Genomic DNA, 144,179 nt, shown 5'->3' on the forward strand with positions numbered 1-144,179 from the left:
TTGTACTTGTGCTCCACATTAAAACAATAATCAACAGACTATTTGAACTGCATATTAACATATGGAGAAGCCCATTCACCAGGGGACCATGTATGAGATGATGGTGCATAGGTTATGAGGGCCGTGTTCACGTGACGTCGGACCCGAGCTGAAGAAAGGAGCTCGTGGCGGCGAGGCGGGCGGACGCCTTGGTGTCCAAACAGATCCAGCAGATCCATCAGGGCTGGATCTGTCCACTGTGACAGTTGACAAGAGATTTACTAATTTCCCTGATCCTATTTGCTAGCCTGACCTACAAATGCAGTTACAAACATGGGCCACACGTGCACGTGCACGCGCACGCATCCACCCACCCACACCCAGTCAGGTCTTTGATGGCCTCTTGTTAGAATAGCGTTGATTTGCACTGAATGGTTTCCGATAGAAATGACTTGAATTGATCCAATTGGTTTGTCTTGTCTTGTATGTTTTTGCACCAAAGCCATTAAAACGTTTGTTGCTGGCTATATCGCTGTCACTTGTGTTATTTGCGTGATATGGGTAGGTGCTTTAACTGCATATTACATGGCGACAGGCCGAAGGCAACATTATCTCAAATGGCATCATCATCCACTGAGGCTAGAGAACATATCAGGTGCTTGAGTTCGTAATCACATCGATTATTCAGGCAACAAATTCAATCATTTGTACGTATTTGATTTCTAAAATGTTATGTTATTTTATTTCTTAGGGGGGGGTGTAACTGGCTCACTGTCAGTTCATGAAGGATGAGTCTTCTCTTTAAAAGAAAAAACAAGCAAGAGAAATCATCCAAAGGGTATCTGTTGGTACAGACATGAAGGCAGGTGAGGCTTGGAGACGGTAGCAGAGTCCATTATAGAGCCAGGATGGATGATTCAAACAGTGCTGCCCCTTACCAGTGAGTCAGAATCAGTGAAAGGTTACAGGCACCCAAATCCCCCTGCGAGTGCTCCAGAGCGTTTACATAAACACAACATTTGTAGGGTAACAATTTTGTCCATGGAAATGCCACCAGCTTGCTGTATTGATTAAAGAAACCCCAGAGGCCGTAAATAGTAAATTCTGAATCGGTCTGTTCGTGGCCATCGTTCAATATTATAGTGATCGACCAATCAATCAATCTATAACCAATAATAAAAGTGTTTTTTTGCTATATATAAAAGATAAATAAATGAGACTGTTTGACTGTTTTTCCAAGGTGTGTCTTAAAACCCACATTTTGCCTATGCCTTTCCATCCCTGCACCCCAGCATACTCACAAATAATATTTACATATATTATCTTATTATCTTCTGCTGTAGCCAACATAACCTCTTCTAGAGCAGAAAGCAGTACGAAATGCAGGGGTCAAATATTGCAGTATAAATGGGTAAAATGTAGGCATGCCTTAAGGGAGCTTACTAAGTCAATCACATTTCTCTATTTTGTGATCCATTAGGAATTTCCTCTTTGCTATGGGCAACAAGGTGTTTAAGAAGATTTTGACAATTGGTTGAGATCAGACCTACTGCTATTTTAATGCATAATAAGAGGAATGGGTTAATGCAGATTTCCTATTATAGCATTTATTTGCTTTGAAGGAAATCTGGCATTCTGAAAATTTGGGGAACATCAGCTTTTGTAGGTGTTGTTTGTTTATAATGAAAACAGTCTACTGCTTTCACTCTGTGTATCTAATAAGATAATGCCTCGGTAGTAGCACTTTTTCAAACTTATTCAACCTTGCCGTTTCAAAGTGCTGAAGGTGTGAAAAGGGTGAAACAGTACAGCCATTTTAATAAGTCTGGTTTTAATGTCCATGGAATCTGTGTGGATTCCAGGGTTGATGATGAACCCTGTGCGGAAACTAACGCATGTTTAAGAGCTCTATTGCTACTAGAATGATCATGATGCTGTGAAGAACCAGGCTGGTGAGCCTCAGGATGTATTGCCTCCAGGAGCTGTTGCTATGGGGTGTAGAAACTTCCATGATGCAATACTAAGTCAGCAATTGAAAACTGTTCAAAGTACAACCAAAAAAAATTCCAACTCTTTTTCTGACGTCAGGCCAGAAAGATAACTGACAGATAAATTAAATAATAATCAGGGCAATCATTTTCTTTTCCCCATGTTCTTTCCAGGCAAAGAAAAAAATATTTAAATGCAAACTTGAGTTACCTGCACATCTTTGCGATGTGCCCTGAGAAAGGTAATTATGGTCAACAGAAGAAGAGGCAGTGGATGTAAACCCAAACCAATAGTGGCCCAGGAATTCAGAAGCCATATTGTCTTAACAACACTGAACCAGAACTGCATGGCAGGGGGTTATTTTAGCCTGTCCTCCCACACTGTCATGCAATGTTGTAATTAAATATTATGTTAATTGCAATTAGAGCTTTTAAGGAGCTTCAGAACTTCATTAGCGGGCTCCGATAAGTGGTAATTTTCGCCTTGGAAATGAAACATTGCCGTTGTTCCAATGTTGCTCTCCACAAAGCTGTGATGGGCCCATTGTTCTCCTAGTCTCCATTGGGAAACCAACAAAGAACAGAATGCACCATTCTCTGAGTTCAGACGATGGAAATGACATAGAAGGCCATGTTGGTGTGAGCATATCTGTCCATGTGGGTTGTGATGGTGGTGGTGATAGTGGGGGGGTTATTTGTATTTTGAGTTTTGTTTTGTTTGTGCTGTGGTGCTACAGGTTTTTCCCTTGGTTTGGTCAGAATTAGCATACATAAATGATGCTACTGTAATCCGCATTTGTGCATGTCCATATCTGCTACAGAGATGCAACAGTACAGCCCCATTCAACCAACTTTAACACTATAGAGCTCAACAGTGTCTGCCCAATTCTTTGAGCAGCTTCAGTGTATTTCCCATCCATTAACGTCACTGACATTTCAGAAAATCCTTATATAAAGAGTCCTGAGCCAGGAAGTAAGCAAAGCAACTGGGAGTTGAATCCTGACCACAAAAAATAAGCATTGTTTGTTAGCATGGCTTACTGCCCTAACTCTCTGTGTTGTTTTGTTTGTGCGACAAATCAACAACCGAATGTGATTCAAAAACTACAAAGGAGTCCTCCGTTGATTGATCGTGTATCAATCTCGTCAAACCAAGTTGAAGTTATCGAACGATATTGGACATTCAGGCTCTGTAGAAAGTGATCAAGGAGAGACACACACAAAAGCTCAAATGATGGATCAAACCAATACAATAGAATACGGAACAAAAGCCGATCAATATTTATAAGCAGTGACATCAATTTATTTTATTAACTTACGTTTTTGCTTGCTTGCCTCTCTTTTCTGAATTACAGATCCGTTAAACAAGAAATTCAATTTGGATGGCCTTTTGAGTGAACAACTCTTTGTAATTACGCTCACTAATGCATGACTATTCCCTAGCAGAGGTTTCACTCAACACTACCGTAACAGAGAACTTGCTTCGGGCTTGCACGTTTAAAGGAAGCTTCCTGTGTCTAGTGATGTGTTATTGTAAAGATAATGCATAATTTCCTTACTGTAATTATATGCCCAGTGACGCACAAGGGTGTTTTTTCTAAACAAGTGGAACCTGCAGTGTGAACCCAATCATAAAAAAGTGTTTTGCACAATTGTTGTGCGATGGGCAAAAGTTAGCAGGGGCTGAAGTGTTTTATATACGACATTAAGATATGCAGTTAACACACAGAAACAAACCTATCTGAACCGCCCTACCCTGTATAAGAGCTGCAACCCCTAGGGTCCACCACAGCACACCGGCCATGGAGAAAGCAGAGATGAACTGAATGACGATGAGGATCTGAAGGACATGTTCACATCGTGTGGGAAAAGCGAGGGTCTGCTGTTGAAACACCTTACGTAATGCTCATCCAGCACGCCACTCCACAGATGGCCCGGGAAAGGTAGGCAGTTTCCCGCTGCAAATCTATTTCCATAGAACAGCGGTAAGTGCTCTTATACACCCCCCCCCCCCCCCCCCCCCCCCCCCCCCCCCCCACACCCCCCCCCCCCCCCCCCCCCCCCCCCCCCCCCCCCCTCCCCTCCATACCCCCACCCGCCCCCCATATGCGCACGCCCACACTCTGACAGGACTCTGAAGCACCTGATGAGCAGCAGCGCCCGGGCCAGATACCGCGATTAAAATGGATGCCGTTACGGCGAAGCAGAGAGGCATGTCAGCGGGGTTCTGCAGTTAACACACAAACCAATCAAAAGGACAACAGAATAATAATGATGATGATGATGAGCATACTAATCACATGCAGTCACATTGACGTTGTCGTAGGGAATATCGGGCTTCTCTGGGTCATCGATTATGGTGAGTGAGACAGAGTGAGCCCAGTCCCCCTCACAGAGGAGACGTAGGTGATAGATGATGGTTTTACTGTGTTTCAGCCTCTGCTTGTCAAGCAGTCAGCTCAATGGGCGTCAGTTTGGTTTGAAATGTGCCGGGGACAGAGACGCATTGGGAAGTGCATTTTCAGAAGTGCTGGGTACAATGTAGATGCACTCTTTTTTCTCTCTTTAGTGCCTGTAATGCAAGGTTCTGAAAGACGGCATACCCATGTAGCTAATTACTAAGACATAAAATGTATACAAAATCTGTCAGGCACGTATTATGTGCCAGACAGTATAATACATTTTGTCTTACAAGTAGGTTGTCTCATATCTGGCTGTAGGTGAGTTTGGTAACTAAGATTCCTAGTGTTTAGAATTACGATTGCTTGTTCTAACTTTCCATCTGTTACTGCAGTGTGATTTAGACCTGTGCTGTTGTTATCAGTTAAGAGGTAGTACTTTTTGCTAGTTTCTGCCACTTAAGGGGGGAACAAAAGGCTTGATAGCTGGGCGGAGCCAAGTCTGCCTGAGCTACCATGCCTATTTAAGGGCTGGCTATTAGTAGCGTCAGCTGTAGCGGCAGGACCCAGCAAACGAAGACCCGGGAAACGAAGACTAAGGGAGTCTCTCTGTGGGAGTCAAGACCCGGGAAACAAAGACTAAGGGACTCTCTCTGTGGGAGTCAAGACCCCGGAAACAAAGACTAAGGGAGTCTCTCTGCGGGAGTCCCTCGAGGAAGCCCGGAGAGGCCACCTGCCCTATTGTTGCTATGTGTCGTACTTCAATCATTGTCAGGATTTCTACCCGTAGACGGCGTTACCATGGCTACTCTGCTCGGCGCAGTAACCTGTCTAATCTGTGCCATCCACCTACCCGTGCTTACACAGACCTAGAGGTGATGGGAAGACTCTGGAACTGCCAGTAGGCGGTCAAGAAGGCGGACTCGATTTCAGCCTACGCGTCCCTCATGACCCTTCACTTCCTGGCCCTGACAGAGACCTGGATCACTCCAGAGAACTCTGCTACTCCTGCTGCCCTCTCTATCATCTACTCATTCTTGCACACCCCTAGACCATCCGGGCGAGGAGAAGGGGCCGGACTCCTCATCTCGCCCATGTGGTCCTACCAGGTCCTTCAACTAGAACACTTGGCCAGATCTGCGTTTGAACTCCACGCTGTCACTGTCAACATTCCTATCAAGCTCTCCATTGTGCTGATCTACCGTCCTCCAGGTCCTCCCCGTGACTTCTACGATGAGATGGATGCCCTCCTCAGCTGCTTTCCTGAGGATGGCACACCACTCGTTATCCTCGGCGACTTCAACATCCTGCCAGAGAAGTTGCACTCACCTGAACTAACCAACTTTTTTGCCACCTTTGACTTAACACTATCCCCTTCTCCTCCCACACACAGGGCCGGGAACCAGTTTGACCCTCATATTCAATAGGTCCTGCGGCACCTCTGCTCTCTCCGTTACCCCTTCCCCGTGTCTGACCATCACTTTTTCTCTCCCCTTGAAATCCTCTCCCCCCTCCTCTCTAGTCCCCACATTGTCACCACTCGCCGTAACCTCAAATCCCTCTCTCCCTCTACGTTTGCCTCTACTGTTCTGTCTTCACTACCCTCTGTCGAACGATTCTCTCAACTATCTACAGATGAATCTTCAGACACTCTGCTATGCTCCCTCTCCTCCTCCTTGGATTCCCTCTGTCCCTTCCACTCCAGACCAGCGCGATCCTCACCCCCCCCTCCTTGGCTGTCCGATCCTCTGTGGACTTGTAGAACAAAGTTGGAGGCAGCTGAGAGGAAATGGAAGAGATCAGACTGTCCTAATGATCTATCTCACTATCTTTTCCTTCTTTCTGATTTCACCTCTAGCGTGTCAACAACCAAATCTGCCTTCTACCGGACCAAAATCAACTCCTCTGCCTCAAACCCCAGGAAACTGTTTTCCCTGTTCTCGTCCCCCCTCCTCAACCCACCCTCACCACCACCTCCTTCCTGCCTCACTGCTGATGACTTTGTTACCTACTTTACCCAGAAACTGAAGGACATTAGCTCCTCTTTTATCCCTGCCTCCATCCTCCCTCCACCCATCCCCTCCTCTGTCTTTACCCAATTTAGCCCTCTCATCTCTGACGAGGTCAACAGAATAATAACATCTAACCATGCCAACACCTGCCCCCTTGACGCTATCCCCTCCTCTCTCCTCCAGGATGTCTCAAGCAGCATCCTGCCATTTCTCACCTCACTTATCAACTCCTTCCTCACTTCAGGCATTGTTCCAGCGTCTTTCAAGATTGCCAGAATAAAGCCTCTCCTCAAAAAAACAACTCTAAATACCACCGACATCCAGAACTACAGACCGGTATCTCTTCTTTCATTCCTCTCTAAAACACTGGAACGTGCCGTCACTAACCAACTGTCCACTGAGACGGCTCTCCTCGCGGTGACTGAGTCCCTCCGTGCTGCCAGTGCCTCGTCCCTCTCATCGGTTCTCATTCTCCTCGACCTGTCCGCAGCATTTGACATGGTGAACCACCAGATCCTCCTTGCCACTCTTGCCGAACTTGGCATCGCTGAATCTGCTCTTTCCTGGTTCACATCGTACCTGATGAACCGCACCTATCAAGTGACATGGAATGGCTCCTTGTCCAAACCTTGCACGCTTGAAACTGGTGTCCCTCAAGGCTCTGTACTGGGGCCTCTTCTGTTCTCCCTCTATACCAGATCTCTGGGCTCTGTAATTGCATCACACCGCTTTCCCTATCACTGCTATGCTGACGACACTCAGCAATTTCTCTCTTTCCCCTCATCTGATAAAGCCCTGATTGCTACACGCATATCAGAATGTCTGGCGGACGTCAGCACCTGGACAACTGCCCATCACCTGAGGCTTAACCTCAACAAAACCGAGCTCCTCCTAATCCCAGGGAAAGATTGCCCACACATGGATTTACTGGTCACCGTTGAGAACATCACTGTATCTCCTTCTCCAACTGCCAGAAACCTCGGTGTGGTATTGGACAATCAGTTATCCTGCACTGCAAACATCACTGCGGTGGCCCGATCCTGCAGATTTGCACTTTACAACATCCGCAGAATCCGGCCCTTCCTCACAAGGGAAGCAGCTCAGCTTCTAGTCCAATCACTGGTCATCTCCCGCCTCGACTACTGCAACTCACTCCTGGCTGGACTTCCTGCCTCTGCGATTAAACCTTTGCAGCGCATCCAGAATGCGGCAGCGCGCCTCGTGTTCAACCTACCGAAGTTCTCCCATGTGACCCCCCTCTTCCGGGACCTCCACTGGCTCCCTGTAGTAGCTCGCATCAAATTAAAGACGATGGTACTGGCATACAAGGCAGTCGATGGAACTGCCCCTGCCTACCTCCAAGCATTGCTAAAGCCACACACCCCAGCTCGATCCCTCCGCTCAACTACCTCAGCTGGACGTCTGGTACCGCCATCGCTAAGAGCTAGCAAAGGCCGTTCAGCAAAGTCATAACTTTTCTCGGTTTTTGGACCTCAGTGGTGGAACGAGCTCCCTGCCATTCTCAGGATCGCAGAGTCGCTCACTATCTTCTGAAAAAGACTCAAGACTCACCTGTTCAGAGTCCACCTCGCTGAACGCTATCACTTCATGAGCTGACTGTTCTTAATTCACAACACGCATTCCATCAAAACTAGCCTACATCAGGCATTCTGACCAAAACTCATGCACTCCCCCCCCCCCCACACACACACAATTATTCCAGAATTCAAGCAAAGCAAGAATGACCAAAAGTCACTTTGTGTCAACAAGAGACTGACTCCACCGACTATCAATTGCAAGTTAAAACAGCCGACCACTTGAGTGCAAAAAACACAAAACTTCACCACAGCACCAGCTAATCTTAAGCAATAAATATTGCGTCTTACCTTTATTTATGTGGCAGTTGTATGCAGATGCATCCCGTGGTGTAGCGTTGATCAGCAGAGAAATAGTTCGCCAAAGTCGTTGACGTCGCTTAGCAACCGAATACGCTAGGGTTGATAAGTTATCAGACTGCGGAGTGATACAGTTGACGTGAATCAGAGGCAAAAAGAAACCCTTTCCTTGACAGCGGTCAAATATGCTGGACGTGAGCATTCCACTGCATTGAGAAGAGCCGTGTAATAAACAAAAATAATTGACAGCTGAACGTTAGGAAGGCCCATGCAAGTGGAGGGGATGGAGCAGTCTACAGCATTGAGAAGAGCCGTGTAATATATATATATATATTTTTTGACCTTTATTTAACCAGGAAAGTCCCATTGAGATTAAAAACCTCTTTTCCGAGGGAGTCCTGGCCAAGAGGCAGCAACAAATAACATATATACACTCACAATATTACACTCACAACATATAGACAGAAATTAAAATGATAAAAAAAGTTACAAGTAAATTAAAATTCATAAAAAACACCTACAAGTAAAAGAAGTGGTCTGAAATGCTCTCATCTTAGATTTAAAAGCATTCAAAGAAATCATTTCGGTTAATTTAAAATCTTTTTGCAGCCAGTTCCATGTGGTGGGAGCAGAATGGACGAATGCCCTTTTTCCTAATTCAGTGCGGGCAAATGGAACTGACAGAAGCATCTGATTGTTTGAACGCAGACTGTAAGAAGCAACACTTTTCTGTGTGATTAAATTACAAATATATGATGGCAGTAGCCCAAGCATGTCCTTATAAATAAAAGTGCACCAATGTCCCAGCCTCCTGGTGGACAAAGAGGGCCAACCCACTCGAGAATACAATTCACAGTGATGGGTCAGGGCTCTACAGTTAGTAATAAACCTCAGAGAAGGATGGTAAACAGCATCAATCTTACATAGACATTTAGCTGAGGCATTCATATAAATCCAATCTCCATAATCTAAACTGGATAAAAATGTTGCAGTGACAAGCCGCTTTTTCACCTCAAAAGAGAAACAAAATTTGTGCCTGAAGAAGAAGCCCAAATTAAGTTTCAATTTCTTCACAAGATTGTCAATGTGGGGTTTGAAGGAAAGGGAATCATCAATCAAGACACCAAGATATTTATAGATATGAACCACCTCTATGACATTTCCCTCAAGAGTGGACACTGTGGGGACAGTTTGAGGTATTTTCTTAGAGTTTGAAAACAACATTTGTTTAGTTTTTTCAGTGTGTGTGCTGGACTACATCAAAAGCTTTCTGCAGAGATTCAACTGCTCTAGCAGGAGTTGATCCAAAACAGTAAATAATTGTGTCATCTGCATAAAAATGCATGTTAGCATCTGACACGTTTTTTCCCAAATCATTAATGTACATAATGAACAAGAGGGGTCCTAATATTGAACCCTGTGGCACGCCCTTGTGGACACTCACAAATTCAGAACACAGACCATCATATTTAATACACTGAGTCCTGTCACTCAAATAATCTGTGAACCAGGAAACTACAAGATTTGACAAACCCAAGCAAAAAAGCCTATGCTTTAAAACAGCATGGTCCACAGTGTCAAAAGCCTTTGACAGATCAATAAAAAGTGAAGCACAGTGCTGCTATTTATCAAGAGCAACTAACATATCATTGATCACTTTTGTAGCTGCAGTGATGGTACTGTGTTTTTTCCTGAAGCCTGATTGCAGTTTTGAGAGAAGATCATTGAATGTTAGAAACTCTTTTAACTGATCACACACAAGAGATTCAAGAATTTTTGACAAGGCACACAGATTTGATATTGGCCTGTAATTGGTTAAAGCTGCTGGATCACCTCCTTTTAATAAGGGGGTAACAAAAGCTGACTTCCAAACAGATGGAATTTCTTTGTTTTCAATTGAGAGATTAAAATAGGATTGTAAGAGGCTGTGCTACAAAATCAGCTGCTATTTTTAAAAAGTAGGGCTCTATTGCATCAGGTCCAGGGGATTTTCTGCTATCCAACGTTTTGAGGGCTTGATGCACTTGCTGCACAGTAAAAGGTAAGAAATTAAAGGTTTCTCCTGAAAACCTTGGAGCTTCTGTGCAGGGAGACACAGTGGCAGCTCCCATAGATTCAAATAAAGAACCAGATGATACAAAATTACTGTTAAAACAATTTAGAACCTCAGTTCTATCATAGACTGGGACCGAGTCTTTCAGAACAAATGTCGGAAGAACCTGAGGACATTTACTTACAGATATAGATTTAATTACTTTCCAAAATTGCTGTGGATTATTAAGGTTCTCAGTTGTGACAGATAAGTAATATTCAGATTTAGCCTTTTTAATAAGAGTAGTGCATTTGTTCCTTAGTTGCCTGAAAATAGACCAGTCAGAGCCAAAATCACTTTTTCTGGTTTTGGCCCATGCCACATTACGTTGATGGATGGTATCTGACAACTCTGGGGAAAACCAGGGATTATCTCGTCCCTTAACCCTGAATTTCCCGATGGGGGCATGTTTATTTACAATTTTCACAAAGTGCTCCTTAAAGAATGTCCAAGCTAACTCCACATCCGGCAAAAGACCTATGTGCCCCCAATTTACCAAAGATGGAAATTATGAAAAGCCTGTTTATTAAATATTTTTAAATTCCTCTTGAAAATAATGCGTGGTTTACGTTTGGGGATTTTTGTGTCCCTGCAAGTAGCAACAACACAATGATCAATCAAATCATTGCAGAAAACTCCAAAGGATAAGAATTTATGAGGACCATTTTTTAGAATTAGATCAATCAAAGTGGACTTTTCAGAATTTTTAAGATTTGACCTTGTAGGTAGGTTGACCAGCTGGATAAGATTGATAGAGTCACAGAAAGATTTAAATTCATCCGCAACTGCATTTAGCTAATCCCAATTCAGATCTCCAGCCATTAAAAGCTCATTATAATTTAATTTGGACAAAAGATGCTGCAATGACGATAATGCCTCCTTTGTGGCAGAGGGAGGCCTATAGCACCCGACAACAGTCATAGAGAGGGACTTTGCTATTTCCACCTTCAATGCCAAAAATTAAAATTGCTTAGAGATAGACTCAGACAGAACAATTGAAGCATCAAATCTTGATTTAACGAAAATGGCTACACCACCGCCTTTCTTGGGCCTATCACTACGATAAACATTGTATCCGAGTATGCTAATGTCTTCATTTGTAATAGATTTTGTCAGCCAAGCTTCTGAGATGACCACAATGTCTGCATCTGTTGATTTAACCCAAATTCTGACCATGTCCATCTTTGGTACTAAGCTGCGCACATTAAGATGAATACATTTGAGACCAGACATTAAATTTAAATCAGCGGGAGTCTGGATACATTGCAATTCAGGACCAGGGTTTGATTGCACATCTCCAGACAGAAGTAAAAGTAGCGCAATCATCACTCCTCGTCTCACATTACATTTTGAAGCAGTTTTTTCATGTGTTAAAGCCAGGCAATGCCTTTCCTTAAGGGAAAGAGTAAGATTATATAAAGTAAAAAAACGTAGAAGTGTAGGTAAGTCCCTAGGTGGGTCCGACCACAGGTAAGTAAGGCATAATGTATAGAACGCCGGTCATTATCGGTAAAATAAGCCCCGACAGGGCGAACAGGACACCGACGCGCAGCAAAGATGTCTTGCTTCGCCCTGAAGGGGCTTATTTTTGACTTCACATGGTGTGTCTTTTTACAATTTATTTGTTACCAGCATTTGTAGTGTTGATCAGCTGAGAAATAGACCGCCAAAGATGTTGACGTCACTTAGACGAAAACGCTGGGGTTGAAAAATTACCGGACTACTTGAGGAGTGATACCGAAGATGTCAATAGAGGCAAAATGTCCTTTGTTTTCCTTGACAGCGGTCAATTATACTTAGCAACGGTGAATTATCAAATATAATTCACAGCCGGAGGTTGTGAAGAGCCCATGCAAGTGAACGGAGCGTTCCACGGCATTGAGAGGACCCCGTGTAATAATCAATAATTATTCAACTCGATTATTTATTTATTTTTTGTGTGTACAAAATGAATCTTGACGAAATCTGGTGGGGACGTGTCCCCAGCGTCCCCGGCGTAATCAACGCCTAATACAGAGTAGCGATAAGGCTAAATGAGTCATTGTTGAGATCTAATCTACAAAATACGTATGGAGAAATAATGGGCCTGTATACATTAATGTATAGGGCTGTATAAGGTCGGTGTATGGTATATTCCTACCATTGGATATTCCCCTCAGGGAGGAGTATATGCTATGTCTTCCTTTGTGCAGGGGGCATATAATCCTGCTGCTAGAGAAGGGAAGGGTTATACACATCATTTCTTGCTCATCTTTTGATTAAAGTGAAAGAGCCACAACGGCTGTAATGCTAAATGCATTTGGATTCCGGATCTTTGAGTTCCCACTGGGGTTACACAGTGATTTGGGGCTTGTGTTCTGCAAATCCTGGTAAAGCCTCAAAAGCTTTTCCGACTCGAAGAATCAGTGACAATAGCAATGCTTCCAGAGTCTAATATGTTAAAAAAGGCACGCTTTGGCTGCGATAAACAGCCATGATAATATGGATGTTAGCAGATTGTGCTTCTCCATTAATCAAGCAATCTCTCTGACCAGAGAGGGCAAAAGAGTGAAAATCCTGCCTCAGCAAATGCCACAGTCAATGAAGGCTTTGAATACTCTTTTATGGCAATTATAAAGCACAGCTAAATACCAGAGGTTTCTGCTGCCATTATGTCCTAGGCTAGGGTTCTCCTATTCAAACCTGAGGCAGAACTTACCGAAAAGGACTGAAGATGACTTATCATATAATTTGCCGCAGCATAATAGGAAAATACAATAACAAGCTGAACAGGAAAATGGCCCAAGCTGCGCTGTGGCGAGTGCTCTCCTTGTCCTATTAGTTCCCTGGAATGCGTTCTCAGTGAACCCATTCGGACACTGTTGGCCAAACAAAAGAGCATGTTAGACCTTTAGGCCAGGCAGAAGCCAATGAGATGTTGAATGGCTACGTAAATGCAAGAGTGGATCAATTATTCAGCAATAGGATTGAATAGCATCACATTCTGTGAACGTGTTCATGACACAGATGCTGCAGGCAGCTATTGGCTTATTAATGAAATACGGATGTCAGGAAACACATAAAGATATTGCGGAGCATGTGTGTGTGTGTGTATAGCACATTGTTGTTTAGGATACGAATCAGGCACCAGGGAATATAGCTTTTTTTTATTCTTCTTCAGCCAAACCACATGCGCGTCCAAAAATGCAAACTTTGAACATGCATAGCTCGTGACCCCTTTGATTTACACTCAGTCATGAAACTTTGCCCACACTTGCATATCATCATGGTGAACAAATCTGCCTCAAGAACCTATGTCTTTCTTTGGATAGATTTACGCCCATCTTTAACTTTATTAAAAATACTAAATTCCCTAAGGATCCTAGGTCTTTTGGTCTTTTGACTTAGACAAAAATCCTTTAGCACATATCATCTATAGACCAATGTCTGCAATCTGAGATAAACCGAAGTCTGTGCAATAAAGATAAAAGCACCCAGGAGCCATTGACTTCTTAAAAGGGTGTGGTTTAAGACGTGTAAAGACTTAAATGCTTACAGCAACATTAAAATGGACACCTATGATCTTGATCCAACACAAAAGTTGTTGAGAATCAAATTGTGAACAAGATCAAGTCCACGTATTTTCCACTAGGGCGTGGCATCTAAATTTCCATGGCCTGTGACTAAAATCACCACAGTTCATAGACAGAATATTTGATTTGATAGGGACCAACTTAGTGGCTGTTGGGGACCAAAGTTTCAGCGGCTCAAGTAAAAGAAGTAGATTGAAAGAAACAACATGGCCTCCAGAGGCTCAAAATCGTCAAAATGTAACTTAATGCCAAAAGGCATGGTTAACTTAAACCAATCACCATCAAACTTAATTTAGTCAAAGGCACATTGGTCAACATGAACCTCTCTGAACATGCTTACTTTGGACGGCCATATTTTCTGACCCTTTCCCTTACTGTCATGAAATCCTGTAGAAATTTGTCTCTCATAATGTTGAGGACATGTTCCTAGGAAACCAAGAACCTGTAACAAAATGCCGGATGGACGTCCATATTAGCCCAATCAAGGTTAGGTTACTAAAGATTGGGTTAACTTGAGTCAATCATCACCAAACTTGGTGTTCTAAAAGAAGCATTGGTCATGGTTAACCAGGCTAAAGTACATCAAAGTAGATAGGGGGCGCTAAAGCGATCAAAAGACCATTAACTCCTCAGCCTTTTGACATACGGTCATGAAAGTTTGTTCACCCATCACCAGATCCAAGCTGAGGCTATTCCAGCGTTGTCAACCGTATACAAACAAAAAAGGTCTTAATGGTCTTCATCAGGGTCTTTATGGTCTGCGTCACGGTCTTAATGGTCTATCAGGATTCTTCAAGGTCTGCGTCAGGGTCTTAATGGTCTGTCAGGGTCGTATTGCTCTGCTTTAGTCTTGGCATCCTTAAAATGCTGCTTGCAGCTTTAATTTATATTTGAAACCTGTTAAGTCATAGGATATTTTGTTTGATTGTGAAAGGATGGAAATAAGATAGTCTTCACCTGCTAGCATCCGAGACAGGGTTAAGACACTTATAGGGCCCTATTTTAACGGTCAGAAACGCAAGTGGGAAGCGCCAAATGCAAGCAGCTTTGTGAGCGGTTCTATGGCGATGTTGCTATTATAGCGGCGGATAAATGAATCTTGCGCCCGATGCAAATCTAAAAAGGGTTGCCCTGAAGTAGCCTAATTACCCGTATGTGTGGTTTGGGCGTAACGTGCAATAAACCAATGAGAGTGCCATCTCCCATCCACTTTAAGAGCCATGAGCGCATTTGAACCTGACGAGTTGATATTTTGACAGCGCATTTGCAGTCTCCGATCAGGCAGATGCATGACCACATGAACTTCAAATGGCTCCGTTTATGGCCTAAGGGTCTAATTCCCACATGGAATAGCGTTTTCATTCATGACGACTCAGAAATACTGAGTTGTCATGTAAATTTCAGCAAAGAAAACTTAACACACATATTGTGGTGACTCCTGCGGGGGATGCGCCGGGGATTCTGGGGATCCGAGATGCTGGTTGGGGAAAAGTGGTTTTATTGCCTTTTGTCAACTTGTTTTTTGTTGTTAGGGTGGGGTTAACGGGTTTGGGGTCTTTATCGTTTGTGTGTTAACTGTGATGTGTAGTGTGATCGGGACCATTAGTGAGAGTTTTGTGTGTGTTGGTCAGGTGTGCCGTGTTTCTGTTCTGTTCGTAGTGTTAAATAAAGGCAGCTCTCTGAGGCGTGCGGTGTATGGGGCGCGGAATTACCTTTCCTTAAGACCTGACTGTGTTCTTCTTGGCCGACGCTAGGCAGCAACTTTGGGCCTATTTAATGATATGCAGCAATAAATTAACAAACATCGTTTCGTACCAGTATTGTACACATTATCGTTATAGACTTGTCTTCCTAATATGCATGTGTCCCCCCGTTAATATATATTGCCATGGACTGTATTATGCGTTATGTGTTTAGTTTGCATGTGTTTGCAGATGTCTGTGTCAAGAAAATATGTGTTTGCCGTACGGTGTTTGCAGATGCATTGATTTAAAAGTATGCAAATCATATGCATGTTTGTGCTGTGTATAGCCTACTGGGGTGTAAGCTTATGTTGCAGTTCCGACCTGCCATAGTCCTACGTCAAAATAGCAACACCAACAGCTTTATCTATCTGTAAGATAGCACCATGTATCATTTGCGCCGGAACACGCCTCTGCTTTTTGCCGACACGCGGGGAAAAATGGGGGGAAATCAGCTTTGCACCGGATGCAACCTAGCAACGATACATGCATCGGTGTAGAAATTAAATTGCCCTGGGTGCAAGATAGGGCCCATAGCATGATGCCACTGTGAATGGCACATTTCATATACATAATTGATCATTATAACATTCCTACACAAGAACTTTACTATAAAAGTATCACAAATGGGTTGTAGGCATGGGAATAGCATGCCCCTCTCCTTCCTGCAGTTCTTTTTCAAAGAAATTTAAAGCAATCTCTTAAATGCCGTTTGTCATTAGGGGTAACTGTAACATAGGGGGCAACATTGCGGCCTTGGTTGAAAAGGACCCTCTCCCTATGTACATAATGGGCATAAAAGGCAAATTCTAAGGCAACGAGAACAAAACTATATAAAACATGCCTTTAATATATGATACCGCTGTTATTCAGGAGTATGAGACTGTTAGGACTTGTTATGCCTTGCTCAAGAAAAAAAGCAAGAGAAACTTTGCTAAATTCAGATGTCAAAAGAGACGCTACATCATAAACTCTGTGTTTCAAACATATGTGCAAAGTATTGTTCTCCAGCAGGGATGGATCCATATACTACCAAAGTGTGTGTGAGAGAGAGAGAGAGAGAGAGAGAGAGAGAGAGAGGAGAGAGAGAGAGAGAGGAGAGGAGAGAGAGAGAGAGAGAGAGAGAGAGAGAGAGAGAGGAGAAGAGAGAGAGAGAGAGAGAAAGCAACATGGCTGTTACATAATAAGGCAGTATAGTTCTTAATAGGTCAATAAATGACAACACAAGTTTGGAAACTTGACGATGCAGCAGCTCAGAGTAACCTGCCTCACAGACAACACAGGACCCACCCCACCTTAATGAATCCAGCAGCAGTAGCATCCTGGAGAGGTACCATTGAAAGTCAGTCACAGGCATATACTACATTGTGTAACAAACACTTCTCTCCCACATCCAACTGCAGTCAATAAACTAAAGGTCTCCTGATGATTTATCATTTTAATGGTTTTAGTATCTAACCTCGCTTGACAATGCATGGCGATTAAGTTCTGATCAGTAACACCTGAGAGTAAAATAGAGCAGTGTAGTGGCCAGCGTGTTGGATGACTCAGCTAAAGGGACCAGGTTCGATCCCCAATGTCCGCAGCCTACCTGTAGCACCCCTCGAGTGCGGTGTGTAAGCCTATCACTGCGCCTTGATGAGCTGCAGCTGAATCATGCATTTATTGTAGGGTACTATGGATGAAAGTGTAAATGACTAAATAGTTAAATACTTGATGATCTTATCCCTCTTGGCCTTCCGGTCAGTGCATAAAGCGATGGTGTCAGAAGCCCCGCTAGTGTGGGGCTCTCCACAGGGCCGCTCCATCATGGCAAACAAGTCCCCGGAAGTGCCCCTCAGGGCCCTGTCAGAGGGAGCTCACACACCTCACTGATTTAAACGGCAGCTCTCAGCCCTCCCACACAGAGGGAGATGTGAGTGGACCTGAAGGGCTCCATCAAGACTGCATCCTGTTTATAATGTACTGCTACCCAGGGACGTCGCATGGCCAGCCCTGGCACCTGATGTACAAAGTTGAATGACGCCAGGCAATCATTAGTCCGCTCTTCCGTCTTCAACCAGAACATGGCCATGAAAACCGACGGCCAGCGAGCCAAGAAGATCAGCCGAATAGCTTCGGCCCCGCATTCTCCAACTACACCAAAATCTCCAGTTACAAGAAAAATTTAGCATCTAAATCCATACTTCACATCTACACCCAAATGTCGTATCTGCATCAGATTTTTTTTCCAATTTAAATCTAAACTTTTACACCAAAAATGTCCAATCTACACACAAATCTCCTACCTGGGATTGAAATAAAGCCCCAAGAAATCCAGAATATTTCCACAATTTTTCCTCAGACCAGAACTGGCCAATCGACACCAATTTTCATCAGGGTTGGAGTGTAAAAGCTGGAAATTGGAGAGGGTCAAATATTATGTTAAACAATTCAAGAAAGAAGTAGTTGCAAGTCCCCAAAGCGTTTTGAGTTAATTTATGTAAATGAAGGGAAGAGGAAGTATTTGCTTGCTTAGTTTACCTCAGATAGGGCATTACTCCTTGACCTTAAAAAAGTATAAATACATTTTTCAACATAATGTTTCAAGTCCATCACCAAAGTAGCAGACCACATACCAGTGTGTCAGAGCAAATCTCCCTCACTATAGGGAAAAAAGGTATTTATCTTTTATTTTTATACTATTCAATTATTTGGTCCCTGACGATGAATTGAATGCCTTTGTTGAATTATTAATGGCTTGAATCAAAGAGGCGGACCAGAACTCTCTAAGGTGACCATTTTTCGGTTGTTATTTTTCGAGGCAATAGAGAAATCTGACTGCGAGCGAACAAAGTATTTCTCTCTGGCTGGGGAGGGAGAGTTCCATTCAGTGGTTTATCAGTTAATTACAAGCACTAATAAATACCTACATACATGTATGCAGTAGCATTAGCTTGACATACAGGTTGCAAATGTTGAGTTGAGCATGTCTATATGGAGTGGATAGAGTTCCTAGAGTTACTACTCCTAATCACATTTTTTTTCTCTTTGTTATATTAATATATGCTCCATGCAACTAGGTAATATATGCACATGCATCTTTTATTGCATCTTTCCTCATATTTATTTATGTTCTGTTCTCAGCTTCTTAGTTTTCTAGTTATAACCTACAACAAACTCTACATAGCCTCCCGAAGCAGAGGCACATTATGTCCCAAGATGTCAAGTATGCTATCAGACTGAGAGCCAACAGCTATGAGATAATAGATCCTCTTCCTCCTTGCCTCCATCTACAATCCACTAAGCTGGCCTGCTTATCATACGGAGAAGGTAATAAATTGTTTGTTTGTACATCTGGAGAACGCTTTGCTTTGGGCTTCTTTGTCATGAGAAAAGGATAAGCATACCAACTCTTTCACACCTAGAATCCCACCTTCTCAAAGTTGCCAGGCAACAGTAGGTGCCATTGTCTTGCCTCGATCGGCAAAATTAACATAAAATAATCCGGCAGCACCTGCAATTTTGACACCTCGCAACGTTTCCTATAAGGACAAAGGTAGCGTACACAAACCAAATCCTTTCCAGAAACATCTTGAGGCAATTATTTTGAAGAAGCCAGGATGGATTTGGACTATATGGATATCTCTTCCTCCCTCGCATTTTTACACCTGAAGAAGAGTCTGGAGAGTTTTGACTTTGTCTGGAGATTTGCTATAAAACCATTTAAAGAGTGACATTTTAACATTCGATTCAATTAAAATGTGTCTGGAAGTCTCTCTGTTACAAACCAACAGTTTGCAATTAATCGAATATTTTTCTGTGGCTATTAACTACGATATAGTTCAGATGTCCAAAAATGCAAATGCATTACATCCCATCTTCCTAGAATTACTGTAAGACAAAAACAAATCACAAGCACAGCAGGAAAAGGCACACATCTGAGATTGCATCGCTATTCCCAAGAGACCAAAGGTGGCCGCAGTATCTCAAGCATCTGCTGATCCACCAATTCAATGCAAAATAACACAATCCAGTGTAATTTTGCTAATAATGATGAGCAGATGAACATCCCATGGCCCAAAGAAAGCCCGACCCCTTATGGAACCCATCAAGAGGATGTGGGCTGAGGAAGGGTGGACACAGCTGGCAGCCGTCTTCACAGGTGCTGCCCTGTTACAACCGGGGCTGCACCACAGCACCAGAGGAAGCAGGGGAGTGCATGAGATAAGGAGAGAGAGAGAGAGAGAGAGAGAGAGAGAGAGAGAGAGAAGAGAGAGAGAGAGAGAGAGGAGAGAGAGAGAGGGAGAGAGAGAGAGAGGGAGGGAGGGAGAGAGAGAGAGAGACATGGCGAGAGAGGGGTATGCACCCTGAGGAATGTACCCTGCGCTCACATCACATAGAGATGCTACACTCTCACACACTAGAACTACAGTGTAGACACATGCACACAATATAACTACACACACATACAATATATAACTACGGTACACACGCACACCCACACTTGCACATACACACACATACACACTCTCTTTCTCAGCGCATATCAAAGGCCTCGCCACCAGGGGATGAGCTTTTGTTGTTTGACGATGAAAAACCAAAGCAAAAACTTTCTACTTGTTTCCCTTCCTCCCTGTTATTTTGGTTTTGTTGAGGGGGAATGTGCTTGTTTTGTGGTATTCTACAGCTCACCAACTTCTTCTGGAGGATTTCTAATATATTTAAGAGTGGAGTAGAGGGATTTTGGTGGGCTGCGATTCCAGGTTATTTATTAACATCAATTAAAATGATATTACACTGTGAGGCCACAAACAATATGTTTGAATAGGACCAAAGTATCAAAGGCCTGGGACCTCATTAAAATGTTGTAAAACTAATCTAACTAAGCACATCTAAAGTAGGCCTAACTAAGAAAAGATAGGAAAGGCTTATGAATTAATTTTAGGGTTGTATTTAAAAACTCATATTCGACTTCAAAGACATCTTGCCACCCTTGTCTTACAACATCATCGTGGGTAAAGACACGTCTCACAGCCTCTCGTGTGGTCGCGCTCTAATGTCAGGAAGACGTTTCTGAAGTGTCCATCGTGATCGGTGTAGCGACAATGTGAATAAATACTGACCTCTATTGGACGGTTTGGAAACTGGAGTTAACCTTTCCCTCTGGCAGTTGCACATTATGTTTTAATTGCTTCGAAAATGTGTTGCACACAAATAATGTACATTTTATTTATACAGTTTTTCTAAACTTTACAGCCACAAAGGTATGACCTTTATAAGACACAAATGAACACAGACGCCATTGTCAATGAAGCAAGTCAACCCCCTGCAGATATAGATAGCATGCTTTCTTAAGACTGAGGCAGAATTAAACCATGAACTGAATGAGCAACCTTCTGTTCATCAGAGGACCTGTTATTCCTGAGGTAATGTGAGAGTTTTAGTAAATCATTTATTGTCCTTGGGTGTCACACCACAAACTTGATTATATAAACAAATAAATATGTTCATTTATTACACTCTATGGTAAAGACATTGTACCGAATACAAGCAGCATTGGGGATATCCAATGGTGAGATACAAATGGTAGGTGCGACTGTAACAGGTCACTATGTTGTGATGTTAATTGCAGCAAATCTCTACTTAGTTTTCAGTGATCCACTGTATTAGGAATATGTCTTCGACTGACCAGCTGTCTCCTATACACAATCACACTGATGTACACACTTAGGCACACGCATGCACATACACACACACACACAGACGCACACATACATGCTCAGACAGACACACAAATGCTTACACGTTTACACACACATTTGCGCATACACACAAACACACTTGCACACAGACACACATACACACAAATTCTGACATGCACACACATTTGTATGAGCTATCAAGAATATGTACACACACACACACACACGCACAGAAGCACTTATACAAACACACATATGCATGGAGTACCCGGCATTTACCCATACTTGCACACACATGGAAACAGACAAGCACAAACACAGTTGCACGCACACACACACCACACACACACACACACACACACACACACACACACACACACACACACACACACACACACACACACACACACACACACACACACACACACACACACACACACACAGTATTATCCCCAGCTAGTTGATCTCTTTAGCACCGCCAGAGCATAAAGACCTGTAACTCCAAGGTGCTTGAACAACCCCACTAGTTTGGTTACCAGCAGGTAAGGAGGAGGAGGAGGAGGAGGAGGAGGAGGATACTAGGAGGAAACAGAGCCTTTGTCTCCATCGTCCGAGGAGCTGCACTCGTCTGCAGACTCGGTGAGGGCGGGGTAAGGCCGCGGCTGGTCCAGGTTGACGTAGGTGACCTTCAGGCTGATGTAGTGCTCTCCCTCCAGAACAGACAGGATGCTGAGCACCGAGAAGACAAGCGTGGCGAAGCTGGGCCGCAGCTCAGAGTCCGGGTCCCAGCACTGCAGCATGATTGAGTATCTGGTGGAGAGAGAGAGGCCGAGCGACAAAGAAAAAGACAGAGAGAGAGGGAGAGAGTAGGGGAGAGAGAGAGAGGACAATGGGAAACTAACTTGGGCAGCAAGATACTGAATATGAATTAAAATCTTCCATTTGAAATTGTTCTCAGGGGTCAGTTGAAAAAATTAATAGAAGGTCATTCCTAAAACAATAAAGTTTTGACTAATGATATATTGATTATAATGGCACTGAAGTTATTTTCTAGAAATACGAGGTAGAAAAGCATGTGTGCATGTAATGTTGGCGGTAATGATAGCACTGATCATTAACCACGCACAGACGCAACGCGTTACAGTTTAAACCTTGCAGGTCGATGGTCCCGACCCTGAAAGAGCCGCTCTCTCCCTCCTTATGTTAATAGAACACTAGACCGCCAGTGGCTGCAGTGGAAGCTGTGCTCCACAGTGTTGTGGTTTGTTGATGAACACTCACAGTGAGTCCGGACAGTACTGGGGCTGGGGCAGCCGCCTGCCCTTCAGCAGGTAGTGTGTGATGTCATAGGGTCCACCTCCGGGTAAGGGCTAGCTCCTCTCGTCAGCATCTCCCACATCAGCACACCAAACGACCACTGCGTGAGGCAACCATATGTACCATTAAGTTATTACATCTGCTATGACTTACACTGAGTTCTATGTCCTGAAGGAGAGGTTCATTCGCCTGGATGCCTACGAGGTAGACTGCAGACACTGGGAGATGAAGCCAACCCTAGCCAGTACTATATCCTGCAATGTAATACTATGTATTGAATGACCAGTCTATGACATAAAACCTCATGTATGGATCTAATATAACCTGGATATAGCAACAATAGCATGTGTAAAAACAATTACGAGTGTGTTTTATACAATTCCTAGTGTGTGGTTGAATGGACAACTCAAATCTATCTGTTGCGACAGAATGGATAGGGTGGTGTCGACCGGCTCACCACGTCTGATTTGGAGGTGAATTTCTGGGTCTGCAGACTCTCGATGGCCATCCACTTTACCGGCAGCTTGGCCTTCCTGTGGTCCTGAACGCTGTAGTACTCCTTGTCAAACACATCCCGCGCCATGCCGAAGTCCGCCACCTTCACCGTGTACGACTCGTCCAACCTGACCATGAAGTATCATTCATAGGGGATCCAATGAATCATTTCCACATTTCTAAAGGTCTGACAAATCAAAACAATCATTGCTATTTAGTATTCAGCCATTTAGAAGTGGCTTCTATTCAAATATAGACTAATAGAAAATATAGAAATATATACTACTGTGGATTAAGATACAATAGAGGTAGAGGTAAGGCATCCAAACTCAGGATCCTTACATGTTAGGCTGCAGACTCTTTGTGGGATAAATCCCAGAACCTCGTGTCAAACACCACTAGCCACTACTGTCCTGCCCACACCCTTCCCATATTTTCACTTTCATTTTCGGATATCTGTTCCCTGACTTACATGCAGTTGCGTGCGGCCAGGTCTCTGTGTACAAACTTCTTCTGAGCCAAATACTCCATCCCCGTGGCAACCTGGAGGCCGAAGCCTATCAGGTCCTTCACTGTTGGATTCTGGGAAAAAACAATAAATCGTATAAATAAGTAATGAATTAGATGTCTTCTATTTTCCTTATTTCTCATGCATAAATGTATCTTGTGTTGTCTCGATAACAAGACTTCAACAAACAAGAATTGTTGGTTCAAAAGAGGACAGGTTTTGTAGTAGTTCAGAGTTTAACAAAAATGCTTTAAAACAAAAGGCCTACCCTCTTTTCGCAGCGTATGAAGTGCCGCAGGTCCCCGTGCTTCATGTAGGGCAGCACCACCAGGGGGAGCCCTTCCTCCGGCAGCAGGATGCCCAGCAGAGACAACACGTTGGTGTGGTGGAAGCCCTTCATGATGATGCCCTCCTTTAGGAACTGCTCCACCTCCTCCACGTCTGTGATCCCTGATACCGCAGCACACACACAGGCACACACACAGGCACACACAGGCACACACACACACACACACACACACACACACACACACACAGATAAACATGTGTGTGTGGGTGTGTGTGCACAAAGGTACACAAACACACACACACACAAACACACACACAAAGCCCAACACAAACAGACACATGCACACAGGCACCCAAACACACATACGCCCATATGCAGGCACATATGCGCATATGCACATACACACACACACGAGTCGACACACACAAAACACAATCACACGCATGCAGGCAGACAAATAAAGCGAGGGTAATTTTAGTACTGTCACACTAAAGGAGAGACACAGATCACAACAGAGAGAGACAGCGAGACAAAAGGAGGAACGAGTGTGACAGGAAAAGACCGGGGTCAAAGAGAAAGGGGAAGTGAGAGAAAGCAGAGAAAGTGAGAGAGATGTTTTCATGCACATTCCCTTGTTATGTTTTCTGTGTCACACATTCAACAATTTCCAAAAGATGATAGAAGTGTATGGGGTCTGCGTGTGGTGCCTTTATTTACTCAGATGGTACCATGGTGATCTCTACACTTGCCACTAAACAAACACTTGCCCAGTGCTTCCTGTGCCTCTTTTGCATCATTAGACAATAGCCAGGCAGGCGATACTTACTGTTCAAAGACTTAACAGCGCAGTGGATCTCTCTGTTGTTGTAGTCTGTGAAGTAGCCGTGGTACACAGTGCCAAAGTGGCCTGGAGGAGTGACGGAGCAAATAGACGCTTAAGGAACATACTGGTTGTATATACTGCTGTCGTATTTGGAATATCCTGTTTTCAGTTGACAGCCCCCAGCTGTACCCCCAGGTCCCCGGCAGCGTTCCACGGGAATGCCCCAGAGATTTTCTTAACTTTACTTAATTTGTTTCTTAATTTGTATAGTTTATTCGAAGTCAGAGTGTTTCATGGTAATTTTTAAAGTAGTCTGTAAGATTGCATTTTCATGCTAAGACAAAAGGTAATAAATTAATTGATTTTTATTATATTTTTTGGAATAAAACCGAAATGCACAGGTCAATGTAGTTGATAAGTGATTGAAGTAAAAGCAGTGGATATCCAGAGAATTGCCAGTGTCCAGTGTTCATAGTTGTGTATGTGCGTTGGTAGCTAGGAGCATGCCAGCTCTCCTCACCCTTCCCTATGATGCGGTGGCGCTGGACCACCAGCATCTGGGCCGGGATGAGCACGTCCTTCACCTCCTCCAGGAGCTCCGGTCTGAAGCTGGAGATGGAGATCTTCTCTGCAGGCATAAGGGGGGCCAGGGTGGGGTCCACCCCGCCTGCGGCGTAGGCCATGCCGGAGAAGACCACGGTGCCAGACATGGAGGAGGAAGGAGCGATCGAGGCCACTGGTAGGAGCCATAAGATAGAGGGAGCCTTGTTTCTGATGAAGCTTGAAGATGTTGGATTCTGATATTATTAGTGTCAAGTTTAATTATTTTGTGATGATGTTTCACAAGTCCACATTCAGGCGGTAAAAGTAACTTCTTTGTTGTGGTGATAATAAGCAAACTCACGTTAGCGATGGAGTGTCATGCCCTTACATTTTTACAACAGCAGGGTGGGAGGTGGTGACCTGATACCCTGGAATAGTCCATTCTCACCAATGAAAATATGTTTAAAAGAACAAGAGCAGGGTGGTAGTGAGGTTGCTATGTTCCTAGACTCTCAGCAAAAAGGTTCTGGGTTCAATCCCCAATGTCCGCTGCCTACGTTTTTGCATCCTCAACCAAGTTGCCCTAACTCCCATACTCCTTCGTAAAAAAACGGTCATTTTGAGGCCTTCAAAAACATCTGCTAAATGATTAAAATGACTGCTGACAATGTGTGTTGGGTGTCTAACCTCTGCGGTAGTCTCCCACGGGGGACATGTCCCCATTGTTGGTGCCAGAGTGGTTAGGGTTAAGGCCCAGACGAGTCTCCACCATGGAGGCTGAAACAATATTGCAGTGCATCAGCAATCATTAACCAAAGTACAAGTCTCTGCCGCCTACCCACGCTCCTGGCAGTGTCGGAGAGGATGTTCCAGTCAAGAAGGTCCTCGTCTAATCACAGGCGACGGCCAAAGCTGCTCTGGTCAAAGTCAATTCAATTCAAATACTTTATTTGTCCCTCAAGGGTCAATTTAAAGAGAAGAACAACATGGACAACGTCGGTTTTAAAGGCCCTTGATCTTATGTCTAAATGAAATATGCTATGATAATTATGTTCAAATCGACCCTATAGTGAGAGAGGTCCAACCAAATAGATCAGAACAGATCAGCACTTCCACTTGGCACAGTCCATTGGCTAGGCTGGCAGGCTCATCTATCCATCATACATCTAGGTCGACATTGCCATGTGTGACGACACTAAGGGGCACATTGTGGAAGGGCTTGTAATGACTCATCAACATCATCATCTGTATCATGAAACGGGGGCTCACTGACTGCATCACACTGACCTTTCTTCTTCCTCAGGTGCTTCATGACGGCAAAAGCGAGCGCGGCGCCGGCCACCAGCGCGGCCAGGATGCCCAGCACGATGCCCACCATGTAGTGGTTGCTCACCCTCACCACCGTGCCCACGTTGTGGATCTGTCCGTTGATGGAGATCTGGAGCAGCCAGAGGGTGGGAGAACAGTGAGTGTGGTGCTGGTTATGATAGGCGTTCTTCAGAAGAACTTCAGTCTGAATGTGGGATTCATTTTGGTCAACCAGTACTCCATAGGAACTCACTAGGTGGTCGGTTCTAATCAGGGAACAAGGATCTAGTGCGCTATTACCGCGTTCAAAACAACTCAAAACAAGGACGTTTCAATTTTTTTTAGACATCATTGAGTTCACGCTGCAAGGTAACTCGAGAGGAGAAAAATATGCATGCCCAACGCAAGATAGGCATATTGTGGCTCACTGCTGAACACCAAAAATAAAGAGATACAGAGATTCATGAAGACTGGCTTGTAAATAAAATGAAGTTGCCCTATTCCACATATTGCCGTAATCAGAGGAAAATATAAAACGCTACAAAGCATATTGCATAATGTGCTTTGCAATATGTGCAAAGCACGTCAACATCACTTTTACGATAATTTCATTCCTATTAACGATAACAACCACTATGTTTGATGTCGGAAAAACCGGAGCTCTGAAGTGTTACCTGAATGGATTATTTTCAGTATTGAAGGCAATATAACCATGTAGGTTATACACCTTTTAGCAACCCTGGTCCCATTCTACCTGTAGTCCAATGCTACGTGTAAATTCTTCCCTTCTCAAACCTGCTTTACTGTCTTTCTTCACTGTCCTGTCAATGAAGGCACAAGCCCATTTTAAATATTAAAAAACAAAACTTATTTTGTTGACACCAATCAACTGGGTCACAATTATTGATACGTCTTTTATATTTTACATATCTGTCTGTCATCCATGTAATTTTACGCCGGCTCAAGCTGAAAAATCGTGCATATGAAGCATAACTGTGTGTCATTTGTGTAACTTTGACACTGGGCTAAGAGGATGGGTGTAGCTGCCTGTCCTCTCAGTCACAGGGCCCCTCTCCGACGGGGTCACCTTCACTGGCAGCCCTTCGCTGGGGATGGTCATATTCTTGGGGATCCTGCAGGTGATCTCGTTGTCCAGGACCTTGGCGTCACAGTTGACCCCGGCCACGGTCATGATGATGGTCATGCAGGAGCTCACCAGGTTCAGCTTCTGGTGCTGGGTACAGGAGATGGTGGTAGACGGATTTCATAGCAATCCGACATGTCAAACTCTGGTATTTTTAATTGTGGGTGTAGAGTGGCGGTGTGGGTAGCCGAGGTTGGCTTTCTTAAACACTGAGGCTTTCAGTGTGTTCTGTTCCAATTGTAAGGATAACATTACGTCAGGAACGTAACTGACTAATGACTTGAGGCACACAGAGATTTTCTATTCCGCACAAGTACATAACATCACATACGAATGCAGAGAAACTTAAAGATTAAGCATTCATTAGTATGGAATTATTCATGTACTAAAGATATCTAAATTAAGGACAAATATTAATGAGACGTCAGTAAAGGGCAATCTAATGATCATTTCAAGGTTTGCACACGTGTGTGTGTGCGTGTGCGTGTGTGCGTGTGTGTGTGTGTGGTGTGTGTGTGTGTGTGTGTTCCTGTGTGAGTGCCTGGGCCTTACATGCAGGGACACTTCGTCGAACCCGGGGTAGAGGTTCAGCACGTGGCCCTCGGTCTCGAAGGGGATGGGCTCGCCGTACGGGTGGTAGGAGAAACTCTCCGTTCCACAGCCTCCACTGCTCCGTCCATGTCGAAGGAGAGCTGCCCTTCTTCTCCGTCTCGTCCTGGGGGAACTCAGGAGCCAGGCACTCCATCTTGGTTGGCAGGGACTTCCCTTTGCACTCCTGGACAGAGAGTAAAGAACAGCTTATGTGACACAGATGAATGGGGAAAATGATGAAAAACGATATTATGGATATGAAAAAATGTGCCATCCTCCATTCATTATTCACATATGAGATGATTTCCAAAAAGATATATCAATTTGATTTGGTGGAAGCCTTCATCCAAGGCGCGTTTACAATAACGTGAGGGTACTCTGATCATGGGCAGCCCAAGTGGGAATGGAACAGGGGCCGGCAGTGACAGGGCCACGTTGAGCTAGAGGTCCTACCCTGAACACAGGCCTCAGGTGACTCTCGTCAGGCTTGAAGCGGACAGCAGTCCGGTAAACTGAATCCAGGTTCTTCCCTTCGATCACGATCTTGGACCCCTGCAAGTTTACAGAGACAAAAAAGAGAGAGAAAACTATATTTACTATTTTGGAGAAAGTATTGGGCTAGCAAAACCATACATTTCGTTTTTCATCGAAGTAGTTTTTCATTCGGAATTGTATAAAGACACAAAAATAAAGTCTGCAGGAATGAAGAACTAACATCAAGCGATTGGACAGCATAATACACAGGTGATGCCATTGTGTCTGATTTGCTAAACTAATTACTAGCTGATCTTACTTGCCTTCAGGTCGAGTGACATCACTCACTTTGTCAATTCGATTTTCTCAAATATGTAGTAGCTGATCTCAACCGATCTCAACCGTCACCATAGTAATAACTGTTATTTTTTTGGGCATTGCAAGAGACACAAATGAAGTCCCCAGACATCAAGTAGCAACTGGAGAGGGAGAGTCAAACTTGGGCTGGGCAGCAGCGAGAGGACGCAGCAAACCTCCAGGGCCTCACCTGTCCAAAGCTGCAGTCGGGCAGGACGGCGGTGATCTCGGGGTTCTCCTTGTAGTAGAAGACCTTGGTGGTGGGCACGGGGGACCTGTCGATGAACACGCTCAGGGGCACGTCCCGCACCTCCGAGATTGGCTGGGACAGGCAGATGATGGAGGACGCGCCGTCTATAGCGGGTGTGACGCTGAGGGAGGAGGAAACACGGTCAGTCCACACATCCACTGAGGCGACGGAGCACATTTATAGAGCGCTATTATAACCCTCAGGAGCAAGGTCTCAAGTCTCACCAAATCAGACTTTGGATCTGGATCCGATTAATCCGAGTCTGATAGCAGACAAGCTCAAATGTCGCAGCCTTTCACTTTCTTTCAATTCATATTTGTTTCAAACAATCATGGAGCTGGGTGCAGGGAACGGTAAGTGAGCAGAAACTCAGCCAGCAGTAGTAACATTTCTAGCATGCAGGTGGGAAAAACAAGTTTAATCTTGCATGATTCTTGCAATTTTCTGGTGAGAATCATGTCCGAATAGGTACACCAACATTTTTAGACAAAGTGTCTGTTTTTATTCAACACTGTGTAGACTGGCAAACACTATTAAAATCCTCTTCTGAAAGGCGAAAGCTCTATCTTGCCACTCGCGATTGAGTTTCTCTTCATTGAAATATCTCTGTAGCTGAATGGAAAACCGGGCGCACTCCGGCACTTTCAGTTCTTGGTAGTCGGCCCAGGCGGTCGATCCCCATATCCACAGTCTGCCAGCAATGAGCTGGGATGCCTCTCCCCAACCTGCTTCTTCTATGTAAGTTAAGTGGAAGGACGCTTTGGGAAGAAACCCAAAACCGTTTGGACAAAATAGTAAAATAAAATTGAATTCATCACCTGTTCACACATCAACAGTGGTGACAACCTTGCAAGGTGACAACCTCTGCATCGCCAGAGGTGACCGCGCCCCACCCATGATGGTTTTAAAAGAATGCTGTCGTTAGGCAGCGTCATGCCAAATAGAGCAGAGAGATACGAGATGGAACTCAGTTGCAGTGAAGCACCTTTTAATAGGACAGTGCTGATCGTTGAGCGTGACACGCCTGGTCTTGCCCGCATCCAGGTGGGGCCCGGTGATGGTGATGAGCGTGCCCCCGACACGGGGTCCGTAGTTTGGCTGGATATGGGTGTACGTTCGGAATCTGCAAGGAAGTCATAGGAATGAGGGAATCACATCAAGCAATTTGGACAGCACAAAACACAGTTGATGCACCGCTGTTTCTGATTGGCTAAATTAAGCCCAGCCGTCTCACACACCGTCATCTGTCAGCGTTGAGAGATCATCCCTCGTCAATTTGTTCTCGTTTCTGATTGGCTGATCTCAATCGGCATCGAGTGACATCACTCAACATGGGCCATTCAGAAAGAGCAATCACGTCGACCTTTGCTTCCAGAGATTGTGGCCGCTAGACGCTCCAATCAAGCTTAGAAAACAAGAGGCCGTGTTCGAAGAGATCGACATTGAGCCTCATCCCACCGTTGTCGATTAGTGATTAGTTGATTCAGCGTTACACAAACATGAAGCCAGGCATCTCTGCTTTTCCTTGGATGGAGTATCGCCAGTCCACCTTCCCCTCATGCACCTCCACATTGACCGTGAGGGCTTTAGGACAGCTCCATAGCCCCAGAGAGAATCTTGCACACCAAGCTAAAGGGAAGCCACAGCAAAGCAGAGCAATCAACCACATTTAGTAATTAGCATCCTCACATGCAAAAAAAACTACTTGTTGTAATGCAGCGCAAGCCCGGGCAAGAGAGTCAACGCGAAGAAATAGAAGGTAAATACCTTCACAACTTCAAGGCTAACAGTGAGGGACTTTTTTCCACCAGTGGGGTAGGGCAATGGGTTGGGCCTTTTTTGCACTCTGAATACTTGACTGATAGATTGATAGAAGGCTAGATTATTCATATTTATGTGATGTATATAAGGTTGTACATTAAATATATCTCCTATATTTTCTCAATCCTTTTCAGTACGGTCTGTGTAGTCCCTGCACTCCAGTGCGTGTACGGTCGGGTCATGTCACGAATAAAGACATTGAATCGTTAATCTTTGATCCTATCGTAGGACAGAAGGCACTAGGGAACCATGCTCCAGGGTTGAACAGTCGCTACCTAAAGTAAAGGGAGGAGGTTGCTTCTGATGCTCACTGTGTGTTGTTACTCCTGGAGGGCTGCACAGCGCAGGCCGTGGGCCCGATCCTGACTTGGTGGGTCCTGGAGGTGATGTCCGGTTTGGACGGACACTGGAACTCCCAGCCGCACACCGTGAGCTCCGTCTGACCATCAGGGGGCGCCGTCTTCGGGAAGAACTGTGCCGGTAAACAAAAGATACAGCATTTATTTTTAAATCAAACAACAAATACTGGGGATGTGACCCATATCTTGAAAAAAATTAATATGTGATGTAAAAATGCCTGGGAGCCAAAACTGCATTCCGGGCAGCGTAAGGCATTATAAATATTGACAGCGTTTCCCTGTGCAGCAGAGCAGGTCTAACCGGGCTCACCCCGGTTATCACTGGAGGGCACGACTCGTTCCTCCAGCGCACGCTGCACTCGTCCTCCCAGCTGCACCCCCCGGAGCACCAGCCGCAGCCCATGAACTTGGGGGCCATGAGGCACACAGCGCAGGTCAGGTAGTGCTGGCACCCGGGGCCCCGCTGGGGCACCTGGAACATCTAGGGACCACCAGAGAAGAGAGGTTGTTGAAGGACATCTAACATGTTGTTGTTGTTGTTGCTGTAACGAAGCGCTTCTCAAACACAGCGCTTCTCAAACGCAGTGGAGCAGTGGCTACTAAGCTGTACTACTAAAGAAACGCCATTTACGATTATTGACTGTTGAAACTAACGCTTGATATTTGTTGATATGTCCGCCAGATACTCCTTGACCAATCAGAACCATCAAATTTGTTGTAAACAACTCACAGCACTCTTAATGTTTAACAATTTAATTTAATTAATAATTTTAACAAATTAAGCTAAGTATATATTTTCAAATTAACAACAATAAGTTGATTGGTGATAATGTGACCGATTTCCTAAAGTGTTACTTTAACATTGGATTCCTCTTCCCCTTTGATATCAATGGTAATTCTCTACTTCAGTATTATTTGTTGCTAATAAGAAACAAACAAAATATACTTTTCCCATTAACAGTACCTTAAAATATGAAGGATATCAGTTAAGAATGGGAGGCGGTGTGTCAGAAACCTCATTGTGTTCTTATCAGACACATAAGCGCCCTGATGTTCCTCACTGTTGTCTCCGACCACAAAGAGCAGATACTCTGAGGAGTACACCGCGAGCGATGGAAGACACCCTCTGGTTCTCCACCAACGAGTAGTTGGCAAAGATAACTGGGCTGGATCTGGTGAGCACAAGCTTTCACAACCCAGGACACACACACAAACGCGGTCACACGTGCACACACAGAAGATGAATCATTGTTACAAGTGCTTGACGGCCAACCACTCAGCCGACACGAAACACATGTCCGAGGGGGCAGGACGTCCAACCGCTCCTGCTGCCTACTGACATGTATCTGTATCCACTATCTAACTCCTTACTGCTCCTCAAAGCCATGTCTTTGTATTCACCGTCTAACATTTACCTGCTCATTGACGTGCATCTGTATTCACTATCTAACCCCCCATTGCTCCTTAATAAAATGCATCTGTATCCACTATCTAACCCCTCCCTGCCTCCTTAATGAAAGGTATCTGTACTCACTATCTAACCCCTAACTGCTCCTCACTAACATGCATCTGTATTCACTATCTAACCCCTAAATACTCGTTAATGACATGTCTATGTATTCACTATCCACCCCTACCTGCTCCTTAATTACAAGTATCTGTATTCAATATCTAACCCCAACCTGCTCTTCATTGACATGATTCTGTATTCACTATTTAACCCCTGCTCTGTAATGCCATGTGTCTAAATATTGACTGTCGGTCCCCGTTGGATAAGGTGTGTGCTAGATGATGAGTGGCCGTACCTGCAGCAGGCGTCCCGTGGAGGTGCCGATGTGCGCCACTGTCTTGTTCTCTATGATGGTGACCAGCAGCGAGGTGAGCAGGACGTCCTGCATCTGCCTGTTGAAACAGGTCCACCCTGTAGTAGGGCTTGGACACCATGGTGGGCTGGTCCCAGCACGTGGCGTTGTGCTCCATGCTCTGCTGCTCACACACAGAGACATACACGCACACGCACACACACACACACACATATATATAGACAGGCAGACATACAGACACATTAAAAAAGACAGACCAATAAACAGAGAGACACACAACAATACAAAAAATACAGAGACAAACATCCATGCATACAAGGGCATACATACAGACACATACACGCAACAACAGATGCACACACATACAACAGAAAAACTAATTCAGAAGATATTTTCCCATAAATACAAAAAGCACTAATCTTTACCCTTGAATGGGAAGATTCTCAGTCCAGTTAAGAGAGTGAGCTATAACCCTCTTGTCCATGGGTAAACAATTGAATTTGGAGCTAATTAAATTGTTGCTACAAATAATCTTGCTGTTACAAATCATTTAGTGGACTAATGGCTTTAAGTGTGTATATCGATATCAACCAATTGGCTTAATTTACATTGAAGCGGAGGAGGGGAAAACATGGGGCAAACTCACTGGCCGGTATCAATAGTGTAGAACCTTCTTTGTGAAAGAAGGTTTGTGAGAAACACAAAAGGTTTTGTTTGTGAAAACCCAATATTGACTTAGGTAGCCATTGCAATTTACATTTATCTCATTTCGTCATCCACCAAGACAGTCCCAAGAGGAACTGAACGATTGGCTCAGCTCAAACCAAGCTCACACAGAAGTCTCAGCTTAAGAAATAAGATTAAAGGTATATATTTTTAATGCTGTCACCTTTTATCAAAGTAGAAAAAAAGAGTTAAAAAATAAAGCACTTCCCTTCAACAAACGTATCGCCAAGGGAACAAGACAACAGATTATGATTACTATTGTACTGGAGGGGGAAATTATGAATAAGAATAAAGACTAACTATTTTCAGGGACTACATTTGTATGCATCCCTATTCCTTATAGCCTTAAATCATGATTACCACATGGACATGGAAGCCAATCCTCAACACCATGAAAGAGGATACAACCTTCTGTTGAGCTTGAATCAATGGCCGGGACTACGTGACGTGTTTTTGCATTTTTTCCATGCTTTGGAAAATTTCAGTGTCATTGTAATGGCGTGGTCGTTGTGATTATTGGCACTGGGTTTTTCTGGAAGCGGTTTTCTTTGACACAGTTTCAGACGTGGAATAACCAGGATTTCAGATTCTTGGGAATTCCACTTGGATGGTTAGTCTAAACTTGGAAGCAGCCCAAAAAAAAAATAATGTAATGTGTTTGCAATTAAAGTAAAACGCCACTAGTGTGGCTATATGTATTAATGAAAAACAGAATTTCATTGAACATGTTTTTTTTTTTACTTTAATTGAATGGTAATGAATTGTCATATTTTCTATATTGTAGGTAGAAGTTTAACTAAATCCTAGTCATTATTGTAGCTGAACAAAGAGTTGTTCATATACTAAATGGATTTATTCAATGCTTACACTTTAGTCTCTGAAAACTTAAATAGTTTAAGATAAGTATATTTTTATCTCATGCAATATTTGCAGTGTGTTAAGATATACGTTGTATCGAGAGAAAGGAAGAAATAAACAAAAGGAACCATAACAACCTTTCCTGAAAACCCTTATCTTTGCATAATCCTTCATCCCCTGGGGTTTTCCTCATTTGACCCCTCATCATCATGGTCCTGGATGGTCAATATCCACAGCACTGACACTTCTTAATGATCAATGCTAATTGAATGAGACATGTGGGCCCTGGTTGAGTCTTTAATTCAGTGTCTAATGTATTTCTGTATGTAGCAAAATAACAATTTAACAAGGCAATCTTGATACTTCGTAAAATACAAAGTAAAACAGAATAATATTTTTTTAACTCTTCAGCCTGAAGAAGTCTATTGAACATTGAAGGGAGTGTTCATTTCAGTGTATGTTTTATTGTTTGCAGGGAAGGGTCGTAGTTGTTATAGTGTGTGACAGGCAGCCAAAAGATTCTGGGTTTTGAAACCAGCAACATTTATTTTCACTCTTATTCCCCTCTACATGAAATTAAATCCATTTCTAAACAGGATGCTTTTCGAATCATTTTCCTATTTCACCGATGCTCTGAGAGCCTGCTGTTTAGTTTATGATCGCTTTGGTCAAGTCATTCAACAGCTTGTTGATTTTTTTACATATTTATCTTTCATTTCCCAATAACACAAATCCACAAGCCACTGCAAATGTATTCTCCATTGCATCTTCAGACTGTCTGGTCAGACATGAACAGATGAAGATGGTTCACAGCATGTGGAAATGGAGGACAACGTCATACCTTTATTAATACCCTCACACTGTCACTGACTGGCCAGCAACACAGTATTTGTACAGCGAGTCAGCAGCCAATGGTATTGGCTCAAACTATGTATTTTTAAAGGCAATGCTTCTGCTGAAATGAACGGTTCACAAGGAGGTTCCAGAGGAATGTATGACTAAAATAATAGAAAACATCCGCTGTGAATGACATGAGGTGACTCCTAAAACACAGAAAAAACACTTCCTTCCGTCCCTCCGGTTACACATTCACTGGTTGTGCTCACTTGTATTTCACCTTTGATTTCTAGGAACTCTGATAGAAATCACACACATAGACACACAATCACACATACAAGCACACACGTGCACACACACACACACACACACACACACACACACACACCACACCCCTGGTGGTCTGGCAAACGGGGGGACAGGGACAGGTCAGGGCCTACCTCGTGGGGACAGCTCTCGCAGGGCTGGAAGTGGCACAGCCCCCGGGACAGCTGCTCCGGGCCAGACTTTGCAGCAGTCGTCCACGCCGTCGTCGATGGCCGTGTTCACGTTGTCCACGGGAAGGCGCACAGCGCCGAGTCGTCCTCCGTCGCCCCGTCGTCGCCGGTGACGGCGAACAACCCCGTACAGGATGTCGTCCTCCTCCTCGGCGCCCAGCTGCGCCGCCAGCTCCCGGCCCGCCCGGCCGAAGTGGGCGGCCTGCACCACGTGTAGACCACGTCCCTGTAGGGCTCGCTGGCCACGTTCCTCCGCCGGCGCTTGGGCTCGAAGCGGCACTCCAGGACGACCTCGCGGTAGCGCTTCATCTCCCACTCGTTGCGCGGCAGCCGGCCCAGGCGCGTCTGGAACGGGGACGACTCCTGGTCGGGGCTCTCCCGCTGCACGGACAGGAAGTAGACGAACTCCTGGGTGAAGAAGCTGTACACGTAGCGGGATGCCGTACGTCCTCCGCAGGCCCGGGAGAACCGTCAGGCCGCGCACGTCCCTGTAGAAGCCGTCCTCAGTGGCCAGTGGCCGCCGCACCGACAGTGACTTCCTGCCGTAGCGTTGCGTCACGCTGTCGTTGACCGTCACCGCCACAAAGAAGTACACCGTTCTGCCCCTCCTCCACCAGGGTCACCTTGGTGCCCAGGCCGCTGGCTAGGCAGTCGGGGCAGTAGGCGGCAGAGTTCGACTCCTTCCGGAACAGACACTTGGAGGGAGAGGGCGGCGCACCGTGCGTGTTCAGCTGGTGGAAGTAGCACACGCCGTACTGAGAGCTTCCACAGGAGTACAAATACATGAACAGCGTGTCCAGCAGCAGCACCTGATTGTCTGTGTCCTCCAGGTAGTTAGGGTCCTTGTCAACGTCACACATGTCGCATATCTCACACTCGGGGCTGCCCACGGGCCCAGTGGGGAGCTCCCACACCTTCTCCAAGCTCTGGGTCACAGTCCTCGATGACGTTCTGGGATGCAATGTACACCTCCTGGTATAGGGAGTTATTGACGATGTTCTGGATGGGGCTGCGGGCCTGGAAGAAGGACATGGTGTAAACCACAGAGAAGTTGGTGGGGCTAGGAACCAGCGAGGGACAGTTAGCCGTGGCAGTAGCCAGGAGCGTCTGGACCCACAGATATGTCCCCCAACGCGTGGTCCAATGGACCATCTCCTCTGGCTGGTGCAGGCGGCCAATAGGACAACAGGTTAGCGTTTGCTGGGGTGCTGGCCCGATTGCATCCTCAAAACCAACTAAAGCCTAGAAAGAAAAAACAAAGTTCTGAATATTGTACCAATATTTTTCACTTAGATATGGCTTTGACTTCGTTGGATATGTTCTCATCAAGTATATATTCATTTTGACTTTCACATCTATTTTGTTTAGGTTTATTAGGTTTGTTTGTTTTATGAAATACAGAAATATAAATAACGAGGAGACAAAGCTGGTCATGATGCTGTTTACCAGAGGCTTTGGCTAAAACCACCAACATTTCACTGATATTTTTTTCCAGCAACAAAAAACACCATTCCCTTCCCCAGTGGAATGACAGAGCTGATGTGGTCATAATGTGGGTAATGTAAAAGCTTTTACTGACTCATCACAACTCAAAAGGTTGACCTGATGAAAGAGGATGATCGCTGTTGCAATAAGGCATCCTAAACTTTAATGTGGATGAAATATTACGCCACGTGAGATTCTACAGACTAGACATATAGAAAGGTATCATAGTTTATCGCTTTAGTTTTCCTCCAAGTCTTTATATTAAGGTTAAATGAAGATGTGATAGTGATTGATAAGCGATTGGAAATGCAATGATGTTTGTAACGGTTCACTATTGTGGATATAGGATGAAACAACATTTGGGTTGTCGTTGTCATGGTTTGTTCAACCTGTTACATGATCCAAAACAGTCAAACTTGTCTCCTCTGATCCTTGTCCTCCCACCCGACAGAAGCACCGGAGTTGATCATTTACTCAACACATTTAACGGCCCTATTCTCCCTACTTGGTATTCCTGTCACAACCTTTACGTGCCTTCCTGGGGGAAAGATGTTTACAGGTTGAAGGTCACGCAACATGCATCTCATATAGCCACCGGTGTAGAGAGGGCACATTCGGAAACATTGTTGAAGAATTTCTAAGTAGTCGTTCAATTCAGGTAGGTTTGAAGTAGCAGACAGCAGCACTTTTCAAAATGTGTTAATGTGAAAGGAACCGTCATCCTAAACTGTTACCTTAAATGTTCTAGATCAAACAGCTTACTATGAAAGGAACCTGTCTGTGTGTTTGCGTGCGTTTCTATCTCCACTGCATCAATAATTCATGGAATCCCACAAATGGAGTGTTACAGTTTAACATTTTCTACTCCGTGTAAAAACTTGCAGTTAGAGTTTTAGGGCAACAAGACATGGGTACACATATTAATGGCACTGATTTACTTTTTCAATGGTCATGGATAATGAAGCAAAGGCTTGTAATAGACTTTTGATTCCTTTCCCTTCCTTCTTTCATGGCACTCAAGCATTTCCATTTCTTATGCTGTTTTCCCTATAGTGCTATTACACTGTAGCTGTACATTGAATGGCTACAAAGAGCACCAGGTCACATTGTGCTAGAAAAGTATCAGCAGCAGTAGAACATAAGATGGTTAGGAGGCATGTAAGTGTACCTAATTAGGGTTAGGGGTTAGTGTTACTTGATTTTAAAGGGGTAAAGTCTAAATCGGATTTTGAACCATATGCAAAGGCCAGTAACAATGTACAAGATAAAGTAAATATTTAGTTATCAATATCTGCTATATTTAACTAGATATAACATACATGGTTTTAAAAACGGAAAAGGATAAGGTATGAGGATACACAATGTTTCAATATACAAGCAAACACACATAATCAAAAGAGATATAAACAGATATATAATGTTAACATATTTAGTGAATTAGTGAAGTCAGAGATTAAGTTAATAGGCTATGTCACAGTATAATTTTGATTATTATTATCCAACAATAACCAACATCATTAATATATCATGGATAGAATTGTTAGGGATATATTGCTGAATACAATGTAAACAGATTTTCATTTTCCCCATGCATTGTCCAATCAAGTTTCTGTTTTTCTCATGAGCACATCGATGAAAATCTACTCTCCTTCTAGGGATTATTTGTAGCCAACAAAAATACTCAAATTCTACAAAAGTGTTGTACAATTGCTTAGGACTGTTAAGTAGCCAACTAATATTATACAATTTAGTATTGCTATAGGGGAGAGTGGGGTAAGATAAGCCAGTGGGTACGTTGACCCGACCCCTTTATTCAGGCAACTGTACACATTTGTTGTAATTTGACCATAAATTCAGGAATCACCCGACATTTATATCTATTTATTTAGTACTTATATATACATGAATAAATACTAGGTCAAAGCAAATTAACCCACGCGTAAAAATATATGTCAGTACATGCTGGTAATTTGCCAAGTATAAAACCATGGGAGTAATTTAGCTAAAGATTAGCCTGAATAGATAACTAGGCCGTTTTTTTTCCAAAATCGTGGCTGTGGAGCAAAGTGAGCAACATTCTGTGGGGTAAGTAGAGCCAGTCTTTCAACTTACACCTCCATGATGCACTGAAGTTTAAGTTTAGTCTCCAAGGTATAAAGTGGTATTTCAATGTAGTATTGTGATTTGGTTTTACATATTTAAACATAGTAGAAAAATCGATCATGCCAAGAAAGAGAGAGAACGGAGATGGAGAGCACAGCCACTGATAAAATGCAGAAATACAGAAATATTGACAGGTATTATATAGTTTAAAAGTTACCTTAAGCAAAAATATATGACTATTCGGGAAAGGAAAATGTTTTCCACTTGAAATGTAAATTGGTCAATTTTTGAGAAGTCATATTTTGAGAAGTCATATTTTTATCGAACTATGTCATAGATGCATTATTATCATTTTGATTGACAAGATGTAGCAGGGGACATCCTGAAATAAAGGTAGATGTTTTCATTTTACTTCTGTCTTAAATTTCCTTGCCTAGAGGACATCATGAGTAAACATTGGCTCATCTTACCCCACTCTCCCTACATTGTTCTAAATTAACTTCACAGCACTCAAGGGATTGATACTAATGCATCTCGGTTATATTCATAATCACAATGTGTATCAATGTGGAATAGGACACTGATAGTGCTTTGATGTATGTATTTCATCAGAGAACGATGTTGCAGTCGGAAATAAATCAATTCACTGCCATTCCTTGACCGTTTCAATAAAGTAAAGAGGAGACGATTAACAACAAAACGAACATTCGTAATATTTGATATAGGCCTACGCTGTTGGAAATCTTCGATACAATACATTCAAATCGGTTAAAGATGGGGCTTACCTGTACAGGTCAAGGGGATAGGCATATTTTGAAGACAGCTGTTCCACGCAAACACTGGTCAGGCTCTTTTCTAAAACAATGAAAAGCACCGTATTTTCCCGAAGAGCTTTGACATCTACGTGGGAATAATCGAGCATGTTTTTCCTTGTTACAGAAAAAATAATACTCGAGTGAAGTGCAACCAAGTGTGCCCCAGCATAGCTTCGACAACAGCTTGGTGTACATCATGAAGCGTCTCGTCTCCACACTCCACTGCGTGCGTAAATGCCCCGCCCCTCTCCACATCATCATCACGTCTCTGGCCAAGAAGTGAAAGTCAACGCAACCCTGAAGTTTCATCATGGCGCTGCAAATTCCTGCATGCTGCTTCATGTTCGCGATTGTACAGAAACAATTTAACGATTGTACGTTATGTTTTTGGGCGTGGGCTTAATATTACAGATATTAAAATGATTGAAATCATGGCAGAATGGTTTCAACTATTCCATTGCAGGGACACCAACTAATAAGAAATAAAATAAAAATCACCAAAATGCAAGTTCTGGATTGACATTAGCATTTTATTATTAATGGCCATCATTCATAACTGGCAATACAGCATCATGGACACAACAACCTCTGGTCCCGGGAAGCTTACGTTCAGCTCCAGGGGAGTCCTATGTTAATAAGGCACTAATAGTAGCCTCAGGCGGGCTTGGGAACGCTAATTTACCCATGGTCATGGCACATGTGTTCAGGCTCAGTAGGTGAGAGGGCTGAGGATGAAGAGACGGTCCTCCTCCTTCCTTATCCACTTGAGCAGCTTGTTGACCGCAGACACGGCCTGCATCTTGGTCACCAGCGGGGTCAGGCACAGGTAGAGCTCAAAGCCGCTGGTCAACTGGAGGAGGAGGGAGGTGGAAGGGACAGCCTTTAGTTCAGAAAATCAGATTTTAGATTCATATCTGAAGTCCGATGGAGGACGGGCTTAGATCTGGGGGACTGGATGCTGCTTATTTGTTTCGACCAATCGTCTTTCCGGAGGTGGAGGTCTGGTAGTGCGTCATTGGTGAACACTCACTAGGCCGGCAGAAGTAAATTGAAAAGAAGTGTTTATAAAGATTTCAAATCCAAACTGTGTAGACCGCTGGTTGCTTAAATTGTTTAGACTCATAACGTATTGCGTGCTCCGCCCAATATGCAAGGTTTTCCAGTAGAAAAAAAGGAAAGGAGGAAATCTACTGGTTCTCTATTGACAACAATGACAAAATAGTTGCCCACAACAGATAAAAATCTTTCGGGTGTGATCGGGGTCTGAAAATACATTTTGTTAACACTAGTTGGTGGCATTATAAAATGATTCACACGGAACATCCAAGGAAACATTATGAAATTTGTGTCCAGCAAGATTATAACAGGAAAGTATGCACTTCAACACCTTTGTTAACTTTTGCCTCTTTTGCTTCATTTATTATTGCGACTAGTTGTGTTTACTTTATACTACATAGATGACCTAGCCTGGCTCCGCCCGCCTAAGTACTTCCTCTCAATTTTCATTTCCCTTCAGTACTACGTCTGGGTATGCGGTATATTCGCAGGATTTCTCCATCCAAATTTTGTGCGTCTAATCAGCGAACAGAGGGAGTGGCTGAGAACAATGACGTTAAAGTTAGCTCTCGTTGACGGACATCTTCAGGTTCACAACATCTTCACTCAGTGTTTGGTTTGTTTACAGCCTGCGCGTAACGTGATATCAGAGCTGGTCCCGTTGCATGACATACGTCACGACCAATCGTTAGCGATTGGTTGTGGCAGATCCAGAGTGGCACTGGGTAGATCCAATAGTTTTTAACTTCAAAAGACCCCCGCCTTCAAGTGAGTTAACATTAGTCATTGAGTAGGTCCAGACTCTCTGTGCAAATTAAATGAGCTACCAGATGGTCCTACCAGACGAGAGTCTGGTAGGACCAGGCTATAGATGACCCTTTCCTTGTCCAAATAATTCCATTGTACAGAACAAAAGAAAAATATATTTACATCTTACTTACATTATCATTGTATATAGTTTTACAAAAATGATTGAGAGTTTCTCAACACTATTCCAAAAACACACCGACACACACCTCAAGGATGGCATTGTAGGAGGCAGCGGCAGGCTTACCCAGGCCATGAAGTTCTCCGTCTCCCCACAGCGGTAGATGGAGAGCAGGGGTCTGGTGGAGTGGTGCAGGCGGCTGTGGAGCTCCTGGTACAGTCCCATCAGCCTCTCCTGCCCCTCTTCAGACTGGTACACGCCCGGTAACTCAGGACTCGTGAATGAAAACACCCGTTTACTTAGTAGACCTCAGGGCACCTTGGTTTGTTTTTCTACAAGTTATCTGTGTTGCAGTTCAATCGGGAACTCAAAAATTATATTCAAAGAATGTACTTTGTACGAACATTGACAGCAATGCAAAAAATGACAAGAACATGCAAAATATATATATTGAGAAAATAAAGAAGACATCATTTCAGAGGCCGTCATTTCGGACTGATTGCATTCTCGATTTGCAAAAAACATTTAGGGGTAAACCTCTTTTTTGGTACTTCTTTAAAAGCGTGAGCTACCTGGTGAACAGCCCTGAGCTCTTGGACTTGTACAGGAAGTGCCGGAGCTCCGGAATGCCCACCAGGTCCACCGAGTAGCTGGGGGTCTTCACTGCCTCCTTCAGGGCCTGGTAGGCATTGCGCTTGCGCAGCCTCTCGAGGAAGCGCTGCTTGCAGTCAGACAAGCTGAAGAACTCCTCGCGGTCGGTGGACACCAGGATGAGGCAGAGCTCTGACGCCGGCTCCAGGTAGGAGATGTGCGCGTGGAAGAAGCCGGCGCTGTTGAACTTTGGCAGACAGATGGGCGTCCAGCCCTCGCCCTCCCTGAAGGAGGAGGAGGAGGAGCACACAAGGTTGAAGACCAGGTGCAGGTCCATGTGGTGCAGGTACTGGTCCTTCTTCCTCACCCAGCGTGACCAGGCGCTCCCCCCGCCATCAGGATGGAGAACACCAGGCTCGGGGCCTTGGCGGCCTGCAGGCTGGCCGACACCGCGTCCCTGCTGGAGCTGGCAAGGGGCAGGCAGGTGACGGCGCTGAGCAGCAGGCCCGGGTCGCGGTCCAGCCGCCGCAGGAGGTTGTCGATGAGGTGCTCGGAGCCGGCCAGCAGCCGCCGCAGGTCGTAGTTCTTCTTGGCCTGGAAGATGTGGTTGAGCTGGGTGAGGGTGAGCAGGCTCACTATCTGGTAGTAGATGTACTGCAGCTCGCGGATCATCTCCTTGTCGGACTGGCGGGTCTGGGACACGGCCACCAGCACCAGAGGGCTCTTGCTGAGAAACACCACGTTGTATCCGTCTGGGGGGGATGGACATGGTGTTAAAGCCTTCTAATCATGATGTTGTATAACATTGAATACATGACGATGGCAAACTCACACCGACTGAGCTAAGTTTATACTTTTAACACTTAGAATGCAGTTGTTACAGGCGCAACAGAACAGTGCAAAACAAATGAGGGTATAGATATTATACCATTTATATCTCCCCCCCCCCCCCCCCCCCCCCATCATATACAAAATAATGGAATAAATCAAGGTCGAAGAGGATATTTTTTGCGTGTTTGTCTACCAGCGTGGATGGAGCGGATGATGTTCTTGTCAGCCTCCACGAAGGAAACGAGGGCCATCATGACGCCCATGGTGCTCGACAGTGCCTCCTCTGTCCCATAGCGGGAATAGATGGGCTTGCCGGCTTCGCTCAGCACAAACACATGCTTCCTGTGGCTGCGCCACCCGTCGCTGCAGATGTCCTCCTCCTTGGTCCGGCTCTCTGCCCAGGAGCTCTCCTTGGGAGCCTGCGCCACCTCAATGATGTTCTCCTCCACCTGCAGCCCGTTCTCTGAGGTACCGAAGGTCTCTGACGACCCGGGGTCACCGTCGGCAACGGGCTGAGGCTCAACCCGAGACTCCGCATCCTCGTCCGCCTCGGCCGGCAAGTCCTCCACAGACCGAGAGTGGACAAACATGGCCGCCTGTTGACCTGCGCCTGAATGGGTCAAGGACACGGTGTCAAGGAACAAGTGGCATTGCTATGCCGAGGATTAAATCTCACACACACACACACACACACACACACACACACACACACACACACACACACACACACACACACACACACACACACACACACACACACACACACACACACACACACACACTTGTTGGCCTGAAACTACAGGTACAGGCTTTTTCTGGTGTTGATCAGAAAGAAATGATTGAGTGGCAATGTTAATTTTCTTGACTTATTATCTTTACATTGACGTTCATCGTACCATTTGGCGTGCTTACTAAATCGTAAGAAAACTTGAAAGAGCCTGAAATGTTCACAATTGTTCCTTGTGGGCAGCCAACTTAAGTCCACGAACCCAAATGTGATTATGTCAGAAAGCTTCCAACAGAGTGCTTGTGCCTCTGTTCACATGATAACATGCCAGAGTAGTGACACAACCGTTATTTAAAGAGAACTCCTTTTACCAATTTCATAAAAGCAGCTTTGGAAAAACCCTTCATACAACTACATGATTCTTGCATACGTATTAAGCAAACATGGTTCTACAGTCTGTCTTTTATACGGGATATGTTGTTAGTTCATCTATATATGAAGGTTATGTTGCCAGATTAAATGATAGCCGTTTATTTCTTTATTTATTTATTCAAAGTCTCTGTCTGGGACAATCTCTCCCTTGAGCGTTGGGTCCATTGTGCAAAACAAGGAAATGAATGGTTAGATTCAGCCATCTTGTATTATGCTTTCAAGTCAGATAGAAAAGGGGATACTCTCATTTTATCTAGCCATGATAACACTTTCACTTCCTAACATGTCATACGACATGTGTCAGGTTTGATACATGCTCAGTCACTTACAATAGACATTTACATCATGAACAACATTATGATCAGCATTAATGATCAGTTAATCAAAATGGGCCACAAACGACATTGGTTTTACCATTTTGTTACTTTTGTGTAATTGTATTGTTTCTTAAATACATTTCTTAAAACCTAGGATTACAAACCACCCTTCTATATTCACTGTTCCCAATCACACATCCCTTATAATAACATTTTACATCAGAACAATATATAGATATGGCAAAAGCAATTTACTATATCATGAGTGGGGGTATGTGCCAGCCTCACCTGGCTCTGTACCCTCCACCAGGTCCGGAGTGGGGCTGTCAGACCTCTCAATGCGAAGGCACTCTACAGGCGGCAAAGACCCCATGTCCCATGAGGCTCTCGCCTTGTTGCGTACGTCTCCTTCCATCACCGAGCATCAGAGCAGGCTCTCACACCTAACAGAGAGACAAAAAATACCCCCTTTTTATTGGAATTCCTATTTAGGTATTTTCAAAGTTAGTGAAATAAGAAATGAGCTATGTTCTTATTGCATGGCAGGAGACAATAAAGATTGTTTAAAAACTAAAAAATACTAAATTGTATTATAAATAGCGTATACGTTTAATGCTACAAAATATTGCTATATTGCAATGCGTTGTCACTGATCAGAGTTTCTCAAACACTGGCTGTCATTGCTAACTTAGCACATACCTAAAGTAACGTGACATGCCGCATTCATTGTTGTATTGTATACTTCAGCATTAAAAACCCACCTTGCCAGTGTATATTTTGTTCGATGGGTCAATACCATGCACATCAAGAAATGAAGGCATTTGCTGTTGTTGCCGGTTATTCGCTTCCTTCTGTTGACGACTGAAAAAAACTTGAAGTAAATACTTTGTTCTTTCAGGCTCTGGGAGTCCTGCTCTACAATTTACGGAAGTAGGATTTGTGGGAAATGATGTTCTTTTTGACCACGTTCACTGCAAATCCCAAACCAAAATCTTAACCAAACGACTGAAACGAGGCCAATATGATGTTTAAACACTATGTGGATTCAATCCGTTTTAACAGTGTTTAAATGCTTCGGTTCCTAAAAATTTGTTCATTATTGGGATACAAACGTCTTTAGTTCAAGGCCTCAATCTCAGTTTATGTACGTTTGTACGAGAGCGTATTGTTTCAAATTCTTTGATAACACTTATATATGTCCCAACTACTACTAATAATAATAATAATTGATTTAATTTAGAGGCGCCTTTCAAGACACCCAAGGTCACCTTACAGAGCATATAGTCATCATACATTATTTAAAAAAACAAGACATTGTGTAAAAATAAATAAACATAAGCAATAAGAAATAAATAAAACAAAAACAAGACAAAACAAAACAAAAAAACAATCAAAACAGTGATCAGTTAGACGTTGTGTGCGAGTTTGAACTACTGAACATTGAAAACTATCAATTATAAACTAAATATGGTGGGCGAGTTTATTTGGTTAGTGCGATCGGGTAATTCGACTTAGTAGTTGACGAGTTTACTGACATCCCTTGAATGCCACATAAGGGGCATGGCCTCGTTTCGAACGCGTAGCGCGGAAACTAGGACGCATTCAGGCAGCCACAGCAGATCGTTGAAAGAATATACTACTGTGGAAGTAAACACGACCATATGCTGTCACTGTTTCCACATTCGGTTTATCTCAAGATGATACCATGATAAAATCGCATGTTACTATGCATTTTCCTTAATGTTTGGTAAGTATTTGTTCATCTTTTGGGGGTTTATTGTATGGGACATAACGTTACCGCTCACGGGAGATATTTTAGCTAGCATTGGACCTCCACACACTCGGCCCGGCGGCACTCTCGATATCTATCTACTGGTGTTATGTTCCTGCTGAGGGGAAACCTGCATTAAAATAAGCTAATAAAACCACGTCGTGCTCTGTGCTGTTTTTGGTTCTCTCCAGGATTGTCTATTTACATTCGAGGTCCTATTTAAGATGCCTATCCGAGCCTACTGCACCATTTGCTCCGATTTCTTTGACCACCACAGAGACGTCGCTGCTATCCACTGCGGGCATACCTTCCACTATGACTGGTAAGAGTATACAGAGGTTTATGTATCCGAAACAATCATACCACTCGTATTTATTCATGTATCATTAACTGTTTCACATTTGTTTCCACTCAGTCTCCTTCAGTGGTTCCAAGCAGCCCCTAACAAAACATGCCCACAATGCAGAAAACAGGTAACATTACTTTCAACTCTACATGGATGAATGCACTTTTTTTCTCTTAAATAAAAGCTCTCTCACCTGAACAATGTACTATGATTGATCTCTGTCTTTGTTTGTGTATATAGGTTAGCACCAAACATATCATTACCAAGCTGTTCTTTGACATTGGTGGAGAAGAGGAGGGTGCGCCAGTGGATCCAGAGAGCTTACAGGTAATAATAACATCCAACCAACAGCCAAATAATCAACTTAGTTTAATTTGATACACAAATTGTATTTCAGCGTTTTCATTCACATTATTTTCAATTTTGCAGAATGAAGTTTGCCGTATGAAAGCCGCTCTAAGTACAAGAGGTGGGAGAGATGTAATGAAAACTGACCTTTTCTCTTGAGGCGATATAATGATAATGTTGTTTCAAAAATGATAAATAAGATTCTTTAAAATTAGATAAAACATGACTGGCCCCTTTGGTGATGCCTATCTGTGTTGGCTCTCCAGATAAGGACTACAAGGAGAAACTGAAGGCCTTGGAAGGCTTGAAGAGCACCGTGGAGAAGCAGCGGAGAGACCATGACAAAGTGCGAAAGGAGATGGTTGATAAGGACATGCTCTGTACTGCTCTAAGGGTAAGGTCTCTGCTTTGTCGGTTGCAATCCAATGGACAATATCAGCTCTTGTAACGCTGAGCAAACATCTATACCAACAATAATGTGTGATGTGTGATCGGGCTGCCTGATTATGGAAAATATCATCAAGATCATTTTGGTTACCGTAATATTGAAATCCCGATTATTCAAATGATACATTTTTGTTTGAAAACATGATGCATTTATTCAGCATTTCACTCTAGAAAAACTATTTTGTAACTCAGAACATTTACATTTTCCCTAAAAAAAATTACAGAAATAGAAAATGGTCAAACGAAAAAAAAAATACAAATGTGTCCAGCTGTCGAGCAATTTTTCTGTCGAGCAATATCAGCTCTTGTAACGCTGAGCAAACATCTATACCAACAATAATGTGTGGTGTGTGATAGGGCTGCCTGATTATGGAAAATATCATCATGATTTTTTTGGTTACCGTAATATTGAAATCCCGATTATTCAAATTATACATTTTTGTTTGAAAACATGATGCATTTATTCAGCATTTCACTCTAGAAAAACTCTTTTGTAACTGAGAACATATAAATTTTCCCTAAAAAAAATTACAGAAATAGAAAATGGTAAAACAAAAAAAAAAAAATTTGTGTCCAGCTATCGAGCAATTTTTATAAAACATTTAATGATAAAAAGGTTTACGGTAAAAAATCTTGACAGCTTCTAAGTTGGAGATAGTTTGATGCAAAAATCGAAATCGTGATTTAAAAAAATGGATTAATCGTACAACCCTAATGTGATATGTATTGTTGGATACAGAAACAGATGACGTACCTGGAGACCCAACAGAACGATGCTCAGTTGGCGAAGGAGGAGGCGCGCAGGTTAAAGACCAAGATGAAGACCTATGAAAGGTACCCGATGATACTTTACATGTATGATGTGTTTGTGTACTGTGGATAGATATGAAGTGAAATCATTTGAAATGTCCTGGATGATTTCCTTGCAAAGGTCTAGTGTGTTTTACTGTGCATTTGATAAATGTGACTCTTATACTCTTCAAACCACAGTTACTAGTAAGCATTCACAATGGCAGTTGCTTTCCTTTTGTACTCTTTTCAGGATGCTTGAGTGCATTGATGTTGTTGTGCATGTCCAGTCTGGACCGTCTGTTACAGGGCCAGAGAGAGGAGGTGGAGTCCATGATCTCAGACATGGGGGTCAGTCAGGGAGCTGTGGAGCAGCTCTCCATTTACTGCATCTCCCTTAAGAAGTAAGGCAAGCCCATATATGGTTCATCACCACCAAATCACCCAGCACTTCATTGATTCACAACCCATAGTGCTTGATTATTTTATTAACAGTTGTACGTATTATAATAATGTCTGTTTCTAGAGAATATGATAACTTAAAGGGAGGCCTCAGGTCTTCAAAGGACATGTGTGAGAAGTTGAAGAAAGAGATGTTTGCCTCAAACAACAAGGTAACACAACATTTGACAATTGTCTTATTCATTGAGCGAAAATAAGTATTTAAACTGATACATATTGTGTGTCGTCTGAGCCACGTGATGTTAGTTCTTATCTCCTCTACCCCCTTATGTTCCTGCAGTTGCAGAAAGCCTCCATGGAGATGTCCCAGACCAAAGAGGACATGAAGGCCTTGCAGAAGGATCTAGCCAACGCCGACAAGGAGATCTCCGTAAGGCAACGGATCCTCCGAAGACCAGAAACGGACACTGATTATTTTGTTTGTCTATCGGTCTTGTTTATTTTTGTATATTTTCTTTTAGAGTCTCAAGAAAAAGGTGGAGATCCTCCAGAGAACTCTGAGCACGCCGACACGGACCAACGAAGCCATCAGCCGACTGGTTTTTGAGAGGTATGTTGAGCACATCCACGAGCTCATCCACGTAAACTATTGCAACACTCACAGTTTTGCATCCTATTCTGTGTGAAGAAGAGAAGCTCCTCCCAATACAGTTGATTAAACTCTAGCATGTTGTTACCTTACCTACAAACCTCCTTGTTTGGTTGGCACTTTTCCTTTGAATTTTTGAAGAACTACAAAAAAACTATTTCATTTGGGCTTGTTGACTCTGTACTGTACTGGAATTTATAAATTTGTAATTATTTCAAAATATCACAATTTATTCCTTCTTTAATCAAATGCGTTGATTGATGGACTGGCTGACTAATGAGCAATCTTGTCCTCCTGTCAAAGCCCCGCCCCTCTGGAGCTGAAACCCAGACTGCAAGAGCCATCAGACTGCCAGGACATAGACCTCAACATGACCTTTGACATCACCACACCGGATGATGCCAACAAGAGACACGCTCACACTCATTCAAAGAAGATGCGCTTGGACCCTATTGGGTGAGTGGAGAAAATCTGATCTGTTGGCTGATCAAGGGATATCTGCTTATACCTTCTCGTTCCTCTGGTGTTATTCTCTGCTATGGCATGACATGTAAATACTCTAAGAACTGATTATAACAAAGCCATGTTTTTTCTTTCAGCCCGTCAGTTGCCAGACCCAAAGAAAACAGCTCTACCGGAACCAAGGTAAAAGTTGTGACACATCAACACATGGTGTGTTCCAGATGCCTTGTACGCCACCCTCACGAGTTGCTCTTGTGACGTAATTTCCTGGCTTGTAGTTTCTGTTTGTCTTTGTGTCATTGGCTAGTCATTGTTATGTTAGCTACATTAGCCTCGTTAGCAAACCAGCTCGATAACAAACACAACTTTACATTGTACGCACAGCAATCGTGCAATGTATAAATTGGTGACCGGAATTAAGTAGCAATGTAATCAAGTGTGTAAGAACATTTGAAATCAACATTAATTTGACCAATGTGGTACAAATACAAAAAAACAATAATTAACTTTATGGGCGCAGCCATTTTTGTTGCTGAGTCGTTCAGTCGTTCAACGGTCAGCCTCTCTGAACTCGGTATACTCTCAGAATTCCGAGTGGGACCGAGAAACACCACCCAAAATGCCCCATGAAATGCCGCAAGAAGGCTAGAAGATTTCCCCACTTGCGCCTCGTGCGGTCGTGTACGAGGCATCTGGAACACACCATTACTAGCCTGCAAAACCCTGGTTTATTTGTGTTGTTATTTCGGTCACTCAACTCTTTGTGCGTCTCCAGGGTCCAGACGCCGACGGCTCCACGGAGCCCTTCTTCCGGTCCTCTCTGCTGTTCAGGAAGAAGACATTTGGCAGCATGCTGGAGCCCCAGAGGGCCAAGGCAGGAACCGTAAGTCTTCAGCCCGTCCCCTAGCCTCAAGTCACCCTCCACTGTCTCTGCTATCTACTATCTTTGTTTGCTCTCGTGGTGTTGTTTTGTCAGCTTTAGGGGCAACATAATTTAACACAATTCACTATTTTCTCTTTACTGGTTAGTTGGTCCTTTTTAATTGCAGCAATATTAATATCTAAATGTCATTGCTGAATTTGAAGGGCTCCACTCAGAACAGTCAACCAGTTGTACCTCGTTTTGTTTTCTTATGATTTTTAAGACGCTGTTTTCGTTTCAGGTACTATCTGGGTACGATGGATTAGGAGGGCGGACTAAATTCATTCAACCTGTATCCTTCACTTATTAAGAAACCAATGTCGAATTTACATCGTTGTTATTTTATTTATCATGCATATTCCCCGAATACAAAGTTCACACTACGCTTGGGTTTGTCCTGAAGAGCAAAGACTACATTGAAAAAATGGAAGGCCAGGAACTCTTAAGTCATATATATTAAGGGAAAATTGTAAAAAAAATAAACAAGATTTATGGAATATTGTTTTAAATCTGTTAAATTTGATTTATCGTGACGCCGATAATGCAAATATCAACACCTCTAAATACACGTAATGTCAAAGATTATCGTCTGCTGCATTCAGCAGTAGGACACCTCTACTTTTTTAAGTATGAGTCCTTGACCAAGTCTTCCACCCCAGTCTCCCATTTCCAGCCTTCGTCCACTGATGAAAGCCAAGAGGAAGAATGTGACCAGACCGGCAATCAGAAAGATCTCCTCTTGTCTCACTTTGGACAATTTCCTTGAGTGAAGAAAGTCTACTTAATTAGTCAGGTCTAGGCAGCAAAGGGTGTTCTCTGCCCACAGTGGAATATTAATGAAAGGGAGCATCTTTTTATTTATTAATAACGACAAAACGAATTTATTTCACCTTATTTTGCAATGCAGTTATTGCCAATTATCCTAAAGTCTCATCAATTGGATCTACTGGTCTACGTCAATTTTTGTGTTAAATGTGTAAGGCAGAAAGAGAATAAGTGTGTCAGTTTAATAATTACCATGACTGCATTTCAAAATACTGGCATGACTCATTCTCTGTTCTGTGTATGTATGTATATATTTATTGTAGAATAATGATACTATTGCAAGGTGCAAGTTAATCGCTTGACTAGTTAAATACCACAGATTTAATGCTGGGGTTGTATTTTTTTTGTATCTGAAATAAACAATTTCCTTTTTTTAATCACTTTTTATGTAATGCTTTGTGCAATGTTTGCGTCAATTGACTTGTGTGCTGTCCAGCAGATGGCAGTATAGACAACGGTTTCTTATCCATGCAGGCATATTTTGTTCTGAAATAATGTGTTGGTCGTCCATGGTTACAAGATGAAAGATAAAACAAATACCAATTTTTGTATAACCCGAGTCTAACATTATGTTGAAGTAAAAAAGTTCACTGCAAATAATTGGCAATTATATGTTTAATAGACGGATGCCCTCTATTGTACAAATACATGTGAGTCCATATTTCCTGAAGAAACTGTGAATTCTTTAAACAAGCTAAGTGGTGAAAACTAAATTTATCGGGAGTATATAGAAAAACTGATGCCACAAGAGTAGGTATCCTACCTTCTAAACGTTTTTTATAGGCCTATATAAACATAACATCAGAAAAACAGTTTTCTACACCCCCACCAAAGCATGATAAACCTGTAAAATTGCTTGATTTAGGCCTATTGCTTGCACTAGTACCATCGGGTTATTAAATATTTGTCATATATAACGTTAAAATCAATTAGAAATACCAGTGATTAATCAGTGACAGAGTGAGTGTAAATGATAGTTCTTCAGCGAGTATTACAATCTTTCCAATGGACCTTAATTATTAATAATGAATACAGGGCAAGAGGGAGGTGCATTCCTGGTCCCTACCGCTGGAGTAGAAAAGGTCAACACATAACCTACAACACACTAGCACACAATCCATGCAGTGTTGGGACTTGTAAACACATTTGCCTAAAGGGGGGAGGGGGGAAGGGTTATCAACATCATTGATGGAAAAAAGAAACGCCCTTTGTGGATCAAGGTGCTCACTGTCCTTATAGTCTGTTGGGTTCCTTGTAATCCATTCGCTAGGGAAGTGTTTGTTCCGGGCAATTTGTCATTATTCGATAGGCCCACTTCCATTCCAAGATAAATTCCAGTTAACGCAGTAAGCCTCAGCACTAGGCCTACGTTGTGCCCCAGCGTTTCATCGTACCCTTGATGCACGGTTCTATAGATATTCAAGGTGAGTTTCTCTTAAGCAGGAAAGAGAAACAACCCCGAGGGCCATTAGGCCCCAAAACTCGTTTTAAGTGTGCTCCTCTATTCCATCTTCTGTAACCTTCAAAAGTTTTGTGTTTGGAATGAAAATGGGGAGAGGTGCGGGTTTAGGGCTAGGGGGGGGGGGAGAGGGGGTGAGCACGATAAGAACGGTTGAGTGACAGGCAGCCGCCGCCCAGCATGTCTCACTGCGACCGGTCGGGCACCATCTTGGCGCCGTTGGTTTTCTCCTTCTCCTTGATGCTGGACACGGTGACCGCCTGCACCACGGCCTTCAGGCTGCGTTTGCGCTTCTGCACGTTCTGCTCCGGGTGGAAGATGATGACGTAGACCTTGGGGATGTAGAGCATGCCCAGGGACACGGTGGCGCTGAGGCTCATGGATACCGTCAGCGTGGTGGTCTGGATGAACATCTGCAACAAACCCCCCATCCCACAAAGAAAAGTGGTTACTTATTATGCCGGAAAAAAAGTCTATCAAAATATGCGCCTTCTTTGACTCTGAATATTGATCTGTGGGATGATCTAACACAGTTAGCCGCCGTCCCCAGAATATCATGATAAGTCTGTCCCCATAAAGTTAGTCATGTCGGTGGTCCGTCACAGATCCCTCTATTTGCATTCAAAGAGAGAACAGACTGCAATCTCACAGGGGTTTTGACTGAAGCCTATGTAATCATTTGGAAGCACGAAAGGCAACATCTTTCCCCCTTTTTCTGTATGAATGATTCATGGAGACGGGTGTATGTACTCAGAGGTGGAGCTCTATTTATGGTTCTGGAACTCTGCTGCCCTCTCAGGTCCCTCTCCATTGTAAGACCAATACTCAGACAGCCGTGATAACAGAAGAAACCGTTTTTTTTTCCTACAATGGCTTTATATCATGAATTATAGACTCATTAGCAAAAGCAAACTGTAGGCCTACGTGGCATCAATAAGTCAACATGTATGTGTCATTAATAACTCAAAAACATGTCTATGTTCCATAAATAAACCATAATTACACAAGAAAATCCCCATTCACAACCAAACCTATAGGCAACGTTGAGCATGGTCCAGTAAGCACACTGGAATAGATTTTGTCCGTTTTGTGGGGGCTTTTGTTGCTCCAACTCAATGGCCCATATGTCAATGAAAAGGAACAGAGATGCTTGGCTGACCATGGAGCAAGCGCCTTTAATGTAACATCTGTATTACGCCTGGCCCCATAGATGAGTAGGCTAGGGGAGAGCCAGCCTATAGCCTATACAATTAAGGTTTTAATTGTTGGTTTAAAATGCCAACATCTTAGATGTGTCCCTGAACTATGTGGAAAATATGATGATTGGGGGGTTTTGTCCTGTCAGTTGTTGTTTATCTTTATTTACTTTTTGTTGTTTGTTTTTTATGTCGTTGTTGTTAACGGTCATGTGTATCTGTCTTTTCACTGAGAACAATTTCCCCAAGGGGACAATACATTTCTAACTAACTAACTATACCATGATAGGGGGCTCTCCTAGGAAGCAGATCAACAAATCTCTGTGTGTAAATAGCAAAGCTGAATGTGAACCAGTGAACACTTACACAAAGGGCATTGGTATCTTAGCAAAGTAATATATGTATTGATGGAGTAATAGCTTCAGCAATAGCTTTCTCTTGCGCGTTCACTTGGGGTTTTCAAATGGTTATTTTAATAATGTCTGCTCAGACCAACGGCTTCTAAGCCTGTGGTCCGAGTTGTGGGATTTAGATGCAGAATATGCATAACATTCACGCGTAAGCAAGGAATATATCAGGGTGATGGAGTACATCACCCAGCCCCAATCCAGTCATTTGAATGAGGAATGACTGTAAGTTGTGTTATTTCATAACAAGGTAAAAGCACATCATTGTCTGTTTCTGCCTGACCGTCTAAAGTTCTTAATGGAGCGCAGTGCTATGCAGTACGATGGTCGGTGAGCTCTGTGCCATATCAAATATGCAGGGACACTTTTGGGCAAAAAAAAATCTTTTAAGCCAAGCAACCGATCAAGGAGAGGTGCCTAGCCGCCTGCTGCTCCGGAAATGTTTTTATTCACTATACGTCACTTTGGAGGAAAGCTTCTCGTAAATCAAACAGTAGCAGGAGTAGTAAAATCGTATTCACACTTGCGTTCGTTTAATTTTTACCTGGTGGGTTTGTGTAAAGTTGCTAGGCTTCAATGGTGCAGCGACTTCCAGTTGATCACTCCCATTCAACTTCAACAAACCACATCAAAAACGTTGTCTATCGCTACCAGCAACCGACCACATCGCCGACCCCACCTCCGCCCCCCATACCTTTTCAGTCGACTGCGCTGTTCCGAAGAAGATGGGCACGAAGGCCAGCCAGACGATGCAGGTGGTGTACATGGTGAAGCCGATGGGCTTGGCCTCGTTGAAAGTCTCTGGCACGCCGCGGCTCTTGATGGCGTACACCGTGCACGTGATCATCAGCACGATACTCCAGCTGAGGCACAGGATGAGGGACAGGTCCGACATGTCACACTTGAGCACCCCACGGGCGAACTCTGGGTTGGGGGGCTTCTGCTCCTCGTAGTCGATGATGGTGTGGGGGGGGTCCACGCCAAACCAGATGAACACGGCCAGGACCTGCACAGAGAGAGAGAGGGATCGGGGTTTGGGGGGGGGGGGTGGGGTTTGGTTTGTTAGAACGTTCCGTGGTGCAACAGTCAAACCCGTTTTTTGAAACAGACACCAACGGTTATTCATGTAGCAAAACGCACACAAAGACATACACAGACACACACACATGCGCACGCACACACACACAAACACACACACACGGACACGCCCAACCCTTACCTGCACGGAGATGAGGATGAAGGTGATGACGAGCTGGGACCCGGGGCTGATGAACTTGGGCGGGGAGACGGCGACCTTGCCCTGCTCGAAGATCCGGTAGATGCGGTTGGTCTTGGTGAGCATGGCCGAGTAGCTGATGCACATGCCGAGGCCCAGCAGCATCCTGCGAGAGGCGCACACCCCAGAGCTGGGCTCGGCGATCATCAGGAAGGTGATGAGGTAGATGAGGAAGATGCCGGTGAGCAGGACGTAGCTGAGCTCGCGGCCGGACGCGCGCACGATGGGCGTGTCGTTGAAGCGGATGAAGGTGCAGATGCACCCGGACGTGGCCAGGATGCCCAGGATGGCGAGGAAGACGGGGATGATGGCCCACGGCGAGCTCCACTCCAGCTTGATGATGGGCGTGGGCCGGCAGCCCGTGCGGTTGACCAGGGGCCTCATGTCCATGGGGCAGGTGTCGCAGTTGAATTCGTCCAGCTGGTACTGGTAGCCGTCGCACAGCTCGCAGTGCCAACAGCACGGCACGCCCTTCACCATCTTCTTCCTCTCGCCGGGCTCGCACGGGAAGCTGCACACCGAGTCGGGGATCCGCACGTCTCCGCCGTTCCACTGCATCTCGTCCTCCTGGTGGTTAGCGGGGTGCGGAGCAGAATGGGGTTTGTTCCTGGGGGGGTTTATTTGTGTTTCTGCACACTGGGACTTATAGTTGGTGGAAGTTTCTATATAAATAAATTTTGCTTACTCACTTTCTTACTCATTTACTAAATGACTTACTTACTTACAATGAATTGTACACACATGTAGAGGCGCACACACACACACACACACACACACACACACACACACACATACAGGCAGACACGCATACAGAGAGGCCCATGCAAGCACTGACACACACACAAAAAAAAAAACATCTTGCATAAACAACCACTTGCATTCAATTATGAATGGACATAAATAACGATAAGAAGCTGAATTGATCTGGAGAGGATTGTAGTCCATCCTCACATGAGACGATGTTGATCAGATTAGACTGTATTTATCCTCACTTTGGAAACCCAATCACACAGGAGGAAGCGGGGAGGTATAGTGACTGGGAGGTAACATAAGGCAGCCGTAGGCAGAACAGGGTAGGCGGGACAAAGGAAAGGCGCAGTACTTGCATTGAGTCGTAGGTGGTTGGTCCATTGGCCGATGACCCGGTAGCCCGGGTTGGTCACGTTGGAGATCTGGTACTGGAAGATGTCGTAGCGTCCCGGGGCGTCTCCGTTCTCATTGAACATCACCCCGGTGCCAGCACTGCCTATTGACCGGACACACACGCTTTGAACTCTTGTTTGGTATTTTGTGATTGAGCAGGCACTTTCAGATGAACTGACTATGGGACTTGATACATGTCATTCATGAATCTTGTTAACCCACTACTTTCCTGCCAACTTGAGGTGACCCTTCTGGCGATTATTCCCATGATGCATTGCTTTCCCTTGATGTACTGCAGACTTTCACTCTGCCCAACAAGAACTCTTGACTACACTTCAAAAGCAATCAAAAGCCTACCTTGGCAACATGTTATCCTAAAACTAAACATTACCATCTCTAATTCAACACCAAGTCTGCAGGCCCTGCCCCCTGCCACCTTGGCCCAGCACTGTGCCCCGGTCCAAAAAAGTTTTTAACTGATGGACATGCTGCACCCCCTCCTCACTGCAGAACACCCACACACGGTCCGAGACAGCTTGTGTTTTTCTCCCATGTCAGAGCTGAGTGCAAGGTGCTCTTTAGCGGGCGCATACATTCTTCCACTACTCTCTCTGGTCTGTTGCCCTAACGTGATTGAATGTTTCTCCCACGTCCCCGCAGGCATTCAATCTGAAAAGCCACCCATATAAGCCACGGTCAGCCGGCTGGAGGAGGAAGGTAAATGGGAGGGCTTTCATGGAAAGCCTCTTTCATTCCCGACCGTAGCTTGTTTTATTTTCGTATGAAAGACGATGAAAAGAGGAGTGTTCTGTTTGAGTGAGAGAGAGAGAGTGCGGGGGGGGGGGGGGGGGGGGGGGGGGTGGCCCCCGGGGACCCGGGTGCATTTAAAGGATGCGGTATGTAGTGTGGCGAGGTACATTAGCCCAGAGATTCTGAAGCCTGGCGCAGAGTGCCGTGTTCCAACTGACCTGCCTTTCGCTCTCGAAAGGCAAAAACACATGAATAGCAACGTTTTGTTGCGGTTTCTCCAGCGCCAAGTATATTCCATTAGCTACACGTTGAGGTCCACAACAGTGATGTGATAATTTTTTTGCATCACAAATTCAAGGAGCATCCGGAACCGTTCATTTTCTTAGGTAATAAAAATCCCTCAATGGGAAGCATCGCTGCTCCCATCCCAGGCGGCCGCGTGTCCTCTCACCGTTGAAATTGACCGAGCGGATGTACTGGAGGAGCATGCGTCCCTCCACGGGGTCCATCTTGTCGCAGATACCCATGTAGCCAGGACACAGATCGATGTGCATGCTGTGTATGGCGTGGGCCATGGCGTACACAGCGTCGATCACAAACTGCACCTTGCCTTCCTGCTCGTAAGAGGACTCCCTGCTGATCCTCTCCTCACCTGGAGAAACAACCGGAGGGAATTATGTCTGTCTACTGTGGAGGTCCTCTGAGTCTGAAACAAAGAACTAGATCTATCTACTCACTGGGCACACTGCTGTGTGTAATGTGGATGGGTAAATATTGTCGGAAATGAAAAGTGGATCCTGTGTTTGATATTGTTTCCAATATGAGTTGGTTTCTCTTCCCTTGTGCATTTTGATCTGGGATTGACTAGTGGAGTCTGGGGGAATTAAGCTAGAGGCTTAAGAGTGGGATGGATTGTTATGTGCTGTGTGCTGAAAAGTAATGTTTTCAGAAAGAACTTGTGACTTTTATTCAAAGATCCCAACCCTAGAAGATAGCTCTACAAATAAAATACAGTTTTGCACGACTGGGTTGAACCAGCCGCCGTGGTACCCACCTGTACATTTCCTCCGACTAGAGTCGTACTTGACTCCAGGCCGGGTCAGTTTGCATTTGAAGTCATCCTCCCAGAACTCTGCAAACCAGATGTTTCTTCTGTTGTTCTCCAGAGATCTTGAGATGAAGTACTGGTCGAAGCCTGAAACAATGAAGGTAATTGAGAGGGAATTATGTAGATCAGGGCCAGAAAGTAGGGCTATCCTGCACAGTTGTATTTGTACATTGTTGTTTTCTCATGACATGAAAGCAGTGAAGGATTAAACATTATGATTCATAGATTCATCAAATAATTTTCCTCAGAATAATTATCATTATACGCTTTTATATCAAAGATCCTCTCTCCACCAGATCCCACATTGTTCTTATTCCCTTGTAGTCGCAATCTACACCGGGTTCAGTGATCAGGGTCTGCTGCTCTGGACCCCTCCTCCTACCATCGATGGAGGCTCTCTTGGGCAGGATGGTGACCGCCCCCTCCGCCACGTCCTCCAGGTCCTGGATCGGGGAGCTCTTGGCCCCCCAGCTGTCCGAGCCCACGAACACAAAGTGACCCGTGAGGTTTGCCTTTTTGGACGCCTCCAACACCCGCCTGGATCAAGAGATAAGAGCAACTAAACTTCAGGCATGAATATATCTTTACTCCTAATTGCCAATTTATGTTCACATTCATTCATATTCATTAAGTAATGAATGCTTCTCGCTTTCCCACTCACTTGATGTCGTCCTCGTTAGCGAAGATAATCACTCCACGTGCGTTTGACGTCTCCATGAGCCTATTGATAAGTTTATCAAATTCCCCAAGTTTGGGCTCTCTGGGGATTTTTATCGACTGGGCAATGCATAGCCCCCCTGTTTGACACAGACACAAACAAGCAGATAAACAAACAATGCACACACAATCACACACAAATTATTGATTGTATGGAAATTAGACCTTTTACTTTTTGAAAAACGTCTCTGAGTATACAGACAAAAGGCCAGGCCGGGTACTTGACAAACAGACAAATCAAACAAAACCCATCTCGAATCATCATGAATACACATTTGAATGCCAGTGACGAAGACAATGGAGATGATGCTGACGCTGATCATGATGGCGACGACGGTCGATGACGACGACAGGTCGATGAAGACGACGGTCGATGACGACGCCAGACACACCCACCCGTTTCTCTGGATATCTGGACAAAGGCCTCGACGCCGCTCTCTCCGTAGTTGCCCTCGGAGGCCAGGGTGGAAACGTAGTTCCAGCCCATGGCCTTGACGATGTCCACCATGGCCTGGGCCTGGTAGGAGTCCGGGGGGACTACCCTTGAGAAGAACTCGTAGCGGCTGTTGTCGCTGAGCTCCGGGGCGGTGGACGCGTAGCTGATCTGGGGGATCTGTGGGGAGAGAGAAGTTCACGGCTCAGCATGGGCGCAGCAAGGTGCAGACAACGCTCATAGATAGGGATTTGGTGGAGGATGAGCTCATGTGAAGTAAGAGCCAAGTCAATTCATTGAGTCCACTCCCATCATGGTGTCACTCTCTGCAACCCAGGGAAGATGTTACGGTTAGATGCAGACGGCTGCTGACTCTAGAGCCAGGACCAGTGCTCATCCACAGGTCATCGCCAGGACAAGACACGGAGGAAGCCGCTGGATGAGAGGGTGGATGGTACTTCAACAGATGACTCCATGAAGTGCTATTGAGGTTTGCACACCGGGTTTCAAAAATAGACCACTTAGTCAGGCCATTGTCTAGACAACAACGTAACAATGCCGGAAAGTGCTAATACCATGAGATGACAAGTTGCCAAAAATTAATTCACTCAAAATGTTCCTATTAGGGAGAACCTTGCTCCCTGATGAAGCGAGCCGTTAATCCTCACAACTTGGTAGAGTAGATGATCCATCCAGCGGTGCACACTGCTGGTATGGATACCGATAGACAACATCACTGGGACGCACATGTAAAGATGGTACCACCAGGCGACAGTCAAAAACAAAAGACATGAGGCATGAGAATAATAATTTAGTGGTGTGTGCTACTTCCTAAATGACTGTTTACACTGACTGCAGTGGACCCCTCCCCGGCAGGTAAGGTTGACCTGAGCTGATGTTCAAACATTCGTTCTTCTGAACGGAAAAAACACAAGGGGTTGCGAAGAGAGAAGGAGAGAGAACCATTTCACAGATTATCTGGAAGGATTAAAGAGGTTTTAGTCAAATTACGTTAAGCACAGAGGGAGAGAGAGACAGAGATCAGGAGAGTAGAAAAGGCTAGTATTCCTCAGCTGTAAGCCATACAATATATTTAATTCTGGTGGCCCACGTGTAGGGGCTTAAGTTAGTTGCTCAGCCTATCAGGCTCAATATATGGCCCAGCCCACACATTACAGCACATAGGATCTTCTGGGCAAACGCTGGATGAAAAGGTCACGGCTTGTGTTTTTCATACTGCACCACAATGGACCAATCTCCAGGTTACTGGTGATTTCAGTGTCCCCAGATGTCCTGGCTTTTGGTGTCACCGTTATGGTGAAGTGTTTGAGTACCTACGTGTTGTAACGGACGAGTAGTGACGCCCTCTGTGGGTCAGCATACGTCATTCAAAGGCTCTGTTACGGTTGATATTTGAGATATTGGTGAATCATCAAATATTTAGTATCTAGGATTATAGGATTCAGACAATTCAAATATAACAGTGGTGAGGATGTGTTCCTACATTAGTTTCGTTATCCACCTAACATTTCTTTCCCTCATATTGTAGAATCCCCTGACTTGGGTCTCATTCAAGTGAAACTGCATAAATTCTGCAATAAAGAATATATCGAAATCTTTGCTGTTTAAAGGTCTTGGAGAAGTTTAGAAATAAAAGTCTTGACTGGAATTCCAACAACGGTGAGACTCTTCAATGAATGGAGGAAGAATATGAATTCACTTCGACTCAAAGATCTCTGGAGAGGGCCCCTTTTGAAACAATTCATCGGTTTGAATCCCCTGCATCACTCACTTAGAGAGGGAGCAGTCCTATAAGAGACACTCTTTCCCTCATACGTACGTCCACACATACGCCACTTCAGCCGGCATCTGGATAAATCCACCCGCATCGTCCCAGTTCACAAGTTCCACATATCCTGGGACCGATGCTCTATTTTCAGCCCCGGTGTGCTGAGCTGCTGAGAGGGGCTTAATGGACGGTGGGATCAGTAATTCTGTAGTTAACATCTGCCCGCTACGCAGGATGACTCCTTAGCTCTCAACCCATATCTCTAACAAGGGAGGGGGGTGGGGGAGAACATCACCAGCAAGTCCCGTCCGTACAGGAGTGTGTACAGGAGGAAATATCTATCTAGGGTTTGTTTTTGGGCCAGAAGAGGCACTGGGTCTAGGGGGGGGGATCGGGTGTGGCCGCAGGTGAGTTGGTCCATACATATCAATGGCCAGGGGGAAACGTGACATGATGCCGGACTTACACATACTCAGCTTCCCATCTCCGTCATGAGTGATCAATCGCTCCGGGTCAATCGCACAATAAAGAAACCAGAGGGGAAGAGTTTTAGCTGAATATTTAAACACAACTTTGATATAGATTCTGTTTCGGTGGGGGGCCGTAGCCGCGGAATTCGGTGTCCAAATCGAGTGCAGTGTCCAGTATATAACTTAAAGTAGACTGAAGAGCAATTCATGGAGACAGTTTCACTATCAGTGTAAATTGCGGGTTGACCTATGGCCTACATGCGTGTGGAAAGCAAGCATCTTAGGTCTCTCTCTCTCCAGTTACAATATCAGTCCTTTCAGCCCTCAAATAGCACCTGACCATCTTTTACAGGATTACTGTAAGAACCTATTTGGATGTGTGTTTAATTGCACCGTTATTGCTGATCATATCATACTTTTATGATACTTTTACTAACCCTTGATCGGTTCTCCTCATTCTGCTATCTTGCACTCATATCGGGTTGTTCTGGGCAACATGATCGTGCCGTACATTTGGTGCTGCTCCAACATTGATTATGGACAGTATTGATTACATTTTCAGCCTTTTACCCGAAAGCGACTTCCAGTCACTTTGGAGAATAGCATTTGAAATGACATAATGTAAATGTAAATGATTGTTTTCCACCCCGACGAGTGTGAGTTCTCGTTGTGTAATGAACAGCGAAACCGATTGTGAAACGATCTGATTGAATTAACTCCTACACCATGGATCGGTAACAAGGTATTGCATCCTGTTGGTTAAAATTACAATGTTGGGTTTTCAGGAGACGTCTGGCTCCAGAGCCAAACATAGTGAATATGGATGTGGGTGGTAGGTAGGGGGACCATTTGTCCATCAGAGGTACATGCATGTTAGCTGACCCCTATCAGCTAGGGGTCAGCTAACACCCTAGAGACCATACTGTCCTGCTCTTAGGTTGGAGAGCAATGTAATGCAAGTAGCAATACTACTTGCATTACAACATATCCCCTTACAGTATAACACATAGTATTATACTGTAAGGGGATATGTTGTAATGCAAGTACATGCACGCTTGTATGGTGGTGTGTTATGATGTTAATCATCCTGCAAAGTGGTATGTTATAATACATTTCATGTTGAGGTGGTACGAAACAAAGTAGGTAAATCCCAAAAGTGATATGTTACTTTGTCTTTCATGTTGTAAGGTGGCATGCTATGAAGTATTTCATACTGTACGTAAAAATGTATTTCATGTGTTAAGGTGGTATGTGATAAAGTATTTTATGCTGCATGTTATCATAAACCTCATGCTGTAAGGCGGTACGTTATATTGTATATCAGGACGTACGTTAATACCTATTTCATGCTGTAAGGTGGCATGGTATATTGTATATCATGCTGTATGTTAATATGTATTTCGTGCTTTAAGGAGGTATGTTATTTTGTATACCATGCTGTATTCTAATGTGTATTTCATGCTGTAAGGTGGCATGCTCTAACGTGTTTCATGTGTTAAGGTGGAACGTGATAATTAACAAGGGACGTTCTGCTGCGCACTGTCCACCGGGGTGCTATGTCATATCATCAACACAAAAGGGCTCCACAAGGACTTCTCACCGCGAAGAGCCGCAGGACGTTGGCCACCATAATAGACACGGAGCTGCCAGATGCTCCGATCACACCGACCACCCGCTCCGGCTCGGGGATGATGGGCGGCTCGCCGTTGGAGCAGCGCACGTCCGAGTTGTCCTTCTGGATGAGCGCCTGCACGAAGGTGAGAGACTGCTCCAGGGCGTAGGTGTCGCGGGCGCAGGTGTCGAGGATGCGCGCCCCCAGCGTGATGTTGGGCAGCAGGTCGGGGTCGCTGTTGATCTGGTCCAGGGCGTACAGCATGGCCTCCATGCGGTGGATGCCCTTCTCCTTCTTGATCTCCCCACAGGCCACCCCCGCGGGGCCCCGGGAGTGGACGGGGAACAGCCCCCCCAGGGTGATGTCCCCCTCGATCTTGATGGAGTGGGGCTGGGTGCCCTTCTGGGCCCGTGGGACCCCGGCCAGGCCCGCCAGCAGCAGCAGCCAGAAGAGGAGCGGAGGGGCCGCTCCGGTGGGGGAGCCCAGCGCCGGCGCGGCGGCGAGACGCCGGCACCGCGCCGGGGACGAGTAGAGTTCCTGTGGCGTCATGGCGATGACCGCCGAAGGAACCAATCACAGCAGGCTTCTGCCTCTACCTGCCAGCCCTGAGGACCAATGAGAGAGAGAGAGCTGAGTGAGTCCTGGGAACATGCCATGACATCAGGCATGTTAATGCTGATGAGGATGAGAGGATGACGTGATCTTAAGATTGACTTCATCCAACATACATAGAAAACCACCACTAAATGCAATGTGGTTGCTATTATTAAGTAGTATAGCTTACCATGAACTGTGGCATTGTCTTAGAAGATTTACATTTCAGAAAAAAATCATATTCAAAAATGTGTCTGTGTGTGTGTGTGTGTGTCGGGGTGTGTGTGGGTACAAACACCTGCACAGTGAGAGTGTTAGTTTGTAAGCATATGAATGAGACAGTTAAAGAGACAGTCAGAGAGAGGTAGAACTAGACATAGAAAAGAAAGAGAATGAGACAGAGAGAGCTAGATCGAGACAGAGAGAGGAGAGAAAGAGGTATCCTGTACGTGCTAGGTTTTCCATGGAATAACAATACAAGGTGCCGCAAGATTTTTGGGACCCTACCCTACCCTGCTCTGTACATTGTAATACTGCCAGATGTTTGGGAACTATAGACATGAAAAAACCTTTCAGTATGACATCATATAAGCATACCGTAATAATGGCTCATGGTCTATGCATCTTACTAGAGATCCCATAACACTGAATGATTGAAATCACCAAAAACCCATTGCCCTTATTCCACAGTATTAAGTAGATGCAACTATCAGACGTTAATACTGGTCCACACAACAAATGCAAATTATGCAATGTGGCTGATGTTCAAACCTCGAAGTAGTGTTAAATCTGAAAATAAAGTTAGTGATTTTTCCCTGCATCTTCCTCAAGTCACAGGAAACTTTGAAAGCATAGGGTGCAGAGGTTAGCTTCCAGCTCACCTGTCCATTCCTCATTGACCGGTCTTGATTGTATCCATCACAGCCAAGTCATAGAAGGGCTACTAACCACCGTGGTCCGATGATGTCTGACGATATTTAGAGGCAACACTGTCCTCTCCTCTGAAAAAGTAAATCCTCTATCATGTCAGAAGTGCAGCGTTGTTGTCACTCAAAACAAATTAGAGCATTCCAAAATAATGATGATGATGCTGCGAGAAAAAAAGGTGTTTGATTGATAAAAAAAAGATGAAGATAAAACAAGGCAGACCTTCGAGGCTTTAGGGCATCATGACAGAATCGGAGAGGAGAAGGAGAAAAAAGCATTACGACAGTGACATTCTACACAGCCAAATCCCTTAAAAGCCCTCTCTCTCCCCCTCACTCTATCTCCTCTCTCTATGTGGGCTTGCATCTCTGTCCTAGGCTATCTCTCTCTCTCTCTCTCACACTCTCTCTCTCTCTCTATCTCTCTCTCTCTCTCTCTCTCTCTCTCTCTCTCTCTCTCTCTCTCTCTCTCTCTCTCTCTCTCTCTCACTCTCTCTCTCTCTCTCCCTCCCTCTCTCTCTCTCTCGACCCCCTCACTGCCTCATTCCCTCTCACTCTCTCTCTATCTTTTCTCGCTATGTTCTCTCGCTGCACTAATGGTCACAGATTGGGATTATCATGCTTGCGTCTGAGAAGAAAGCCTTAGGTGGACTAGCTCATATTTTGTATACAGCCCTCCCACCACCACCACAACCACCATCATCATCACCACCATCATCACCCGACCCAACCGTCACACGCCCACCACAACCTCCCGCCCTCCCCTGCCCCTGACGGAGCTCCGTCTCTCTGAGGGATTAGATTCATGCAGTGATTTGATTCATAATGACACAAGCTACACATGGCATAGACGCACATACACACCAATATTTTAACACGTGTTTGCGACAGACAGATACGCGCACACACACACACACACACACACACACACACACACACACACACACACACACACACACACACACACACACACACACACACACACACACAGTGTACACCTGTTCAAAATTACCCAATTCTTGATTTTTAAAAAGAAAAAGCTTAATGTAGTGAACAATTAACCAAGGGGATTCATTCATATTTTGGGAGTAACACACAGATCAAAAACATAAACACATAAATGTGTTTTATTACTCGATTTAATAAGTAAAATACTGTTTATATACATCATATGTACATACTGACTTCGTTATACTATATTTGAAGTATATATTTTTTGTATGAATGTATTATTACACGTCACTAGGAATTATCACAACCAATATTGCCGTATACAATATGATTTTATTATGTTTTTTCATATACAAGATTATAAAAAATGCATTCATGTTCAGAGTATGAATTTTAAAAGGTTCACTACTGCCCCCTAGTGTATCACGGCAAACTATTTCAACAAAAGATGCCATCCATTTTGGATGTGAAACAGCATCAAACATCATACCTTAACCCCCTGCTACACTGGGCATGCAAGCGGACCATCGCGTAGCCCCATCTCGCCCTCTAATCAATGAGAGCTTCTTCACTGTGTGACACCCAACAGACACGCAGCAAAGAGGCTAAGATAGAAATTAAGTCTTTCTTTACAAGTGTTGCACATCTCTCTATGAATATGTGTTTTTTTAAGAAAGTATGTATGATTGTATGCCAATTCAAATTGTTTAAATGTATGGATTATTTCTATGAAGTTGTAGTTGCACATGGAAACTACTGCTCTTTATCAAATTTGTTAACAAATATCTTGACTTGTAATTGCATTCCTGCATACAATCCCTGCATCCACCTGCACCCTACGGTGGGAACATGAAGCACCCCCATATCACGTACAACAAAACTACACCCATATAACTACAACCATGTGTCTGTCCTCAGACTATGAACCACTTGTTTACCTCGCTAGTTTCAACATGTGATCATAGACATGGAAATACAGCGAGTTGTACGACCACAGACATTTTTTTATACAAGGACAATTTAAGGTCAGACAACATTTGAAGGACAATTGGTGCGGTCATTGGAGCTTCAGGTGAGTTTGGTTAAGAGACTGCCAATGAAAACATTATTCTGTTAAATGACTTAACATGTACTGTATGCACAATCACCTTGTTCACAACAATGAAAAAACATATAAAGCAGAGCAGGCATAGTTGTTTATCTATCGGTCCTATAGAATCCTCTTCATCTTGCGCTGCGACGTGTCCAGTGGAGCAAGTTGTAAGCAAACATGATGCAACGCTTCCGTGGTCATTGTAGCTCCCGGGTTATACCAAGGAACAGGGTTGACGAACATCAGCCTCGTGAGACAATCAAGATATATCATAATGTGAGCTCCTAAATTCAGTATAGTCTCAGGAAGCCAGAGGAACAAATCATTCTCTAAAACAGCCTGTTGATAAAAAGGTTCACACATTGTTTGGCCTGAATCTTATATATTCTTGAGTCCCAACTATGAGAATGTTCATAGGGTCTTAGATCAGTATTTATATTAGTTTGTTAATTATTTTGTGTGTGTGTGTGTGTGTGTGTGTGTGTGTGTGTGTGTGTGTGTGTGTGTGTGTGTGTGTGTGTGTGTGTGTGTGTGTGTGTGTGTGTGTGTGTGTGTGTGTGTGTGTGTGTGTGTGTTTGTGTGACTGAGTGAGAGAAGAGGGGCAGGAAGCTCAGCTACCCCAGGAAGACAGACTTCTCTATGCCGTCCTCTACTCTGGTGTACTCCAGATGGGAGCGGAAGTACTTGCTCTCGTACCGCGGGCTGCCACGCACGTACTCCAGGTAATCAGGCGCCCCGGGACAGATGACGTTGTCGGCCACCAGGATGCTGCCCGTCCTGAGCAGGCCGCACTCCTGAGGTGGTGATGTTGGGGGAGATCAATAACAATGATAATGTTATACTGTATGCTGGAGCTGTATCATTTAATGGTAATCCCTAAAAAGTGCAGTAGGTTCGGTTTTAGAGTTGCAAAGAGAGAGCAGAAAATAATACGATTTTGAAACTAAACAACCCAAGAACCCCCCCCCCCTTGGCACCCCCTCCCTAAGTTTCTCCACCATTGAGAAGTGTTGCATTTCACGCATATGTGATGGACAGGCAAGACTGATTCCCTAAACCAATCACAGAAGACATGCCCTGATTTGCCAGAAAATAGCAGTCCTAATTGTCTCATACAGTGGCAGGCGTGGTCAACTTGAAACGAATATTCTCCATGCATTTCACTCATTAATACCTGATGCCATTTCTAACAAATTACCCTCAAATAGTAGTCATTAAAAATTGTATTCTATCGTTTATTATACTGAGTTTATTCGATTTGCACTGTACTTATGCTGCGGTAACAACAGGATTAATAAATTGCCATCTTATTGTTAACCTTGCCTCCATTAGTTTGGTGTCGGGTAGGTAGCAATCCTTCCAGTGGTCCAAGAACACCAAGTCAAACGAAGTCAACCCGAACTCCTTCTTCATTTTAGGGATCCAGTCCCCGGATGGGCCCTCGATGAGCACCACCTGGGGAGAGAAATATGACAACGACCATGACGACAAAAAATATTCACCATCAGAAATGGAAGGAGGTTTTTTTACTGCAAAGTTTATTATCTTAATTATTGTTAAACCCTACATATCATTATTGCTAACCCAACATGTATATTTTACCTAGATCGTTTTTACGTAGATTAGCATTTTTTTATATTTGTATTATGTGTGTAGTTGACCCTTGCCTTCCTTTTCCTGAATGACCCTGTGTTATATTCTGCATTTACAGTATTAATATACTTTAAACATATGGAAACGGAGGACAGTGTTGGTCTGTTTTATTTCATGCACACATCTCACCTTATCCTCCACTCCTGCCCAGGCGATGACCTGGCGTGCGATGGCGGCGAACACAGGGTTGAACTCCATGGTGATCAGCCTTGAGTTTGGGGGCAGCAGGCTGGCGATGCGCACCGCCGAGTAACCGCAGTAGGTCCCCAGCTCTAGCATCGCCCTGGGCTTCACCTCACACACGATGGAGTCCAGGATGGTGCCTGGAGGGAGGGGAGACAGACAAAGAGGCCCCCACTGAGAACTTAAATCAGTCTAGTCAGGCTTCACAGGCCCACACCGTAGGACGCTCACTAAAAGGGCAAGAGGTAAAAAACCCAAGCAAGTTAATCATCCGTTGTCATACGATGCTCTATAAATTCCAACCGCTATCTTCAATGACAGCGCCATCACCAGCGCTGTCACATGGAGTCGCCCGACCAAGCCGTGCTACAACTTCCAGCACTGCTCCAAACCTTGGCACTGGGTGGCGTGTCTGGAATGTGACCTCATTTATTCTCAAAGGGCTTAAAAGATCCACATTCTGTGGTCACCTAATTCTACGCCCTCCGACTGGCCAGGGGGAAAACTCCACAAAACCTCAGAGGGAAGGAACCTTGAGAAGGAACACAAGGAAGAGGGAGCCCTGAATCCATATTCAAGACACCAATGCCTTACCTTTCTCGTCCCCCACATTCATGGCCCATTCTTGATGCCTGCAGTACTGGTCGATGGTGTCCACCACACTCCTGGCGTCACCCCTGGTGGCCTTCCTCTTTACTTCGGCCAGAATACGCTAGAAGTGCAATTGGGGGAGACTTAAGGGTTTGGCACATCTCAACAGGTCAATGTTCGATTGCATTTATGTTGAAATGTTTGGCTCATTAGTTTAGTGTAAAAACTTTTATGTTTTACAACAAAAGGTTTTTGAGTTAAATCTTAACTTGAGTTAATTAATAGCTAGCGAGCGAGCGAGCGAGCGAGTGAGTGAGTGACTGAGTGAGTGAGTGAGAGCAACAGCCCTACCTCTGGGCGGGTGGAGCCATAGACGGTGTCCCTCACCCAGGGGACCAGGTCGTCGTGCCAGAATAATAACGCTCCAGTGTGGTACTGCAACAGGTTGGGGATGATCCAGCGGTAGAGGGCATACAGCAGCGCTCCTCCCCCTACACAGCTATAGACAACGGCCAGCAGCATTCTAGCGCACAACAGAGAGAGTGGAGAGAGGCAAAGATAAAAGAAAGTAGAAAATCAATTTCTGCAATTTAGCAACGCAAACTCCCAGAGTCTCAAGGTTGGCCAACAAACTATTAAAATATGTAATATATATCTATTACTTTTTTTCCATTGTCATGGAAACCTCTGATCGATAATTGTTTTTGAAAATCGTTGATAATGTTGATTTCTAGAGCATTGATCCAGAAGTGGTAAAAGGCAGACGTGTCAGTAGAATCAGAATCCAGTCTTCAGCTATACTGTGGTATAAATGTAAATGATACAACAGCAAGTGCCGACCAAGTCTTCTGTTTGGACAAGAGGCCACGATACCATGAGTGCTGAATAATATAGAGAATAGAGATACCTATACCTGTATCAATCCGCTTTACAGGTGTTGCTAATAATCGTTAATAACATGAATGGAAACAAACCAATAAACGTACATGACACAAAGCCGGCCTGCAGTAGCGTGTCAACCCAGGGTAGCAAGCTAGTTTCAGGGAAAGAAACTGGTTTTGCTTGGCAGTCCAGTACCGGTCCAGTTGCGGAACAATTGGGGTTGGCTGAACCAATGATATGATTAACACAAATCATAATCTGCTGTTGCATATTAAGTACCTCCCATCAAATCCCAGTCTTGCTGACATTCAGTCGCCCAGCATCCCCTCTCGTTTGTTATTGCTTAATTAGACGTATTATGGAAGTGTCCTCACTATACTGATTAAAGGCAACATGGAAAACATATCAATAGAAAAGAGAAAGAAACCTGAGGAAGATAGATGTTGATGGTGTCTATGTTTTTTTTTCCTTTCAGAATGAAGCTGCTTTATCAGGCATAATAGCGGCCATTTTACCATGAAATGAATGGTTGTGGAAATAAGCTCATCTCCACCGTTGCTATCTCCTTTGTTACGCGCTAATCAGATGGGTGTTTACTATGCCGGGAGGACACTAGCACCGGCGTTCATTTGTCATCGCATGTAATTGAGCTCTTAGTGAGAAGAGGATCCTTGTCGTTTGGCGACTGTCTGTCATTTAATAAACAATATCACATCATGTCACTATCAGCAAACACAAATATCCATATTGACTGGTTTTCCGGTGGCTCAATGTTTCTTGTCCACCCAGAAATAATTTGAAGTCAACCAGGAGCTACAGTGTTGACAATGCTTAGGCATCTTGGGAAGATGGGGAGGGAGGGTCTGTAAAGCAATCACAACACAATGCAGCCGTCGCAATCTTTACCAAGAGTCCTACAGATGTGAACTGGAAAAGAGCACGGCTGAAGACCTATTCCCCTTTCACCGGTAATGCCATTGCGATAGTGAGAGGCCCCTTGAGTTGGACTTTGAGTTGCGTGGCAACCGGTTGAGGAGTGAATGCTGAGGCTGACTAAAGCCCCCCATGTGACCACCATCTTATTCTGGATTCCTCCTGTAATATACCTTACAGCACATTGCATTGCATCGCAGTTTAGTCAATATGCTTGGACTAAAACAATAAATTATATTCTTTATTTGTTCTTAAACAGACAAAAAAAAGCTGCCCCATATAGTTGAAAAAAAAATACACAAGGCAAGGCTTTTTGTTTACAAAAATTAAAGATACTCTGAAATGTGATGTAAGTTATCTGGGGTGCACACTGCACAATACGATTATATATAAGAGTATGCGGTATTTTCCACTTCTATTAGCCACAGAACACAGTTGACATGTGTCATGTTTATGATGCATACCTAATCTACAGCGCATTGAGAGTTGACGTCGGTTCAGTGGCCGGTGCACATAAGGCTGAAATCCCCTAATCCCTGCATTGTTACAGAGAGCGCTAACATAACGGTTCCCTGCTCTGCCCCTTAAGCTAAACATAGCCAGTAAACATAACAGTTAGCCGTAGAAACCTTCAGTCTTTAAGGAACTCCTTCTATTGGTCCAAAATAGAGCAGGCTTACATGTGTAGGCAGACACTCGTCCCAGTCTTCCTCGCACTTCTTCTTGCTTCCAACACTGGTCAGAGTAAACGCTGCTGTTGCACACCTTCTCTGTCCTTTTTCTCTCTCTATCGAGCGATTCGCGATCACGCACGCACGCACGCACGCACACACAGACACACCACACACCACACACACTCAAACAGAAACACACACAGCGACATGCGCTCACGCTTGCGGAAGAGAAAAATAACTCCTCCCTTGTGTGCCGCCCCCCCCCACCCCCTTCTCCTTCTCCCCTCCCTCCCTCCCTCCCTCCCTCCCTCATAGTACTGTCCGCATGGTAGAATGCTCAGCAGACCATAGGGCCCGAGCCCCTGAGTATTTGAACAACTGACTGGGTCACATGCAGTGACACGCACTCACCCTTCCACGCGCCCGCCCACTATGGAAAGCCAAGAAGGCCACAATCCGGACCTAGATTGGCGCGGTAAAAGTGCAAAACCGTACGGAAACCGTACGGTTTCCGTACGGATTCCGTACGGATTCCGTACGGTTTTGCAAGAATTCCGTACGGAATCCGTACGGAATCCGTACGGTTTCCGTACGGTTTCCGTACGGTTTCCGTACGGATTCCGTACGGAAACCGTACGGTTTTGAATGACTAATAGCCGCGGCTATTAGTCATTCACTCCGGCTATTAGTTATTCACTCCGGCTATTAGGTATGCAGAACGAGCCCCTCCCCTTCTTTGCTTGACCACTAAGTTTGAAGGCTGTCTAACCAATCAGTGAAGAGAAAGACCAGACTAAAGTAACGCATTGTCGAAACTAGAGCGGCAGTCAGTGCCTCCATGTTTCGCCGTAACATAAGGCTGTGTTGTCTTTACTAGTTTCACTACAATGTAATGACCACCACTAGCTAGTGGAAAATATATTTGTGTCTAGTACAGTGATATATTTGTATATGTTAGGCTATATATTGAGATGGCAGTGTGCGAAATACCCATCATTACCAGATTGTTCGCGATATGCAGTAGCCAGCTCGGCCATAACATTACAATATTTCATGGATGCAAGCAAGCCAAGACAATCGATCTATATCTATAGCCTACATGACAACACGCAGACACACACACGCAGACACACACACACACACACACACACACACACACACACACACACACACACACACACACACACACACACACACACACACACACACACACACACACACACACACATTAAGCACACATTAAGCACACTGGTAAAGCAATAGGAGCCTGCATTGGCTGAAGTTGTTGGGATGCACCTTATTTTATAACAGGGAGGGGCAAAGTTGTGCATTACAATGCAAACACGACAATAATTGGCACCGTTCTTGCGCACTCAGAAGAACATGCAGTAGGACCGATCTTGTGACATTATTTAACCATCCATCTACAGCTAATACGATCAGACAGATACATCATCGATCACATAAAAGCCCACAACAAGCCCAACATCACCACGGCAGGTGCGATCTCTCTCGCACATTCACACAATCACTCCAACTTCTCCAACTCCAAGGCAAGGCTGTTTCACTAAGACCACAAACAACCACAACTAACCAGCCTACATATCCACAATAATGCACAACAATCAGTTCTATACATTGCGTCTATCTTCTGTTTGGTGCACATGGCTAATTTGCATAGTTTGCACCGGACTCTCGGCTCCGCTTGTCAAAAAAATGGAACGTATTTGTGAATAAATGCTTTGAATTCTGAATACTGGACTTGGTGAGCTTGAATAGGCTAAATCTAAGTTACCTTTAGTGAGATGGCCTAAAACGGAATACAAATGAATTATTCTAGGACATATAATAATTAATTCAGCAGAATTGCATTACTGCCACACGCATAGGCAGCAGTAGTCATTATGCGCTGAAATGGTCCCTGCCAGTGTTTTTCTATTCTGATGTTTGTGGATGAATCTTTCAGCTACAGCTTTGTTACATTTCCTTGCGATGGTTTGCTGGTTTAACTATACAGCAATAAATCAAATGATGCAAGATGATGTGTCCGTTGCGTGGCTGTCATGTGAGAGCCGTATACGCATTTTAAAAACACCTGTAATCAGCGTGACTATGACTTTCCGAGCGGATCATGGGGGGCTCTTCAATCATTTATTTTTCAGGATTTTCTCCCGTCATCCTCCAGTTTATTGCAAACATCTGGAGATAAGTCGGTTTAATTAAATACTCAAGTGAAATACAAGTGTACCTCCAAATTGCACTTATTGTACAGTACTTCGGTAAGGGCATTTACAATCCATCACTAAAGTTTTAATAGAATATTCTGATTCAGCGGATTTAAAATGTATTTGTATAATCTTCACAAATCTTGCAGCAATGCAATGTTAATATATCATCATGGGAAATGAGTATTCTGATTCAGCACATTTACTATTTATTTGTATAATCTTCACAACTCACAGCAATGAAATGTTAATTTATCATCATGGGAAATAGCATATAAACAAGCTTCATAAAAATTCATTTCTAAGCAGTAGGCCTACTACATATTTCTCAACGTAAGCATCATGACCATAAGCTATCCCAACGTTTCACACCTTTCACACAGTAGGGCAGCATTAGTCATACATGATTAACAACACATCAAATAAACGTTATTGAGGGATAACAGTGAATAAAACATCTGCGTCTTGGGTAAAGATGGGCTATGCTTAATGTGAGGAGCAGAGCCCGATTGGAAGGAAGCCCATTCAGGACGAATTTTACCCGGAGAAGGCAGCTTCCAGGCAGATGAAGATGGGGGGGCTCTACTTCTTATTACCACAACAGGAACTAGTAAATGTGCTGAATCAGAATACTCATTTCCCATGATGATATATTAACATTGCATTGCTGCAAGATTTGTGAAGATTATACAAATACATTTTAAATCCGCTGAATCAGAATATTCTATTAAAACTTTAGTGATGGATTGTAAATGCCCTTACCGAAGTACTGTACAATAAGTGCAATTTGGAGGTACACTTGTATTTCACTTGAGTATTTAATTAAACCGACTTATCTCCAGATGTTTGCAATAAACTGGAGGATGACGGGAGAAAATCCTGAAAAATAAATGATTGAAGAGCCCCCCATGATCCGCTCGGAAAGTCATAGTCACGCTGATTACAGGTGTTTTTAAAATGCGTATACGGCTCTCACATGACAGCCACGCAACGGACACATCATCTTGCATCATTTGATTTATTGCTGTATAGTTAAACCAGCAAACCATCGCAAGGAAATGTAACAAAGCTGTAGCTGAAAGATTCATCCACAAACATCAGAATAGAAAAACACTGGCAGGGACCATTTCAGCGCATAATGACTACTGCTGCCTATGCGTGTGGCAGTAATGCAATTCTGCTGAATTATTTGGAGGACTTATAGCCTACTTGTAGTGAAGTATTTTTAACAGTGCGGAATCTACAGCTGGTCACTTTCACTGGCTAAGCAAAATTAATCACGAACAGTTGAACCTCTGAATTGATCCTGAAAGCCTATATGTCCTAGAATAATTCATTTGTATTCCGTTTTAGGCCATCTCACTAAAGGTCACTTAGATTTAGCCTATTCAAGCTCACCAAGTCCAGTATTCAGAATTCAAAGCATTTATTCACAAATACGTTCCATTTTTTTGACAAGCGGAGCCGAGAGTCCGGTGCAAACTATGCAAATTAGCCATGTGCACCAAACAGAAGATAGACGCAATGTATAGAACTGATTGTTGTGCATTATTGTGGATATGTAGGCTGGTTAGTTGTGGTTGTTTGTGGTCTTAGTGAAACAGCCTTGCCTTGGAGTTGGAGAAGTTGGAGTGATTGTGTGAATGTGCGAGAGAGATCGCACCTGCCGTGGTGATGTTGGGCTTGTTGTGGGCTTTTATGTGATCGATGATGTATCTGTCTGATCGTATTAGCTGTAGATGGATGGTTAAATAATGTCACAAGATCGGTCCTACTGCATGTTCTTCTGAGTGCGCAAGAACGGTGCCAATTATTGTCGTGTTTGCATTGTAATGCACAACTTTGCCCCTCCCTGTTATAAAATAAGGTGCATCCCAACAACTTCAGCCAATGCAGGCTCCTATTGCTTTACCAGTGTGCTTAATGTGTGCTTAATGTGTTTGTGTGTGTGTGTGTGTGTGTGTGTGTGTGTGTGTGTGTGTGTGTGTGTGTGTGTGTGTGTGTGTGTGTGTGTGTGTGTGTGTGTGTGTGTGTGTGTGTGTGTGTGTGTGTGTGTGTGTCTGCGTGTGTGTGTCTGCGTGTTGTCATGTAGGCTATAGATATAGATCGATTGTCTTGGCTTGCTTGCATCCATGAAATATTGTAATGTTATGGCCGAGCTGGCTACTGCATATCGCGAACAATCTGGGGATGAGGGCATCCCCGAATAATGATGGGTATTTCGCACACTGCCATCTCAATATATAGCCTAACATATACAAATATATCACTGTACTAGACACAAATATATTTTCCACTAGCTAGTGGTGGTCATTACATTGTAGTGAAACTAGTAAAGACAACACAGCCTTATGTTACGGCGAAACATGGAGGCACTGACTGCCGCTCTAGTTTCGACAATGCGTTACTTTAGTCTGGTCTTTCTCTTCACTGATTGGTTAGACAGCCTTCAAACTTAGTGGTCAAGCAAAGAAGGGGAGGGGCTCGTTCTGCATACCTAATAGCCGGAGTGAATAACTAATAGCCGGAGTGAATGACTAATAGCCGCGGCTATTAGTCATTCAAAACCGTACGGTTTCCGTACGGAATCCGTACGGAAACCGTACGGAATCCGTACGGAATCCGTACGGAAACCGTACGGAAACCGTACGGAAACCGTACGGATTCCGTACGGATTCCGTACGGAATTCTTGCAAAACCGTACGGAATCCGTACGGAAACCGTACGGAATCCGTACGGAATCCGTACGGCAACCGTACGGTTTCCGTACGGTTTTGCACTTTTACCGCGCCAATCTAGGTCCGGATTGTGGCCTTCTTGGCTTTCCATAGCCCACACACACACACACACACACACACACACACACACACACACAGACACACACACACACACACACACACACACACACACACACACACACACACACACACACACACACACACACACACACACACACACACACACACACACACAAATGTATTCTCTTTAACTCTCATGAATATTGTAGTTAATGAGTTGTACTTCAATATAAATGCTGGTTTATTATATATATTTTTCTATTATGGAGTAATGGAGCTAATATTTTATTTATTTACTCATGAAAGATTTTTGGGATTTAGTCGATCTAAAGATGAATGAGCAGGATAAACAATAAACCCACACGTCATAATAATACAGAATTCCAAAACACGTGGCCCTCATTCCCGGCTGGGGCTCCAGCATGGTGAGCAGGAAGGAGCTGAACTGGGCCGCCGGCTCCCGTCGCCATTCCAACTTATCCCCACCGCTTCAGCTTGGAGATACGGCGCAGTGAGTGCGAGTGGGATTGAGTGGAAGGCAGCAGCACTTGCCTGGACGGAAGAATTGACACAGCTAGTGTGGGCTGCCTCACTGCAAGTGGAGCGGTTGCCCAGGGCGTTCCCCCGGGTCTGCTGGGGATGTGGACATCCTGTCCACCTGGTTCCAGCAGTGCCCCCATACATCTTCATAAGGCAAGGCAAGGCAAGGCAACTTTATTTATATAGCACTTTTCATACACAAGGCAGACTCAAAGTGCTTCACATATAAACATTGTTATACAATAAAATAAAATAATAGATAAGTAAAAGAAAACATATGCAAAGAAATGAGTAAAATAGAAAGTTAAAAAGGCTTTTTAGCAAGTAAAATTGAAAGTGCAATGTATTTAAGAAAGTGAGAAAATTAAATTGAAAGTTATTTAAGATCAGATCAACAGACTCTCTGGAACCCAAGTCGGGACCACAACCCGACCTTAAGGACAATCTATTACAATATTCTAGGACTCTAGCCCAGAACCAAAGGCAAACAACAAAAACAACAGTGATTATTCTAGGACTCTAGCCCAGAACCAAAGGCAAACAACAAACAACAAACAAATTCAAAAGAGTTTACAGGTTTTCACTTCGTCAAGCTCTTAATGACACAACTTCATTACTCAGCAAATGTCATGTATTTTTCTGGTAAAAATAGAAAATAAAGGGAAAGTTAAAAAGGCATTTTAGTAAAATAAAGGTAAAGTATTTAAGATTTAGCAGAAAGCTAAAGCAAACATAAAAGTCTTCAATCTTGTTTTGAAGGTGCTCAGAGTTGGGGCAAGTCTTAAATCCTCAGGGAGTTTATTCCAGCTATTTGTTGCATAGTAACTAAATCCTGCTTTCCCATGTTTCGTGTTTACTCTGGGGATAATTAACAGATTGGTCTCAGAAGATCTTAGTGTTCTAGAAGGCTTATGTAGTGGAAGCATATCAGTTAACTATTTTGGGCCTAAACCATGTAAGGATTTATAGGTTAGCAACATGATTTTAAAATCAATTCTCTGACCTACAGGAAGCCAATGTAACGATTTAAGAATTGGTGTAATGTGTTCAAATTTTTTGGTCTTTGTTAAAACTCTAGCAGCAGCATTCTGAACAAGCTGAAGCTTCCTTAGAGTTTGTTTTGGGAGACCTGTAAGGAGACCATTGCAGTAATCAAGCTTACTAGTGATAAAGGCATGTACAAGTTTTTGTAAGTCTTCGGTGGACATGAGCCCTCTAAGTCTTGCTACATTTTTAAGGTGATAATATGCAGATTTTGTAACTGATTTGATGTGACTTTCGAAATGTAAATTGGAATCCATGATAACCCCTAGGTTTCTGGCTTTGATTGAGGTTTTCAGGGACAGAGAGTGAAGGTGTTGGGTTACTTTAAGCCTTTCCGTTTTAGCACCAAATACAATTATCTCTGTTTTATCCTCATTTAGCTGAAGGAAATTTCGGCACATCCAGTCTTTCACTTGCTCAATGCACTGGCACAGCAGATCTATGGGCCGATAGTCATTTGGTGATAGCGATACATAGATTTGCGTGTCATCAGCATAGCAATGATGGTCAATATTGTTATTATGCATGATTTGCCCTAGTGGGAGCATGTAGATGTTGAATAAAGAGGGTCCTAAGATCGAACCTTGTGGGACTCCACACATCACGTTGGTTGATTCTGATACAAAGTCGCCGATGGAAACAAAGTAGTTCCTATTTTGTAGGTAGGATCTGAACCAATTTAAGACTGTGCCTGAAAGCCCCACCCAGTTTTCTAACCTGTCCAAAAGTATTGTATGGTCTACAGTGTCGAATGCAGCACTGAGGTCTAGTAGCATTAGTATTGAGGTTTTGCCAGAGTCTGTGTTAAGACGGATGTCGTTTACAACTTTAATGAGGGCGGTCTCAGTGCTGTGCAGGGGTCGAAATCCTGATTGGAAGGTGTCATAACAACCAGTTGATGCCAGGAAGTGATTAAGTTGCTGGAGGACAACTTTCTCAATGATTTTACTTATGAAGGGAAGATTTGATATTGGTCTGTAGTTGTTAATAATAGAGGTATCTAGGCTCCGCTTTTTTAAAAGGGGTGTAATAACTGCAGTTTTCAGGGCTTTTGGGAAGTTGCCTGACTGGAGAGAGTTGTTAACTATCTGCAATATGCCTATTGCTAGGCAGTCAAAAACATTCTTAAAGAGGTTGGTAGGTAAAGAATCAAGGCAACAGGTGGATGGCTTTAGTTGTGTAACAGTTTCCACAAGAGTTTTAGAGTCAATAACATTAAAGCATGCCATCCCTGCCACGTTACTTTTGCCTGAACAGGGTGGTAGTCCAACATTTTTGTTTGAAGTGGAGATATTGATGGCGCGTCTGATGCCATCAATTTTATCAGTATAAAAAGCTGCAAACTCATTGCATTTCTGCGTGGAATGGAGATCAGGTGGAATTTGTGTTGGGGGGTTGGTCAGTCTGTCAACAGTTGCAAATAGGGTTTTTGCATTATTATTATTGGATTTAATGATATTGGAGAAAAATGTTTCTCTAGCACTTTTTAAGTCTGAATTGTAGGCACGGAGGCTCTCTTTGTAGATATCATGGTGAATATGAAGTTTTGTTTTACGCCAGATGCGTTCAACCTTCCTGCATTCTTTTTTCTGTGCTGTTACTGAAGCAGCTTTTCTCCAGGGTGCCTTTTGCTTTCCAGAAATCGTTTTAACCTTGTAAGGTGCAATGACATCCATGACTTTCAAAATTTTCAAATTAAAGTTTTCTACAAGATCATCAGCAGAACATGGGTTGAGAGGTGGTAGTAAGGAGATGGCCTTTCTAAAAAGTACATACGATTCTTCATTGATATACCTTTTTTTGACAGTATTTGATTTTGTCTGTATGTTGGGAATAAAAGATATATTAAAGAAAACACAAAAGTGGTCAGACAAGGAAGGATCAGTCACAGAGAGATCAGAAACATTGAGGCCCTTTGTGATAACCAGGTCTAGAGTGTGGCCCTTACAATGAGTAGTCTCTTTCACATGTTGGGACAGTTCAAATGTGTCCAAAATGATAAAAAGTTTTTTTGCACACTTTTCATTCAAATCATCAGTATGAAAATTGAAGTCACCAGTTATAACTAGACAGTCAAAGTCTGTGGAGATGCTAGACAATAATTCTGTGAATTCATCGAAAAAATTTGCAGAGTATGTGGGTGGCCTGTAAATAATTAATAGGAGAACTCTGGGGGAGCATTTCAATACAGCACAGAGGTATTCGAATGATGGAAAATCACCAAATAACATCTGTTTCCCCTGAAAATCATTTTTAAATATAACAGCAACCCCTCCACCTCTTTTTCCAGATCTACATGCATCAAAAAAGTTATAGTTGGGAGGAGCTGTCTCTATCAGAACGGTTGCACTGTTATTTTGTTCCAGCCATGTTTCAGTTAAAAACATAAAATCCAGTTTAGAGGTGGTAATAAAATCATTAACTAAAAATGATTTGTTATTAAGAGACCTAACATTAAGTAGACCCATCCTGATAGTGTTGTTGATAGGCTTTAAGGTTGTTTTTGGTTTGGAGGAAATATCTATGAGATTTGTGAGGTTAGCAGTGTGTCTAAGTTTCCCTTTGTTTACTCTCTGAGTGGTTACAGCAGGAATGCAAAAGTTGCCATGTTTTGACACAGGCAACCTTGGGTTCAGCAGATTATTAAACAGGACGGGACCAAATAATCAGGGCCATGCGGACCCCTGGGACGGCATCCCCAACCTGCAGTGACGGGGGGGCAACCCAACACAACCAAGTGGACGGGGGGGCAACCCAAAACAACCAAGTGGACGGGGGGGCAACCCAACACAACCAAGTGGAGACATGGCGACTGGCAAGATGTCGTGGATGGCGAGCTGGAGCGTCTTGTGATGCTGGGCCCCACATGAAAATATTCTATAGTTTACTATAGTAAATAAACTATAGTATACCCTATATAGAATAATCTTTATTGTCATTGTACAAGACAACGAAATTTTGTATGGAGCAGTCCTCCTCCGGTTGCACAGTTCTATAAATAAAATAAATAAAAATAAATAAATAAATAAGTATCAGCAATATATAAATATATATATATATATATATATATACATACACACATACACATACACACACATACATACATATATATATATATACATATATATATATCCACACATTAATAAAATACGTATATAAATAAAATGTTTTAAAAAGTCCAAGTCCTGAAGTGCAATAATGTGTGTATGAGATGAGATGGGGAGTATCAGTGTGGCAATAGAGTGGGAGTGGAGTTTAGCAGCGCCACAGCTCCATGATAGAATATATATATATATATATATATATATATATATATATATATATATATATATATATATATATATATATATATATATATATATACTATACTAGTATACTATATATACTATAGTAAATATTGTAGTGTTTTTGAACCTTACTATAGTAGTTTTACTACAGTAAACTATAGTATACTACAGAACATTCTATAGTTTACTATAGTAAATAAACTATAGTATACCCTATATATACTATAGTAAATATTGTAGTGTTTTTGAACCTTACTATAGTAGTTTTACTACAGTAAACTATAGTATACTACAGAACATTCTATAGTTTACTATAGTAAATAAACTATAGTATACCCTATATATACTATAGTAAATATTGTAGTGTTTTTGAACCTTACTATAGTAGTTTTACTACAGTAAACTATAGTATACTACAGAACATTCTATAGTTTACTATAGTAAATAAACTACAGTATACCCTATATATACACCATAGTAAATATTGTAGTGTTTTTGAACCTTACTATAGTAGTTTTACTACAGTAAACTGTAGTATACTACAGAACATTCTATAGTTTACTATAGTAAATAAACTATAGTATACCCTATATATACTATAGTAAATATTGTAGTGTTTTTGAACCTTACTATAGTAGTTTTACTACAGTAAACTATAGTATACTACAGAACATTCTATAGTTTACTATAGCAAATAAACTATAGTATACCCTATATATACTATAGTAAATATTGTAGTGTTTTTGAACCTTACTATAGTAGTTTTACTACAGTAAACTACTACAGAACATTCTGTAGTTTACTATAGTAAGTAAACTATAGTATACCCTATATATACTATAGTAAATATTGTAGTGTTTTTGAACCTTACTATAGTAGTTTTACTACAGTAAACTATAGTATACTACAGAACATTCTATAGTTTACTATAGTAAATAAACTATAGTATACCCTATATATACTATAGTAAATATTGTAGTGTTTTTTAACCTTACTATAGTAGTTTTACTACAGTAAACTATAGTATACTACAGAAAATTCTATAGTTTACTATAGTAAATAAACTACAGTACACCCTATATATACTATAGTAAAATAATATTTTATGTTCTTATCAGTTACTTAGGTGAACTTTAACTTTGCAGCATCTGTGGGAATACACACACACACACAAACACATACACGAAAGATGAGCATGAGAATGAGGGTATCACTCAACCAACATCTTTTCTCATTTCTATATACCTACTTGTTATTTCAACAAGGTCCTGTTTGGCTAGGCCAGGTTTTCATTCTGTGCAGCTGCTGGATGACTGGCCAGTCACTGAATGGCCTGCCATATATTCCCTGGTATACATCCCATGTAGGAGATCATTTATGAACTTCTGAGGGCTTTGGAAGGAGCAGCGCTCAACAAGTCCTTTTGGAATGACCTTTAATGCAAGTAGATAACATTACCACAAATCTACTTCAACATACAGCAGACTAGCGTTTACCTCAATGATATATATATGCATTTAGATTAACCGAGTGTACGGCTGATGCATTTAGAAAAACAGTGCAACTGAAACTAAGTAACTTAAAGGGCAACTTCACCCATTTCACATAAGCTTTGTATTTTTAGAACCCCCCGCATATTTTTGAATGGTCTAGCATCATTCCCTTATTTTCTGGAGAGACTGGAGAGATCCGTATCGATCTCCAACACTTCCTGTTTTTAATGACGCAATATGACGATTTTTGCGTACAAGAAAATAGGAAGTGTAAGAGGGGATGATTCTCGTAAGACTACAACCCCTAGTGGGCACTAGGACTTCACCAGCAGAAACTAACCACAGCGTCTGAAGCTAAGATAACAGAGGCTGTTGATAAAACTGAAGTACATTGGCGGAGGGTACTGGATCTGACATAGAAGATGGCTCCATGCAAAAGTTCACCATTTCGAAAGAAATACAAACAAGGACTACCGTATTTTCCGCATTATAAGGCACACCGGATTATAAGGCGCACCTTTAATGAATGGCCTATTTTAGAACTGTTTTCATATATAGGGCGCACCGGATTATAAGGCGCATAGAATAGAAGATACTGCAGTCAAACGTTTGACTGGGGTTGCGTTATGCATCGACTAGACCGAGCTGTGCTAAAGGGAATGTCAACAAAACAGTCAGATAAAGTCAAACTTTATTAAGCGTTCTGACAACTCCGGTCACTCCCATGGTAACGATGTTCAAACGTTAATGTGCATATTAACAATATCTCATCAATATCTGATCAATATCAATATCTCTTAACAATAAGCTCACTTTTCAGTTCATTCCCCGTCTACGAATCCCTCGAATTCTTGTGTTGGGCGAGTACGGCATCCAACATGCCCGGATCCCTCTCGTCATTATCCGAGTCAGTGTCGCTGCTGTTGCCTGGCAGTTCAGTGATTATTCCTGCCTTCGTGAAAGCTTGGACCACAGTTGAGACTGTTATATCAGCCCAGGCATCCACGATCCATTGGCAGATAGTGGCGTAAGTCGCCTGGCGCTGTCTTGGTGACTTGGTGACGTGATGTTCGCCTTCTTGGCCCCGTCCACACGAAGCCGATTTTTTGGGTGAAACCGCATAATGCTACGGCCACACCAAACGCGTGTAACGTGCCTAACTTGACGCTTAATCATTGTGTGTCACAAAAATGGTTCAACGCGCCAACGCGCCTGTGGCTGCGCTGGATTTAGGAGTCCGAGGTAGGAAACCCAAACGCCGCCATGTTTGAGTGCATGATAGAGTTTAGATCGGGTTAGATTAAATAATCTCGGATATAAATAACAATAATCGGTTTAAATAACTTCACATGGTGTGTCTGGTGTGTTTCCAGCATTCGTAGTGTTGATCAGCAGATAGTCCGCCAAGACGTTGAGGTTGCTTAGCAACCGGAGACGCTGTCCATGCAAGTGAATGGAGCGTTCCCTCATCGTCATAATTATCAAACCAAACATCCTTCACATTCAACGAGCGAACATGATGAAAGTATAATGCACATTTCTCGCTAAAAATGTTTGCATAAACGCATTTAATGGCGTAACTATGTTACTATTTCCACCCAGAATAAAGAAAGATGTCGGCCGTATGCTTCTGTGCAAGCGTCACTACTCTCTGCCAGTGACGTCGGGTCAAGCTCCACGCTGATTTGTTCCATTAGTAGATGGAACAAGGAGGTGTCCGATAGGCGGAGATGATCAGCGGGAGTGGCCGCCAGCGAAGCTGTGCATGGTGGGAGTTGTTGTCTTCAATCCACAAGCGCCAAAAAGTCACTTTCTGCCTTTTCTCGGTCAAGACGGCACCAAATTAGAATTTTATTTTATTATTCGACTACATATAGGACCCAATTTCAATACATATTCATGCCTCCACCGGTGAAATGCTCCTTTAACCTATACAAATAAAGTCAAACAGATTCTTACAGAGTGTTGCTGATGCTGATGATGGACCTGGTGCTGGTGATGGGTCTTCTATTGCTGGTGCTGGAACTGCTGTTGGTGCTGGTGATAGTGTTGGTTCTGGTCTTGGTCTTGGTCTTGGTGTTGGTGTTGGTATTGGTGTTGTCGTTGGTCTTGGTGCTGAGCGGAGAAACTCCTCCATCTTCTGCAAAACGTCTGGCAGCACTGAGCAAAGGATTCATAGCCTTTTAGCTAACATGTAAAACAGAAAAACCCTTGTGTAAAAAAAAAAAAAAGTTTGCAACAATAGCATTACATTTCAATGTTGCTATTTTTGCCTTGAGAGAATCATTTTCCCTCTGCAGCCTGTGGTTGTTCTCCCTCAACAGCTCACAAGATGGGTGATGGCACTGAAAATAAAAATTCCATTAAAAAAACAAAACAGACTCACATACACCTGGGCAAAAACCTACAGAAGCCAGTTAGAGGGTACAAAGCTTACAGCTGATAGATTACAGGAATATATTGCTGTATCTATCCCTATACTATAGAGTTAGGAAATAAAAACTTTAATTGTAGGTAGAACATTAAGTGCAGACAGTTTATTGCATTAGTGGATCTTACTTCATTCCTGGTTTCATTAATTGAGTTCAGCTGACATGATCCTATGACAAACAGAAGATGTACATAGAGTTAAGGGTTACATCAAGACTGTACAACAGAGGTCAGCATGTACCATTGTACCATTATTACCCAAATATATGACCATAATTGTTATATGTTCGGATGACTCTTTATGCTACCCTGTTTAGACTAATTATGATTGACGTGGTTCCGGAATTCCCACCACAATCACTTTAAGCCACTTAATCACGCTACAGAAGAAAGTTTGAGAAAGCGTGATAGTCACGATACTTGGCACTAATATGTCTAAAGTAAAGTGTTTCAGGCCCTTCAGACAGCCTGTACTTCAGGGCTTCACAACTAAAAGGGACTTGACTTGATATGCGTGTGGTTCCCCTGGGCCGTCAGACCGGTGGGAGGGGCCGGGCTCACCATGCAGGCGGGGCTCCAGATGTCGGCGGGAGGGCCGTAGTCAGAGCCGATCAGCACCTCCACCGAGCGGTACTGACACGTCTGGATGTCCTCACTGAAGTGCTTGTTCTAAGGGAAGAGAGGAGGAGGATAAGGGCTGGTCAGGATTCCTTTAGCCCTACCGAGGCTCTAGCGAGTCTACATGTGTCCTCGGAAATAAACGTGATCGACGGATACTGAGAGCAACTCATATTTCCTGCCTATCTAATAACAAACCTCCCATCCTAAATCTAAGACAAAAGGCAGCATATATGTATCTTTTTAATCGGAATTCAATATAAGAAGCAGTATTTGGTAGTAATACTAGCACAATTGTATTGTGGTAAAAGTAAAAACATATGTTGTTATGTATCTTACTGTGAACCTGATGGGGAAGCCTGGATACTCTGTACATAAAGCGCTATAGTGTGCTGAAATCCTCATATTATAATATAGCTGTTAATAAATGTTAATAGTAGCTGAAATTGAGTGTTGGACCAGAGAAAATCCGTAAATTAAATCTAGTTATGTTCTTAAGGGATTTCAAGGTGTGCATTGAGCATCAGATTAGGATGTCCCATGATTCCATTGCAACCTCACGTAATCTCAATCTATCGATTTCCTTTTATTCCTTCACACAGACCTAACAGGTGGAGCAAATTATTCCGCCTGGCTATCTAGCCAAGTGAGTGACCAATGACCTAACACTCCCAAATATCATGTATTTTCAAATATACCCGTATTTGTTTGTGTACATATATGTATTATTGTTTCATCTTTCTGACCTTTTAACAACAAAGACAGCAATGTTTGTTGGTGGTTCTCTGCAGTCTGGTGCAGCAACAGAGATCGGGGCCGGGCCTTGGGGAAGCGTGCTGCTGTTAGAGAGAAGAGACAGGGCAGTGTGTCAGGGTAGATCTGGTCCGTGTCGAGGTCTTCCTCCAGCATCATGCTCCGTCCGTGGAAGGTGTTACCAGCCGGGCGTCGCTGCTTCGAAGGGCAGTCGTTGCTAGTGGTGACGGACAGCGTGTAGTCATCAGCCAATGACACATGGCGTTTGAATCCTTGACCGCGGCCAGCTGTGCTCTCCCCCCCCCCCCACCCCCATCCACTCACGCTGCATCTTCTCCTTCCTGCTCAGTCTGGTCATCTGGCGCCGGGAGACCCTGCCCGTCTGAGGACCGAGTAACAGACGGGAGGGCCGGCGGTGCCCAGTGTGACACAGAGACATTCTTCAGAGCAGTGCAGTGAATCAGGAGAACGCCTGCATGCTTGTGGCTCAGGTTAACATGGATGACCGCAGAGGTGATACCGTATTGGCAAAACAGATTGAATTGAATGAAAACTAGCAATATAAATCACATTAAAAAAGCTAAACAAACACCATATGTGTATGCATCTCATAATATTAATATTGTTTGCATATAATGAGTGCAGTACAGTAGAATTTAAGCCAACCATGCAAAATGGTTGGAAATGTATTAATTCCTAAACAATAGGCTGCATAAGGCATATGAGATATGAAAATGAAAAAGAAAACCCTTTTTAAGAAAAAAACTACACAATTCAAGCATCTGTCACTCATAAATTCCTTATATTTGATTTCAAATGCACACCTGTTTCTCTCCTGTGCTTTTGTTTTCTAACAACGAAGGAGCATACATGCAATGTAAAAAAACAATTTATTTCAGTATTTCTACTGAAATAAACAAATAATCCAAGAACTACAGAACTGGAAGGAATAACAATATGGAAGTATCACTTTCACTTTCAGTATCACTTTCTCTTTCAGATTCAGTTTCAGACTGAGATTGAGTTTGTATGCACATGGCACCTGTCATATTCAGGGCATGGGGGGGGCCGTGGTTTTTGGATTTTATAATCCACTTGAGTATCTGGTGACCCACCACTGACAGAACATGGTTGCACACATCGGTCTAGCCAACCAATCAAATCAAGGAAGCCTTTTCATAATTCCACTGTGAGCACATGCACACACACACACACACATTTCCTAATAACCAACCCCTGACAGCAATGGATGCAGAATCGCAGATACATTACAAACGCTACATATTTGGTAGCACTACTATTTGAAAACGACAAGTATTATACATAGTTTTGATCTATAATATATTATCTATCCATGAAATGTTCACGATATGTACATTTTACACATATTCAATCAGTACAGTATACTTTGCTGTCCGTTCACTCCGGTGACCCTGAAGTCATCAACGAGCTGTATCACATTCTCTCTTTTAGTGTCCCTAGGGTCGCTGTCTCTCACCTTAAGGAATAAGAAAAAAAAAATACCACTAAACTCTAGTGATTCAGAGTAAAATATATGGCGTCACTATGCTGTTTTATTCGGGGCTAAAGCCCCGGATATTATTTAATAAGCCCTGAATATAATTTTTGGGTAAAAAAAGAAATATATTGATATATTGGTAGGCGTATATTTACTGGTATCTATGGAATGCATTAATTCAATTCAGTCTAGAAGTGATGAAATGAATCTAGTCATTAATGGTAGTTAGTTATTTAGAAAGAAACAGGTTCCAGGATCATCTCAAAATAAAGTGAGATGCTCCTGGAATCCTTTAATGTGTACTTATTGTAGCGGCGGCCAAGATGCACACAGAGTCAACCTTCAGTAAATCGTAGTTCTCAAGGGTGGATTACCGCACGGGCATACCGGGCACATGCCCAGGGGCCCAAGGGCTCAGGGGGGTCCTAAGCAAGAGCTTCTGTGTGAAGTCGCTGTTAGTAACTTTTAATGTTGCATTGTCGAAGCAATTAGTAGAGAAATACAAAAATCCAAGCGAAAACAGCAATAGTAGGCCTATTACTACTGAGTAAAAAAAAAAAAAAGATTACTAGGGGGCACTATTTCAGTTTGTTCGTTCGAGAACCGGTTCGAATGAACGAGTCTTTAGGACGAACGAAGCGAACCGGTTTGTTTCTCTCGTTCGTCTCGTTCACCATTCGATTCACCGGAAACTCGACTGAACGAACAAACGAGTTTCCGGTAGCACTAACGCCACTGAGTCTGACTGACTCAGCTGAGAACCGTGCAATGGCGTGTATTCCATGATGCGATTCACCGCTACCGGAAACTAGGCTGATTCGCGAACGACTCCTCCCAGTACAGTCGAGTTCCCGGTGAATCAATTCACCGGAAACTCGTCTGAACTGGGAGGAGTCGTTCGCAAATCGTTTATTCGTTCAGCCTGGTTTCCAGTTGCCTCAAGAAAATTAGATTTTACTATTCTTAATATTATAAACTAACGAAATTCGTTCAAATCGCCAAAAATGGCAACCCTTGTAAATCCTGTTTTGTTTAAATAAAGATGCATTTATTTGTAATAATTATTGTGATGTTGCCTTATGTGCTACAAATCCTGCGGAGTTGCAGGTGAATGATTAGGCCAATGACTTAGTAAGGCTATTATCAACCAATAAGTGTGTGTATCTGGGTAGGGAGAGCCGGTCGATTGAAACACGGGACGATTGAAACACAGAGATTTCCTCGAAAACCACGCAAGGCTTTCAGGTCAAATTTCGTCACTACGTTCAGCACGCAAGACTGACCAACCCCGGGAAATTTCGTGTAATGACGTCCCACCGTTCAAACGTTATCCCCCAAACCTGTTTTCGAGAGTGCGTAAAATCCTTCCTGCGGTAGTTTTTTTGTAATAAATAGTTGTGTTTTTTGTTTCATGCCATAATAATATGACTATACAACAGATGAATTAGTACTTAAACCTGTGCTAAAGTGTGCAATGTCAGAGTTTTGAAGTTTAGAGGTAAAAAAGGTTTAAGTGTCAGTAGTCGCTGTCGGGACGATTGAAACACCTGTTTCAAACGCAACAGGTCTCATGTTATCCGGTTGACCTGGTAGTTTTTGTTTAAAATAAATAAAAGGTTGTTCAACTGTGTATCCCTAAACATGACTTAGGACAGGGAAATAAGTGAAATTTAATGCAAATTTAGTCGTCCAAAAGAAGAAAGGTCAGTTTTAATCGAAGTGTGCATCTTGACAATTACGCAGAATTACGCACGGGCCAAAAATATATATTTTGACATATTTATATTATGCGGAATTATGTGAAATTTTAGCAATGACGAGTACACTAGTATGTTGTCCGGTATGTTGCATAAAAACAAGAGTAAGGTCAATAGTTTATTTTTAAAATATGCTGTTTCATTCGTCCCGCATGTGTGTTTCAAACGTCCCGACTCATTCATACAGAGATTCATAAAGTGTACAAAGTTGCTAATATTAATAATAATACCAAATCTATCTAACATTACAATTATTGTGATTTTTCATATTGCAGCATGGAGACAGCTTCATATGGCTGGTTTATCATGTTCCCCAGATAAAGATCATGTCACGAGGACAGCAGCTGTTTCTACATATCTGTTAGCATTAGCGCTAATCACATCCTGCTATATAGCAGCTTCTTAATTAGAAACAAACTCTTCAATTAACAGTTTTCAAATGGTGTGAATAATGACATTGGTCATCAGCATCACAAAGCCCTCTGTTGTTGATTAACATCCCCCAGACTCAGGGACGGTTCTGTTCCATTAACAGGACCAACCACCACCATTTTTGTATATTCTGAGGTTGGTAGCCTACTTTGTATATTCTGAGGTTGGTAGCGCATGTATTTTCTAACTTTGTGAGTTATGCTGTTATGGGTTTGATATTGTTGTTATGCATTTATTGGCATTTGCATTATTTGTTATGCATTTATTTGATTTAGAATTTGATGAATAATTTCATGAATTAAGTATTTTCCTGTTTTAGACCCTTACCCTTTTTTTTTAAGATATTTGAAGTTAGTGTTATTAGTAAAAGCACTGGTGGTAGTAGTAGAATTAATAAAAAGTATCACTTTAATATTCTCTGTGAATGTTGTCGCACTCTTCACCGCCTTCAGAGCAACAAAGTGGCTCTACCTAAACACAAATCATATACAGAACGACAGTGGCTTCACTAGGCTGTTATATTCGGATATTGTTTAGTTAGGCCTGAACATAATTTCTGGGTACCAAAAGAAAATCTTTCTTCGATATTTATTGGTATACTGGTAACTATGGACTGCATTATTCAATTCAGTGAAAAAAACAGTGTAATAATGATTCTAGTCACTAATGGTAGTAAGTTATTTAGAAAGAAACACAGGGATTCCAGGGACATCTCAAAATAAAGTAGCATAGTCCTTCTGGAAAGATAGTAAACAGTTTAAAAACATAACCAGACTGTTTACCACCTCAAGTGAATTAACCTATCCGATCCCCAGTCAGATCCATCTATCCATCCATCCATCCATTCATATATATATATATATATGTATATATATAGTCTGTATCACTTGTATTCATTTCACTCTGAAATAACTTGAATGGACCTTTAGATGTTTGATAAGCAGTCAGCAGTCAGGTAACTAATTAAAAATATAATATGCTGCGCATTTTGTTTATTTAGGTAAAGCATTATGAAAAAATGTGCATGCACATTAAAGCATACCATTTTTTTTTTATCTTTAAGTATGCCCAGAGGGATACCTAATTCCCTTTCCCTCTGGGTTAAGCCCCGGATGATTATGAAACCTAGAAACGCTCCTGCAGAACGACAGCCTCAATTTTGAATCACATTAATGATGCAGTGTGTAGGATTTAGTGGCATCTAGCATTAAAGTGGCAGATGCAACCAACCGACATGAACAGTTACAAAATGATGTCTACGAAAAAAATAATGGGTTCCAGCTTGGTCATTTAAGTACTTTTTTATATGGTTTTCATGGATCATTTCCAAAAAAGAATGGAAAACTAAATGGAAAACAATGCAGCTTATAATGCTCAGGGAGTTCAGAGGCTGGCGAGTGGATGGACAGCTGGTTATGAGCTATCTGCTGAAAAGTAGTCACAAGTTTCCAAAAAGTACTTGTGACCTTTATTCAAAGGTCCCCATCCCCAACGACAGCTCTACAAGTAATGTAAACTGTTTTGCCCAACTGGATTTAAAGCTCCTTGAACACGGTTCACACAGTATGTTGCAAATCCGTATTTATACCCAATAGCAGTCGTTATGAAAAAAAAAACACAGAGAACAAAGTACAAATAACGTTTGCTGACTTATTTTTAAGGAAATGTTTGCTAACTTACCTTAAATTGACCCAATGCACTGATAGGTATATTTAAACCAACAACATTGTGCTGAGAATAGTAGAGCCTGACCACTAAACTACTGTGTACAGGTGGTTGTACTATACAAAAAATAAGCGCCTGAAGCCTAAAAAAAATATGAATATAATAATAATAATGTTATAATTGAAAATATTTCCACAAACTACAAAAAAATAATAATGAAGTCTGAAAGTCTTCGCCACATTGGGGTGAGTGAGTGATGCTATAATTATGTGTGGAGATAAAGTGATTTGCAAAACTTCACTGATTTGCAAAACTCTCCAATATACTAAAGACCACAAAAGGATATTCCTCCAAACTACTTGATGCCATGCCCATAGCCCTCTACAGACCTCAGAGTTCAGACACAGGGCGACATCTGCTGGTCCGTTGTTATTAGGCTCGTTTTTGATGGTAGGCTATGTCATCTATTTCTGTTCACCCTGTCCATAGCGTTATAAGGATAAACTGATATTGAATCTATCGGAAATTATTTGGATTGTGATTGTTTTTATTTTTTAGGAGAAGGACTCATTCTAGTCCATTATAGGGTGTCCTGCTGGACATTGGCAAATCCTAAATCTCTTCTAATTCATAGCCTACCTTTTCAGTTGCAGGGCCTGCTCAAGCGACCTCCTCCAAGAATACACTCCCTCCCGCTCCGCTCAACCTCTGCTGGACTACTATGTATCCCCACATCACTAGGCCTGTCGCGATATGCAATAAATCAATTAATTGCGCGATAAATTAAAATGAGCGATAATTTTTTGCCGGCCGCAATAATTTCCATTCTTACTCTTTTTTATTTTAAATCGTTGCTTTATTGGCCTAATCTGAGAAGAAATCTATGCCATAAACAGAAATATAATAGGCCTTTATTACACGGGTCTTCTCAATGCCGTGGAACGCTCCGTTCACTTGCATAGATAGTCCGGTAACTTGTCAACCCCAGCCTCTTCGTTTGCTAAGCAACGTCAACGTCTTTGAAGGACTATTTCTCTGCTGATCAACAATGCTGCTAACGAATAAATTAAAACGAGTAAAAAGACACACCATGTGAAGTTATTTATTCGTCTTGGCAAGTAGCGGCTGCCTTGTAATAAGCGGGATGATGTAGTATAGAACGTCGCCGGTCATTATCTAAAATAAGCCCCTTCAGGGTGAAGCAAGACACGCGTCGCTCGCCTGTTAGCCCTGTCGGGGCTTATTTTCCCGATAGTGACCGGCGTTCTATGCATTATATACATTTATATATATTATATATATTTAGCAGGGTAGTCCTAAGTAACAAATGTCGGGTTGAAATCGGGCTCCGGCTCATAATTACAGGGCACAACGAGTAAACCCCCTCGTCATGTGTCAGTAGCCGCGTTGACATGGACACATCTGTTCCGCATAGATTTCTATGCGGAACAGAAAATGATCATGTATACGCCTCATTCGGAATACAATTATCTGTTCGGCATAGATTCTATGCCGAATAGAAGAGGTGGTGTAGTCCGTTTTAATCGCCATGTATGCACTTATTCCGAATAGATTGGGGTTTAATTTAGAGCAGCCGCAGTAGTTCGCAATTGGTCCACTGAGCTCCGTCGGTACTTTTAAGCACACCGAACTTCACCGCTGTCAAGGAAAGTGGATTTATTGCCTGATTCACATCTTTGTTATCACTCCGTAAAAGTAGTCCGGTAAGCGTGTCCGGTTGCTAAGCGACGGGACATGGGTGTTTATTAATGACGTGTTCGCGTATCGTAGTGTCCGCGCGCGTCCGAGGTAACTGTAAATGAGTAGGCTACTAGTACTTTTGCAGGCTGAACGTTAAAATACGTCTTAACTTAGAGAGATGGCAGCTGCAGTAGTTCGCAAATGGACCTTCGAGGATTCCTGGTCACTAAATTCCTGTAAGACCACTCTCTCCCACCAGTCTTGGCTGCAGACTCGCATCCAAATTCCGCTTGTTTGCGGCGGAGCTTAGAATAGAATAGAATAGAATAGACTTTATTTGTCATTGTGCATTGGATACACAACGAAATTTGTTTGTGCAACCACTAACAAAAGTGCAGTTGTGCTGGGTGGAGGGTAGGAGTGTAGTGTGATTATTAAGTTATGTGATGGCCCTGGGGATGAAACTGTTCTGCAGTCTGGAGGTGCGGGCTGTAGTGGCCCGGTAGCGCCTGCCAGAGGGTAGCAGGGTGAAGAGATGGTTTGCGGGGTGAGTCTCATCCTTTAAAATGCCACATGCTCGGCGGAGGCAGCGCGTCCTAAAGATGTCATCCAGGGGAGGCAGTGGAAGTCCAACTATTCTCTCAGCAGACCTTATGACCCGACTGAGGGATTTCCTGTCCTTTTCTGTGCAGTTGACGTACCATGCAGTAATACAGTAAGTGATCACACTTTCAATGCAGCAGTGGTAAAAAGTCTTAAGCAGCTCGGGAGACAGGTTGTTTTTCCTCAATATTCTCAAGAAGTAGAGCCGCTGTTGTGCTTTCCTTACTGTGGCAGTTGTGTTCATCACCCATTTCAGGTCCTCTGAGAGCATAACCCCCAGGAACTTAAAGCAGGAGGTCCTCTCTACTTCCTCACCATTGATGATGAGGGGTTGAGGGTTCGCCTTTTGCCGCCTGAAGTCGACTATGATTTCTTTTGTCTTTCTGACATTCAGGGTCAGGTTGTTTTTTTGACACCATTCTGTCAGTCTGTCAACTTCGTCTCTGTAGGCACTTTCATTTACATGGGTGATTTGTCCTACCACAGTGGTGTCATCTGCAAATTTGATCACAGTATTTGAAGGATGGGTGTTGGTGCAGTCATATGTGTATACGGAGTACAGCAGGGGACTCAATACACAGCCTTGTGGAGCTCCAGTGCTGAGGGACAGGCTCGAGGATTGGTGGGGACCCAGTCTCACTGTCTGCGGGCGATCTGTTAGGAAATCCTTAATCCACATACACAGGCTGTAGCTGAGGCCCAGATCAAGAAGTTTGGTGATCAGCCGGTTGGGGACGATGGTATTAAAAGCCGAGCTGTAATCTATAAAGAGTAGTCTTACATATGTCTCCTTCTTGTCCAGGTGTGTCAGCGTTGAATGGAGGGCTGTGACGATAGCGTCCTCAGTGGACCTGTTTTCCCTGTAAGCATACTGATGCTGGTCCAGGGAGCGAGGGAGGAAAGCCTTAACGCGCTTCGCCACCAGCCTCTCAAAGCACTTGGCGATGATGGGAGTGAGCGCCACAGGTCTATAGTCATTTAAGGTGCTGATGTTACTTTGCTTGGGCACAGGTATAATAGTGGCTGTTTTAAAACAGGTTGGTACGACCGCTTTGGCTAAAGACATATTAAAAATGTCCGTAAAGACATCTGCAAGCTGGTATGCGCATTCTTTGAGCACTCTTCCTGGAATGCCATCTGGTCCCTCTGCCTTCCTTGTGTTCACAGACCTGAGGATGAGTCTTACCTCCTCTGCTGTTACCATGGCTGTGTGGTCTGTGCCAGCAGGTGGGGGAGCAGCTCCATTATCTAGCCCAAGTGTCTCGAAGCGGGCATAGAAGTGGTTGAGCTCCTCTGCTAAGGAGGCATTGATGTTTGTCGGTGGGTTGCGGCTTCCCCTGTAGTTCGTGATCTGTTGTATGCCTTGCCACACTTGTGTTGGGTCTCTGTTGGTGAAGTGGCCCTCAATCTTCTCCCTGTACATGGCTTTGGCCTGCTTGATGCCTTTTTTCAGGTTGTGCCTGGCTATGCTGTACTGTGCTCTGTCACCTGATTTGAAAGCTGTGTTGCGCTCCCTCAGAAGGGCCTGTACCTCCCCAGTCATCCAGGGTTTCCTGTTAGGGGGAATCCTGCTGCGGGTGATGGTGGTGATATTTTCAATGCAGGTCCTGATGTAACAGAGGACAGCGAAGGCATACTCATTTACATCCTGATTAAAAAACAAGGTCCAGTTTGTTCTTTCAAAGCAGTCCTGGAGCTGTAGAGATGCATCTTCAGGCCACTTCCTAAACGTTTTAATGGTAGCTTCTTGTTTTTTAATGATGGGGCGATATGCGGGAATCAGGGATAGTGACAGGTGATCAGACTGGCCCAGGTGTGCGAGGGGTGAGGCCCTGTATCCCTTTCTAATATTTGAATACACACAGTCCAGAATATTATTTCCTCGAGTTGCGCACTTTACGTGTTGATCAAAGCAAGGCAGCACCGTCTTGAGGTTGACATGGTTAAAGTCACCAGCCACGATAAAAACGCCCTCTGGATAAGTGGTCTGCTGTTTGTTTATAGCTGCTAGTAGATAGCCAAGTGCTGCATTAACGTTGGCATCTGGTGTGATGTATACAGCGGTTACCACGGTAACGGAGAATTCGCGTGGTAAATAAAATGGTCTGCATTTGACTGCTAGCATCTCTAGATCAGGTGAACAATGCTGATCAATGACAGTGGAGTTTGTAGACCAGTCCTTATTTACATATGTACATAGTCCTCCTCCACGGCTCTTACCAGAAGCCTCTGTTCTATCGCTGCGATGAAGTGAGCGACCTGCCAGCTCCACTGCTGCATCTGAGATCCCCGAGTGTAGCCAGCTTTCCGTGATAACGATGATGGAGCTGTCTCGTATGGTTGACCGCGTCGATATATCTAGATGAAGCTCGTCCATCTTATTTCCTAGAGACCTTACATTTGCGACGTAAAGACTGGGCAGTGGTGGTCTGTTTGGAGCCCTTTTTAGCCTAGCCAAGTCGCCAGACCTGCAACCCCGCTTCTGTTTACGTTCCCTCCTCCGTCTTCGGGGTATGCCGCTCGGTGTATCTATCCATGGAGACGCCGGTGTTCTAGCTATTCCCGGAGGAATCCCATGCGAGTGTTGAAAGGCACTCGTTATCGGAATTTGGCATGTTCTACCGAAGTGAAATAAATCCTCTCTGTTGTAGACAATATTTGACGATTGATTTGGTTTCATTTGACTGATTTCACTGCATTGTTTTTAGGAGCACTGAGCCGCTGCGACTATGCGCGCCGCCATGGCAAGGTAAATATAAAGATCTGACGAGAAATTGACGTTGCTGCGCTGTCCTCCTCCTTCTTAATTGAAGGAGCAGGCAGAGAAAAGCTCTCTCCTGCTGTGCTTTCATTAAAATCAAATTTAAAATCCCCGATAGTGATTACACATCCATTATGTCGCCGCCGGTCCAGAGATGTGTCAGGTGTGCGCGAGAGACAGAACGGACACTTTTGTTACTGCCATGTATACAGTAGCCTACATTCGGAACACATTTTAGGAACAGATCTATGCCGCATAGAAATCTATGCGGATCAGATGTGCCATGTAAACGCGGCTAACTTGTTGCATTGTCTGTGTGGGAGGCGGAGTCCTGGCGCAATCGTGTTTACATCCTTTTTATTTAGTGTTTCAATTTTATTTATTGTTTTTGGTGGTGTTTGGTTTTTATTCAATAGCATTTTCTGTTAATAATAGATTGTTTTTGGTTGTTTTGTTAATTTATTCTGGATATTTTAAATGTCTTCCAGACGTCCAGTTCCAGTGTTCTTTAAAAATAAAGGTTTATTGATCTTCGAAAGGGTGTACTTTATCATTATATTAGTTGAAAAACTGCAATATTATCGCTTATCGCAATAATTCCTGGGGCAATTAATCGCCCAGAAAAATTTGTTATCGTGACAGGCCTACACATCACGACTCACTACAATGGGTGCCCGGTCATTCAGCTGTTCAGCACCCAGGCTCTGGAACTCCCTCCCCCCACACATAAAACAGTCAGACATCATTACAACCTTCAAGTCACAACTCAAAACTCACCTGTTCAAACTCGCACACAACGTCTAACTGATCACTGTTTTGATTGTTTGTTTGTTTTGTTTTGTCTTGTTTTTGTTTTATTTATTTTTTATTTTTTATGTTTATTTATTTTTTTATTTATTTTTCCACAATGTCTTGTTTTTGAAACGATTTATGATGACTATATGCTCTGTAAGGTGACCTTGGGTGTCGTGAAAGGCGCCTCTAAATTAAATTAAATGTATTATTATTATTATTATTCAAGACAATACTATTTAATGGAAAGAAACAATAACCAATTAACTATTGACTTCTAGAGATTTTGATGTAAACTACAGTGGCAAAATTGAGACTAACTTTCAGTAGATTCAAAGTACGATTGCAGAGATGAATTGTTTGTTTGTTTTGTTTGTTAGCTTTTTTGTATTTTAGAAGTAGTATGCCCACTGGGCAGTGGTGGGGGTAACGCGTTATGTAACGATATTACTTTTTGGGGTAACGAAGTAAAGGTACGCATTACATTTAAAGTATCGGTAACTACACTATTTTACTAGACTATTGTGACGCGCTTCCCTGAGTTACCCATGCCATGTTTGCCTGCGTGTAAAGTCATGATCTGTTGTGGTGCGTGCATGCGTGCTGCCTGTGTGTCTACAGCGCCTGCTTGCCCCGGCACGTTGCCATAGCGATCGATTTGAGTGACGTAGCTGCTTGTGCGAAGGAGTGTTCAAGTGTTGGAGCGCAGAAGCAGGTGACACGGAAAGACAGGCTGGTTGCAGGATTCATTGTAGAAGACACAGTGGTGCGTATATATCGACGGTGCAACCGGTGCAGCTGCCCGGGGCCCAGGCAGCGTCAGGGGCCCATGGAGGATGAAAAAGAAAATGTGTCGGGGGCGCCCTCTGGTGGCGCCCTTAATTAATTAACTAAATTATACTAAACCCTCACCGCAGTAATCAGGACATCGCGACTATTTTTTTCCTTTCACTTCAGAATCAGTACTAGGTCTGGGTCTGCTTCATATGCATGGGTTCCTTGGAAGCCAGATTTTTGCCGGTCCAATCAGCAAACAGAGGGAGTGGCTGAGAACGATGACGTCGAGGTTGCGCGCCAGTTTCAGTTGTAGTCAGAGGAAGACCAAGAAGACAATGGAGAAGGATACGAGAGAAGCTATTCAGTCTGTTGTGGGATCGCTGCAGAATATCGATCAATTATAGCCGGAACAAGAACAAGCTTTGCTGAGTTTTGTTGGTGGCCATGATGTTGTTGCGCTTCTCCCCACTGGGTTCGGGAAAAGTTTGTTTTTCCAGCTGGCTCCGTTAGTGGTGAAGGGAGCCGGTCCCGTCGCATGACATACGTCACGACCAAACGCTATGCGATTGGTTATTGCAGATCCAGAGTGGCACTGGTCAGATCCAATCATTTTAAAACTTCAACAGACACCCGCCTCCAAGTGAGTGAACGTTTGTCAATTGGGCAGTTCCAGACCTTCTGTACAAATGAAATGAAGTACGATGGTCTGGTAGGAACAACACTGCCACTGTGCTTAGCCAATAATAGGCCCCTGATTTTGTAGCGAAGCATTATCCATGCTGTTGCATGTCCTTTCCACTAGATGGCAATGAAATTTCAAAAAGATCTAGGGCTTTCGAAGTGAGATGATAAGCCCGAAAGACCCCACCTCCCCCGCCCCCCGCTCCGCGCCTGGGCTTAGGTATGTCTCAGAAAATTATATATGATCCTTTAAATAATAGCCCAAAGCAAAAAGTCAAAAGTCCCAGTCGTGGCCCGGTTTGCTGTAGGTTTTTGCGTTGGGTGTTTGTGTTTCTTCAGCGTCCTGCTTCTCATCGGGTGCTGACTGTATTCAGTGTGTCTGTTTTATACAATTCGGTTGGTTGTGGCCAACAACTAATTAGAAAAACCACCTGCTTCCCTCGTGTGAACTGTCAATGGTCGACTAAACAAGTTTGCTGTGTAGTGTAAAATCTTGTCGATAATTCTAATTACTGCAACCATTGCACAGCATTTTATATGACGTCACTTCAAGGAAATCTGGCCCAATCTCGTAACCCAGTCCCTGCGTCCCAATGAGTCCCAGTCAGATGGGAATGTGTAATGAGATGTTACAGTAAAGGGGTTTCGCTTCTCTCAAAACGAAAGCTATATAGCCTACTATCCGCTACGAGGAGCGGCACAGCGCAGCCATCCAATGTGGTGCAGCCAGTCGCTCATTGGATAGGAAACAGCTTTCTATTCTGGGGAAACCGATCCCCATCCCTTTATAAAGTAGAGTAGAGAGGCTTCCGAGTCAATTCAAATCTAGTCTCGCAAAGCCAGACCATACTACAGCAATCAAATCCAAACCATGGGGCTACGTAAGTATAGCACTTCAATAAAAAAAAAAGTGAAATGAAAATGAAAAGTTTGATTTATGTTTGGAATGGAAGAGGTTTGTTGATATAAAAAAATTACAAAAATACCTCAATCTAAAATGTTATTCTAAAGTGATTATTATTTTTATTTTTTTAGTAACAGGAGCGGCACTAGCAACAGTCTGTGGAGGTATGTAGAAACCTATAAATCGATTCACATAAAACCCAATCAAATCGGTTTGAGAGAGGCCTATCGTATATTTAACAAACCGTAGACATATGATATAGTGGTGTGTGTGTGTGTGTGTGTGTGTGTGTGTGTGTGTGTGTGTGTGTGTGTGTGTGTGTGTGTGTGTGTGTGTGTGTGTGTGTGTGTGTGTGTGTGTGTGTGTGTGTGTTTGCTTCACTGCTACTACGAGGCGGGGCCGTGTTTGCGGCTCCGTTTGTCCTGGGGGTCGTTGGGTTCACCTCGGCAGGGATCGCGGCGGGGTCCATTGCCTCAAGTCTGATGTCGACAGCTGCCGTCGCCAACGGAGGCGGGGTTGCAGTAGGCAGTATGGTGGCTTTGCTGCAGTCAGCAGGTTGGCAAAACAACACCTAAACAATAATTAGATTAAAGTAGTTCTGAAATACACTAATTTGCTAACCCCAACCCTCCAACAAATGACCCCGTTACTGTATGCCATTGAACTACCTAAAGGCTGTTTGCTGGGCTGGGAGGGACGCACTTGGATTAATTTTACTCAACAATTGTATGCCTAATGTTTGAGCTAGTTTTATTTGATTAAGTCATTATAAGGGCGACTTTTAGTCACTGCATTCCGAGACAAATATTTTCTCAACCCCCATAGGTTATATTCTGAAATGGCTTGCAATCAATCAGCCTCACACCACCCTTTAAATGAATGAAGAAGTTCAGACCACCACACTAGCCAGCTGCAGTGCATTCACAAGATGTTTGGATAATAGTTGAAATTGTGCACGTTATTTGTAAATACATTTGTATAAGTATGAGTCGAAGTATGTGTCAGTACTCTACTGTAGAATAGATAGAGTCAATTTGGGATGTCTTCTCATATTTGTTCTCTCATGTCTTGCTTGGTTGTAGGTGTGCTTGGTCTTGGAGCAGCTGCTACTACTGCAACCGCTGCTACTGGAGGAACAGTGGGAGCTATAGTGGGGGCTATACTTATCTAATTTCATCTGGATCCGAATGTGACATGCTCTTTTTCCAACCAACTTGTTATTGAGGTGTTTTTGAAGAATTGTGACTTCGCAATTCAAATAAATCTTCATGTTTCCCCATTTCCTTAGCATCATTGCTAACTGTGGAATCAGGATAGTGACTGTATAACCGCAATGACCTAGTCAAATAATATTCTGAAGGTATATGTGTTTCTTGCTGCTCTGTGCCTACACAATGTAATCATCAAAACTAAATTCAATAAAAACTTTTAAGCAAATGCCTTTTCTTCGACAATTTCCTTGAAAACTAAGTATGGCTTACCAAGGCTTTTAAAGGTAGCCAAATATCAGCGTTTGGCACAACAGTTTGGTTGATAGTCGATAATGTGAAAGTCAGGATTTGTCTCATTATACAAAACGAGAGGATAGGATACAACATAATGACAGTAGGGGAGTAAGAAGTGTTTTGGCTTGATCTACATTTGAGTTGAGTTGTAATCATCACCATCTTTAAGGGAATAATATTTATGTATACATATATAAATATGGATACATATCTTTTTATGGATCTACATAAATATCCATGGCAGTTTCAATGTAGGATCATGGAAAATAATTAACGTTACATTATCTTGTCTCTCTCTCTCTATCTGTATATATATATATATATGTGTATATATATATATATATATATATATATATTCCCTTAAAGATCCATTGCAGTTTCAAGCCATTGTAATGTGTTGGCAGCGACTTATTAAGCCAAAAGTGCATCTGTAATTATCGCATTTTACAAATCAGCAGGTGTACTATCATATTTTATTTGTAAATTTCATTCATTCCAATATTCTTTGTGCCAATGTTACCAGATACCTGGTTCCCTACTCTATGTGTTTGTTTATAGGTCGGTTGTAGGCCTAGCATTACCCAGACCACCATCCTTTTGAGGTCTGGATTAATGACATGGCTGGACTTTGTTAGTGTTCCTCTGAAACCCATCCCCCATCACAACTAATACCTTGTGAGTCTTATATTTTATTTTATTTTATTTTAACGTATTTTTTCAGAACTGACAGAACGGCACGTGTACATTCTTCGTCCCTCCCTTATCCCCATGCGGGTGTTGGCGGATGGGGGAGTCTGGGCGGTGGACTGCGACGGTATGATAGTTGTCTGACCCCTTGGAATGTACTGACGTACATTCCAATCACATTATTTTCATCGGCAGAGCACTGTCAATCACGCACAGCCCGGTGAACGGCACATCTGATTGGAATGTACGTCAGCCGAGAGCAACCAATAGGCTTAGAGCTAAATGGTCCCGCCCCCAGGAACGTTTTTTTTTTCTTCAGATTTGACTGTCAGGAGTTTAAAAACGAATGCGCGACAGAACACTGCCAATATTCACGTGACTCAAAGCTTGCGCCTGTGTGGTCAAATCTCTGAAAAGTCAGTGCTGAAAGATCAGTTCTGAAAAAATACGTTGCAATGGCGTAAACGTACACCTTTGCAAGTTTTTAAAACTAAATATTCAACCTTTCAAAACTTATTTCTCAATGTATGAACGCTTGCAGAATCCCATTTACAAGGTTTCAAAACCGGGAAACAATGAAATACACTGTTAGAACAGTGCCAGACTTTAAACTCTGCAAATGCGCTGGTGAAATTGTTTGAACTTTGAAAATGTGTTGGTGAAAATGTTGAAGAAGATAAAATAGAACACAAAATCATGTTTACAGATGTTTGAATTTTTGTTTGAATCCTTTTCAGGTTATAATCTCTTTTTTCAGTGTTGCAAAACCTTTTTTACAAGGTGTTGAGTTTTCAAACCCAGACTTACAAGCCTTTGAAACTTTTTTTTTCAGGTTTGAATTATGGCAGGAAACTGGCTCCATAAGCTAGAGCCTTAAACATATAATATTAGTTGAGTTGGATGCCCTCATTCAAATATAAGTGGTCAATATGCAGGGTTCGAGTTAGGTGGGAGCCAGTGGGAGCTGAGCTCCCATAGAGAGAGGTCTGGCTCCCATGAAAGCAGCAAACCCAAATATTTGTGGGGGTCTCTGAAAATACAGCAGCATAATATTGTAATGAAAAATAAGGCTATTTTCCTTTCCACATACAGAGTAATATTGACGTTAAGTAAGGGATAATAGAACACCGGTCATTATCGGGAAAATAATCCCAGACAGGGCGAACCGGACACCGACACGAAACGGAGGTGTCTTCGACCTGAAGGGGCTTATTTTCGATAATGAGCGGCTACTTGCCAAACGAAAAAATAACTTCACAAGGTGTCTTTTTACAATTGATTTTTTACCATTCGTAGTGTTGATCAGCAGAGAAATAGTTAGCCAAAGACGTTGACGTCGCTTAGCAACCGAAAACGCTGGCGTTGTTGTGAAGGGCCCATGGAAGTGAAGGAGCGTTCCACGGCATTGAGAAGAGTCGTGTCATATTATATACTTACTATATTGACCCCCCCCCCCGTCAACAACTGAGCGCAAGGCCGGTACGGTCTTCCCCCTCCCCGTCAACAACTTCAAGAGACCCCCACAAAGATGGAATCATAACTCGAACCCTGTCAATTTGAGTACAAAAAAGCCCCAATAGTTGGAATATAATATATAATAATATAATAGGCCTATATATAGCCTAGAAAGATTACCGTAATAATAGGCCCTAATAGCCTCCACCCCACAAAGAAATTAGGCCATCGTGCTCTGAGACATCGATAGATTTATTTTTGTGACTACTAGCATGAAATAGCGTGATACCGAGTTGTTGAAGACACAATGGACCGCTGGAAATGTGTCACTGCCAACAAGTATTTGTCCAAGGTGGATTGGATGTCGACGTGGCATGATACTCAAAGCCTTAAAGGATTTACAGGACATATTTGCATGTGCAATCATGTGCAAATTCTATTCATACTTAAAGAAGGTGTGTGAGTCCTTTACAGAACTGAATTAAGGCCTCATGTCTGTGATGCACGCAGACGTTCATTGCAGATGTTCATTCTGGGAGCCGTGAGGCAAATGTAGATTTATCTTTTAGTTTATATTATATATATTGCAAGTGTTCAGTGTAGTGAAAGATAAATAAGTTGCAATATCTTCACAAGCCTAGCTTCAGGACTCACTCCAAGCAACCCCAAACTCGTAACTTGTTTGGTATTCATCGCAGAGAATTTGGAAGAATTATAGTGGGTGGGTCATATTAAAAAGTTCCAAATATGATTTGTTATATCTCTACATTACAACGCTATCCTGATATTAGATGTATAAACTCTTTGACGTTGTCCGATTATGTTTTAAAAGCCATGGGCCAACATATGTTCTCTGCATATGCTCTATGCAGCAGTGTGCCCTTTGTTATTGTATGAAGTTAAATTAAAAAGTAGTATTTGTGTAGAGTTCCCAGTTTCCCAAGATGTGCCTCACTTAGACGTAACAATACAATGGTGGTGGGTAGAAGATGTACAATCATTGTAGATAATTAGGCGTACTAGTAAAGTAAAGTAAAACTAAATATTACTCAGTATAACACAAATCTAACTATGGACATGCTGAATATTCCTAATTTTGGTTAGGTAGACAGTGAGTCAGGTTACAATACCCTTATTTTAATTTTGAAGGATTGTTGGATATGTTTTGTGTAAACGTGGTTTCAATGGTATTTGGAAAAGGTATGTGTTGCAAGTCACAATGGACAACTGCATTTTTCAAAGGTGGGTGAAAGGGTGTCGACTCGTCTGTCTGTCATCTTGGCATGATAATCAAAGCCCTGAATGTTTTATGCAACATATTTGCCTCTCCTCTTTTAATTGCTTTTATCCATACTTAAAAAAGGTATATGAGACCATTACATAACTGAATAAGGGCTTCATGTCTGTGATGCACGCCAAGATTGAATCGTTGTGTGGGTTAGTGTTGATGTGAGGCAAATGTTTATTTTTAGTTTATATTATATATTAAGCGTTGAGTGTATTCAAAAGATATATGTGATCATATTATATCATCAGATCATAAGTATATAAAATCTAGTTTCAGGCCTCACTCGCAGCCACGCCAAACTCATAACTTGTTATGTGTAAATCGTACGACTTTTTTGAAGAATTTTAGTGGGTTATTCATGTGAAATAAAAGTCCTGATATCAAGCTGATGATAATAGCATCAATAATAAATATAACGGCAAGCGGTGATTAACGGGGTCCGAGCAAAATTAAAAGTCAAGAACACACTAATGGAAGATATATAAATATGACAAATAACTATGAAGGAAAGATGTTGATGAAGGTGTTCCACTTAATGCAATACTGTGCCTCGGCTTTCAGGTGAGCTGCAAAGCAATGGCCGAATGTCATGTTCAGCTTGTTCATAATGCTATAAGCGGGATTTGAACTCTCAACCTAACGATCTCCTGTACAAGGCATTATCCCATTGAGCCACTGATAAACCTGAACTGCAGCCTCATTCACATGGTCAAAATGTCTATTGATAAGCATACAAAGTCCAGAAATCTCCAAGCACACATTTTTCAAGTGAATTAAGGGCTTTCTTAAAAGCATATACCTGAAAAATCGTTGGAATTCTGAGGAAATAAAATCTTTGTAGCCAAGAACACTGACGGAAGAAATATAAAAATTACAGAGTTAATTATGAAGAAATAATGGTCAGCGAAGAAGTTCCCCTTCATGCCATACTGTGTTTTGGCAGTCAGATTCTTGGAAACAAATGAGTCGGAATGTTGATTGCCTGATGAATTTCAGGTGCTGTTCAATGTTTTGTTTCTTAAATGAGTGACAATGTTCAGCTTGTTCTTGCTCTAATCAGGATTCAAACTCTCAACCTATGGATCACGAGTACAAGGCATTATCCTGTTGAGCCAGTGACATTCCTGAACTATGAAGCCTCAATCACATTCTGAAAATCTATTTTGATAAGCACACAACATCAAGAATACTCCAAGCACACATTTCCCAAAAGAATGAAGGGCTTTCTTAAAAAATGTTTTTACTTCTTTTACCTATCTATTATTTTATTTTATTATATGACAATGTTTCTACGTGAAGCACTTTGAGTCTGCCTCGTGTATGAAAAGTGCTATATAAATAAAGTTGCATTGCCTTGCCTTGGTTTTTATTCAACAAACCGCCAAATTGGAGGTTGTCCAAAATATGTCTCATCCAGGTCGTCCAATACCTAAGGAAGGTGTGTTACTCCTTTACTGAACTGAATTAGACCTTCATGTCTGTGATGCGCACCAAGGTCCACTATGGGAAATGTGAGGCCAATGTATCTACTGTTAGTTTCAATTATTAGGGTTCCCCTATTGTTTCTGTACTGTATTTTTTCCCCCTCAAATTCTCTAAAAGTCATACTGCAGCCTATACCGTAAATCGAAAACTTTTGATATTTTCAGGTATGGTTACCAATAACCCCCACTACCCATGAACCCAAATTTGTGGTACTGCACCCAAAGGTGGCGCTATTGTAAAAAAAATCATGAATTAGTCTTATTTCTCCTTACCAGATTAACCTGGACTCAAAATTCTTTCAGAATATTAATCTCTAGAATCAGATGCATTTATAAAACCCTGGTCTTCTGCTCTAAAAATGTTTACTTTTCCCACAATTTCATAGAAAAGCCAAACGTCCACAGTCTCAACCCATTTTGCCTATGTGACGATTATGTTATTGTATAACTACCATACGGTTATTATTAGTTGGATACCATTAACAGTGGACATTTTCAGATCCTTCCTCTTTTAAATAAAAATATAGAAAATAAAGGCAAAGTTAAAAAAGCATTTTAGAAAGTGCAATGTATTTAAGAAAATACAGTCTCTCTGGTATCTCTCTCGTATCAAATATTACTGAATATTGGGCACATTATGCACAAATGATACATATAATGTAAATAAAAGTACAACAAATGTTTAAACACTGGTCTGGACAACGTAAATTTCAGGACATTCAACAAACTCAAATTTGGCCTTATGTTGATAATATCTTGGTTATGTGGACAATATGTATATTCAGTTGTACAGTAAAATACTCGGATCAAAATTAAGTCCGGTCAAGCTGCATCTACCTCATGTTAAACTTTCTTTTTTTTCGTTTATCCAATGGGCAATAGGGGTAATAGGCGATTAATGAAAATGCTGATTTTGGACAAGCATATCTCCTGATCCCCTTGACCTATGGTTATGAAACCTCGGTCACATATCATATCTCTTCTCAAGGTGAATAAATGTTCAGCAGGAACCCATAACTAGGAACAACCTGGCTGCCAGGTGTTAACATTAGCCCAATCACATTTAGGTGCATAAAGACAGGGTTAACCTAGGCTGATGATCCAGTGATCACCAAAGTTGGGATACTAAAAGGAAGATAGGTCAAGATAACACAGGCTAAAGTTCATCCTAAAAGGACAAAAGGGGGCGCTTTTGAACAACTTTCTCCTCACTGCTTGACATATGGGCATGAAACTTGATATGCGCATCGACAGACCAAAGCTGAGGCTATTACAATGTTGCCAACCGTGTATAAAACAAAATGCTCAAAGGTCTGTATTAGGCTTGGCCTCAGATGAACACTGCTTGTAATTGATTTATGTTTTTCTCATGCAACATTACAGCAAAATCTTTCTGGACGTTAAAGGAAAGTATGTTCTTTAGAAGAGGACTAGCCACTCGACATAAGGGAGTGGATAAGAGGCGACATGTTTTGGTCCCCACCTCAGGCACTCAGAGGAGGTACAAAGAACAAGATTAGAGGGAATTGGCCTTACAAAACTCGATAATATAATTTTGAGGGAAAAAGACACATAGCTGTTGGCCATTAGCCTTGCTGAAACAGGATCACACCATCGCATCTCTTGCTGGAGGCCCAACATATATACATAAACATTAAGATAGTATTTCAGAGCATTTAGCACCATGATACAAGCCTCCAGAGGCAGGCCAGCCATCACACAGTCAGGTGTGGCCACCTTGTGGGGAAATACGGTACATACATTTACATAACTCACCCAACCAATATCATTAAATACTCAAGCTCCCAAGGCAGCTTTTTACAAATTAAAAGAGGGTTCAGAATGTTTTATTTGAGATACTGTTGGAAAGGTATCAATTGTTCTGTAAATACTTGGGTCGTTATATGTGTGGAACAGGTTTCAGGACAGGATTGATGGTGCTTACTTTATCAATGGGAAACAATGTAGTGGCCATTCATAATCACAGCCCCACTTCTCTATCATGCTCTATCATAAAACGTTTTTTTTATTTTTAATAATGGTCCTACAGTAAAGTTTTTGCCAATTTTATTGGCTTGATGTTTACACAGTATATCAGTGTTGTTGTTAGTCTGTTACTGTCTATTGATAAAACTGTGTTTTTATTCTTAATAATGGTACTACAGTATCTGTGTTCATCAGATCAAGTTAGGCAGGTATATAATGGTTTGTGTCCGGTCGCTGCATTAGCGAGCCCTACTGGTTGGTCAGGGCTCTTGCAACTCCAAGGGTAATCATATAAAAATAAACATTGTGCTTGTCAATTATTCACCGGCCTGACTGAGGCTGTGTAGTTGTTTGTTCTCTGTATAAATAAACAGCATCCTTTTAAATGTTTCTCCAGTCCTGATTTAATTGTTTATTGAAAACTGAAATAAATTGTATTGAACCAAACAACGTATGAATTCCCTTTTTTTGGTTTGTTAGTGCTTACTGTATTCGAATGGAAAGTTGTGTGTAGGTCTATACATTAATAAATATTTAGATGCCGCGTTAATGTGTGTGTGTGTGTGTGTGTGTGTGTGTGTGTGTGTGTGTGTGTGTGTGTGTGTGTGTGTGTGTGTGTGTGTGTGTGTGTGTCTGTGTGTTTGTGTGTGTGTGTGTGTGTGTGTGTGTGTGTGTGTGTGTGTGTGTGTGTGTGTGTGTGTGTGTGTGTGTGTGTGTGTGTGTGTGTGTGTGTGTGTGTGTGTGTGTGTGTGTGTGTGTGAGAGAGTGAGAGAGCTGCTCTTTAGCCATTAGAGCACTAGTACTACATACTTTCTTGGGCTTGGGTCTTCTAATGTTCACTGTGTGTTTTTTTATTTGTCCTTCTTGATGTACAGGGTCATTGAAGGCCTTTGGTAACTGCATGACCAAATATGAGCAGAAGGAAGGAAATCAAAGGCTACAATGACATCTGGTTCCTTGGTCTGGCTGCAATGAAAATCCATGGCTCAAGAAAGACATACCAAGAACAAAACCATAGCTTTGACAATGACCAGTATTTCTATGAGCAGGTAGCTTTTTGTTGATGACAATATGTGTTACCGATGGTGTTGCTTTGTGCATAAAGAATTTAACTTTGTGAATGAAGTGCCTTTGTAGATACACAAGGCAATGATATTGCGGTTGCCAGTGTTCCTATATTATCCTCTTTAGGTATTATTGTTGGGGTCACCTCTACTTCTGCTAGCATTGTTGTTAGTTTTATCTTTCTGTGAGCAGTAGCTGCTGTACCATTTGTTGCTAGTTTGTTTATTGGCTCACTCATGACTGTTGTTTCTTCTCTAATTGAAGTTACATTAGTGACTGAAGGTTGTGCTAAATCCCTGATATAAGAAGTTTAAGAGAGTCAAATTTAATCTATTAGTGGTTACAAGTGAATTTTTCCCATTATCTCTAACTGGAGGTTGATCTACTTTATCGATGGCTGTGGTTGTGTTTACTTTGTCATTATCTGAAGATTTTAGTGAATTGCTTTGTTCACTTTCAACGATCTTACCCGGTTGATTTTCGATCATACAAGGGTCTTCTGTTTCTAGTGTAAAATGTAATGTTCTTTCGGACACTACTTTAAGAAGCAAATATCCCTTCATATGTAATTTATACTCGCTGTTGTAGTCCCATGTATTTTCTGACTTTACTGTTAAACACCATTTCATTGGTTGTGGCTGAATATGTACTTCACACTGACTTTTCCTCTGAGCTAGTTCATACATCCGGTGGAAAGTTAATGCACATTGTGACAACCCGCTCCCCACCAGGGGGATCCGGGGGCTAGTGGGGGAGGGTGTGTACCGCCTTCATCCACTAGCCGCCCCAGAGAGCACCACATTCCTCACCCTCATCAGCCAGAAGGGGAACACCTGGCCGGAGGGAGGAAACGAGCGGGCGGACATCTTAAAGGGAAACTTCACCCATTTCCATTAAGCTGTGTATCGTTAGAAACCCACTCATATTTTTGAATGGTCGTGCATCATTCCCTTATTTTCAGGAGAGACTGGAGAGATCCGTATGGATCTCCAACACATCCTGTTTAAGATGACGCAATATGACGATTTTTGCGTAGAAGTAAATAGGAAGTGTAAGAGGGGAGGATTCTCGTAAGACTACAAGCACAGGGGGTGGGACCCACTGACGCTACAGACCTATTAGAGCAGTGCCAGTGGGTGAGACTTCACTCTTGCGGTATCAGCTTGGTAGATGGAACAGCGAGGGGTCCGATAGGCGGAGATCTAGATAAGCGGGAGTGGCCAGCGAAGCTGGGCATCGTGGTGCATGGTGGGAGTTGTTGTCTTCAATCCAAAAGCGCCAAAAAGTCACTTTCTGCCTTTTCTCGGTCAAGACGGCACCAAATTAGAATTGTATTTTATAATTCTACTACATTTAGGACCCAATTTCAATACATATTCATGCCTCCACCGGTGAAATGCTCCTTTCGTTTGTCAACCTCGGATCGATACATTATTTCCATTTTCTAATTAACCTTATTATGCTTTTAGTACCCCCTATTTTTCACTGTGGTTAACATGGATTAGAAATTTGGATAACATTTGATCGTACTTATTTAGTCTAATTTTAAGTATTGCCGGTTATTATTTCTAGATTATACGATCACTTTTAATAAAATGTCTGTTAATATCATAATACCTAAGGAAATATTTTATTTGTGTTGTCCTTTTGGAACTTAGACCTCGTCAGGTCTGTTGTACTATGCATTTCCAGCGCGCTCCCGCAGAGTCCTGTATTTACCCCAGCGCTGTTAGACCCCTGGATTTCTGTGGACGAACCATGTAACTCGAATACTCCAATACAGGGCTCTCCCCTGATTTGTTATCTCTGGGTCCGTCCGCATCCGCCCTCTCTACGTTCCTTACATTCCTCTCCCTTCTTCAAACACTTTCTCCCTCTGATCCAACCCGTTGTCTCACCAGTGCTCTGTGTACCAAGATGTATTGATCTATATCACATGGCGCTTCGACGCGATGGAGAGTCTCCAAGGTGGCCGCGAGTCGCGACACACAGAACCACTGAGTCACTGAACCCAGTGGTGGTTCTACGATTGTTCTAAAACAGGGGCCATTGAGGAGCCACAGGTTACATTCAGGGACCAAGTACAGAGTACATCCAAGCACACAGATAATATATTCAGTACAATGCAAATTCATTCTCTCTCTCTCTCTCTCTCTCTCTCTCTCTCTCTCTCTCTCTCTCTCTCTCTCTCTCTCTCTCTCTCTCTCCCTCTCCCTCTCTCCCTCTCTCTCTCTCTCTCTCTCTCTCTCTCTCTCTCTCTCTCTCTCTCTCTCTCTCTCTCTCTCTCTCTTGCCTCTCTGTCCAGCCCCCAACGGCGGTTTTTCCTCTTACTCACGTTCCTTCTCTCTCTCTCTCTCTCTCTCTCTCTCTCTCTCTCTCTCTCTCTCTCTCTCTCTCTCTCTCTCTCTCTCTCTCTCTCTCCCTCTCCCTCTCTCCCTCTCTCTCTCTCTCTCTCTCTCTCTCTCTCTCTCTCTCTCTCTCTCTCTCTCTCTCTCTCTCTCTCTCTCTCTCTCTCTCTCTCTCTCTCTCTCTCACTCACTCACTCACTCACTCACTCACTCACTCACTCACTCAGGGCGAAAGTGTCGCGCGACAAATGAAAACTTGCCCGATTCGCGTCTCTACGTTGACTTTGTATGGAGTCGTGTCGCCCCTTCGCGTTTGGTGTGAACGCACCTTGCGGTTAAATCACTTTGTTAGCAGCAACGCACCCGATTCTTATTCCATGGGAACATTATTATTTTGTACAGATGATATTTTTATTCACTCCAGAATATTTACCAATATAGCATACATACTATAGGTAAATACAGGCCAAAACATTTGATGTTGTCAGAATGCAATTAAAATGGAAGCAGTGTGAGTGCGTGATTTATAGCCCTTTACTTTTATATTATGTTCTGTTACTATGTTCCAAAGGAACAACATTTTCCAAAGTGACGTATCTGTGTGTGTGTGTGTGTGTGTGTGTGTGTGTGTGTGTGTGTGTGTGTGTGTGTGTGTGTGTGTGTGTGTGTGTGTGTCATTGAAAATTCCATATACTAATGTAAAACAAAATCCATGATAGCAGTCAAAACTGGTCGCAGGTTTTCTCTAGCGAAAAATTTGCCCGATTCGCGTCTCTACGTTGACTTTGTATGGAGTCGTGTCGCCCCTTCGCGTTTGATACTATAGGTAAATACAGGCCAAAACATTTGATGTTGTCAGAATGCAATTAAAATGGAAGCAGTGTGAGTGCGTGATTTATAGCCCTTTACTTTTATATTATGTTCTGTTACTATGTTCCAAAGGAACAACATTTTCCAAAGTGACGTATCTGTGTGTGTGTGTGTGTGTGTGTGTGTGTGTGTGTGTGTGTGTGTGTGTGTGTGTGTGTGTGTGTGTGTGTGTGTGTGTGTGTGTGTGTGTGTGTGTGTGTGTGTCATTGAAAATTCCATATACTAATGTAAAACAAAATCCATGATAGCAGTCAAAACTGGTCGCAGGTTTTCTCTAGCGAAAAATTTGCCCGATTCGCGTCTCGCGTGTGTGTGTGTGTGTGTGTGTCATTGAAAATTCCATATACTAATGTAAAACAAAATCCATGATAGCAGTCAAAACTGGTCGCAGGTTTTCTCTAGCGAAAAATTTGCCCGATTCGCGTCTCTACGTTGACTTTGTATGGAGTCGTGTCGCCCCTACGCGCTTGGTGTGAACGCACCTTCCGGTTGCATCACTTTGTTAGCAGCCAGCAACGCACCCGATACTCTAATTCCATGGGAACATTATTATTTTGTACAGATGATATTTTTATTCACACCAGAATATTTACCTTATCAATAGGATTTGTCGACAATGCTCATTTTTAATATCCTAAATTTGCAAGAACCCGTATCTGAAATTTCTCATTTATTTCGTAATATTTATCTTCCCTACTTGTTCATTTTGCTTTTAATTATTGGTTGTCTTTCGGTTATTATCTATTTAGTATAATAAAAAAGCCTAGTAATCCCCAAAGAAATATTTGACTGTTTTGTGTAATTTTAACAAGCCATTTCCTAATATGGGTGCCCACAACCCAACCACCGTCAGGCACACTCGGGTCAATATCAATAAAACACGCAGACAGACAGATAGTTTGTCAGGAATCAGCCATGTCTAGCAACTATTTATCGCATGAAAAGATAATACAATTTAATTTGGCGTGATGGTTCCCTTTCCTGTTTCTCCTTTCTGTATACACTTTACAATCCACTCTAAAACATGACCCATCGTGAAACTTCCTGGTATGCCTCTTACCTGGCCTGTAGTCCCAGCCCACAAGGTGATCTCAGCACTTCATCATATACCAAAGGACTACAGGCCAGGTAAGAGGCCCCCATGCACTTCTCTTAGAATGGATTTAAGGAATAAGGATTAGGCTACTACGGCCTTTTGTTTGTTATTTCATCACATTAACAGACTTGGGGGAATGAAGACATAAGTCATAATTAATGAATTATCATTCAGTATAGGCTCTCTGATACAACTGTCTCTGTGGATTCCCCGTTTGTATAAGCCTATTAAAATTAACATTAGACTATGCGATCAATATTTTCTTATATCACACAGAATCAGTTTAATTTAAGTTTAATTTAATGTTTTCACTCCAGCTCTTTCGCACCGCACCTCCGTAATTAGATAACAGGCACAGAGGATGGCTTCGCAGAACGGGAGCGTTCTAATGCGCGTGCTTGTTACCGGAGGTTCGGGTTTGATCGGCAAAGCCATCGAGCAGGTGGTGATGAGAGACGGCGAGAAACGTGAGGGAGAGCAGTGGATTTTCATTTCGTCTAAGGATGCCGATCTCTTGTAAGTTTCTCGGAGCCCCTTTGTTCGACTGAAAACTAAGCTGCCAGCATCAACTGGGTGCGCGTTAGATAGCTAGGTTAGTAATATCATCATTACTCAACTTGGAATAAAGACCATCAAAGCACTGTAGCACTGTAGCACTTTTCCACTTTTGTGCAGGGATCTTGAGCAGACCAGGGCTGTGTTTGAGAAGCATCGGCCCACTCACGTCATCCACCTCGCGGCCAAAGTCGGGGGGCTCTATCTACAAATGCGAGAGAATCTGCATTTCCTGGTAAGAAAAACCTGACAATATAGCCTACATACTATAGGTAAATACAGGCCAAAACATTTACTAATGTAACAATAAATCCATGATAGCAGTGAGGAAATATTTTGCGGACATTTTGTATGTCATTTGAATGTAATCTAAATAATGTTCCAGAGTGCATAGGGGAGGACGCCCAGAGTACCCTCGCTACCCTCCTGTGTTATATCAGAACTAAACCTTGACAGACATGAAGGCTGATTAGACATTTCATCTGTGTAAAGGTTTTTTAGCACGCATTGTTGTTCTTCAACGTTGCTGACCATTAAGTAACACGTCCGCAACCGTCCGACAGAGAGACAACCTCAGGATAAACGACAACGTGCTTTGGACGGCCCATGAGATGGGGGTCACCAAGGTGGTGTCCTGTCTGTCCAGCTGCATCTTCCCTGACAAAACCACCTACCCCATCGACGAGACCATGGTGAGTTTAGCCACCGTTGAATTGAGATTTAGCCCCTGGACCTCCTCTCTAAATAATGAAAAGTGTCCTCAACGATCTCAAAGCACTTTAGCCATGCTCCAGCACATGATCCAGCACATGTTTTTGATATTGATATTCAGACTTATTGATGAAAATCCTACATTTAGTAACTTTTCTTAAAGGGCTTATACATCGCAACGTCACATCACTCCTCATTTTTAGAAGCATCAAATCTTATTAGGTTAGTTTTTATGTTTGAGGTAATGTTACATTTTATTTACATTACGAAAGTTTTTTTCATAATGGGCTACTATGTCATATTGTATTGGAACACGAGACGAAGGCAATCATGGGTAAAGACCTGTTAAAAAGGTATTAGTTCCTATATTGCCATTGGGGTTGAGGATAATATGAAAGACACACGCCACACACATGTGTTTCTGGGATTCTTGTTACGATTACATCTAAAATACTTTCATGATTAAACCCATTGCTCCCAGATCCACCTTGGCCCTCCGCATGAGTCCAACTACGGCTACTCCTACGCCAAGAGGATGATTGATGTGCAGAACAGGTATTTCTTCTGAAAGAAATGTGCAGGTGTTATCTCGCAGGCCACACTCCTTTCCATGATCTGACCTTTTGTCCCTTTGGACAGCCATGTAAGCCTTAGATTTATGTGTTGAAAAGCTGAGGTCCCGGACCGGGTAAACGCTTTAGGAAGGAGAAACAAACCACACACTCGATGAACACCTGTGTGTGTGTGTGTGTGTGTGTGTGTGTGTGTGTGTGTGTGTGTGTGTGTGTGTGTGTGTGTGTGTGTGTGTGTGTGTGTGTGTGTGTGTGTGTGTGTGTGTGTGTGTGTGTGTGTGTTTGTTGTTGTTGGTTTTCACAGAGCGTACTTTGCCCAGTATGGTCATAGATACACGGCAGTCATCCCCACCAATGTGTTCGGGCCACATGACAATTTCAATGAGGCAGAAGGACACGTGCTTACAGCTATTATGAATAAGACATACAAAGCCAAGCGTGAGTGAAACAGTACCCACACACACACACACACACACACACACACACACACACACACACACACACACACACACACACACACACACACACACACCATGAAAACATCTCTCAAATCGCCATGCTCTACAATCTGGATGACAATGCATGTGTTCAATCTGAAACAGAGTATTACGATGGCTAGATTTCAATTCCAGTCATTAGTAACGTTTCGCCAAAGAAAACAAAATATGTGGATACATTTAGATCACTTACACAACTCTATCATTCCTTTTTTAGTGTTGTTTATTGTTAACAACACAGATATATCATAAATGACTCTGGTGAACGGACATCGCCAGACCTATTCGAAAATGCATATTAGCCTGGAACCTCTGGTTCACAATTTGGTGGAACTACAACCAATCAGAGCAACGAAACGTGTGACACATAAGTGGCAACCATACACTTGATTTTGTATGAAAATCCCTCCGACGTGCTCCTATAGCGGGCATATGCCACAGCAAATAAAACGTTGGCTTGCTGATTCTTCCGGTTCCTAAGCGAGTAACCTAGTTGACACTGCGTCAAACCTTGAGGGATAGGGATAGTGATTAAATGGTAGTTGGAGGCATCAGTCCTCCTGACCAATGCAGGCATGCTTCATTTTAGCTAGATGTTTTTATTTTTTATTTAAGTGCGGGAGTTACTTTTACTCTAATGAGCAATGCAACAGTGATGTCACAATATGTCTTCTTACCTCTTCCTTATATTCCGTATATTGAAGGGAATAACACAACCCTGAATGTGTGGGGCTCTGGCAAACCCCTGAGACAGTTCATCTACTCCATGGTAAGGAATGCCAGCATTATGCCAGGACTTCGACAATAAATAAATGAAATATATATGTAGGCTGATTCATGCAATAACATATGTGCGCCTGTGAGTTTATGTGTGTGTGTATGTGTGTGCGCGTGCGTGCCTGCGTGTGTGTATCCGTGCATACGTGCGGGTGCGTGGTGTGTGCGTGTTTTATTATGTTTTAGGACATTGGCCGACTGATGGTCTGGGTGCTGCGGGAATACGATGAAGTCGATCCCATTATCCTCTCTGGTAAGAGTTTTTCAATCGTCCCTTTGTTGGTTTGCTTTAGTTGGGAATGACCCTGCCCGTTTCTGTCTCTGTGGTTGGTATTGTTTTCAAAGAGGGAGTTTCTTTCACCCAGAATAAAGGAAAAATGTTGTACACATAATATTAACTATGGCTTAAAGAAAAAAAATTAAACAAGCAGATTCCACTGAACATACTGCCCTGTCCGTATGAGTGGAATTAGACTGATACGCCCTCGGACCTTCATGTTTGTCTAGTGGTTCAGGCGGGGGGGGGGGGGGGGGGGGGGGGGGGGGGGGGGGGGTTGGGGTGTGCCCATAGGCAGGCCCAGCCCATGGTTTAGGCGGTTCAGGCAAATGCTAGGGTGCGGCCCATCAATAGGTGGCTAATGAAAAGAAAAAAAAGAAAGGATGGAAGGATGGAAAAAAAATTAAAGGATGAAAAGGAACACAAACACTATTGTAATGCTAATATTTTGAAGTATTGCAAAAAAGCAGACAAGAATATAACTACACAAATAGCATTTTAAATAGGCCCTATTTACAGGGTTTCCAAATCCACTGGTTTCGGAAATATATATTTTTTGTGCAATACATAATTTATATTGTATTTTATTTATTATTATTATAAATTTTACGTAACTTTAATACTGATTTTATTTTGTTCCTAAAATGAAGCAAATCTCAAAGACATAGAGCTGGGGCACTATCTCAGTGAGTGTATGAACACAATGATTGGTGGTGCAATTGGTTGCGACATGGCTTAGGAACGAATCAGATCTTGTGTTTTCATTCACATAAATAATGCATTTCCATACAGAAAAGGCACAACTTGGTGCATTAAATGCCCTAGAAGGTGTTTGATGCTCCAAATGTCAAGGGGTCTGTGATTTGATGTATATGCTGCTTCTTACAGTTTTTCTCAACCGTTTAAACACGTTTTCTGGAACTATAGCTACATTTCTCAAAACTCTAAACACTAACCTGAGAGGAGTTAATCATTTTGTCAAAACTACCCAAATTCTTCTCAAAACTGATTATTTCCACCAAACAGTAAACACAGCTATCAAATGAATATCTAAGCACTGGTGTGATCAATTCAAAACATTTCCATCAAATTACTATTTACATATATTTTGGCTTTATGAGGCCAAGTTACATACTCCAATGTATAAAATTGTTTAGGATTAGCTTTCTTTTCTAAAGTTGCAATTAGGTGCTACATATAGTATAAAGACTGTTGCCAAATTGTAATACAATACTGTGAATATATCATATAAATATTGCATTGATACAATCGTATCAGAATAGGATACAATGCATATTTGTCTAACCAATGAACTCCAATGGGATAAACTCACAACCCCAGCTTCCCGAGTCATACTGTTCACCTATAGTTGATGCTGCAGCATTGTTCTGACAATACACCAATGTTACCTATTTTGGTAAATTACAGTACAGTAATTGCACTGATTGCAAATGAAAAACACTACAGTAAGAAAATGTTTAGACTGTCTTTCGGGGATGTAATGATGAAATCAGTGCCAGTACAAGTACAAATAACCGCAAGCGGTGATTAACGGGGTCCGAGCAGAATTATAAGTCAAGAACAAACTAATGGAAGATATATAAATATGACATATAATTATGAAGGAAAGATGTTCCACTTAATGCAATACTGTGTCCCGGATTGCAGTTGAGCTGCAGAGCAATGGCCGAATGTCTTGTTCAGCTGGTAATGCTCTAATCAGGATTCGAACTCTCAACCCATTGGGCCCGGGTGGGCCTGGGCCCAGCCATTTTAGGTCCGGGCCCGCCCATTTTGACCCCTGTCTATAGTGAGTAGTGAGTGATTTTCATTCTAGCTGTTCATCCAATAAGCAGCCTGAGGAAAGCGTTAAGTAAAAGCTTCTCAGCCAATCAGTGGCTTCTACCCCACGTGTGGACTGCCTGCCCACAGGCTCCAATACGCATGTTGATTCTACTGGGCAAATCATCACCTGTACAGCAAAACTCGGACCTATAGAAATTAAATGATGGAATGACTGGACAAGCAGATGATGGAGCTGAACATTCGTTTCAAGCCCGACACATACGCAGTGGCGAACTTAGCCCTTTGGGGGCTCCAGGCGAACAGTCATTTGGGGGCCCCTGCATCTACCGGTCTCAGTACCTTATATCGCATAATGAGATACTCCATACAAGGGATGAACAAAAGTCACTATCCTTCTTTCATGCAAATGTTAATTATCTATTTACAAATTGAGAATAACATACAAAACAATAAGATTAGTTATGTTGACACATTACACTGACTGTTAACCATAAGTCCTCATTTGCCTGAGGGTTTCCAGTAGCTCACAGCAGCTATCTGCTGTGAGCTACTGGAAACCACTACTGGAAACCCACTGATAGCTGCGTCCAGCTATCACTATATTTCCTGTGCTCTTCAGGCCTTTCATGGTTGATTAGATGCATTGCAAGGTTATTCTAGTCTTTAAATCCTTCCTCACTCAGTTGTTTTTGTTTTCCAGAAAGGCAACAACAAAAGCAAAAAACACGGTCTGCACTTTCACTGTAGACTAACCAAGACCTGGGCCCCGTTTCCCGATAACGATGGATCTTCGCTCGTACTATCATTCTCCCGATGGATCTTGCGATCCATCGATAATTTCTTTGGAGCGTTTCCCGAAAATCCTCTTAACGTGAACGCGCATTCGCTGCACTCACGACGTCGTAGGATTGTAACTGTCTACTGACACGGTGCTGAAATGGGCTCCGTAGGAGGGGGAGACGCAGGAATGTCGCAGGAAAATTGTGTTAAAAAGGGTTAAAATATATCCCCATCAAGGACAACAGCGGAGTAGCCTACGAAAAAAATAGACTGCAATTATATGAATGCAAAAGACATTAAAACACAATTGATTAGGCTTAACCCGACATATATCAGTCCTAATCCTGAATGCACTGTGCGTTTCACGGCATTTTCCCCCCTTAAATAATTCCTCTTCACACCTGTGAATAACCCGGGAGACGTCCATGATGAGGAATACAACGAAGCACACCGTCTGGCCCGGTGCATCGTTGAGCGCACGATCGGGAGGTGGAAGTTGCGCTTTAGATGCCTTCACAAGTCAGGCCGAGGGCTCCAGTTTTCGCCGGCCAAGTCATGCGCCGTGATATGTGTGACGGCTATGTTGCACAACATTGCAGCTAAGGCTGGGGTGGCATTGCTTGAACCGGAGGACGCTGAGGACGATGACGACGAGGAAGATCGGTGTGAGGACGGCCTCCCTCATAACTACGCGGCTGGTTTTCATGCGCGTCGAAGAGTGATTGAGACTTTTTTTTAACCCCCTCCACCCTCCCACATGTCATTAAACATTCCCGTCAACGTGACCAATCCCCACCATATCCCAGCCTTTTGCCTGCTCCTTTGCTTGTTTTTTATAATTTATTTTATTTCTTTATTTTTAATTTTTTTAATTTTTTTAATTTTATTTTATTTTTTACATTATTTTATGCTATGTTTTATGAGTAGCCTATGTCAGTCTGCACAAATCCCCCCACTTTCTCTCACACATTTTGAGTGCCCTGCCTGCGCAAACATTTTCTGGACTGTCCCGTTTTATTTTGGCCATTTTAACATCTTTATTAATAAATTAATTAATAATCTTTATTAATTACCAAACTAAGAACATAAAGGCGCAATGCGTTTTAATAAAACGCATCCAATAGACGGAATGTCCGATGGTGTCGCCACTGAGGCTATAGCTGACGATGCTCTTAGCGTCCTACGAGTACCTACGAGCACCCCTGGAGTACTCGTTAGCTACGAGCGTTTTCAAGACGTTCGTTCCCCACAATGCTTTCGGGAAACGCGGTGAAAACTCTACGATGCCCTTTCGACGCACTTCACGATCCACTTAGGCTAACGACGCTTTCGGGAAACGGGGCCCAGTTCACCCTCTCACCATTTTTCATTACTATGTAATAGTATGCTTTTGTGAATCTGCGGCCCTTGGGCCAGAGTGCTGGGTCATCCACAAGAATATGTGTGCACCTGCCCAAGACACAGCAGCTTGGGCCAGAGTGCTGGGTCATCCACAGGAATATGTGTCTCGCAGTCATTGCTATCGTTATTGTCATAAATTTCAATAACCAAAGTGGAAGAAGGAGAGTGAGAAATATTCACTACCAGTTGTGCATCATCTCCGTCAGTTTGTTGACACACGTCATTAGCATCGCTGCTGGCTGAGCCAGAGCCACTTGGAATGAAAGGAGCAGTAACGTGACAGCAAACGACGTTGACGGCTGCTCTTGATCCGCCGACGGTCCCGCTGCCACTGCGGTGGCTGTAAAACAGCTGGATAGCTTTGGCAGCTTTGAAAGAAAGTCCTGCCTTTGGTCTTTCTTTTTATGTGACCCGCTTTCGTACGATCGCTTCATGTTTCACTCGATTTATGTCTCACTCGATTTCTCTCTCTCTCTCTCTTACCGCTTACTGTTTTGAATTTGACATAATTTCCGCATACGCATGATGAGCGTGATGCGCGTAACATGGAATAGTCCATGTAGTGCAGACTGAAGGGGGGTGCACACGGAAAGATCGTCAAAACATGAGTAATAATTAGACATCCCGATGCTACTATTGTGAAGAGATTTTTATAAAAATAATAAATATGGGGACAAAATATATGCATTGGGGCCCTCTTGACCAGATCAATATTGTAAATAAGAAACTGTTCTAAATGTTTTATCGGGAAAAATAAAGGTAAAAAAAAAAAAAAAAAAAAATTTGGGGGCCCCAAAAACCTTCTATGGGGCCCGGGGCTCCAGGCAAATGCCTGGTTTGCCTAATAGTACGGCCCGCCACTGCACATACGGCTTGATGAGAGCCGCTGCTGCCTGCTTGCCACGGTCAGACACATTTGGTGACAAGGCTCTCATCCGGCCCGCCTGCGCGCACTTTTCCATTCCGGTGGAAGACGCAGAGCACGCTGTGTTTGTGCAGCGGCTTAAAAGAAAGGCAAAGGCCAACAAGACCATGAACGAGAAAAAATAAACACTCGTAGAGGTGCTTGACGCATGCCCCCGTGATATTTTCCACAACATGAACAGCCACCTCACATTCCCCAAGACGACAAGTACTAAGAGACTCTTTTCAGCTGTCAATCAGATAAAAACAGGCACCAGGGCAACAATGTTGACAGATAGACTGAACTCGTTGTCCCTGCTTTCATTCGAAAGGGAATTGACTGATTCACTGGAATATAAAGAAATTCTTGCTGTGTTCAGCACGAAACCCTGCCGCCTCCTTCTGTCAGCCCCAAGTCCCACAAGCAAGTTTGAATTGAATTGTGTGCATTTGTGATTATTTATCAGTTATCTCGGATTGCTATGCTGTTGTTTATATGGTTAGATATGTTATTCATTCAATTATTCTTAAGAAATAAGCTACAGGAGAAAAAAAAATGGATAGTTTTCCAGCAACATTGAATCTGTGTCAGATTCAATGTTGCTGTTATTTCATGTCCATGTTCTTCTGTCATTCTGAATTTATAAGAAACAGTTAAATAATTTTGGACAGTTCCCTGCGCGCAATGCTGGGTAAAGGAATGGAGAGAGAAACAGGCCCTCCAAAGGTATAGGTTCCGCTTCAGTCTTTTTGTGTATTGAACGTTCAAAAGAGATAAATGAAGTTAGGCTTACTGCCAAGGTGTATGTCTTTGTCTGCTTCAGCTCTGAGCTGAGGACAGCGACACAAGAGCCACACAGGTAGGCTAAGGCTACTGAGTCGCTGTCCTCAGTGCCGCAGAAAAGCGCTGAAACGGAGATGAATGTAAACCCGGTTTATTTTTTTGGCTTATTTTAACTGGCCCATCCAGTTTTCTGGAGGCCCACCCACAATCAAAATCCTGGCGCCGCTAGTGTCTTACACTGATCATTTTGTTCAACAACCAACGATAAAACAATTCTAATCTAGGATAGGCCTATAACATCTCTCCGTCAACTATAAAAAAGGATGGTGTTTTTTTTGTAATACACACCCAGTAACGGTTCTACGTCCAGTTACGCCCCGGGCAAGACTTCCTCCAAGGTGGCCGTGACTACAGTGGGGGTTTCATTCCGTCTGTGCACGGCACCTTCTCAACGAGCAGTTGTGCGCCTGCAGCCAGAGGGGGCGCCAATATACCAATTCCCCACACAATGTTATGCACTTCATTGAAAACCGCTTTGCAGCGCGTTTTTATTTTTTACTGCCCGTGCCGCCCCCCATGTGATACTCTGAAAAAATATATATTTGCTTTGTTAACCTTTTAGGGGACCAAGCAGCTTCGCTGGTCCCCCCCTAAAATATATATTTGCTTTGTTAACCTTTTAGGGGACCAAGCAGCTTCGCTGGTCCCCCCCTAAAATATATATATTTTTATATAATATATATATATTTTTAAATATATATTACAATATATATTTCAATATTTTTTTTTTTTAATATATATTTCAATATATATTTCAATATTTTTTTTTCTTATTGTAGTACAATCAAATGTTCATGTGAACTGACTGCATAAAATCTTTTCGTAGGCCAACAAAATTAAAAATAAGAATAGAAATGAGGTGAAACTGATCTACATGTAAATCAGTTTGCATCCCACCTCCAATCCTGATCAGGCCAAAGGACCATATCTACAACACATTAGAGCTCACCGAGTCCTCTTTTATGCTCTGACACATGATTGAAGTGCTTTGCCAGTTGTGGTTGAACAGGTGAGAAGTGAGTTCGACTTATTGGTAATTAGTTGTTGCGTTTTGAAGGCCAGTGTGATCCAGGTGAACCAAGTGTGCTAAATGAGGAGATTTGTGCTTAGAGTTTAGCAAAAAATTTAAAACAGTGGAATTGTGCTTAGAGTTTAGCAATCTGGAGTCTTGTAGTTGATACATGAACTTCAAGTTTTCAGAATTGTGTGCATTGTTCCATTTTTTGTGTGTATACAATCGAGAAAAACTAACATTCATTGAACAGAAACATTTACTTTTTTCATCCAGTGGGCGAAGAGGATGAGGTGTCGATTCGACAGGCTGTGGAAATGATTGCAGAGGCACTGGAATTCAAGGGCAAGATAGAAGTATCCTTTAAAAAGTCTTAAAGAGTAAGTGACCCCTTCCCCCCCCATTCTCTCATCTAACTTGGCAAAGACAAGAGACCGCAAAAGAAGGATCTAGAAAAAGTGCAGATTTGAGGTCAACCTCATTCCAGAGTATTTTACCCAATCACCTTGACCCATGATACCAGTATGATACCAGCTTGTCCGATGGCCAATTGAAGAAGACAGCCAACAATGCCAAGCTGAGACGCTACCTTCCAGACTTCACCTTCACACCATTCAGAGAAGGTCAGAGATAAAGACTTCCACTCTCCTCACAAGACAACAGGGTCCTGTTAGAGATTAAACATAGCAATTATGTTGTTGTACGTTGACCAGTAATATATCTGTTCATGGTGGTTAAAATTGTCCCACACAAAGCTTAAACAGCGAGTTAGCATTAAAGTATAATTAAACATTACATAGAAGATGGATTACATATACTACGAATGAACTCATCTGTTTCCTATATCATATCAGTTGTTTTATAAACATCATAAGGATTTTTGCTGCCAAGAGTTTCCAACTGAGAGATGCGTTAAAAACATTTGCATTTCATCCTAACTAAACAAATTATTTAAAGTAGGTTTTTGCATTGTGTGCAGTGTCAGGTGCCTTAACATGTTTCTGTCTCGTTTCCTTCATCCTTGCAGCCGTCAAATTGACCTGTGACTGGTTTGTGAAGAACTACGATCATGCCCGTACGTAGAGCACACAGATAACGGTGATCCCATCATAGCCGAACAATGAACTGTATCAAGCATGCAGTTGGGCAAGTCACGCTAACGCTTGGGCGATGTGTTGGGAATTTTGAGCCCCGGTAAAGTGACATGTTGCTTCAAAAAACAAGGAATGACTGCTAGTGGTTTGAATGTGTGGTGTTTATTTTTTTAAAAGGGCATTCCTGTCCAAGATCTTTGTTGAGCACTCCCTGCTGTTCTTGCCTCAACTTTACTGAACTGTGTGTTCTATCTATACTAACTTGTACTTGTTAATATAATGGAATAAAGAACGAGACGGGCACTGTAGGTTCACTCAACGAGTATCACTGTATTCTTCTTCTAATCACTCAACATCACATTATACAGTTTCAGTATAACACTTGGTAAGTGTGCCATCTGGTGGTGTAGTGGAGTAACAGGAACAGCACATAATAAAACTGAATACACAACACTGTGTGATCTTGTTAAGTAAAGATAACTGTGTAACAAAAAATAATGGCATCAATAATCTAGAGTAGTTTGCTTACAGATACAAAACTCTTAGAATCAAAAGAGACTTTTAAAAGACAGGTCAAGCAGATTGTATGGAACAAGGTGGATACTTAGCATCTTGATCCAGAAACAAATAAAATAAAATAAAAATCGAAGTTAAAAGACTAAATATTTTTACATAGATTAATATATTTATAATAGTCATTTCTAACCTTGAATGCATAACCTTGTAGCTCCCCGTAGCCAGTTAGCCAAACACTGTGACTGCTTTCTCAAAATATTTACTTGAACTATAATAAATTGAATACTTTTTAGTAGTGATGCTCATTTGCTCATTTTGGAAAGAAAATAATATCTTGGAAATAGATGCAATGTCCTTTTACCACATGTCTCCCTTCATTATTTTCATGCTCCTCCTCCAAGTTATCCACCTCCTCCATTCTTCTGACATGATAACCAGAATCACTGGGTTCTGCAGTCCCGATGAGCTTGACCTCCTCCATATCTCCACCCACTACTGAGGTACACACTTGTGGAATTCTAAAATGTTACCAAGACATTTGACACGAATTTATGAAAATAATTGACCCCTCAAGTCTATATAATGCATGTGTTATTACTTTATGAATCGGAATGATACCCACATTACAAAGGCCTGTATTTTAATTGTTGTCACTCATCAGGCCTGTCATTTTGTAAACAAAATCAGCATTGGCGAAGCGGTTTGTTGAGAACAGGTCGCATGAAGAGGGTGAAAAGGCAAGTGATTTCTGGCCTACATATCGGATCCCTTCTTCGTGCGTTTTAAGCTATTGGCTCCGACCGTGCAGCGAGTGAGGAGACTCTGAGAGGTCTCTGAGCTGACATATGCTTTATTCTCCACATATGCAGATAAATACTTAAACAGTAGGCTATGTGCATAGCTATAATAGTAATAGTCAGTAATCAGTAATACTATATTAGTACTTAGGAGTAAATTATTACTTACAGGAAATGTGATTGCCAGGCCAGATGGTTTTCCCAAATAAGTCATGAAAGAGATGCCCTGATTGGCCAGAAATTAGTAAAGAGCTATTCCAATTTGTATTCTAGCCATACACACACTTTTTATTTTCACTACACGGCTATAGTGTTGATCAACAAGGTCTATTTGGGATAACCAATTTTTGCAATTAGGGAGTACCAGAGCTATTGTAATTTCACTTCCATGATTCTAGATATTGCTTACTTATTTCATTCTCAGAAGAAAACGCACGAGAAAAAATAAACACAATGATCATAATGAGTAGATTTATTGTGAATTACGAAAATAGCGTCATGGGTCATGTCCTCAGGCTGATGATAAAGCAGCATAATTCATGCATCGCAGTTGCAATTAACTGCAAGGTTTTGAGAAATAAATGATGGCGAAAACGCACCGCTACGCAAACAACTATTCCCGAGCTTCTGGCACTTCCAATATTTTGTAAGTGCCGGAAGTTGCAATATGGCGGAAGCCATAAAAAGTTAATAAATGATTCCACCACAATCATAGACAGATTATGAGATACCCCCCCCCCCCCCCCCCAAAAAAAAAGATACAAATAAATGCATCTTTATTTCAACAAAACAGGATTTACAAGGGTTGCCATTTTTGTCGATTTGAGTCAAATATAATTTTCTTGAGGCTGTTCAATAAGAAAGTGACGGATCAGCTAAGTAAAGTGAACTGCGCAGGCACGGCGGCCTCAATAAAAGTCAACAGCAAATACATTTTCTCTTGTTTCTTTCTTTCTTTGCTTAGCTGTTCCACTTAAGAGTTCACTGTTACAACCGTTTGCCGTTGCTCCATGTTTAAATCACAGTGCCTTGTTCGTGGCCTGTGAGTGACCGGTCTCAAAATCACAAAATGAAATAGTGTCCCCTAGTAATCTTTATTTTTTTTACTCAGTAGTAATTGACCTACTATTGCTGTTTTCGCTTGGATTTTTGTATTTCTCTACTGATTGCTTCGACAATGCAACATTAAAAGTTACTAACAGCGACTTCAGCGGCTTAGGGCCCCCCTGAGCCCTTGGGGCCCCTGGGCATGTGCCCGGTTCACCCGTGCGGTAATCAACCCTTGACCACAATGCAACAAGTGTGTAGTGTAGTGAGAGGTACAAGCTAGGGGTTTTGGTCTGTCTATGAGACAGCCACCAGCCAGGGGTGTCGTAAACACTGTGTAGCCGTGGCTCTCTTTCCCGGCTGGGGCTCCAGCATGGTGAGCAGGAAGGAGCTGAACTGGGCCGCCTGCTCCCGTCGCCACTCAAACTTATCCTGCAGGATCTCACACAGGCTCCACGGCTTCAGCTTGGAGATGCGGCGCAGTTGTCCTAAAATAGGAAAACACTTGATTAATCCTGGGAGGCTAATTCCTGAGCTACGGCAGAGCTTTAAGAAATATACACGAGTGTGACAGTCATGGCTGAGTAAATCGATGGGAGAGTTATACAATACAAATACAATATAACAAAAAAGTATACAATTTACAGATCATTACGAGTGAGCTGCTGCCTGGTTGCATTGATTGGATAAAGTAAAGTACACATTAGTATTCATTAATATAATATTTACATATAGATGGCATTCATTTCCCTATAAGCAGGGCCATAAGTGTCCAGAGTGCACTGTGGTCCCGTGGATGGTGTCCACACATCAACTAGAATGCGTTTCGGCCTAACGTACTGCGAGAGTTTGGTTGCTACATGCTAACATCAGCGCTAACGTCAACGCTAGCGTCAGCGATGCCTGAACGTCGTATAAAGTAGTCCAATTCGGTTCGGAAATAACGCCAAATCTGGCAAAACTACCTGCGTGTCCTCTGCGCTCTAACCTCAGCATTTATCAATGAGACCAACTGAAAACGAAGCCGATATGGAACATAAACTGTGATTCTGAAAAAAGTATAAAGGTAATCAGATTATTGAAGATACAAGTGTGTTGATTTGTTAAATGGTTTGAACAAAGGTTACCATTGAAAACTGACTAAGTTACAATGTCTGCAGTAGTTACAATGTATTGACTTACATTGTAAAAAAAATGCAGAAAAAACGTAATCGTTTAAAAAACGCTGAGAGATAGCCGTTAAAGAGATGTCGTTAAAGAGATGGACGTTTTGAAAGTTGAATGATTTCTGTAGCTGAAAGTATGCAGGAGCAGTTACCTGCACAAAAAACTGGCAAACAGAAGAGTAATGAAGAACAGTAGATGTGCTTACAGTAACAACCACACTTATAACAAACTAACTTCATTATTATACTTAGTTCACAAACTGCTTCAACAATCACAATAAAAGAAGATAACCGCAAGCAGTGATTAACGGGGTCCGAGCAAAATTAAAAGTCAAGAACAAACTAATGGCAGATATATAAATATAACATATAATTGTAATATTTGAAGAAAGATGTTCCACTTATAAACCTGAACTGCAGCCTCATTCACATGGTCAAAATGTCTATTGATAAGCACACAACATCTAGGGAAAATGGTTAAGGAAGGAGTTCCCCTTAAAGTGTAATTCCGGCGTAAATTGAACCCAGGGTCATTGTTTTGGCAGAAAAATATCAAATTTAAAATAAACCCTCCAGATGCCTTTTTCATTGAAAATCGAGTATTCGAGTTTGCCCGGCGCAATGTTTGGCGTCCATGTTATTGGCTTGGGGCATTGAGTTTCGCTTCCAAATCGGCATTTTTAAACCACTAATATCGCTAAAAATAGCACCAAACCTCTGCAGTAGCATGACTAGAAACACAAACAACTTAGTTTGCAAACCCGGAGTTTATTTAAAAAGACAGTTTAACAAGCATTACCGTTAGGTCCGTGTTTACAGGAAGCCCACACAAGTCGATTGCCGAATGCGCCGGAGTTCAGTTCAAGGTGGAAAGTTTTGGAATTAAATTAATTACATTAAAGAAAACTCCAAGCACACATTTCACAAGAGAATTAAGGGCTTTCTTAAAAGAGTACAGATCTGAAAATGTGCACTGTTAATGGTATCCACATAATCATAGCCGTATGGTAGTTATACAATAACAAAATGGTCATATAGGCAAAATGGGTTGAGACTGTGGACGTTTGGCTTTTCTATGAAATTGTGGGAAAAGTAAACATTTTTAGAGCAGAAGACCAGGGTGAAAAAGATGCATCTGATTTTAGAGATTAATATGATGAAAGAATTTTGGGTCCAGGTCAACCTAGTAAGGAGAAATAAGGCTAGTTCATATTTTTTTTAAATAGCGCCACCTTTGGGCGCAGTACCACAATTAGGGTTTATGGGTAGTGGGGGGTATTAGTATCCACCTAATAATATTTGTATGTTTTTTTTATACAATAACAAAATGGTCATATAAGAAAAATGGGCTAAATGCTCCAACTTTATTGGCCAATAATTCTCAAATGGAATAAAATAAAATAAATTCTGTTCGATGATTTTTGTGATGCTTGGTCTAAAGATTTTATGTGGCGATTTTGGTGAATTTTTTATTACTTTTGTAGCCTGTGAATCTTTTATCATGTTTATCTTTAATATGAAATTGTGGGAAAAGATAACATTTTTAGGGGTTTTATAAATGCATCTGAATTTTGAGTCCAGGTCAATCTGGTGAGGAGAAATAAGACTAATTCATGATTTTTTACAATAGCGCCACCTTTGGGTGCAGTACCACAAATTTGGGTTTATGGGTAGTGGGGGTTATTGGTAACCATACCTGAAAATGTCAAGAGTTTTCGAATTACGGTATAGGCTGTGTACGGAAGAGGATTAGGGCCACACATGTAAAAAAAAAAAAAATTCTGACTTTATTCTCAGAATTCTGATAAAAAAGTCAGAATTCTGACTTTAATCTCAGAATTCTGAGAATAAAGTTGGAATTCTGACATTAATCTCAGAATTCTGACTTTAATCTCAGAATTCTGAGAAAAAAGTCAGAATTCTGACTTTAAAGTCAGAACTACGGGTATCTGTAAGGACCAACCTCCGTGGGAGAGACACTTTGCTTTATGCCTTAGGAGGAAACCTATGGAAAGCCAAGAAGGCCACAATCCGGCCCTAGAATGGCGCGGTAAAAGTGCAAGAATTCCGTACGGAATCCGTACGGAACTAATAGCCGCGGCTATTAGTCATATTGAGATGGCAGTGTGCGAAATACCCGTCAATATTCGGGGATGCCCTCATCCCCAGATTGTTCTCGATATGCAGTAGCCAGCTAGGCCATAACATTACAATATTTCATGGATGCAAGCAAGCCAAGACAATCAATCCATATCTATAGCCTACATGACAACACACACACACACACACACACACACACACACACACACACACACACACACACACACACACACACACACACACACACACACACACACACACACACACACACACACACACACACACACACACACACACACGTTAAACACACTGGTAAAGCAATAGGAGCCTGCATTGGCTTAAGTTGTTGGGATGCACGTTATTTTATAACAGGGAGGGGCAAAGTTGTGCATTACAATGCAAACACGACAATAATTGGCACCGTTCTTGCGCACTCAGAAGAACATTAACTGAATAAATGCCAGGTATATAGCATATTGGAGACGGGCACACAATCAGTGCATTTGCAAATGAGAGCCTGCAGTATGACCAATCTTGTGACATTATTTAACCATCCATCTACAGCTAATACGATCAGACAGATACATCATTGATCACATATAAGCCCACAACAAGCCCAACATCACCACGGCAGGTGCGCTCTCTCTCGCACATTCACACAATCACTCCAATTTCTCCAACTCCAAGGCAAAGCTGTTTCACTAAGACCACAAACAACCACAACTAACCAGCCTACATATCCACAACAATGCACAACAATCAGTGCAATTTGGCGCACATGGCTAATTTGCATACTCGCACAGGACTGTCGGCTCCGCTTGTCAAAAAAATAGAACGTATTTGTGAATAAATGCTTTGAATACTGAATACTGGACTTGGTGAGCTTGGTGAGTTGGCTATGGGACGTGCACTTTTACCGCGCCATTCTAGGGCCGGATTGTGGCCTTCTTGGCTTTCCATAGGTTTCCTCCTACTGCATAAAGCAAAGTGTCTCTCCCACGGAGGTTGGTCCTTACAGATACCCGTAGTTCCGACTTTAAAGTCAGAATTCTGACTTTTTTCTCAGAATTCTGAGATTAATGTCAAAATTCAGACTTTATCTCTCAGAATTCTGAGAAAAAAGTCAGAATTCTGACTTTCTTTCTCAGAATTCTGAGAATAAAGTCAGAATTTAATTTTTTTTTACATGTGTGGCCCTAATCCTCTTCCGTATCTGTGTCACACCAAATTAGTACCGGGTGCCAAATTTGTACCGCCTACGTAATCCATACGTAATCCATTCCAAACCTGCCTGTCAACAGACGATCGCGTCGAACGTTGCCTGGCAACGGACGATCGCGTCGAATGACGTGGGAAGGTTCAAGAACATTCGCAAACTCGTTCATTGAGCGCGACGAGACGGATAACACTTATTTTACAAATTACATTTATTAGCGTTCCTAACTTTATATATTTATTGTATTGTATTGTATTTATCTATTTCCCTAAACAGTAATAGCTAAATGTTATGGGGATAACGTGAATAATAATAATAAAAAACACTTACCAGTTAGTAAATGCCTGCTCACCTATCTACCCATCTATCTATCTATTATCTATCTATCTATCTATTACCTATAATCTATTATCTAAATTAAATTAAGGAAATTAAATCAACACAAGCTAGACTATGATACACCTTAAGAACTCAGTTTACTAGCTAAATTCGATTAAACAATTAAATGCAATACAAATGTAAAGTAAAAACAAGTGTTATCTAGCGATCCGTTATCTGTATTATGTTATTTCGTCTTTGGCAACATGAGCGCAAATTTTTTTGAAACCTGCTTTAAACACTCAGTTTACTAGCTAAATTCAATTAAACAATTAAATACAATACAAATATAAAGTAAAAACAAGGGTTATCTAGCGATCCGTTATCTGTGTTATATTATTTCGTCTTTGGCAACATGAGCGCGATTGTTTTTTGAAACCTGCCTGGCAACGGACAACCCCTTACGTAATCTGTTGTCCGTTGCCTGGCAACGGACAACAGATTAAGTAGGCGGTACAAATTTGGCACCCGGTACAAATTTGGTGTGACAGCTGCAGTATGACTTTTACAGAATTTGAGAAAAAAATTCTGTAAAAGTTAGGGGTCCAAGCAGCTTCGCTGCTCGGACCCCTAATAATGACAATTGAATTAAAAGCAATGGGTCGATTGACATCGACAAGAGTAATACAAACTAGAAAAATGTGTTGTATAGTGAGGTTGAAATTATGTAGGCATAATAGTAGGCATCTAAAAGGCCGATAGTGAGCACAAACCTGAAGAACCTGATAAAAACCTGCACAAACATTCACAATGAAACCAGACGAAGATCACAGCACAGGCTAGACTAGGCTGCAGCCTTGGGGACCATATCTGCAAGGATATAAAATAATTTATTTGCAAATAAATAAATAATTTATTTTGGCCCATAACAGGAAACAATAAAAAATGAAGCAGCTGATTGGGTAGATTTGTGATGTGGCCAGTTCTTAAAGACAATTTTGTTACTATGTCACGTTTACCGGACAGCATAGCTCCAAAATGTCGAAAAAGCGAGAAGTACAGGATTTCCATTAGTGGATATGGCTCTTCGACTGTGGGAGTGCCATAATCAGAGAGCCGGCGGGGAGCGCTCATTTTAAAATTGCCGCTATTTTGAGATAGACTGAGATCAGTGATGGGCCAAAACAGACTGGATCTCTTTTCTCTAATCTGTCCATTGAGAGCAATATTCTGCGCAAATTGTATTTGACCAGCCTCATTAAGGAGTTCTCTGTCAGCAAAACAAGGAAGAAAAACTTCTTAAGAATAAGAATATGTATTTATGATTGTGCTGCTGTGGCATCATTGCTGTTATTATTTCCTGCTACTATGTTTATCGGATTTGTATGGCTTTGTTCTATTCCAGTATTGCACCGCGGTTCGATTTGTGTCTCTGTAAGGATGTTGTTGCCTCAGTAAAACAGGGTGTTGTTTACTGCTGCATATATTATAGGCCTACCTCTTTGGTTAGAAAGCTAAAAGCTGTTACCAGCTGTAATAGTAATAATCCAGCAGTTTTAAAAAAAAAAACAGCCCAAATTGTAATTACCCGCATCCTAACATAATTTTTCCAGCCTAACATGATTAAAGGGGACATATTATACCACCAGGTTTGAGTGTAATTAGCGTTACAAGCCGGTACAAGTTGCCCCTTCTGACATCACTAGTTGGTGTGTCCACCTAGATCTGTGCTGGATAGATGAGCAACATTTACTTCAGTCCACTGGGTAGGCTGGTGGACTGACCTATCCAGCACAGATCTAGGTGGACACGACCACTAGTGACGTCAGAAGGGGCTTATTTTTTAAACGGCTTGTAAAAGCTAATCAAACTCACACCTGGTGGTCCCCTTTAAAAGTAGCCCAATTGGGCGGAAAACCAATCTGGCAACACTGCTAAATGCCCTCATGTCTAGCCTCACCGCCCAATCTGGCAACACTGCTAGAAAATGCTGCTGAATGCAGCACTCACCTAATGATTAATAAATAATTGAAGGCAATAAAAATGTGTACAATTAAGGGATTGTTATGAAAATATCAAAGGAATTTTCAAAGGGATCAATATTACTTACGCTTCGTAAAGGTAATGCAGGATACTATGTGGAAGAACTTCTTGTGAATGACTTGTTATTATTTACAAAATCACCTTTACGGTTGAAGTAGTGCTTGGACCTGGTCCCCGAGAGGGCGAACGGTGTGGGAAGTGGTCCGAGCAGCTCCATGATGTGGGCGATGTGATCTGGGGACATGCAATCAGGGTCTGTGAGCGTTGTGGGGCTGTTACATTAACTTAATCACATTAACTTAATAACATTCCCATAATCATGTGATGACTTAATCATGTGCTGCTACTGAGCGGCAGTAGCTCAGGAGGTAGAGCGGGTTGAGTGGTGACCGTAAGGTTGCTAGTTCGCTATTTAGTCAAAAGAGTGTCGATGTTTCCCTGACCAAGGCACCTAACCCCAACTGCTCCCGACGAGCTGGCTGTCGCCTTGCATGGCTGACGCCGCTGTCGGTGTGTGAACGTGTGCATGAATGGGTGAATTTTAGGCAATATTGTAAAGCGCTTTGGGTAAAAGGCTGTATAAATGCAGTCCATTTAACCACATTCACTTAATTCACATGTTTATTGTGATGAACCACCGAGACTAAACAAATTCCTTGTATTTGATAATCTACGCTTTGGATAAGAGCGTCTACTGCATGACTCAATAGTAAATAATGAGTAAATATCATGGGAGCAGCAGCTGAGAAAACCTCGAAATGAAGAGTAACCCCCCCCCCCCCACATCCAAACACACACACCTTCATCTCGTGAGAAGGCATCAGCTGCTTGAGGCTCGAACAGATACTCTCCCGTGGCCAGCTCAAAGGCCTGTCAATCAGAAGACACACACACACACACACACACACTTGATTGTGTGACACATCGATTTCTTTTATCAAAAATCTTTGCCTTTTACCTCATATGGTTTAATGTTTGACAGGTCAATTCATTATTATCTTAGGCTATCCAGAAAAGGAGTATAGTCCAGTTAATATGTCCAGTTAGTAAGACGCTAAAAACTCTATAAAAGTCTCATCCTCTTTTAGTTCTCTTTGAGAATATTATCTTCTGGTCATTGCTCTTTCAACTCCTAGGCGTCTCCCCGCCTTAGCATTAAAAGCAGATTGGCAGTTTAGGCCATGCTTCAAGGCCCACAGATCTACAAAAAACAAGTTTAAGTAAGGTAAATACTGCGACTGCAGTTGGGTTTGGCCGGTTAACACGTCTCAGACAAACATCAACGGATCAACGTGATCCTGCTGGGACTGGAGAGATCCAGGCAAGATCAGACCAGTCCAGAGAACCAACAATGATCTGATCTCCTTCACTAATTAAACGCTATCCTTGTCTTTCATACGAGTTGAACTTGCAAGAGGTACAGGTTAGGGAAAGTTGCTCGATCAAGGTTTGATAGTTGTTATGAGGTTTACAGCAGACCTGCAAACTCCTCAAAGTAAAAAAAGCAGTGGTTAATATGAGCCGGATCCTGCCGGAACAAGATCCGGCCCCTCCTAATTTTGGCCTCCCTGTGTTCCGGTACTTATTTGGGCAAATAAAAACATGTTTAAAAGAAGATAATAATACGCATATATTAATTTACAGAACAAATCCCAAGAATTTCATGTTATTTATTATTATTTAATGTCATTTGAAAGTGTCAGAGATCTGTTGACGCACTGAAAAGCTGCGGGCCAACAAACCATGCCCGACACTTCTGAAATTTGCCGCATCTGATGAGCAAGCAGAGAGGAAAAAACGTTACCATGCATGACCACATGTGTGTGCGCCATGTACAAGTTAATCGAAATTTTGATAAATTAAATATGACAGCAGGATTGTGAACGTTTACAATATCTGATGTCAATTTACAATCTGCAAAATGTGTCAGCGTTGGCCGACTAACTCTTTTTAATTAGGATATTGATCCCGCGCCTCCTCTTTGCAACAGAATTTGTTGAAGATATAAACCATTTAATTGAACATACACACATTAAAACAGATGTTTTCGTCAGTCAGCCATCACGACGGACGATGACATCGTCCATCGGCACAACCCTAGTAGGCAGTGTATAACCCCCGTACTAAGTCGCCGGATCCACCCCCCCCCCTCTGCGTTCCGGGACCTCCCACTTTACAAATTAAACACTGAAAAAAGGTGACAGTGTCAGGGGGGGACCGATCGGTCAACGGACTGATCATTGTTTCGAGATATACAGGCTAATACACCTATTGGCCCCATTGCCAATTTTTGATAATCTGGCCATGGTGTTGTCCTATTATAGGACAACACCATGGCCAGATTATCAAAAACTATCTAAATAGCCCTATGTTGTTAGAATTGATTGACTTTATGCAAGGTCTACGTTCGTGCAGTACTCTGCGTTGACTCGGCCCTAAGAATACAATATTATTGTAAATTATATCAAGCGGTAGCTAACGTTAGTTTAATCAAGCAAACAAATAGCTGTTGTTTTTGCTCCAAAAAGCTTGACTTAACTCGAATTTAACATAAAATAGTTCCTTCAAATTAGGGGTGTACGGTATGGACTAAAATGTTTATCACGGTATGATTTGAGGCATAGACGGTAACGGTATTAAATCACGGTATGTTCATTTTATCTTCTTTTTTTTTTCTCTTTTTTTTATCCCGCCACCAACCCCCCCTCTTCGGAGGGCTTCTTTGTAGTTAATGAAGCAATATATATATGTAAGGGATAATGTATAGAACATTATCGAGAAAATAAGCCCAGACAGGGCGAACAGGACACCGATGCGCAGCGGAGGTGTCTTGCTTCGCCATGAAGGGGCTTATTTTACGATAATGACCGGCAAAGTTCTATACATTATCCCAGTTCTATACATTACATTATACACGGCTACTTGCCAAAACGAAACAATTTATTTACAATGTATTTGTTACCAGCATTAATAGTGTTGATCAGCAGAGAAATAGTCTGCCCAAGACGTTGACGTCGTCGCTTAGCAACCGACAGCGCTTGGGTTGATACATATCCCGCTTATTACATTGACAAGTTACCGGACTATGTCCAGAGTGTTATCAAAGGCAAAAAGTCATTTTGTTTACCTTGACAGCAGTCATTATTCATCCGTTGCCAATGAATTATCCAAAAATAATTGACCGCCGGAAGTTGTGAAGTGCCCATGCAAGTGAACGGAACGTTGAAAAGACCCGTGTAATATTAACACATATATAGCATACACAATATGTATGCAGATTTATATACATTGCATTTACTATTTTCATATTTAGACCTTACTCGCATCTTTTGTGTAAGGTCCTGAATCCATATGAGGGGAGGGGGGATTATAGCACCACGATAAAGTGTAACACATAACACATACAACGCGACCAATATGTCCATGAACGCGACAAGGTGAGAGGCAGACAACAGACGACAGAGGGAAACGATACAGGACGACATCAGAAATGACAAAACGTGATGGTATTAAAGAATGGGTGGAGTGATCTGTGATCACCTCACATTAAGTGGTCACGGTTAGGGTGTAGGAACGGGTTGGTCATGTTATAATAATAAATAATATTAATATATTTAATTTGTAGAGCACTTTACATTCAGAAATCTCAAAGTGCTTTAGAGTTTAAGAGAGAGAAAAAATAAAACTAGAAAATGCATTTCCTGCAGAAAATGCGGTGAGTGCTGTAGTTTTCTGAGGTGAGGTTGAAAATATGTTTTAATAAAGATATTTCAAGACGTAAAGAGATGTTAAATGGCAAGTGAAGGGATCAAGTGAAGGGATTTGAACTTTGAATTTGAGTCTAAATGGAGTAAACAATGTAAACATGCACATCATTTAAGAAATTGTAAATGGTTGGAAACAAATAAAGTGACCGCTGAATGAAAAGCGCAAAGCATTCAGCGGTGCTGTATCTGAAATGTCAAATGTATTGCCCTGCACTGCGTGCGTGCGTGTGTGTGTGATAATATAATTAAGCAATAGATCACGCCAGGCTGTGGTATGTGCTCATTATACCACTGTTAAGGGGCGTTGTCCGGCCCGACGCGCAGCGGAGGGCCGGCGACCCCCTTCATATGACCCCAATATGACCCCCTTCATATTCATACATACCACTGACTGAAGTGATCTATTGCTTTTATACAACGGTTACTGTTATGGCGAAACGAAAGTCATAGACACACTACATTTAAAAAGAAACCAAGAAAGTCAAAGTAGCCGTTTTATCAAAGACTACCAAAAAGTAGTCCCTCCTGGCTGCCGCTATGCATCGACCGTCGCTATGCAACACACTTTAGCGTCCCTCAGAGAGAAGGCTCTGATAGAGCGGTTCGCCCGCAATTTATCCTATGGAGCAGTTCACTCGCCGATTTTAGGCTTCAGTGAACTGTGCTATTGCTTTTATACAACTGTTAAAATTATGGCAAAATGACTCCACACACAAACTAGTAAAAATACAGTTGTATTCTTTGACCCTTCCCACTTCAAGGCGCGGAGTGATACTTTCACAAAATGCGCCTCCGGATGGCCTCTGTAGGGATTGTGCTTCGCGGGGTTTGTTTACCGGCGTTGCTATGGTTACCTAAATTATTTTACGCAACTGAAAAAAACGCTCTTGAAATTCCGTTTGGACAGTATTGAAGATACAAGTGTGTAGATTTGTTTAAAAAATCTGAAAGGAAGCGCGCGATTCCAAGCTATTCTGATATTTTAAAATTTGAATGGAGTCTCTAGGTGAAAAATTGAGGAAGGAGATAGGTCCCAAAGTTTGTGGAGAATAATAAAGAAAGAAAGAATAAAACTTATGAAGAACAATAGTTGAGCGCTGCATGCAGCACTCACCTAATAAACATGTTATGCGTGAGTGTGGATGGTGTCTATGTGTAAAGCGGTAGTTGCAGGCACAATAGAAAGAAAAGGAAGAGGAGAAAAAAAAAGGGGAAATAAATAGGTGTTGTTCTCTCCCAACCCAATATTTATGTGCGAGTGTGTTAATTAACATGAAATGGTTGTTCTCAAATAGGGGGTGAAGATGTGTGATTCCTTTTTTGTGCCCATGTGGCGAAATAAAACGTTTTTTTCTGTATCATGAACACTGGGTTGTGCCAGAGAAAATCATCACGTCGATTCCCCTGTCAAGCAGTTCCCCAATTTTAGATGTGCGTTTAATTTAGATTGAAGTTTGTGGTTTTGTCGATTTCTACCTACTTATAATTTATTCATGTTAAGGCATTTCTTTATTATATAAATGTCAAGAACCATATCAAATCAGCGAGTGACTTTATAGCATAATCTAATACAAATTACATTGTTCCTAACGGAAGCGATGCCCATTTGAATAGGTAATTAATAAAGGTTACATTCAGATCACTTTAAGTCACTTAGTCTCGCTACAGAAGAAAGTTTGAGAAAGCGTGATGGTCACGATGCTTGGCCCTTCAGACAGCCTGTACTTTAGGGCTTCACAACTAAAAGGGACTTGACTTGATATGCGTGTGGTTCCCCTGGGCCGTCAGACCGGTGGGAGGGGCCGGGCTCACCATGCAGGCGGTGCTCCAGATGTCGGCGGGAGGGCCGTAGTCAGCGCCGATCAGCACCTCCACCGAGCGGTACTGACACGTCTGGATGTCCTCACTGAAGTGCTTGTTCTAAGGGAAGAGAGGAGGAGGATAAGGGCTGGTCAGGATTCCTTTAGCCCTACCGAGGCTCTAGCGAAGCAGAATGGGACTGATGGTTGCTAGCAACAACTCGTGTGGCATGCGCATGTAACAACAAACCTCCTATCCTAAATCTCAGACGCAAGCAGACAGGATGTGTGTTTTTCTATCTGAATTCAACAGAAGAAGCAATATTTGTTATTGTGCTTTGTATCTATACCCCCTTTCAAGCCACAATTAGAGTAAAGTAAAAACAGATAGTTTAAGTATCTTACTGTGAACCTGTTGGGGAAGCCTGGACACTTTGTGTACACACAGCTCAAGGTAGAGCTGCTGCAATCCAAAAAAATATTATTAGTTAGCTATTTATAGCTGTTAATATTAGCTGTAGCTGAGCTCCACACACAGGAAAGGGCCTGACCAGAGAAAATCCGTAATTGACTTCAAACTGTGTTCTTAAGGGTTATCAAGGTGTGCGTTAAGAATCTGGAAATAATGTTTCATGAAATCCATTTCAATCTCTCAAGTCTACTTTTCCTCCTGGCTTACACTCCACCAGTACAAACTACCAAAGATCTGATTCAGATCACACAACTTGCATGTATAATTATATACCTTTTGACGTTTTCCTGACAAGACAAAAGGTGTGAAGTAGACACATCCCCCTGTACAATGTTATTGTTATTTAGCTATTCCTCACTGAGAGGAAAAGCTTTTACATAGGCCCGTTAAACTGCAACAAACAACTTTTGATGAGTTTCTGAGATTGAGCCAGTTTAGAAGTATCGTTAGTGTGCCAACATGTAACATTATCTTTTGTGTTTCGTTGACGTAAAAGGTTTTGGGACACTGACAAGAGTTTCAAAACCAGTTACTTTACTTTGGGCTGGGACTGTCTGTCACTCACCACCCAGCAGGCGTTTCCCAGGTCAGCGATCTTGATTAAGATCTTGTCAGCGTTCTCTGGCTTAAGCAGGTTCACAAGCACGTCTACAGAGTCAACTGTGTCTCCGTCCGATACCGGCCCCACCTCAGCCACACCTGTACAACATAGTCTTGTTGAATTAAACTTTCAGCAAAATAGCCTTAAAAAAAAAGAAGAATGACAAAAACACTGTTATGGTAAAAGATAAGCCATATAATCGATTTATATGTAATCTATTTGATCAAATATACCTGTATTAGTGTGGAAGTGGCCTTAAAACTACACGTGGCTCAAAATAGACATCGGTATTATTGTCCTATCATTCCGACCTTGTAACGACGAAGACAGCGATGTCTGTTGGTGGTTCTCTGCAGTCTGGTGCAGCAACAGAGATCGGGGTCGGGCCTTGGGGGAGCGTGCTGCTGTTAGAGAGCAGGGAGAGGGTAGTGTGTCAGGGTAGCTCTGTTCCGGGTCGAGGTCTTCCAACAGCATCATGCTCCGTCTGTGGAAGGGTTTGTCGGGCCGGCGTCGCTGCTGCTTCAAAGGGCAGTCGTGGCTAGGGGTGCCGGGCGGCGTCAGGTCATCAACAAACGACACGTGACGTTTGAATCCTTGACCACGGCCCGCTGTGCTCCCCCCGCCGTCCCTTCCACCGCCATCACGCTTCCTGTGCTCCTTCCTGCTCAGTCTGCTCATCTGGCGCCGGGAGACCCTGCCCGTCTGAGGACCGAGAAACAGACGGGGGAGCCGGCGGTGCCCAATGTGACACAGAGAACGCCAACACAGAGAATATGGGACATGTATGCATCTCACAATATTAACGATTAATGATTGGTCAATGCGATCTTGAAAAAGGCCTGCTCAATACGTGTGAATATAATTGGATGCTGGAAGGTCACAACAGGTCACCACTTTTTTGGAAACCTTTTTCTTTGCATGTGCCATGTCTTATGCAGTGTTTGCTGGATTTAAGCCTGCAAAATGCTAAATGAAACATGCAAAGTGGTTGCTCCTCCACACTTGGTCCAGTGCCAAGCAGCCTGCAGCTCACACACACACACACAGCACGCACGCACACCGCACACACACACTA

At 42.6% G+C, this 144,179-nt stretch overlaps 7 protein-coding genes and 3 long non-coding RNA genes across 13 annotated transcripts in view; 4 read left to right on the forward strand and 6 right to left on the reverse strand.

Moving 5' to 3' along the window:
* Positions 1 to 20,825: 20,825 nt before the first annotated feature.
* mst1rb (macrophage stimulating 1 receptor b) lies at positions 20,826 to 40,972 on the reverse strand. The gene is given in 34 exon segments (XM_030375674.1): positions 20,826 to 22,173; positions 22,645 to 22,717; positions 22,720 to 22,780; positions 23,138 to 23,303; positions 23,648 to 23,757; positions 23,952 to 24,133; positions 24,799 to 24,879; positions 25,316 to 25,531; positions 26,026 to 26,115; positions 26,626 to 26,776; positions 27,734 to 27,880; positions 28,343 to 28,453; positions 28,456 to 28,494; positions 28,497 to 28,565; positions 28,835 to 28,933; positions 29,403 to 29,583; positions 30,448 to 30,585; positions 30,956 to 31,050; positions 31,052 to 31,091; positions 31,595 to 31,755; positions 31,953 to 32,125; positions 32,707 to 32,749; positions 32,751 to 32,828; positions 33,448 to 33,552; positions 33,554 to 33,625; positions 36,327 to 36,395; positions 36,397 to 36,443; positions 36,446 to 36,503; positions 36,505 to 36,596; positions 36,599 to 36,818; positions 36,820 to 36,981; positions 36,983 to 37,321; positions 37,323 to 37,625; positions 40,757 to 40,972. Coding segments are annotated over 33 exon segments (4,113 nt in total). The 5' UTR covers positions 37,536 to 37,625; positions 40,757 to 40,972; the 3' UTR covers positions 20,826 to 21,941.
* Positions 39,463 to 41,294, forward strand: LOC115557676 (uncharacterized). Its single transcript, XR_003979219.1, has 2 exons — positions 39,463 to 39,953; positions 40,911 to 41,294. It is a non-coding gene; the product is annotated as an uncharacterized LOC115557676 (long non-coding RNA).
* Position 41,295: 1 nt separating this feature from the next.
* On the reverse strand, positions 41,296 to 46,613 carry mon1a (MON1 secretory trafficking family member A). Its single transcript, XM_030375671.1, is given in 7 exon segments — positions 41,296 to 41,636; positions 42,897 to 43,044; positions 43,343 to 43,749; positions 43,752 to 44,113; positions 44,386 to 44,802; positions 45,957 to 46,111; positions 46,430 to 46,613. Coding segments are annotated over 6 exon segments (1,602 nt in total). The 5' UTR covers positions 46,084 to 46,111; positions 46,430 to 46,613; the 3' UTR covers positions 41,296 to 41,495.
* Positions 46,614 to 47,233: 620 nt separating this feature from the next.
* Positions 47,234 to 53,009, forward strand: traip (TRAF-interacting protein). Its single transcript, XM_030375672.1, has 16 exons — positions 47,234 to 47,415; positions 47,631 to 47,761; positions 47,855 to 47,912; positions 48,026 to 48,112; positions 48,215 to 48,254; positions 48,400 to 48,527; positions 49,320 to 49,414; positions 49,660 to 49,773; positions 49,896 to 49,983; positions 50,112 to 50,201; positions 50,293 to 50,381; positions 50,724 to 50,876; positions 51,020 to 51,065; positions 51,658 to 51,765; positions 52,046 to 52,096; positions 52,464 to 53,009. Exons 2-16 carry the CDS (start codon positions 47,664 to 47,666, stop codon positions 52,572 to 52,574), a joined length of 1,356 nt encoding a protein of 451 aa, XP_030231532.1. The 5' UTR covers positions 47,234 to 47,415; positions 47,631 to 47,663; the 3' UTR covers positions 52,575 to 53,009.
* Positions 53,010 to 53,112: 103 nt separating this feature from the next.
* Positions 53,113 to 66,945, reverse strand: grm6b (glutamate receptor, metabotropic 6b). The gene is made up of 11 exons (XM_030375664.1): positions 66,465 to 66,945; positions 64,978 to 65,594; positions 61,082 to 61,298; positions 60,630 to 60,765; positions 60,351 to 60,505; positions 59,915 to 60,055; positions 59,312 to 59,512; positions 58,074 to 58,213; positions 56,911 to 57,534; positions 56,386 to 56,697; positions 53,113 to 54,501 (listed from the first exon to the last, which is right to left on the reverse strand). The coding sequence occupies exons 2-11, from the start codon at positions 65,536 to 65,538 to the stop codon at positions 54,274 to 54,276; spliced, it is 2,715 nt and encodes a 904-aa protein (XP_030231524.1). The 5' UTR covers positions 65,539 to 65,594; positions 66,465 to 66,945; the 3' UTR covers positions 53,113 to 54,273.
* Positions 66,946 to 67,773: 828 nt separating this feature from the next.
* comtb (catechol-O-methyltransferase b) lies at positions 67,774 to 73,702 on the reverse strand. The gene is made up of 6 exons (XM_030375151.1): positions 73,476 to 73,702; positions 71,332 to 71,503; positions 70,984 to 71,101; positions 70,336 to 70,529; positions 69,877 to 70,008; positions 67,774 to 69,347 (listed from the first exon to the last, which is right to left on the reverse strand). The coding sequence occupies exons 2-6, from the start codon at positions 71,500 to 71,502 to the stop codon at positions 69,168 to 69,170; spliced, it is 795 nt and encodes a 264-aa protein (XP_030231011.1). The 5' UTR covers position 71,503; positions 73,476 to 73,702; the 3' UTR covers positions 67,774 to 69,167.
* Positions 73,703 to 86,836: 13,134 nt separating this feature from the next.
* On the reverse strand, positions 86,837 to 87,515 carry LOC115557832 (uncharacterized). The gene is made up of 3 exons (XR_003979260.1): positions 87,416 to 87,515; positions 87,108 to 87,201; positions 86,837 to 87,016 (listed from the first exon to the last, which is right to left on the reverse strand). It is a non-coding gene; the product is annotated as an uncharacterized LOC115557832 (long non-coding RNA).
* A 14,111-nt stretch (positions 87,516 to 101,626) lies between these two features.
* On the forward strand, positions 101,627 to 103,686 carry LOC115557804 (uncharacterized). The gene is made up of 4 exons (XR_003979248.1): positions 101,627 to 102,226; positions 102,381 to 102,413; positions 102,643 to 102,804; positions 103,332 to 103,686. It is a non-coding gene; the product is annotated as an uncharacterized LOC115557804 (long non-coding RNA).
* A 12,315-nt stretch (positions 103,687 to 116,001) lies between these two features.
* Positions 116,002 to 127,581, forward strand: LOC115557312 (GDP-L-fucose synthase). 2 transcript variants are annotated; one of them, XM_030375042.1, is made up of 11 exons: positions 116,002 to 116,065; positions 116,351 to 116,549; positions 116,709 to 116,823; positions 117,152 to 117,280; positions 117,781 to 117,854; positions 118,176 to 118,309; positions 119,073 to 119,137; positions 119,332 to 119,398; positions 126,445 to 126,524; positions 126,692 to 126,791; positions 127,196 to 127,581. In XM_030375042.1, the coding sequence occupies exons 2-11, from the start codon at positions 116,395 to 116,397 to the stop codon at positions 127,249 to 127,251; spliced, it is 975 nt and encodes a 324-aa protein (XP_030230902.1). In that variant the 5' UTR covers positions 116,002 to 116,065; positions 116,351 to 116,394; the 3' UTR covers positions 127,252 to 127,581. The 2 variants fall into 2 exon arrangements, with proteins under 2 accessions (XP_030230902.1, XP_030230903.1); XM_030375043.1 differs by having other exon boundaries at positions 116,379 to 116,549.
* Positions 127,582 to 129,031: 1,450 nt separating this feature from the next.
* LOC115557309 (SRSF protein kinase 3) overlaps positions 129,032 to 144,179 on the reverse strand; it is a 21,454-nt gene continuing 6,306 nt past the window's right edge. For 2 of the 3 annotated variants that reach the window (XM_030375036.1, XM_030375035.1), the window contains exons 10-15: positions 143,416 to 143,806; positions 143,069 to 143,202; positions 142,045 to 142,152; positions 137,266 to 137,335; positions 136,607 to 136,699; positions 129,032 to 130,110 (exon numbers count right to left, since the gene is read on the reverse strand). In XM_030375036.1, the coding sequence (XP_030230896.1) occupies positions 129,920 to 130,110; positions 136,607 to 136,699; positions 137,266 to 137,335; positions 142,045 to 142,152; positions 143,069 to 143,202; positions 143,416 to 143,806 (987 nt within the window). In that variant the 3' untranslated portion in view covers positions 129,032 to 129,919. The remainder of the gene's footprint in view (positions 130,111 to 136,606; positions 136,700 to 137,265; positions 137,336 to 142,044; positions 142,153 to 143,068; positions 143,203 to 143,415; positions 143,807 to 144,179) is intronic. The other variant, XM_030375037.1, reaches the window with a different exon arrangement.

This window comes from Gadus morhua, chromosome 13, assembly GCF_902167405.1.
Source record: "Gadus morhua chromosome 13, gadMor3.0, whole genome shotgun sequence".
Taxonomy (NCBI): domain Eukaryota; kingdom Metazoa; phylum Chordata; class Actinopteri; order Gadiformes; family Gadidae; genus Gadus; species Gadus morhua.

Bases quoted from the DNA above. Each gene is read 5' to 3' on its own strand.
- traip (XM_030375672.1), top strand. From the start codon at position 47,664: ATGCCTATCCGAGCCTACTGCACCATTTGCTCCGATTTCTTTGACCAC. The intron at 48,528-49,319 runs GTAAGGTCTCTG...TGTTGGATACAG, and splicing joins TGCTCTGTACTGCTCTAAGG to AAACAGATGACGTACCTGGA. The intron at 50,202-50,292 runs GTAAGGCAACGG...ATTTTCTTTTAG, and splicing joins ACGCCGACAAGGAGATCTCC to AGTCTCAAGAAAAAGGTGGA.
- grm6b (XM_030375664.1), bottom strand. From the start codon at position 65,538: ATGACGCCACAGGAACTCTACTCGTCCCCGGCGCGGTGCCGGCGTCTC. The intron at 60,766-61,081 runs GTGGGTGTGTCT...TGTGTCAAACAG, and splicing joins CCAGATATCCAGAGAAACGG to GGGGGCTATGCATTGCCCAG. The intron at 56,698-56,910 runs GTAAGGGTTGGG...CTCTCTGTGCAG, and splicing joins TCATCCTCATCTCCGTGCAG to GTCCTGGCCGTGTTCATCTG.
- comtb (XM_030375151.1), bottom strand. From the start codon at position 71,502: ATGCTGCTGGCCGTTGTCTATAGCTGTGTAGGGGGAGGAGCGCTGCTG. The intron at 70,530-70,983 runs GTAAGGCATTGG...CCCTCCCTCCAG, and splicing joins GAATGTGGGGGACGAGAAAG to GCACCATCCTGGACTCCATC. The intron at 69,348-69,876 runs GCAAGGTTAACA...TCACCACCTCAG, and splicing joins CCGACACCAAACTAATGGAG to GAGTGCGGCCTGCTCAGGAC.
- LOC115557312 (XM_030375042.1), top strand. From the start codon at position 116,395: ATGGCTTCGCAGAACGGGAGCGTTCTAATGCGCGTGCTTGTTACCGGA. The intron at 116,824-117,151 runs GTAAGAAAAACC...ACCGTCCGACAG, and splicing joins GAGAGAATCTGCATTTCCTG to AGAGACAACCTCAGGATAAA. The intron at 119,399-126,444 runs GTAAGAGTTTTT...TTTTTCATCCAG, and splicing joins CGATCCCATTATCCTCTCTG to TGGGCGAAGAGGATGAGGTG.